The sequence below is a fragment of the Taudactylus pleione genome, unplaced genomic scaffold (assembly GCF_031769625.1).
Source record: "Taudactylus pleione unplaced genomic scaffold, aTauple2 ptg000074l, whole genome shotgun sequence".
Classification (NCBI taxonomy): Eukaryota; Metazoa; Chordata; class Amphibia; order Anura; family Myobatrachidae; genus Taudactylus; species Taudactylus pleione.
This window is the reverse complement of record NW_028284476.1, coordinates 2,320,563-2,464,741: the sequence shown is the minus strand read 5'-3', so window position 1 is coordinate 2,464,741 and position 144,179 is coordinate 2,320,563. Positions and strand designations below refer to the sequence as shown.

Below are 144,179 nucleotides of genomic sequence, written 5' to 3'. Positions count from 1 at the left end.
ACAGGGGGGCAGTGTGCCCTGTGCCCAGTGTTTCCACTTACAAAAACTGTCAGATTTCCTGGTCTCTACCTGTTTTTTTTTCCTGTTCAAATTCCCTGTCAAATTTTGTACTTAAAAATGCTGTGATAAGTATATATCTGGAGAGCTAACAAAACTAACTTCAGAAAACAAAAACTAACGGTTGAAGCCAGGGCTGGCCCAAGCCCAATTTTTTGGGTAAGCTAATATATATTTTGGCGCCCTCTGGTGTACTTTTGCAAGGGGACGAGGTCTTGTGGGAAAAGCCGTACCCATGAGCCATACCCCATTATTGTCACGCTGGAGGCATGCCAAGTGCCCCGGTAGACAGAAGGAAGCCAAAGGGGCCAGCAACAAAGGGGAGGGAAACCGTAGACAGGTACAAGACATTTAAGAAGAGAGACAGAGCAAAAGAGGCAGGGCGGGGGGGTGGGATGGCAGAGAGAGGAGAGAAAGTGGCTCAGAGAGGAGAGAGGGGGGGCAGAGAGAGGAGAGAAAGAGGCAGAGAGAGGAGAGAAAGTGGCTCAGAGAGGAGAGAGGGGGGGGCAGAGAGAGGAGAGAAAGAGAAGCTCAGAGAGAGAGGCAGAGAGAAGAGAGAGAGGAGAAAGGTGGGCAGAGAGAGAGAAGAGAGAAAGACAGAGGTTCAGAGAGGAGAGAGGGGCACATAGAGGAGAGAGGGGGGCAGAGAGAGAGAGAGAGACAGACAGACATAGGAGAGAAAGAGAGATGCTCAGAGAGGAGAGAGGGGCACAGAGAGGAAAGAGGCGGGGCAGAGAGAAAGTGAGGAAGATAGAGGAGAGAGAGAGAGAGAGAGAGAGAGAGAGGCAGAGAGAGGAGTGAAACATTTCCCTTTTACCAGAAGGAAATAGAACCCATGCATGACTGGAAAACACATTGGCCCTGATTCAGAGCCGGACGCTCTGACCAGAGCGCTCGCTCTGAATCAGGGCCCACCTCCTTAAATATGGAGCGTCCTCCTGGACGCTCGTATAGCTGTGGGTCACCACCCACAGCATATACGAGCGTGCAGGATGATGGTCGCGATGGTCTTGACCATCGCGACCATCGCCACTGCGAGCAGAAGCCTGCAGTTGAATTTCTCAACCGCAAGGCCAGGAGTGATTTTGGCTCTATCAGAGCCAAAATCACTCCCACTGACATCACTAGTGATGTAAGTGGGGCCGGCTTCTGACGGTAGGCATTCCCTTGGGAACGCCTCCGTCTGGCAGGCACGCCCACCAAAGGGGGCGTGCTGTCAATCAACATCGACAGCACGCTCCCTTTGATCAGACACTACGAGCAAAGGAAAGTCCTTCGCTCATCGCGTCTCGCGCATGCGCACGACGGAGCTCCCTCCGTCGTGCGCATGCGCAGTGCAGACCATCGACCCACTTGCAAGCGGAGAGCCGCTCGCGAGTGGGTCTGAATCAGGGCCATTATCCATTATCCGGGCATATACCAAGTACAGACCACAAGAGGGACAATAGTTCACTTATTTGACCTTATCAATGCCACCACTCACTACAATAGCACTGGACTGAAATCAGGTCTTCAGGCTTCCTATCCAATATGCTTTATATGCCACAGCATGTCCCCAATTATAGTTGTACATGAGATCACCAGTCTTCGTGCATGTATAGCTACAGACGATAGTAGATGGAGCAATGAAGCACTGGGAAGAAGGAGAGGGTAGCACACAGGCGGCATATTTTTTTTGTCTGTATGAACAGTGGGCCTGATTCAGACCCGCTCGCAAGCGGGTCGATGGTGGGCTCTGCGCACGCGCAGCGGCCGCACTGCGCGTGCACAAGCCCCGGAGCGAGAGAGAAATTCCCTCGCTCCGTGTCTCAGTACAAAACGGGGCGGCTGTCGATGTTGATCGACAGCTCGCCCATTTTGTAGGCGTGGCATGGGGGTGGCTTCACAAACGGAGGTGTTCCCAAGCGAATGCCTGCCGTTTGTGGGCGGCCCCACTGACATCACCAGTGATGTCAGTGGGAGAGCTACCAGCTCTATTAGAGCAGAAGCTCTCTGGGGCTTGCGGCCACAAGACCCTACCACAAGGGTCTCGTCGCAAGCCGCGATGGTTGAGACCATCGCCACCATCATCCTGCCCGCTCGCAATAGCTGTGGGCGGTTACCCACTGCTATGCGAGCGGCCAGGAGGCCGCACAAAAAAAGAAAAAAAACGCCCTGATTCAGAGCGAGTGCTCTTTCAGAGCGTCCGTCTCTGAATCAGGCCCAGTCACCTGACTGGTCTATTAAGGCATTTTTGTAAATTAGAGCAGTTTTCAGCACAACATAACCCCTGAAAACCATTGTGCAGTGCATGTTAGTATAAGGAGTGCAGTCCCTGGCTTATAGTGGTTGTGCAATACTCTTCATAGGCGTAGACCCACCCGTCCTAGTGCTGTGGCTGTCTGTCTCCGTCGGTCTGATACGGAGGCAGCACTGAGCTTCCGTGCCTCAACAAGCTGGCAACATGCGCTAACAGTATGCCGGGGACCTGAAGTGTTCAGTCAGCCCCAGGGACCGCAATCACATATGTAGCTGCATAGGCAAATGCAGGGGGGGTTCCGTCTGCCTGGAAAGCCCCCTCCGCAGCACACAACATGACCACAATAGAAATAGTAATATAATAGAATGTTACTAGTGCTGCATGTTCTTCTCAGTATCACAAATGAAATGATTAGCAACACCTGTGGATCTTTTAAAATGTGTCAGCCAGTAATAAATATACCTGTGCACCAACTAGGACATGTGGAAAACATGCACTGTTAGGGGTGCACTGCTATAGACCATCAATAGGGTTAATTATTAATACTGTATAATAATACACTATCCAGGACATAAGGAGACCAATATGTACATATATATGTCCAGGGCAGTGCTAGGTTCTTCTGCCGCTCCCCCAGACTCCCAGGCTTGCTCCAATGCTCTGGAATGATGCCCACATCTGAAGAAAAACATTCTGCTTAGACAGGATGGACCTACTGCCGCATCTACAATATACTTTGTATGTAACATATTAAAGCTGGATAAGTACTAATTCTGCCCTCTTCATGGACTGGCCACACTCGCTCTAAAATCAAGCATTTGGAAACCCCCCTCTAGAAATCCTTCGTTTGCCACTGAGCTGCCTTCATAATACAGCCCTGTCGGTGGGCCCCCTGGGACCAGCCGGGCTCTAAGTGGCCGCTTTGGTGAGTATTTTTTAATAAGCTTGTCGCTGGCGAATTTAGTCTAAAATATCACACTACAACCGCATTTTAAATGCGGATTGTAGTAAATAGGGGCCTATATACTTTCCGGGGGTGTTCCTTTATTCCTGCCTCTAGTCTACTGTAATAAGAACAAGCCCAAAATTACACATTATAAGATCACTGGGGCCCCTGCTCCTTTATGTACTTCTATCCACTGCTATAGCTTTAGCCACCATGGGAGAGGCCACGTGACAAGCAGCTGAGGCCCGAGACATAGATGACATGAATGGGAGGAGAGTGGTGACAGCACCTCCCTATAAGTCTGGCTCACAAAATGATGCTCAGCTACAGCTACAGTATAAATGAGGCCCTACACTTTGTGCCCATCAGTACTCCTAAAATCATACAAGAATAAGACCCTACGACAGGGGTTCCCAAACTTTTTTGAATCACGGCGCCCTAGAGTATCAGCATCCTTAAGCCAAAAGTTTGTTATTGAGAGATTCAATATATATTTCCATTACATTGACCATAATTTGATTTGGTGCTGAACAACCAACCTGAGGCACCCCAGGGGGCCACGGTACACAGTTTAGGAACCACTGCCCTAGGAGAAATGGGAGCTACTGTAGAGATGTTAGTAAGACAAGGAGGTCTTGTTTTTACGTGCCCTGCCTCTTATGGTGCATACACACGGTCAGATTTTTCCTTCAGCTCTGAACGATAACGATTTAAAAATCGTTCAGTCGTTCATATCTGAAGGAAAATCTGACATATCTGACATGCCTGAACGATGGACGATGAACGATGTGCGTTCCCGTTTATCAGATAATGATATCTGACATCTGATGTGTTTGCAGTCAGACTTGGACGATTCCATTCATTTTAATGCAGTCAAAAATCGTTCAAAAACTTCGGTAAAATCGTTCAAATCGTTCATCTGAGAAATCTGACCGTGTGTATGCTCCATTACAGTTCTGGAACAGACTACTTAATATCAGAAATATCCTTATCCTAGCATACATAAAAATGGTCAGACGCTCTACCTGCCTATCATGAGGATTTGAAGACTGCAATATCAAATTCAAAGATAGTAACAAAATAACAAAGTAACAAAATTATAGTTATAAAAAATAAATTGCAACCCCCTGTTCCATTTTCTAACCCACTTGCAGCAGCAGTCAGTACAATCAGGATTTGTGTGATTCTAGTAGAGTGGAAGCAAAACATCCTCATCTGTACTTCTTAATCCTTTCTTCATTTGTACAACCAAGTTGATGAGGTCTCTGTAGTGCTTGAAAGCAAATACAACACAACAGAATATGTTCTATATTTATATGTTGCTCCATTAACAGTAAGCAATCTACAAACTAATCTGTTCTCCCTGAGACTAGTGTGTGCACCTTAATGTCTGTTGAATAATGCAGGGTACTTAGTGGAAAACCTGTTTACATCTTCTGCAAAGGCAGATTAGTGGAGAAACCCAAGAGCAAAGCGAATAAACAAAAGTTAATTTGATACTCACTGCAATTTGCATTGTCTTAAATATGTCAGTCTCTGGATTAAGGGGGTGATTCAGACCTGGACGCCAAGCTGCACGCTCTCGCTGCCAAAAGGGGCTGGGTATGCAAATTCCGCGATCGTACTGTCTGGTGTAAGGACGCCCTCTATGTCTTAGAGAGCGACGGCAGAGTCAACGCACGCCGGTGTAAAGACGCCCACTTTTCTTTCTTAACACACGTCATCTCCAGGAAGTGTATGATTAATCAGAACCATCGAGAGCCATCGGAACTGCACGCAGTGCTTGAGGTAGACCCTACCCCGCACTGCGATCACTGCAGGCTGAAATACAACCAAGTGACGTGTACAATGACGCTTCCATGCTAATTATGCACACCCATACAACTCCTTTTTGATGCCCAGACACGCCTGCGTTCGCAGCACCACTCCCCCGTTCACAAGCACCTTCCCCTGTTACCACCCACAAACGGCACATTCTGTCACACAAGTAGCGTCCAGGCTGCGTACTACGAGCGCACAATTCCTGAGCGCAGTGAGTGACTCATGCATGCGCATATTATTGACGCATACGCATGCGCAGACGGGCGACTATCGGCCATAGCGTGCATTCGTGGCTTAGCGTCCGGATCTGAATCAGGCCCTAAGTGTGGACAACAGGGTTGTTTTAAAAGTGGTAAGTACAGATCAAGAACCCATGACAGGACACATATGGGTGGCATCTGAATATCCTGGGTACACTGCTATGGCTGCTGGCCAGATCGGAGCTAGCATTTCCCCAGAGTCCTCTGCTTGAAGGTTTAGAAGGAAGATGCAGCCTAAAGGCCGACGATGTCTAGTGTGTACCGACCTTGTAAGCGACGGAACCCACTTGCCGATACCGGCAGCAACGGTGGGGGCCATCTCTTCCATTTCAGCTTGTTGGGTAGTTGCCCAAGGGCCTGGAGCTTGTAGGGGCCCAATAACCCACCCCCCTACAGCCGCGAGTACTCAGCTCAGTCCCAGTTTCACTTCATCCGCCAGCTTCAGACCAGTCAGACAGAGTCTCTCTGCATGTGTGGGAGGTCTGATGGGCATGTAGGAGGGTTTAATTTTATTGATCATTTACATTTTTTCCCATGAATGGGTGGGTAGGGGCCCCAGTGCATTGATTTGTCCAGGGCCCACACTGCTGTTAAGACAACCCTGGGGCCATGCTGCATTCAGAAGCATGGCCCTCGCTAACAATGTTGCCCATTGGACCTGTATGCAGGTCCGAAGGGCAATGTCACTCACGACGCACAGGAGCGCGCACCGTCAGTGACATAGAGGGTACACTAACATTCAAGTACTGTCTTATTCAGCCCTGAATTTGTTATTTTCTTTAATCGGGCAATGAGTAGTAAGCGTTCCTTCATAACAGTATATGGGCCTGATTTAGAGATATATACACAAATGCTGACGCAGCTACGAATCTGTGCGCAGGTGGTTGTACAAAAGTATGCAAATGTTGCAGTCGCCGGAATTTGTATTGCGATGCCCACTGGCAGTGCCTGAGGTGAGAGAGCAGAGGGTGGGCTGACAAGGATCCCGGCATTAGGGGGGTTCTGTCTCCCCCACACTGAGCACCCTGCCCTCATTATGTGCCCCCTAAGCTTCCCCCCTTACCCTGTGTCGCCTTGAGCTCCCCTCCACCATCTCGTGCCCTTTGAGCATCCCCCCATAACCTGTGCTCCCCTGAGTGTCCCTCCTTACTCTGTGCCCCCTTGAGCATCCCTAACCCTGTGCCTCCTGACTTTCCTCCTCCACCCTGAGCTCCCAACCCCATCCCCCCAACCTTGTACCCTCCCTGAGCACCCCATTCCCCCCTATAGAGCTGAATGACTATGACTGGTAAGTGGTAACACATTGTATTGATTATCATGTGTTAACCCCTTCCTTTCTGGCATCTTATGCCACAGGCATACCACTATCTTCTATGCATGGTCATACATGTTACAATACATTTCTTATTTTTTTCGTTTGAAGAAGAACGTATGCAGGACACTCTACTTATAAAACCATTATTGGGTATTAATACGATCAATTATCTGAACTGCAGGAGATGGTGTCAATATTACTATGTTCTCTCTATGTCACAATATTTTCAAATATGTGGTCCCACATGATGAATATAGATATTGCATAGATCAATGATAGTAACTATTAAGTAATATTTATCTCTATATCTCTAGCAGCTTTATATCAACCTGAGGATTCTCTCATTGGTTGTCCAAGGCCCTGTGGTATGAAAACCAACAGCAGAAATTGGGGTTGAATATTCAAACTGCTCTCAACTATACTTTCATGGGACTACCTCACTAGCAGATCTCTCACTCTTTCTTCTCTACATAAGTGTATGGGATCGAGCAGCAGAGCCTAGTAGTGGAATCTTTAGTCCCTGCTTATCTCATTCATGCTCTGGTATTAACTGTTGTGGCGTTATATTTCATATAATACATCTGAGTAATTTATTGTCTATTTGACACTGATATTACGCCTTATACTTTTTCTGTCTTTTCCCAGTGGCTCCCATACCAACCTAATAATTCACTCATTTGTTGCCCTATGCCATTTGGTAAGACAACCAATAGTAGTAATTGGGGCTGATGACGTGAGCCACTGCTGACTATCTCATTTTTCCTTAGAGGTTACCAGACTAGCAGATCTCTCACTCCGCTTCCTCCACTTTTTAGTGTGAAAGGAGCAGCAGAGCCTAGTTTGGATCTTATACCCCTACTTTCCTATTCATTTTCATAATAGGATAGAAGCTTATTATATGGCATTTTTCCATTAGATGCAATTTTCTAACATCTCCTGACCTGGTGTGTTTTACTATTGTCATACATGTTATATGTTGTATTGTCTAATTTGTTTCTATCATATTTCGCCTACTCTATTATGGTTTATATAACCAGGGACGCCGAAAGGGGGGGGAGCGGGTACAGATTACCTGGGCCGGGCTTCCCGAGGGGCCTGGCGGGGGCCCGCGTCCGGCGCCGCTCTCCCCCTCACAGCAGCCCAGCACACAGCGTGTGCTGACAAGCAGTTGGAGACTGCTCGTGGCTGCTGAGTAGCAGCCACAGCAGTCTCCTATGCCTGTGCGGGGGAGCGAGCACACTGATCGCGCCCCCTCTGGCTTTGCACCGGGCTGAGGGTACTCAGAGCGCCTCCCTCCCCAGCGCGCAGCGCTGCTTCGCGGCGCTGAAAATCTTTTTTTTTTCTCAGCAAGGGGGCGTGGCCACGCCTCTCGCGATTAGGCCACGCCCCTAATACCGGGGCCCGCCACGGCTCTTGGCGGGCCTGTATATAACCGAGTTAACAGAATAATTTTCGTTAGATTCTATGGTACCTATGTTAGTCTTTTTTATACGTGGGTCATTATAGATATAATAAAAGTTACGTTTTATTTGATATGACTTTGGCTAATAGAGTGCACCATTCTAGAGTTCTTGGGTTGAAGTCCTAGGACTGACACCCTGTTTTTCTGACCCCCCTATAGAGCCCCTGGTGTCAGAGATCCCCTGCTGTACCCATCTGATTGCTATGTGGTGTGATGACTACTATATAACCCTGTGTGTGTGCTGGTTCAGTGCGGGGAAGGGAAGGAGGAATGATAATGAGGAGGAGGAGGGGATCTACAATGTTATAATGTGTATAAGCGGCTCTATTATGGTGTAACATGTATAAGAGACTCTACTGTGGTGTCATGTGTATAAGCGGCTCTACTGTAGTGTAACATGTATAAGGGGTACTACTGTGTGGCGTAACATATATAAATGGCTCTTCTGTGGCGTAATGTGTATAAGAGGTTCTACTGTGTGTAACATGTATAAGGGGTACTACTGTGTGGTGTTATGTGTATAACGGGCACTACTGTGTGGTGTAATGTGAATAACGGACACTACTGTGTGGTGTAATGTGTATAACGGGCACTACTGTGTGGTGTAATGTGGCTAACGGACACTACTGTGTGGTGTAATGTGGCTAACGGACACTACTGTGTGGTGTAATGTGAATAACGGACACTACTGTGTGGTGTAATGTGAATAACGGACACTACTGTGTGGTGAAATGTGAATAACGGACACTACTGTGTGGTGTAATGTGAATAACGGACACTACTGTGTGGTGTAATGTGTATAACGGACACTACTGTGTGGTGTAATGTGTATAACGGACACTACTGTGTGGTGTAATGTGAATAACGGACACTACTGTGTGGTGTAATGTGTATAACGGACACTACTGTGTGGTGTAATGTGTATAACGGACACTACTGTGTGGTGTAATGTGTATAACGGGCACTACTGTGTGGTGTAATGTGTATAACGGACACTACTGTGTGGTGTAATGTGGCTAACGGACACTACTGTGTGGTGTAATGTGAGTAACGGACACAACTGTGTGGTGTAACGTGTGTAACGGACACTACTGTGTGATGTACTGTGACTAACGGACACTACTGTGTGGTGTAATGTGCATAATGGACACTACTGTGTGGTGTAATGTGTATAACGGACACTACTGTGTGATGTAATGTGTATAACGGACACTACTGTGTGGTGTAATGTGTATAACGGACACTACTGTGTGGTGTAATGTGTATAACGGACACTACTGTGTGGTGTAATGTGACTAACGGACACTACTGTGCGGTGTAATGTGTAATGTGGCGTGTATTTGTGCCGCTGCTATGTCACTTAGTTTAACCAGCCAGCTCGCTGCAGCCTTTGGCCAATATTGGTGAAAAGTTGAAAATAATATTGTGAGCTGTGAGATGGTCAAAATTTACTGGAAATTAATGTTATTTATTGAGGTTAATATTAATCTAGGAACAAATAAATCCCCAAATTATGTGATTTTAGCTATTTTTTGTCAATTTAAAATAAAAATGCAAAACCAAAACCAGTCACTGCATTTTGACAAAACCAAAACATGATGACGAATTTGAACCAAAACCAGCAAAAATGGTCAGGCGCACATCTCTAGTCAAAAGCAAGAGGTTCTCCTTTTTGGTCCATTCATGTTGCCAGCAGAGGCCAAAGGCAGGGATCGAAATGACAGCTCTCAGCTCCTCTTGGAGGCCAGAAGAGTAGACATACAGTACACAGAAACTGCTGGCCAAGCTCATAAATGAACAGTCCAGTGTAGTTACAGCCCTCCCTGGTTATTGTACTGTTGAAGCCTGCCTGGTACCCTACCAAAATCAATGACTTAATTACACTTCATATTTCTTGGTGAGATGCTTAAATAATTGGGGATTAATCCTCTATCACCTTAGCGTTCGACCACATTTTTCCTCACAGATGGGGACAGCCAGATATCACCAATGATGGTTCCCTGGATGAACCATAATCTGCACTACATTCCACACTATGGAAATGCTCCTCTAAAGCAAGGAGCCGGTATTTTCAGTTGGCCAGGCATAATGGTTCCCAGGTATTTAACTTCCTTGCCTGGAACTGTGGGTGGAGAAGCAACTTCCAATGTCAGGTTCACATGTACAGATGTGAGAGACCTGTCTGGACCCTGAGACACCCCCCTTTACTTATAAAGGGGAAACTTACCTGCACTAAGAGCTAGATGCCGGAGTTCCTATTCTGGAGATCATGAATAGCTTGCTACCTGCCTCTCCAAATTAAACCCTTGTTTACCGAACATGGATTGTTACCTGTTCCCTCTGTGTTGATTTCTTGTTTACTGACTTGTTCCCTGGACCGTCAAGCGTGGTTAATTTGTGCACCAACCCATCTTGCAACTACCTGTGGTGTGCATAATCAACCGTGCACGAACTTTGGAATGTTTACTGGACCTTGAATAGCTTAATCCAGAATGCGAAATTTACCCTGCTTCATTGTGCATCAGACCCATAGGGGTATATTGATCATCACTTAGGGGTCTATTCATCATCCCTTCATTTCTACAAAAAAAAAATTTTCACCTGCAATTGTAGAAATTAAATGTCTGGGCCATTCATCAAGAAGGTAAAGCAGGAGATATCACAGATATCTCCTGTTTACCTTCCTCTTGCGGAATGGCCCGCTGTCCCCATACACTAGTATCACAGATATCTCCTGCTTAGCTTCCTCTGGCAGAATGGCCCGCTGTCCCCTTACACCAGTACAACAGATTATTCCTGCTTACCTTCCTCTGGCAGAAGGCCCACTATCCCTATACACTAGTATCACAAATATCTCCTGCTTACCTTTCTCTCCCGGAATGGCCCGCTGTCCCCATACACTAGTATCACAGATATCTCCTGCTTACCTTCCTCTGGCGGAATGGCCCGCTGTCCCCATACACTAGTATCACAGATATCTCCTGCTTACCTTTCTCTCCCGGAATGGCCCGCTGTCCCCATACACTAGTATCACAGATATCTCCTGCTTACCTTTCTCTCCCGGAATGGCCCGCTGTCCCCATACACTAGTATGGGGCCAAAATTCATCAAGCTCCGAAAATACAGTATTTTCGTAATTTGACTGTGGGAGCATTCCATACATGCCTACCCTCCCGCTTTTAGCGGGAGCCTCCCGATTTTCACCTCAGGCTCCCGCTGTCCTGCAAACATTGTCACTACTCCCGGTTTTTCTATTGACCCCTTTAAAATTAGCACTGCGCATGCGCAACGGGCGGAGCCTACAAATGGAGACATCACTCACAACGTGTGACGTGAAGGCCGGCCACAGCGGGGTTATGGACAGCGGTGGCCGTCTATTTACACAGTACCTCTCTGACAGAGGCTTCAGCAGAAGACGCGACAGTGGTGGCCCCTTCTACCCCCATGCAAGGTGGCGCGGGTCCTTTTAGGGTCCCCTAGGTCCTCTTCAGGGGCTGGCCCTTCTTCTGCCTGCGGCTGTCAGGCTGTCCCTCCAGTCTCCTCGGTGGGGCCTTCCTATTTATGGGCATCAGCAGCAGCATGACGTCCTCTGCGACGGTGGCTCCTTCCCTCTGGTCCTGGCAGCAGGCTCCTTAGCAGTCTTCTTGTCAGCGGGCACTACTCTGGGCAGCCGGCAGCTTATGGGGTCTTCCTCCGGGTCCTTCTGCTCTCCCAGCAGTTCCCGGCAGCAGCAGCAGCAGGAGGTCAGTCCCTACTCCCTATATTGGTGAGTTCTGGTAATGTATGTATGTAGTGAGATCTGGTAGTGTGTGTGTGTATGTAGTGAGATCTGGTAATTGTGTGTGTGTGTGTGTATGTAGTGAGATCTGGTAGTGTGTGTGTGTATGTAGTGAGATCTGGTAATTGTGTGTGTGTGTGTGTGTATGTAGTGAGATCTGGTAGTGTGTGTGTGTGTGTGTGTGTGTGTGTGTGTGTGTGTAGTGAGATCTGGTAGTGTGTGTGTGTGTGTGTGTGTGTGTGTGTGTAGTGAGATCTGGTAGTGTGTATGTGTGTGTGTGTGTATGTACTGAGATCTAATAATGTGTGTGTGTGCATGTAGTGAGATCTGGTAATTGTGTGTGTGTGTGTGTGTGTGTGTGTGTGTGTATGTAGTGAGATCTGGTAATGTGTGTATGTAGTGAGATCTGGTAATTGTGTGTGTGTGTGTGTGTGTGTGTGTGTGTGTGTGTGTGTGTGTGTGTGTGTGTGTGTGTGTATGTAGTGAGATCTGGTAGTGTGTGTATGTAGTGAGATCTGGTAGTGTGTGTGTGTGGTGTGTGTGTGTGTATGTAGTGAGATCTGGTAGTGTGTGTGTGTATGTAGTGAGATCTGGTAATGGTGTGTGTGTGTGTGTGTGTGTGTGTGTGTGTGTGTATGTAGTGAGATCTGGTAGTGTGTGTGTATGTAGTGAGATCTGGTAGTGTGTGTGTGTGTATGTAGTGAGATCTGGTAATTGTGTGTGTGTGTGTGAATGTAGTGAGATCTGGTAGTGTGTATGTGTATGTACTGAGATCTAATAATGTGTGTGTGTGCATGTAGTGAGATCTGGTAATTGTGTGTGTGTGTGTGTGTGTGTGTATGTAGTGAGATCTGGTAGTGTGTGTATGTAGTGAGATCTAGTAATGTGTGTGTGTGACAGATATTGTCAGTGGGGGAGCTAGGGTATCAGATTATAGGAATGTATACACCCATAGGTGGAGTTAGACATGCCCTTTAGGTGGAGCAGACCACGCCTCCAAAACTGTGTGACGCGCTACGTGTGTCGCTTTCTACAATCTCCCTCAAAGTGGTTTCCAAAAGTAGGCAAGTATGGAGCATTCGCCATCTTCAGGTGGCGTTTGCTCCCGCACGTGGCTCGTAACCCGCTCCTGCCCAATGCGGAGGTGTCCCGGGTTGCAAAGAGGGATCCTTTTGGATCCCTCCGCCCCTGTCCTGCTCCTTCCGCCAGACTTCGGGGCTCCTGTGCGCATGCATGACCGAAAGGAGCAGTGAAGCGCTTCAGGGAGACAACTGATTTTTGGATCAGCTGTGTCTGCGCTGAAGCAATGATGAATTGCTCAAACGCTCACGTCGAGTTAGTATGTTAATTATCGGACCCCGATAATTAACATAATGAATAGACCCCATACTGTCCAACTACAACACCTGCTACACAGCCCTCTGACAGATGAGGAAGGTATCACCTATTGCTCTCTATTTTGTGCAGTAAAGCATCTCTGCCACTAGGGTTCATAATGAAATATTGTGTACTGCTACATGGACAGCTAACGCACAAGGAGGAGCATTTCTGCCCATGAACCTGCAGGCGTTTCTTGTAGATGCCATAGTGGTTCCATAGAACGCTCATCTGATTTTCCGCCTTTCCCAGGGGCTGAGGGGCCTATTCATCATAACTTAAAATTCTCTGGAGGTAATTAAGTTTAGAACTCACATGGAGTTCTACCTAATTACTGGAGGAATTCATCCTTCCTCCTCCCCATAACTATTCCGAAAAGCTGTCATATTTGCGATGATAGCTTTTCGGGAAATAGATATTTTTCCCTCTCTACTCTAACTTAACGCAGCTGAAATCTGTGCTGCGCATGCGCTGTTACATTCGTAAATCCAGCTGCGGTAATTTTGTGTGTGCCCCCGAACACCCCCTCCGCATACCTCCCCCTTGTTCCTCACTTACCTGGCCGCTGCAGCGCCTCCGGCTTTGGTGTCTGCTCTGACACCTGTTCTCCCAGCAGACCACAGTACAGTTTAGAAAAAAAAAAAGCGTTTTTTTTTCTAAACTTTATTGTGTTCTGCTGGGAGAACACAGTCTTGAAATAAAAATATAATACAATAATTGTGCAGAAAACTGTATTCATGTAATCATAGAAAAGGATAATCACCCTTATAAGTCCAGCATCATAATATGTGAGTTCCTGTTTATTAAACACTTTGGTATATAGATCAATCAATGAAGTCCTCTTTTTTTTCTCAAATGAACCATCTAGGGAAGCCTATGTACCACCAGCACCAATCACGATGATATAAAATGAAAAAGAGAAATCCAATACTGCAGACACCTTTATGATAGTAAAAGGTTTTCAATATTTAAAAAAATTGGCACTCACAAACATAAAGGAATAACAAACATGTAACACAAAGGCATGTGTAGAAGGTCAGCATATACTCATCAGGCCAGCTCTTAGATAAAGGTAGTGTTCAGAGGTCCGAATACTCCACACGCCTTAGGCCGAAACAGACAGGCAGATACCCCAGGGACATCCGATACTTGATGAACCACACCGCTAAACACAGTGTCCGAGCAGACACCGGAGCCAGAGGAGGGACCAGGGCGCCGGAGGAAGACGCTGGGGGACCAGCACACACTGACACAGATAAGTGTCACCTGCTATACGCCACCTCACAGTGGTGGATAGTAACACCATCAAATCATACTTGCCAACTCTCCCTCATTGTCAGGGAGACTCCCTGAAACAGTAGCAATCTCCCTGTCTCCCTGAAGAGTCTAGCAATCTCCCTCATTTCACCTTACCCCCATTATGACACTGTTATATAAAAGAAAAAACAGAGATATATACATTCAAATGGGATCATTAGTATAATTTCCCTGCATTGGTTATAAGGCACAATGATCCCTATGGTTACATGCATTTTCTGAAAAGTATCAGTATATTTTCATCAACAAATAGATCTTACTAACAGCTTTCGGGCTCATTTACATTTGGATGTAAATCAATTTTATGACATGCATCTCAGATGTAGCAGTACACACCCACTTTACCGCCGCGCTCATAGGTGCTGCTTTCACAATCTCCCTGAAATACTTTTTCAAAAGTAGGCAAGTATGCATCAAATTCCGAAAATACATAATTTTCGGAATTTGATGAATAGCATAATTTCCATATCCCCTTACTAATGTACTAATGTATGGGGAGTGTGGAAATGAACGCAGGGGGACTTAACTAGGAGATATCACTGATATCTCCTGTGTTAAATCTCTTCATGAATACTAAAATAACGGTAATTAAGGAAAATGTCCTTAAAAACGATATTTTAGTGTTGATGAATAGACCCCTGAATCTTTAATGAAGTTAATATAAGAAGGAGTCATTGTAGCACCAGAATGGAGTAGACATTGCACACAGACATTCTAAGGATATCGGGCCGCCGTGACATCTTCCTCAAAGATGGGACTTGTTAACTCAGAAACTTGGGGGTATATATAACCGACCCTCCAACATGCCCCGTTCTATTAGGTACAAAATGCTCTGCTCCTGGACTTCCCTCTTAATTTATGATTGCAGACACCTGTGTTGAAACACCTGTCTCATCAATTACCTAGTTCAGCACAGGTGACTGCAATCATACATTAGGAGGGAAGTCCAGGAGCAGAGCCATAACTAGACTTTTTGGTGCCCTGTGCCAGAAAGAGCATTGGCGCCCCCCTCATTTTTCAAAGGGACATAATGCACCCAAAAAAGGGCCATTGCTTCATGGAGAAGGGCCAGGGAAGAGATAGGAGAGGCCAGGAGATGCTGGGGATGAAATAAGAGGAAGCTACAAGCAAGAATTGTAATAAACAAATATTTGATAGGCCCAAACAGCGCCCCCTGACCTGTGGTGCCCTATGCGATGGCACCGGCCGCACTACCCTAGCTACGGCCCTGTCCAGGAGCAGAGTGTTTTCTACCTAATGGAACGGGGTCATGTTGCAGGATAGGTATATACTAAAGTGCAGGTTTGTAGAAGTGGAGATGTTGCCCATAGCAACCAATCAGATTCTACTTAACATTTATCTAGCACCTTCTGGAAGATAATAGCTAGAATCTGATTAGTTGCTACGGGCAACATCTCCACTTCTGAAAACTTGCACTTTAGTAACTATGGGGTCTAGTTACTAAGCAGTGTTAGGAGCAGGGGTGTATTTCCCTATTGGCCAAGATGGCACTCGCCAGGGGCGCAAGCCGGTTGGGGGGCGCTGGCACCACCCAGCAGTGCCACCCGCGGCCAGCAGTAGCAGAACCCCCCCTGATGGACCAAATTGTTTTCATAGAGACGGAGACAACTGTCTCCGTCTCTCCACCGGCCACAGGCCACCTACCATAATCAGAGCTGCCCAGCCAATGCCTGTTTAGCTGTCAGCGCTTCTGCGTCATACCACTTGAGGCGGAAGCACTGACAGCTGAACCGGCAGGGCCCGGGCAGCGTGCCTGTGCTGCAGTTAAAGAGCTTTCAGAGGGAGCATGTCATCGTGGGAGAAGGCGGATCACGGCTGCCCAGCAGCCCGGCACCTAGGAGGAGGTCCAAGCAGCAGAGCCCACACGTGTGTGTGTGTTAGTATGCTCTGTGTGTGTGTGTGTTTTTAAGTATGCTTTATGAATGCTATGTGTGTTGTACTGAATGTTGTGTGTGCATGATCAGTGTTTATATATATATATATATATATATATATATATGCTTTTCCTCCTTATTAATACTTGCCTCTGCCACTACAAGCGCAGCCTGTCCTTGTCCCCCTCTTTTATATATTATGTATGTATATATATATATATATATATATATATATAAACCCCCCACTAAAAATCCTGGGTTCGCCACTGGCCAGTTCTGTCAAAAGTCTGTGCTTCTGCTGATCTCTCAGTCATAAGCATCATTGCTGGACAGCGAGGGAGGGGAGTTGGGGGTGATTGACACTCGTACAGCCATTACGGTGTCTGTTTACTAACTGCCAACGGGGTGGGGGGGGCGCCAGGCCCATATTTTGCCAGGGGTGCTCAGACCTCTAGATACACCCCTGGTTAGAGTGAAAAGTGATAAGGTGCCAGCCAATCAGCTCCCAACTGCCATCTCACAGGCTGTGTTTGAAAAATGACAGCTGGGAGCTGATTGGCTGGCACCTTATCACTTTTCACTCTGTCTCCTAACACTGCTTAGTAACTAGACCCCTATACCCCTATGAGGGGAATTCAATATGAAACGTAAACTTCGCTGTCGAAGTTTACGTTTCATATCGGAGCTTTTATCTGGGATAAAGTATCGGGCGTGCGCCCGCTTATCCCCGTATTCAATATGAAACTAGCAAACTATCAAATTTGGGGTACATGAAAATGGGTACTAGCATATTTTGATGTCCCTAAAGTAAGTTTTTAAAAATTCTGCATTTGTGCACCTGCCGCTATAAATCTATTCTAGAAATCACCTGCCGCATACTTGCAGAATAGCCCTGAACCTATTTCCCTATTGTTAAACAATTTTTTCCCATTTTTTTTTTTCACCCCAATTTTTAAAATTATTTTTTGGGGTGTCCCTATTTTTTTTTTAAAACTTTTTTCGACACAGTTATCTTTTAAATGTCATTCCCAGGGGTGCAGGCTATTTTTTTTAAGCCTGCACCCCTAAACCCCAATTCTGCACTTTTTTTCGCCACCTATTCAGTGGTGAAAAGTTATCCCTGTTTTTTTTCAAAGACTTTTCGAACCTGCGAAAAGTCTTTGAAATTGAATACAGTGTAAAAGCAAAACCTGCGATAATGACGTCATAGGTGCGAAAACATCGCAAAAACAATGTTTTCGCTCCCATATTGAATACCCCTATAAGAGTCTTGTTTTAATTGTATAGCCGCTGTAGCCATGATCCCGAAGAGAAAGTGGTGTGCTGAAAACCATGCTCAGAGCCAGGAAACCTGTTTCTAGGTGAAATCAGAAGCTGTGGAAAATTTGTCAGTTGTGAAAAAATAAAGTTTTCCAATTGAGAAACTTGAAAATCACTTTTTAAAGCAGAGTTTGCTGCAATTTACACAGTATTAATTTTAAACAAAAAATACCCAAGTGCTAATAAACAAAAAAATAATTAATTTAGACAGTAATAAAAAACAAGAATGTACATATAGAATAAATTGAACACAGCAGCAGAAAACGATATGTGCTTGTGAAGGCACAATGTATACCTATAAAACAGGTGGAACACAAAACTAATAATTGTATTATCTGCGTTAATTGGGATGAAAAGAAGACCTGACTGAAAATAAAACACAATATAATTTATCAAAATATAAAAGGAAATTTAATATCCTGAAACAACAATATGACCGGTCATAGAATATCACATATAAGACAATAATATTATTAACTACAGAAAATTATTATGAGCTAAATAAATCAATAATACACTACAATGTATAATAAAACTTAAAGGAGGTGGATCCTAAAAAACCTGGTATTACCAGTATAAGGATTGTATTGTGTGATAAGGCCCCCATACATCAGAGATTGATTGCAGCAATCGTGCAATTTGCAATCGATTGTGTATAAAAATCTTTCTCTTTTTCATTTGATTGTGGCAATTATGCAATCTGCAATCGATTGAAAAAGGGAAAGATTTTTATACACAATCGATTGCAAATTGCACGATTGCTGCAATCAATCTCTGATGTATGGGGGCCTTTACTCGAAGAATGTAATTTTACATCAATTGATGCAATATATTTGAAGTCCCGTAGCTAGGGCCTGATTCAGACCCACTCGCGAGCGGCTGTCCGCTCGCAAGTGGGTCGATGGTCTGCACTGCACATGCGCACGACAGAGGGAGCTCCGTCGTGCGCATGCGCGAGACGCGACGAGCGAAGGACTTTCCTTCGCTCGTAGTGTCTGATCAAAGGGGGCGTGCTGTCGATGTTGATTGACAGCACGCCCCCTTTGGTGGGTGTGCCGGGGGCGTGCCTCCCAGACGGAGGCATTCCCAAGGGAACGCCTACCGTCAGAAGCCGGCCCCACTGACATCACTAGTGATGTCAGTGGGAGTGATTTTGGCTCTGATAGAGCCAAAATCACTCCGGGCCTTGCGGTTGAGAAACTCAACCGCAGGCTTCTGCTCGGAGTGGCGATGGTCGCGATGGTCAAGACCATCGCGACCATCATCCTGCATGCTCGTATATATGCTGTGGGTGGTGACCCACAGCTATACGAGCGTCCAGGAAGACGCTCCATATTTATGGAGGTGGGCCCTGATTCAGAGCGAGCGCTCTGGTCAGAGCGTCCGGCTCTGAATCAGGGCCCTAGTTCAATAGAACTCAATCAAGGTTCTTTGGAGTTCTGTGGACATCCGTAATAGCAATGCTAGCTTTGAGGTACGCTGTGCACACAATATATGGACAGGGGGAGACAAAGGGAGGCACTTCTCCAAACGGAGGTACCCGGCATCAACTTTCTGTCAGATAAGTACAGTCCTGTAACTCACGTGTTGTGCCCAGCCTCAACCTTAACTGCAACAATGTGTCAGCTGTGCAGTACAATGTCTGTGTCTCCAGGGCTCCACAATAGTCAGGTGTGTACGATCTTGTAGATCTCCTGATGTGCCCAGTTTCCATTGGGACAGTGGCAGCGTGTCCAGCCGCACAATAAAGCAGCCGACTCTCCGGGTCTCCACAGCAAACAGCAAGTGTCAGCGAGTATACACAGTGAGTCCAGTAGTTAGCTCTGAGATGTTTTGCACCACAGCATGGGAGCTTTTTCAAAGAGCAGATAATACAATTATTACAGTTTGCTGCAATGCTTTCAAAAGGGATGTAGTCAGGAAGCCGACGGTCTAAATACTGACCGCCGGGTTCCCGACTCTCTAATCCCGGCGGCTGTCATTATACATACACCGGAAGACTGACGCCCGGCATACCAAATGAAGGTAAGCCGGGCGCTGAGTGCGGACGGCCGCTGGGGGGGTGGTGTTAGGTTTTAGGGCTCCTGGAAGGACTTAGGCTCAGGGAAACCCCCGGGAGGGTTAGGTTTAGGCTAGGGGAAGGGAGGGTTAGGGTTAGGCACCCCCCCGGGAGACTTAGGTTTAGGCGGCGGGGAAGGGGGGTTAGGTTTAGGCACTTAGAGGGGGCGTTAGGGTTAGGCACCCCTAAGGGAGGGTTAGGGTTAGGGGGTAGAATAGGTTAGCGATAGTTACCTTTGGACGATCAGGATTTTCACCCTTTCTGGGCTGCGGCCATGCAGCCGGCAGTAATACCTACTACACCCTTTCAAAACCAAAGTCAGAAGGGAGTACTGGAGTACTGAAAGCTGGATGCAATGGAGCCTCACCCTGCAAAAGGCTGAACCTTTAGAAAGTAAAATTTTAACCTGAGATCTAAACCAGACAAAGGCAGCCCTTTACACTAGTGCCACAAGGTCAGACCCTCTCATGCTATGTGCGCTGTGTTCCACCCCTTCTGCACATCTCTATCCCTCACAAGAGATACCTTATCGGCATGCTAGGCCCTCTCAAAATCCAAGCCATACTTGCCTACACTCCTGATTCGGCCAGGAGCCTCCTGAAAATTGGGTGCCGCTCCTAGCAAGGGGAGGGCGATGATGTGATTCACACTGAATCGCGTAATTTTGGCCCCGCCCCTACTTTACAGTGCCGGTAATCTTGGCATTGTGTAGCGGGGGCAGGGCCAAAATGATGCAATCATGTGGCCATGCCCCTGCTCCTCTCACAAAACTGCCCAGTCACTGCCCTAACAGCCCAGGAAGCTCCCCACTGACATCACTGGTGATATCAGTGGTGCCTCCCACAAACGGCAGGCGTTCCTTTGGGAACGCCTCCGTTTGTGTAGCCACCCCCCCTCCCTTCCTATAAAAACGGGGCGAGCTGTCGATCAAGATTGACAGCCGCCCCTTTTGTAGTGAGTCCCGGAGCGAGAGAATTTCTCTCTCGCTCCAGGGCTTGCACATGCGCGCGGCGTGCGCCGCGTGTGCGCCGCGTGTGCGCAGTGCCCCACCATCAACCCGCTTGCGAGCGCTGTGCGCTTGCGAGTGGGTCTGAATCAGGCCCTGAGTTTGTTGTGGACCCGGTGTGGAAATAGGAGCGGACACCTGAACAGATTTAAATTGAAAAGTGGGTTTTTTAATGGATGAACTTGCAGACATGTACATGGATAAAATAACGTCCAGAATATTAAGAGGAGGGTGATGATTAGAAACTGTAGTGAAGTATGTATAGGTAATGTCCAGGTAGTGGCAGAACTAATAAAAGTCTTTGTAATCCAAATGGTCACTGCAAGGCTGCAGACAGGATAACAGTACTGATTGAAACTGCTGAGGTGAAATCCGGAGAGGTAATGGAGTAATTAGAATAGCAGCAACTGATGAATTAAGTGGAGAGTTGTACTGAGATGGCTCAGTGTAGAAACAGAGAGCTAAGTAAATAGAGGCAGTGTAGGGTCAGGATTAACTATAAACACAGGTCCTTTGGCAGGGAAAGGGTAAGTAGAAGGTGCAGGATGGTTCCAGCAGGAGACTGGGAGCAGGCAGAGTGGTGCAGCCTACTTGGAAGCTGGGATCCAGCAGGAGCACTGGCGAGCACTCAAACAGGCAGGTTTACAGGAGCACAGGAACTCTCTCACAGCATATGCTGTGAAACATGTTGCACTGGCAACTATGGGAAGCTCTGAACTCCCTTAAGTACTCAGTGCAGAATCGTGGTAGGTCAGGGAGAGCATGTGACATGCCAGGACTGGAGCAGCTAAGTCACATGACCAGAGGCAAGATGGCGGCGCCCATACCAGAGCAGAATGGAAACACCACCAGGCTTACCTGGCCAGATTGACACAGTGCCCACGGAACACCTCGCACAGCCAATGCCCGCCGCCAGACACCAGCCCCTGTGCCGGAAGGACCACGCCACAGTTCCCTCACAAATAATACCCGTCATCCCCTATGCCGAGAAACCCTGGTCGTGACATTAATAGTTTATATTTATCAATTAACTGAAATGCAAAGTGAATGATAGAAGAGAAATCTAAATCAAATCAATATTTGGTGTGACGACCTTATGCCTTCAAAACAGCATCAGTTCTTCTAGGTACACTTGCACAGTTTTTGAAGGAACTTGGAAGGGAGGTTGTTCCAAGCATCTTGAAGAACTAACCACAGATCTTCTGTGGATGTAGGCTTGCTCAAATCCTTCTGTCTCTTCATGTAATCCCAGACAGACTCAATGATGTTGAGATCAGGGCTTTGTGGGGTCCATATCATCACTTCCAGGACTCCTTGTTCTTCTTTACACTGAAAATATTTTTGGAAAATTGGGAAACTTAGAAGTCCGCTTCCCAATTTTGGAGCCCCGGGATGAAGACTACAGACAGTGCTGGAAGATGAGGCTCTGCCCAATGGAGAATGCGGCTGACAGTAGAGAGTGAATAGATTCCTTGAGAGCTTCTGCCTTTCATGGCTGTGTGGGTAGGCTGGTGGAAAAAGAACAGGAAGGCGGATGCTGCTGAAATATTAGAGCGTAGCCCTGAGACACAACACCTCTGACCCAGGCGTCTGTTGTGGTCTACATCAACACTGCGAAAAACTGAAGCCGGCCTCCCGCCCCGAGGTCCCCCGGAAGGAGGCCTGCCCCGTCATGCAGCAGGCTTGTCCACTGGCTTGGCAGCTAGATGTTTAGTGGACCAGGATTGCTTACCTCAGGGCTTGGAGCCTTTTGAGACCGAACCCTGACTTCTGGGAAATGGTTGACCTCTGGCTTTGCCCTGTAGAAGAAAGGAACAAGAGATTGAAGTCCTTGGTCTGGGTGTGGCCACTGATGGTAAGAAAGCGGACTTAGACGCTGCTATAGTGGCCACAATCTTGTCCAATTCAGGTCTAATCAGAATGTTTCCATAATGCGGAAGTGCTTCCAGTACCTTTTTGGATTCTGTGTCTGCCCTCCAGGTGCACAACCATAACGCTCTTCTGGCTGCAACCGCAGAAGACAACACCTTAGAGGTTAAAATCCCTGAATCAAAGGCCACTTCGGAGAAATAGGAAGCTGCCTCTCTAACATGCTCAACCAAAGGTACCAGGTCTCCTCTGTGAGTCCTCTAAACCATCAGCCCTGCAGCCGACAGCTTTAGACACTCAAGCAGATGCAAGAACTGGACGAGCCAGAGCCCCCGCATTAACATAAATGGACTTCAGGAAATTTTCTAGCTCCCTATCTGTAGGAACTTTAAGAGATGCCATGTTAGGGATAGGAAGGAGAAATGACCTAATAAGAGGAGTAATATGGACTTCCACAGGGGAGGAGATACCCACTTAGCCCTGGGTGAGAGTAAAAGGTAGCAATATGCTTAGAAACTTGAAAGCTCCTATTAGGGGGGTAAAAGCCTACGCTAGAAGGTCTTCTAGTTGTGCTGAAGAAGGAAATTCAGACAGCGGCTGCCTGACATGGGTGAAAATCCCGATCGTCCCCAGGTAAGTATTCACTAACCTAACCTCCCCCCCTAGCCCTCCTTAGGGTTGCTTAACCCTAACCTTCCCCCCAGTGCCTAACCCTAATCCCCCATCTAAGTGCCTAAACCTAACCCCCCCTTCCCCGCCGCCTAAACCTAAGTCCCCCGGGGTGGTGCCTAACCCTAAGTCCCCCTCGGGGGTGCCTAATTCTCCCTCCCCCTAGCCTAACCCTAACCTTCCGGGGGGGTGACTAACCCTAAGTCCCCCCAGGAAGCCTTAAACCTAACCCTCCCCCGCGGCTGTCCGCGCTCAGCGTCCGGCATCACTTCGATCGGGATGCCGGGCGTCGGGCTCCCGGCATCGGTAAAATGTCAGGCATCTAGATTTACCGGGATAAAGCAGTCGGGAAGCCGGGCCGGCTGTTGGGATTAGGTCCACCGGCTTCCCGACTGCATACCATCTGTGGTGTGTGTACTGCCATTTTTTGTACCATTTACCACAGGTCTGGTACGAGGGCCCTGCATCATTGGCCTTAATCTGCCACTTTATGCCAGCTCCTTTGTAACAAAAAAAATGCCTAGTACACTATGGGCCTGATTCAGCAAGGATCAATTGCGATTGCAATAGCGATTACGCATGCAGTCTCACTGCGAAGATATGCTAATCCTCTGCTATCACTATGCTGTTGCAGCACAACATAAGGACACCAACCATACCTTACACACATCCGTAATACTTAGCAAGACTGCAAAACCATCGGTAACATCGAGTCCCATCGCAACCTCACACACATTTGCACAAGCTCTGACCTTACTCAGGAATTGCTAACCTCGTCGCATACAAGCTGCATATGGTCTCGCAGTGGATAATTTCTGCATGCCCATGCAATGGTGTTCAAACGCACTGGCACGCCTGTGTTTCCCTGACCACCCCCCCGTCACCACCCCCAAAAGGTACTTCCTGTAAATGACTCTGCAATGGGTCTGTGTAGTCACTGCGATCACAGTCCCGATCGCAGTGGAGTGTTCGCACACGTGCACTGCAATGCATATGCATGCACAGAACGCAACAATCGTCCGATTGGCTGCGTAATCGCAGTTGCGATCCCTGATGAATCAGGCCCCATATGTGAATGATGATGCAAAATTCAGGATAGTAGCAAAATTGAGGAAAGTAGAAAAATGTAGGAAAGTACGTAGCACAGAAATATCGCCATATGGCGAAATAAGAGATAGGTGTACGACACATCTGTACCGTAGTTTTGGAAGCTGTAGATAGTGTTCTGTATGCCAAGAGCACCCTCTAGTGGGAAACAGAGAATACAGCCACTGTGAAAAAAAAAAAACTGGCAATGTACAATAAACAATAATTTTGGTGAAACTTTACATAAAGACGTCTTTGTTAATGTTTGAGATTGACAAATGTGACAGATAAATAAGGTTTATTCCATGAGGAGACCAGCAGTAGAAGGGGTAGCGGTATTACTACTCCATCATTACCAGTCGGCTGATCGGAAGAGCTTTGCTAGCTGTTGAGATGGTCACTGGAGCGGATTTTGGGTACAATAAGGCATCCAGGGGTGCCAAGAGGGGGAAAGAGCGGGTACTAATTACCCGGGCCCAGGCTTGCTGGAGCTGCTGCTGGGAGTGGATCTTCATCCCAGCAGTCACCTAGTTGCACAGCGGATCACTGATGCCATAGCAACATCTATGCTGGTATTAGATGTGTGTCCGATAGCCGCCATTAGTGCAGTGAGTTTTAGGGATCTATTTACTAAGCAGTGTTAAGAGACAGCATGAAAAGTGATAAGATGCCAGCCAATCAGCTCCCAACTGTCGAGTGGGAGCTGATTGGCTGGCACCTTATCGCTTTCTTATCACTTTTCATCTCGGTCTCCTAACACTGCTTAGTAACTAGACCCCTTAGACAGTTAATTGAGGTCCTGTGTCCCCGCTACCAAATCCCATCTAGGTTTCACTTCACTAGAAAAGCAATTCCTAGCCTGTACAGGGACGTTAAAAAAAACTTAGTGTCCTACAAAATGCCGTTGTACCCACTGTCCACTTAACCAGGGGCGCCGAGAGGGGGGGAGCGGGTACAGATTACCCGGGCCCGGGCATCCCGAGGGGCCCGGCGGGGGCCCGGGTCCGACGCCACCCCCCCTCCCTCTCAGCAGCACAGCACACAGCGTGTGCTGAGCTGCAGTTGGAGACTGCTCGTGGCTGCTGAGGAGCAGCCACAGCAGTCTCCTACGCCTGTGCGGGGGAGCGATCACACTGATCGCGCCCCCCTGGCTTTGCGTCGGGCTGAGGGGGCTCAGAGCACCCCCATTCCCGGCGCAAAGCGCTGCTTAGCGGCGCTCCAAATCTTTTTTATTTGTTTTTTTTCGGCAAGGGGCGTGGCCACGCCTCCCGAGATTAGGCCATGCCCCCTATTACCGGGGCCCGCCTTGGCTCTTGGCGGCCCTGCACTTAACCACAGATATGTGGACAAGTGGAACAGGGCAAACGCAAGATTACATGACTGTAACAGCCCACTGGGTGGGTGTATTGCCTTCAGCGGCACCAACAGCAGCAGCAGCATCTAAGAAACAGCAGCTCATTGAGAGGCAGGCTACTCTGTGTATCACCAGTTTCACTAAGAGGCATACCGCTGACAACCTCTTCGAAAAACTCGGGGAAGTCATTGCAAAATGGCTTACCCCGCTTGGATTCTCCTCGGGATTTGTGATTTCTGACAACGCCACCAATATTGTGAGAGCATTACAGCAGGGTGAACTCCAACACGTCCCATAATCAACTTGGTGGTACAATTTTTTTTTTTAAATGACAGGGCCATGCAGGAGATGCTCTCTGTGGCCCACAAAATTTCTGGACATTTTTGCCATCTAGCTGGTGCATGTAGAAGATTGCAGCACCTGCAAGAAATGTTGAATGAGGTAGTTCTAAGGTAGAACTCCTGCCTTTATATGCTTCAGCAGATGGAGGAACAGCAAAAAGCCATCCAAAGCCATCCAAACGAACTATGACATAGGAAGACGAGGGGGAATGTACCTTACTCAAGCTTAGTGGAAAATACTTTCCATGTTGTGCAAAATGCTGAAATCCTTCAAAGTAGTCACCTGTGAAATACGTTCAGACACTGCCAGCTTGAGTTAGGTAATTCCCCTAATTAGTCTGTTGGAAAATCAGCTTGAGAAACTGAAGGAGGAGCTGAAACAAAGCGATTTAGCTAAGTATGTCGGACTTGTAGGTCAAGTCTTTTATTCGCTTCGCCAGGATCCAAGGGTTTCAGTGCCGGTATTCAGACCATCGGCATCCCGCACGCCGGGATGCCAACTACATCCCCCTGTTTACAATATACAACATAAGGGTGGGTGGAAGGGCCCAAGGACAATTCCATCTTATACCTCTTTTCTTTGCATTATGTGCTGTTTGGGGCATTGCTACCTGACATTTTTAATTCTATAGTTTATTAAACTGCCATCCTGTCTGCCACTGCAGTTCCATGTTGGAAGATGAACTGCCACATGTTAGTGCCACCCACGTCTGTCGCTTAGCTTATTCAGCCAGCTAGCTCGATGCAACCTTTTGGCCTAAACTGGATGAAATCAATATTGTGAGGTGGTCAAAATTGACTGGAAATGACTATGTGATTTCAGCTGATCTTTTAGAAAAAATACAGATCCAAAACCAAAACACGCAAGGGTGGTTTTGTAAAACCAAAACCTTGAAGGAGATACAGAATCAAAACCAAAACACGGGGGTCTGCGCACATCCCTAATAGCAATGTATATTATCCATGTTCTTCTCCTGCATTGTAGTGTACTGTACTATAAGTCACTGGTCACTTGTTTATGTACTTTGTTAGGCACTGCGGAACACTTGTGGCGCTACATAAATAAATTATAATAATAATAAAGTACTACTGAGCTTTCCCAGGCACCTCTTTACTTGATGTATGGTTACCATGCAATCCTTCCCAAAATGTGAGTAGAGCTGAACCAGGGTGTCGGATACAAATATTCTCTAAGCACAGAGGCCTATTTATTAATGCATTCTGCCTTTAAAATTAGAGATGAGAGGGTTTGGTTTCCTAGAAACCGAACCCACTGAACTTACCGATTACAAGTAAATCTGAGCCGTGGCTCAGGTTTTCCTGCCAAGCTCAGATTCCAAAATGTTGGCAAACCGCCATCTTCCCGGCGTTGGATCTAGCGTGTTTTGGATGCAATATAAGTCCCTCCACTGATGATTCAGGTACCATTTCACACTGGAGATTCGACGAATAGGTTGTAGGCAGACAGGGCTCTTAGTTGTTGAACTTGTTGTGATTGTAAAAGCTACAAACAGTGAAAGTGGCACAGAAACAGACAAATCTCAGGTGCACAACTCCAAATTATTAATAATATATATAAATGCAATAAAATTTTGCAATCAATAGAGGTTTTTAGCATAATCATGGCTAAGGTTATGGGCCCACCCACCATATCCAGGTAACCTCTTTCGGGTGGGTCCCTAACATACTAGGGTTCAAATCCAGAGCGCAGGACCCTCAAAACTGGCCCAGCCAAGCCGCCCCAGGGCACCACCATAGTAAGAAAAGTGCAGTGTAAAGAGATAGTTAGGAGCAGCTGCAGCTGCATATAAAGAATGAAAATAAAAAAGTGAAGTACATATATATTAAACACACATAGTGTGTAACAGTGAAAGTGGTCAGCAGCAGCTAAATAATTACTGCACACAGTGTCAGAGGCTTCATTTACCTGAGTGACACCTGGTGCGTCGCGCTCTCGAAAGGGGGCGTAGCTTTGCGGAAAGGGAGTGGCCGCGACCCACAAAGCCATGTCCCCTTGTGTGTGCCGATCTTAGGGGCATTACCGCCTCCCGTTCTCTGCACACGGTCGGCTTAGTCAGCGCTCCTGCAGCTGCTGGGGCAGCCCACATCCTCTCCCCTGCCTCTCTCTGTGTCCTGGCTTCACGGTGACACAATCCGATGGGGTGACACCAAAATAGCACAGCAGCTCTGCTATTTTGGTGTCCCCCCCTCGGATGGTGTCACCCAGTGTAGCCCTCACCCCCCTAGTGACGCCAGTGCACAGTGTACCTAAAGTCTGTAAAGGCAGGGGCACTGTGTCTTTGGACTCAGGGAGGGAGCAATGTGTTCAAGGGGCAGTAGGCACTGATTCAGACCCGCTCACGAGCACTGTGCGCTCGCAAGCGGGTCGATGGTGGCCCAGTGCACATGCGCACGACAGAGCAGGCTCCGTCGTGTGCATGCGCGAGACCCGGGTAGCGACGGGCAAACCGTCGCTCCGGGTCTCGTACCTAAGGGTCGTGCTGTCGATGTTGAGTGACAGCACGCCCTCTTTGGTGGGCGGGCCGGGGGCATGGCTGCCCAGACGGAGGCGTTCCCATGAGAATGCCTATCGTCTGGGGCCGGTCCCACTGACATCACAAGTGATGTCAGTGGGAGTGCTTTCGGCTCTGTTAGAGCCGAAAGCACTCTTGGGCTTGCGGCAACGAGACCCTACCACAAGGGTCTCATCGCAAGCCTGATGGTCGGGATGGTATTGACCATTGCGACTATCTTCCTGGCCGCTCGCTATAGCTGTGGGTGGTCACCCACAGCCATGCAAGCGGCCAGGAGGCCGCTCAAAAAAACCAGAGGGCCGGCCCTGATGCAGAGCGAGCGCTCTGTCAGACCGTCCGGCTCTGAATCAGACCCTGAGTCTCTGTGTAATTAAAAATGTCATTAGGAGCAATTTGGGATAATTTGTTAAAAAAAAAAAAAAGACTATTTTTTTTTACATTTTTTTAAACTTTTGTGTTTGTTCAAGGCCAAGCATTGGCATTGTGTTAAAAAAGGGAAAAATATATATTTTTTTGTGTAAAACCAGGACAGGCGGTGGTACTGTGTATAACAACAGTAACGGTCAGTGGGTGCTGTGTAACCGCGTTAATTGTAGTACTGTGACTCGTGGTTTTGTGGTCATTTGTTAAAAAAGATAGAAAGAAAAAACCACACTGATGCGGTAACAATCCATAGGACGGTGGAGGATTATTTTAATGACAGTGTACAAATAAGCATGTCAGACAGTCTTTTTGACTACTGGGAGGAAACAAAAGGCACTTTGGAGGCCCTTGTACAAACTCACTAAGGTTTACTTAAGCTGTCCACCCTCCAGTGTGTACTCGGAAAGTTTTAAACACAGCCGGGAACCTTGTGAGCGACCAGCGTAGGAGGCTACTTTCTCAAGATGATGTTCATAAAAATGAACTACAAATTCCACGAGGAAGACCTTTCATGCCAGTTACGTCAAAGTACAGAGGGCCTGATTCAGAGCCGGACGCTCTGACCAGAGTGCTCGCTCTGAATCAGGGCCCTCCTCCATTAAAATGGAGCGTCCTCCTGGACGCTCGTATAGCTGTGGGTGACCACCCACAGCATATACGAGCGTCCAAAAAGATGATCGGACTATTTTTAAACTTTACTGTATTCTGCTGGGAGAATACAGTGTCAGAGCAGCAGACAAAGCCGGAGGAGGGACGAGGGAGCGAGCCGGAGGAGGACCTGCTCAGCTGAAAGCAGGTAAGTGTAACCTGCTATACGCCACCTGAGAGTGGCGTACAGTAACACCATCAAATTCCGAAAAAATATTTTCGGAATTTCATGAATAGTCTAATTCTACATCCCCATACTAATGTACTAATGTATGGGGAGTGTGGAAAATAATGCAGGCGGACTTAACCAGGAGATATCAGTGATATCTCCTGTGTTAATGAATAGTAAAATAACGGTAATTAAGGAAGATGTCCTTAAAACCGTTATTTTAGTGTTGATGAATAGGCCCCATAATCTTATGATCGTACTTTTATCAGGGTTGCCTACCCTCCCGATTCGGGCGGGAGCCTCCCGATAAACGGGTGCAGCTCCCGCCCCCCGGAAAGGCAGGCAAGCCTCCCGCCTGCCGCCGATCCCCCGAACCCCCCTCCCCATTACCTGATAAACCCCCGCAGCGGGGGGGCCGCTGACGCGATTCGCGTAATTTTGGCCCCGCCCCCTGCTTCGCAGTACCTTTTTTCTGCATTGTGTGGCGGGGGCGGGGCTAAAATGATGCGACCGCGTGGCCCCGCCCCCTGTCACGCCCGCAAACCAACCTCAGCTTGTTTGGACCACCCCTTTTGCTGGCCACACCCCATGTTCTGCCGATCTGGCTGCTCCCTCCCGGAAGGAGCAGCCAGATTGTCGGCAAGTATGACTTTTATTAATTTACTATTTGAGCTGTATGGTTCTCTTAGTGATTCTATTCTGTTCGGATTTTGTATTTTAATACAATGATTACTGTGCATACATTATTTGGTCACTGGGTATCATTAACCATTAATCATTAATGCTACTATTTAGTGAACTGGGTTCTGTTGTTTTTATTGGTCCTTTATGCTGGGGAGCCCATCATGTTTTTGGTGGTCGTAAGGATTCATTGCTCCCATTACCCTCAGCTTAGTTGGGCTATTAGGGTAATTGTTTCACTGGGTGGGTTGTGTTAGTTTTCTTTTTGGAGTTTTTAGTGTTTAGGGATATAAGTATGCCTTGGTTGGGTTGGAATACAGGGAGGGGGGAATCTAGGAGGGTTATGTTCTTTTCTGTAATTTTTGTTCATTGTGATGTGATGTACTGCACAACCGTATCTTCTGTACTTATGTTCTATTCTTTTTCACTTTCTACGTATGACATTGACCTGGAATGTGAGAGGTATTAATGACAGGATAAAGCGCTCCCTGGTTCTCAAACTGTTGAGACAATATGGTTCAGAGATTACCTGTCTCACAGAAGCGCAATTTGGTGGGTGGGAAACTTCTGTTGCTTAAGAGACCATGGGTGGGATGGGCGTTCCATGTAGAGATGTGCACTGACCCCCGTGTTTTGGTTTCGGATCTGCATTAACTTTTGTGTTGTGGTTCTTGTTTTTCAAAACCACCCTCGCATGTTTTGGTTCTGTATTTTTTTTTTTTTTCATAAAATGATAAAAATGACTAAAATCACATAATTTGGGTCTGTTTTTGTTCCTACGGTATTATTAACCTTAATAACATTAGTTTCCAGTCATTTCCAGTGAATTTTGATCAGCTCACAGCTCACAATATTGTTTTCACTACTTTTCACCAATATAGGCAAAAGGCTGCAGCGAGCTGGCTGGCTAAAGTAAGTGAGAGCAGCGCCACAAACACACGGCAGTTTAAAAGAATATGACACACAGTAGATGTATAACTGAAGTCCTGCACTATAAAAAAAAACAATGCTTTGCTAACTGCCTGTACTGTAAATCTACAGTAGCTCGGCCAATATTAAACTAAGGGGACTGGATGGAGTGGACAGATAGGTCAACTCAGCACTGGCATGGATAGACACAGTGGACACCTCAGCCACTGGAGTTGATGGACAGAGCACAGCAGCAGCCACTGAGAGTGTAGGGGCAGTGGACACAGCACAGCAGCAGCCACTGAGAGTGTATGGACAGTGGCACAGCACAGCAGCCACTGAGAGTAGATGGGCAGAGGGCACAGCACAGCAGCAGCAGCCACTGAGAATGTATGGGCAGTGGACACAGCACAACAGCAGCCACTGAGAGTGTATGGACAGTGGCACAGCACAGCAGCCACTGAGATTAGATGGGCAGTGGACACAGCACAGCAGCAGCAGCCACTGAGAGTGTATGGGCAGTGGACACAGCACAACAGCAGCCACTGAGAGTGTATGGGCAGTGGATACAGCACAGCAGCAGCCACTGAGAGTGTATGGACAGTGGATACAGCACAGCAGCAGCCACTGAGAGTGTAGGGGCAGTGGACACAGCACAGCAGCAGCCACTGAGAGTATGGACAGTGGCACAGCACAGCAGCCACTGAGATTAGATGGGCAGTGGACACAGCACAGCAGCAGCAGCCACTGAGAATGTATGGACAGTGGACACAGCACAGCAGCCACTGAGAGAAGATGGGTAGTGGACACAGCACAGCAGCCACTGAGAGTAGATGGGCAGTGGACATAGCACAGCAGCCAATGAGAGTGTATGGACAGTGGACACAGCACAGCAGCCACTGAGAGTAGATGGGCAGTGGACACAGCACAGCAGCCACTGAGAGTGTATGGACAGTGGACACAGCACAACAGCAGCCACTGAGAGTGTATGGACAGTGGACACAGCATAGCAGCCACTGAGAGTAGATGGGCAGTGGACACAGCACAACAGCAGCCACTGAGAGTGTATGGACAGTGGACACAGCATAGCAGCCACTGAGAGTAGATGGGCAGTGGACACAGCACAGCAGCCACTGAGAGTAGATGGGCAGTAGACACAGCACAGCATAGCAGCCACTGAGAGTAGATGGGCAGAGGACACAGCATAGCAGCAGCCACTGAGAGTGTATGGACAGTGGACACAGCACAACAGCAGCCACTGAGAGTGTATGGACAGTTGACACAGCACAACAGCAGCCACTGAGAGTGTATGGGCAGTGGATACAGCACAGCAGCAGCCACTGAGAGTGTAGGGGCAGTGGACACAGCACAGCAGCAGCCACTGAGAGTGTATGGACAGTGGCACAGCACAGCAGCCACTGAGAGTAGATGGGCAGAGGACACAGCACAGCAGCAGCAGCCACTGAGAGTGTATGGGCAGTGGACACAGCACAACAGCAGCCACTGAGAGTGTATGGACAGTGGCACAGCACAGCAGCCACTGAGATTAGATGGGCAGTGGACACAGCACAGCAGCCACTGAGAGTGTATGGACAGTGGACACAGCGCAGCAGCCACTGAGAGTGTATGGGCAGTGGACACAGCACAACAGCAGCCACTGAGAGTGTATGGGCAGTGGATACAGCACAGCAGCAGCCACTGAGAGTGTATGGACAGTGGATACAGCACAGCAGCAGCCACTGAGAGTGTAGGGGCAGTGGACACAGCACAGCAGCAGCCACTGAGAGTGTATGGACAGTGGCACAGCACAGCAGCCACTGAGATTAGATGGGCAGTGGACACAGCACAGCAGCAGCAGCCACTGAGAATGTATGGACAGTGGACACAGCACAGCAGCCACTGAGAGAAGATGGGTAGTGGACACAGCACAGCAGCCACTGAGAGTAGATGGGCAGTGGACATAGCACAGCAGCCAATGAGAGTGTATGGACAGTGGACACAGCAAAGCAGCCACTGAGAGTAGATGGGCAGTGGACACAGCACAGCAGCCACTGAGAGTGTATGGACAGTGGACACAGCACAACAGCAGCCACTGAGAGTGTATGGACAGTGGACACAGCATAGCAGCCACTGAGAGTAGATGGGCAGTGGACACAGCACAACAGCAGCCACTGAGAGTGTATGGACAGTGGACACAGCATAGCAGCCACTGAGAGTAGATGGGCAGTGGACACAGCACAGCAGCCACTGAGAGTAGATGGGCAGTAGACACAGCACAGCATAGCAGCCACTGAGAGTAGATGGGCAGAGGACACAGCATAGCAGCAGCCACTGAGAGTGTATGGGCAGTGGATACAGCACAGCAGCAGCCACTGAGAGTGTATGGACAGTGGATACAGCACAGCAGCAGCCACTGAGAGTGTAGGGGCAGTGGACACAGCACAGCAGCAGCCACTGAGAGTGTATGGACAGTGGCACAGCAGCCACTGAGATTAGATGGGCAGTGGACATAGCACAGCAGCAGCAGCCACTGAGAGTGTATGGACAGTGGACACAGCACAGCAGCCACTGAGAGTAGATGGGCAGTGGACACAGCACAACAGCAGCAGCCACTGAGAGTGTATGGACAGTGGACACAGCACAGCAGCCACTGAGAGTGTATGGGCAGTGGACACAGCACAACAGCAGCCACTGAGAGTGTATGGACAGTGGACACAGCATAGCAGCCACTGAGAGTAGATGGGCAGTGGACACAGCACAACAGCAGCCACTGAGAGTGTATGGACAGTGGACACAGCATAGCAGCCACTGAGAGTAGATGGGCAGTGGACACAGCACAACAGCAGCCACTGAGAGTGTATGGACAGTGGACACAGCATAGCAGCCACTGAGAGTAGATGGGCAGTGGACACAGCACAGCAGCCACTGAGAGTAGATGGGCAGTGGACACAGCACAACAGCAGCCACTGAGAGTGTATGGACAGTGGACACAGCATAGCAGCCACTGAGAGTAGATGGGCAGTGGACACAGCACAGCAGCCACTCAGAGTAGATGGGCAGTGGACACAGCACAGCAGCCACTGAGAGTAGATGGGCAGTAGACACAGCATAGCAGCCACTGAGAGTAGATAGGCAGTGGACACAGCACAACAGCAGCCACTGAGAGTGTATGGACAGTGGACACAGCATAGCAGCCACTGAGAGTAGATGGGCAGTGGACACAGCACAGCAGCCACTGAGAGTAGATGGGCAGTAGACACAGCACAGCATAGCAGCCACTGAGAGTAGATGGGCAGTGGACACAGCACAACAGCAGCCTCTGAGAGTGTATGGACAGTGGAGACAGCATAGCAGCCACTGAGAGTAGATGGGCAGTGGACACAGCACAACAGCAGCCACTGAGAGTGTATGGACAGTTGACACAGCATAGCAGCCACTGAGAGTAGATGGGCAGTGGACACAGCACAGATGCCACTGAGAGTAGATGGGCAGTGGACACAGCACAACAGCAGCCACTGAGAGTGTATGGACAGTGGACACAGCATAGCAGCCACTGAGAGTAGATGGGCAGTGGACACAGCACAGCAGCCACTCAGAGTAGATGGGCAGTGGACACAGCACAGCAGCCACTGAGAGTAGATGGGCAGTAGACACAGCATAGCAGCCACTGAGAGTAGATGGGCAGTAGACACAGCACAGCATAGCAGCCACTGAGAGTAGATGGGCAGTGGACACAGCACAACAGCAGCCTCTGAGAGTGTATGGACAGTGGAGACAGCATAGCAGCCACTGAGAGTAGATGGGCAGATGACACAGTATAGCAGCAGCAGCCACTGAGAGTGTATGGACAGTGGACACAGCACAGCAGCCACTGAGAGTGGGTGGACAGTGGACACAGCATAGCAGCAGCAGCCACTGAGAGTGGGTGGACAGTGGACACAGCATAGCAGCCACTGAGAGTAGATGGGCAGTGGACACAGCATAGCAGCCACTGAGAGTAGATGGGCAGTGGACACAGCACAGCAGCCACTGAGAGTGGGTGGACAGTGGACACAGCTTAGCAGCCACTGAGAGTGGGTGGACAGTGGATACAGCACAGCAGCAGCTGTTGCACATGAAATTGATCAGTGCAGTGGTTCTCAAACTTGGTCCTCAGGACCCCACACATTTTTCAGGTCTCCTGGCAGGTGCACAGGTGTATTTATTACTCACTGAGCTAATTATGTCACTTGTGATTCTGTAAGGAGACCTGGAAAACACGCAGTGTATGGGGTCCTGAGGACCAAGTCTGAGAACCTGTAGATCAAACATTGTGGCACACAGTCAGAGGATTCCCATTGGACTCAGACATGGTAATGTAAAAGGGGTCAAGGTGTTTCTAATTATTTAATTAATTTAATATTTTAAAGGATGATACTACCACCCACTCAATAAAAAATGAACGATTGTGCTACCGTAATACAGTGTTCTCCAAAGCCGTACATCATGCCGTACATCGCCGAGATTTGAATCTCCCCTGATTTGTTTCCCAATATAGTTGTTGTTTTAGTGCACTGACCCAGAAGATGAGATGACCATAAATTGCACTCGAAGGGACCCTGGAATATAACGGCTGTCCTCTCATATCAAGGCCATTCTCCAGGTTCACAGATTTGTCCTATTCTGCAATGGTGCCTGATGATTATTGTATAGGAAGGATAGGGTGTAGCTGTAATTAGTTCAATTGTTTTCATTTCTCTTTTTTTGTTTCGCATTAGGAATAATCAATATCGAATTCTAGATGCATAGAAATAGACAATTGTCTGTTTGAATTACATTTATTGATTAATGTTACAAGAGACAAACGTGACATCACAAACAACATGAAAAAGACCTAAAGCACTGCAATAATATTGTATATGTCAGGGGACTCTTATTGAAGGCATAAATAACACTAGGCAGGTCCCGACGTGACAGCAATGGGCAGGCTATATTACATTGACAGATAAATGCTATACATGTAAAATAAAAAGTGATGTAAACATATGACAGCTGTCTATCATTGTGTGTGATGAGCTGGCATCGTTACTCCCATTGCACATTCTGTTCCTGGGAAAACCCATGTACTGTAACCATCCATCACCCTGGTCACACCTTATAGGTCTCTCTTGTAAGGCGATAAGCAAGTCCTTGATGTTTTTAATAAATTCCAGTAAAATTGAATTAAATTGATTTTGGGCAACAATCGTTGTTCATAACTCCTCGGACAGTACTTCATAGTTTTTTACATTATAAATAGGAGTTTTGGATATAGGTTAATAGCTGCTTACCAGTCACCTATCCCATATTATTACTGGACACAGAAATGTTTAGGCTATGTAATAAAAGAGAGGTATAGCACGGTGCTGAGTATAAACTTCAGGTAATAGAGGACAAGGCAACAAGAGCATCCAGAGATGGGGTCAGTTTCTGAGAACACTCTGCCCACTTCTTCTGGAGAACCTGCATCCTGGAACGATTGGAACAATGAGGATTCCTGGATAGAAAGTGGGAGGGTAAGCAGAGAGAGGATGAAGAGTCATGTGGAGGGATAAAGAGAAGGTTAATGTTTAGAGGAGTCACTTGTCTCTGTGCAGTTCCTTAGACGGACTTTGGGCCCGATTCAGCAGCGATCATAACTGTGATTACGCACGCAATCGGCTGATTGTTGCATTCTGCGCATGTGAGTGCGCGAACACTCCACTGCGATAAGGACTGCGATAGTAGTATCTACGCTACGCAGATAAATCATAGAGTGATTGAAAGGAAGTAACATTTGGGGGTGGGGGTTGGCAAAACGCAGGCGTGCCAGTGCGTTTGAACGCCATTGCAGGGGCGTGCATAAATTATCCACTGCGATGGCATACGCAGCTTGTGTACTCACTGCGTGCGATCCGTACTGAATCGGGTCCCATATCCATAGCTGCCAACTTTGTGGGACTCCCCTCTTGGAGATCCTAGAGGGGGAGATCCCAGGGGCAACTGTGGAAGGAATAACATCATACATTGCATCCTCATGGCCCTGTCTTAGCTGCAAAATGACACAATTTGCCGCATTTTGTAACGAGAGGCAGAGCCAAGATTACACAATCAAAGCGAAATGCGTCAGAAAAGCCCCACCCACTTTACTGCAGAAGCGGACGGGATGCGTGAGGGGTGTCTACTCTCCTAGGAATCCAGGAGTGCTCCCTTAAAATCAAGGGGTCTATTTACTAAGCAGTGTTAGGAGACAGAGTGAAAAGTGATAAGGTGCCAGCCAATCAGCTCCCAACTGCCATCTCACAGGCTGTGTTTGAAAAATGACAGTTGGGAGCTGATTGGCTGGCACCTTATTACTTTTCACTCTGTCTCCTAACACTGCTTAGTAAATAGACCCCCAAGAGTCTCACGGACATTCCGAAAGAGTAAGTATGACTAAATCACTTATAGATTTTGCTCTTTTGCAGCAAATAACATAAATACAGGAAATCAGATAACTAGATTATTGCGCGGTGGCCATGTTCCTGTCGTTTGCGCATGCGCAGTACAGGGAAAATCGCTGTCGTGGCCATTTTCCCGGTGATCTGTGCATACACTATAGACTCTGGGCACACTCTAGTGCCCAGAGTCTATAACTCCGGCGCTGGCCGCGCACAGCTTAGTGCGCTGCCGGACGGAGAGGAGGGGGCCCGTGTCGGAGACTGCACACGGGCCCCCTCCTCTCTAGAAACGCCCCTGCTCCTACCTGATGTTATATACATATATACAGCCCTGCCCCCTTCCTGAAACAGTCAACAGTCTGAAATGTGAAATCTCTTTTTTACACCACTTTATTTTGTGCCAGTGAAAGAGTGGAAGTCAGATATAAAGCTCTGTGAATTGCTAGACAAAGTGTTCTTTAATAATAACAAAACATGGAAATTGGTACGGAGGGGGTGACTTTTTTTTTTGTGGGCTGCAGGTCTTAGTTATATTTTAGTATGCATGCGTGTCTTTTTCTCTGTGTACATTGAACCAGTGATTCCTTACCACTTGGCGCCCAGTGCTTGGGGTTGGAGTGAGCAAACAGACCAGGACAGTAGTGTGCAGAAGGCACCAAAGTACAGTAAGAGCAAATTGCAATTAAAATGACTGGTGGAAAGTCTGAAATGTAGCTGTATGGAGAGGTCTGACTTGGTGGAAGTTGTACGTCGATGATGATGACTGCGTCTGATTGGTGGCACACGTTTAAAATGCACCCATTTATGCAAACAATGTAAAACTACTGATACAGGGTCTTCAGTGTCACTTTAAACTGCACTGAGCACTAGTTTTACAGAAATTAAAACCTCTTCATACTCAGCCAAGGAAGCAAAAGCCTGCATATATATTATACAGTGCTGTTATAAAAAGAAAACAAAAAAAACATTATTGGATTGGTGTTATGAGTAAGCAGCTGCTTGTCATGCAACATAAATGAACTGTTATTTTCCAGAAAGAATGAGAAATGTCAGTGTAAAATATAAGCCTCATGCGGTTGAGCCCAAGAAAAAAAACCCTTTTAGTTTGTGTGCGGGAACTTGTGATGAGTGACAGAAGAATAGATTAGGTTAGTAGAATCATGGTAGTGATCAGTGCAATGCCTGCCATGGTACTTACCTGGTGTAGAGGGTTGCCTCCTTCCCAAATCCCCTCTCATATATACATATTGCCCTTTTAGCTATGCTCCCTTCACGTGATCACTAGGATCCCAAAGTTTTTACAGGCTGGCACACATTTGGTTTAGAGCCCACATCCAAAATGTGATACCATTTGTAATGTAATTTGTGAACAGAGCACAACTGTACGGTATGTACAATAGTGTTAGAGAATAAAGATGTGACTGTACTAACTACCACACACAAGTTATAACTAGGACGCAACCAATGTTGTGACTGGCAAAACACATTCACTCCGGTTGGCACACAAAACAATGTTGTGACCAAACAAAGCATATGGTGTATGCCAAACTTGCTGGCATTTCGACTTTCCCCTGTGGGAGAGTTCCCGGAGAGGAGATGCGGCGGCTGGCCGCTGCGGTGGGTAAGGTGGGCTGTGGTATTATGACCCCGCCTCCTGCGACTCAATGTTGCAAATCACAGCATTATGGGCGAGGCTACGCTGATATGATTCACTGAAAAGCGCTTCATCACAACACCCATTTTGCAGTGAGGTAGACAGGATCTGGGAAGGTGATTTGCTCACGCAAGAGAATAAGGGACTCCCTAAAATGTGTGAATCTCTGGAGATTCAGGTATGCTGTAACATTCCTCCCAACATGACCCTCTCCAGGAGGGACACAATGCTCTGGTCCTGGACTTCCCTGGTAAGAGGTGGGGCTGCAGCTTAGTTCAAAATTCAAATAGGGGAGTCACACCAACTGTAATTTCACACGCTGCCAAACATCACTGGCTGGGACTCACTGGCAGTTGGTGTGACTCCCCTATTTGAATTTTGGACTGTACTGCAGCCCCACCTCTGGAGCCTCCACCAATCATAAATTACCAGGGAAGTCCAGGACCAGAGCACTGTGGACCTCATTCAGAGCCGGTCGCACAGAGCGTGCGGTCGGTCTGAATGAGGGGAGGACCTCTTCAATTTTCAAGACATCCTCCTTTGCGGTGGTAAGGCTGTGGGTTAACACCCACAGCCTTACGACCGCCTAAGGTGATGGTCACGATGGTCAAGACCATCGCGACCATCGGGGCTTACGACGAGACCCTAGGGTAGGGTCTCCCTTGTCGTAAGCCCCGGAGAGCTTTCGGCTCTGTCTGAGCCGGAAGCTCTCCACTGACGTCACTAGTGAGGTCAGTGGGGCCGCCCCCAAACGGTAGGCGTTCCCATGGGAACTCCCCCGTTTGGGCTGCCACCCCCCCGGCCCACCTTCCAAACAGGGCGAGCTGTCAATCAACTTCGACAGCTCGCCCCCTTTGGATCGAGACCCGCTACGACCGGCGCTGTTGGTCGTAGCGGGTCTCACGCATGCGCACGACGGCGCCGTCGTGCGCATGCTCTGTGGGGGGCCATCGACCCGGTCCGAGCGCATCGGCGCTAACGACCGGGTCTGAATGACCCCCTGTGTCCCTCCTGGAGAGGGTCATGTTGGGAGGTATGCTATAATCCCTTATTTAGTTTACTGTCTGATTTATTTGCTCCAAACAACTATCCTCTAGGTAGGGCCGTAACTAGGGTAGTGCGACCTGTGCCATGGCACAGGGCACTGCCGGCCAGAGTGCGCTGTTTGGGCCTGTCGATTTTCTGTTTATTATCATTCTCACTTAAATATTCCCCTTATTTTATCCCCAGCATCTTCTAACCTCCCCTATCTCTACCCTGGCCCATGAGGCCAAGACCCTTTTTTGGGTGCGTTATGTTCCTATTTTAAAAATAGGGAGGCACCAATGTTCTTTCTGGCACAGGGCACCAAAAAGTCTAGTTACGGCTCTGCCTCTAGGCCAGCGTTTCCCAACCTCGGCCCACAATGCACACTAATAGTCCAGGTTTTAAGGATCTCCATGCTTGAGCACAGATGGTTAAATCAAAATAACGGATGCACTAATGAAATAACCTGTGCTCAATTATGGACTGTTAGTGTGCCTTGAGGACCGAGGTTGGGAGACACTGCTCTAGGCCCTTATTCCTGGCTCAAGCAACCAACTTCCAAATGACATTCTTGCTTTTGTCTCATCATGCTGCCCACAGTCATTAGGATCAATTCTTTCCCATACATAGCACTTTCCTGCAGCATGACCCTTAGGGGTATATTTACTAAAGTGAGAGTTTTTAGAAGTTCAGATGTTGCCCATAGCGACCAATCAGATTCTATTTAACATTTAACTAGCACCTTCTAGAGCACAGGTTCTCAGGACCCCAAACAGTGCATGTTGTCCAGGTCTCCTCGCAGAATCAAAAGTGAAATTAGCTCCACCTGTGGATCTTTTAAAATATGTCAGTGAGTAATGAATACAACTGTGCACCTGCTGGGTGACCTGGAAAATGTGACCTGTGTGGGGTCCTGAGGACCGAGTTTTGAGAACCACTGTTCTGGAAAAGTGGTTCTCAAACTCGGTCCTCAGGACCCCACACAGTTCACTTTTTCCAGGTCACCCAGCAGGTGCACAGTTGTATTCATTACTCACTGACATATTTTAAAAGGTCAACAGGTACAGCTAATTATTTCACTAGTAATTATGTGAGGAGACCTGCAAAACATGCACTGTTTGGGGGTCCTGAGGACCGAGTTTGAGAACCTGTGTTCTAGAAGATAATAGCTAGAATCTGATTAGTTGCTATGGGCAACATCTCCACTTTAGTAAATATACCGCTTAGGAGGTATATTTACTAAAGACCGATTATTCAAATCCATTGATTCTCAGCAGTTTTGAGGGATATTTTGTGTGTATTACTATTGCCCTTTTAAATCCAAACTTAGTAAATATACCCTTTAATATAAAAAATACCCCTGACTAATGCACATAACCTCGGGACAATTAAGTACTTTTGCGCAGGGCCATAATAAGGATTGTATGACCAATGTCACCGTCCCCTCCTATAGAGGCACCTACATAGAAAGGACGCTCCCGATGCCTGAATTCTTGCAACAGCTGATTGTTCTATGGCATCATGACATTACGTGCGCCGGGGGTGGGGGATTTGAGTGTGCTGGCCCATGGCGACTGTGCTATGGGTGGTGCACTTGGCTAAAGACTATGAAGGATGCACTACTATACACTTATACTAATATCTGCAATTATATAGAAAATTAAGGCTTGCTGTGCAACATCTTTAAATGAAAGAAATCAAACTCTGCTTGCAGACACATTAATTTTTATCTTATTGGTAACGTCACTCACCATATAGTATGCCCTGAGCAAAGGACGTCACTTTATCTTGCCACTAATATCTTTCACTAATACCTTCAAGTCGTTTAACTGTGGAGAGACAAGAGCAGAGACCGTTAGGAGAGGATGTAGAGAAGAGAGAGGTATGGAATTGCAAACTGTACTGTGGAGAGACAAGAGCAGAGACCGTTAAGAGAGGATGTAGGGAAGAGAGAAGTATGGAACTGCATACTGTACTGTGGAGAGACAAGAGCAGAGACCGTTTGGAGAGGATGTAGGGAAAAGAGAGGTATGGAATTGCATACTGTACTGTGGAGAGACAAGAGCAGAGACCGTTAGGAGAGGATGTAGGGAAGAGAGAGGTATAGAATTGCATACTGTACTGTGGAGAGACAAGAGCAGAGACCGTTAGGAGAGGATGTAGGGAAGAGAGAGGTATGGAATTGCATACTGTACTGTGGAGAGACAAGAGCAGAGACCATTCGGAGAGGATGTAGGGAAGAGAGAGGTATGGAATTGCATACTGTACTGTGGAGAGACAAGAGCAGAGACCGTTAGGAGAGGATGTAGGGAAGAGAGAGATATGGAATTGCATACTGTGATGAGGGTGAGACAAGAACAGAGACCCTTAGGAGAGGATGTAGGGAACAAAGAGGTAATGGAATTGCATACTGTACTTTGGAGAGACAAGAGCAGAGACCCTTAGGAGAGGATGTAGGGAAGAAAGAGAGGTATGGAACTGCATACTGTACTTTGGAGAGCCAAGAGCAGAGACCGTTAGGAAAGGATGTAGGGAAGAAAGAGAGGTATGGAACTGCATACTGTACTGTGGAGAGACAAGAGCAGAGACCATTAGGAGAGGATGTAGGGAAGATAGAGGTATGGAATTGCATACTGTACTGTGGAGAGACAAGAGCAGAGACAGTTTGGAGAGGATGTAGGGAAAAGAGAGGTATGGAATTGCATACTGTGCTGTGGAGAGACAAGAGCAGAGACTGTTAGGAGAGGATGTAGGGAAGAGAGAGAGGTATGGAATTGCATACTGTGCTGTGGAGAGACAAGAGCAGAGACCGTTAGGAGAGGATATAGGGAACAGAGAGAGGTATGGAATTGCACACTGTACTGTGGAGAGACAAGAGCAGAGACCGTTAGAAGAGGATATAGGGAAGAGAGAGGTATGGAATTGCATACTGAACTGTAGAGAGACAAGAGCAGAGACCGAGAGTATATAGGGAAGAAAGAGGTATGAAATTGCATACTGTACTGTGGAGAGACAAGAGCAGAGACCATTAGGAGAGCATATAGGAAAGAGAGAAGTATGGAATTGCATACTGTACTGTGGAGAATTGCATACTGTACTGTGGAGGGACAAGAGCAGAGACCGTTAGGAGAGGATATAGAGAAGAAAGAGAGGTATGGATTGCATACTGTACTGTGGAGAGACAAGAGCAGAGACCATTAGGAGAGGATGTAGGAAAGAAAGAGAGGTATGGAACTGCATACTGTACTGTGGCGAGACAAGAGCAGAGACCATTAGGAGAGGATGTAAGGAAGAAAGAGAGGTATGGAATTGCATACTGTGTTGTGGAGAGACAAGAGCAGAGACCGTTTGGAGAGGATGTAGGGAAAAGAGAGGTATGGAATTGCATACTGTGCTGTGGAGAGACAAGAGCAGAGACTGTTAGGAGAAGATGTAGGGAAGAGAGAGGTATGGAATTGCATACTGTGTTGTGGAGAGACAAGAGCAGAGACCGTTAGGAGAGGATATAAGGAACAGAGAGAGGTATGGAATTGCACACTGTACTGTGGAGAGACAAGAGTAGAGACCGTTAGAAGAGGATATAGGGAAGAGAGAGGTATGGAATTGCATACTGAACTGTGGAGAGACAAGAGCAGAGACTGATAGGAGAGCATATAGGGAAGAGAGAAGTATGGAATTGCATACTGTACTGTGGAGAATTGCATACTGTACTGTGGAAGGACAAGAGCAGAGACCGTTAGGAGAGGATATAGGGAAGAAAGAGAGGTATGGAATTGCATACTGTACTGTGGAGAGACAAGAGCAGAGACCGTTAGGAGAGGATGTAGGAAAGAGAGAGGTATGGAATTGCATACTGTACTGTGGAGAGACAAGAGCAAAGACCGTTTGGAGAGGATGTAGAGAAGAAAGAGAGGTATGGAATTCATACTTTACTGTGGGACTGACAAGAGCAGAGACCGTTTGGAGAGGATGTAGGGAAGAGAGAGGTATGGAATTGCATTATATACTGTGGAGAGACAAGAGCAGAGACCGTTAGGAGAGGATGTAGGGAAGAAAGAGAGGTATGGAATTGCATTCTGTACTGTGGAGAGACAAGAGCAGAGACCATTAGGAGAGGATATAGGGAAGAAAGAGAGGTATGGAATTGCAATCTGTACTATGGAGTGACAAGAGCAGAGACCGTTAGGAGAGGATGTAGGGAAGAGAGAGGTATGGAATTGCATACTGTACTGTGGAGAGACAAGAGCAGAGACCGTTAGGAGAGGATGAAAGGAAGAAAGAGAGGTATGGAATTGCATAATGTACTGTGGGGCTGACAAGAGCAGAGACTGGTTGGAGAGGATGTAGGGAAGAGAGAGGTATGGAATTGCATACTGTACTGTGGAGAGACAAAAGCAGAGATTGAGAGGATATAGGGAAGAAAGAGAGGTATGGAATTGCATACTGTACTGTGGAGAGACAAGAGCAGAGACCGTTAGGAGAGGATATAGTGAAGAGAGAGGTATGGAATTGCATACTGTACTGTGAAGGGACAAGACCAGAGACCGTTACTGTGGAGAGACAAGAGCAGAGACCGTTAGGTGAGGATATAGGGAAGAGAAAAGAATGGAATTGCATACTGTACTGTAGGAGAGACAAGAGCAGAGACCGTTAGGAGAGGATATATGGAAGAGAGATGTATGGAATTTCATACTGTACTGTGGAGAGACAAGAGCAGAGACAGTTTGGAGAGGATGTAGGGAAGAGAGAAGTATGGAATTGCATACTGTGCTGTGGAGAGACAAGAGCAGAGACCATTAGGAGAGGATGTAGGGAAGAAAAAGAGGTATGGAATTGCATACTGTACTGTGGAGAGACAAAAGCAGGGACCGTTAGGAGAGGATGTAGGGAAGAGAGAGGTATGGAATTGCATACTGTGCTGTGGAGAGACAAGAGAAGAGACCATTAGTAGAGGCTATAGGGAAGAGAGAGGTATGGAATTGCATACTGTACTGTGGAGAGACAAGAGCAGAGACCATTAGGAGAGAATATAGAGAAGAGAGAGGTATGGAATTGCATACTGTACTGTGGAGAGAGAAGAGCAGAGACCGTTAGGAGAGCATGTAGGGAAGAGAGAGAGGTATGGAATTGTGTACTTTACTGTGGAGAGACAAGAGCAGAGACCATTAGGAGAGGATGTAGAGAAGAGAGAGAGGTATGGAGTTGCATACTGTACTGTGGAGAGACAAGAGCAGAGACCATTCGGAGAGGATGTAGGGAAGAGAGAGGTATGGAATTGCATACTGTTCTGTGGAGAGACAATAGCAAAGACCATTAGGAGAGGCTATAGGGAAGAGAGAGGTATGGAATTGCATACTGTACTGTGGAGAGACAAGAGCAGAGACCGTTAGGAGAGAATGTAGGGAAGAGAGAGGTATGGAATTGCATACTGTACTGTGGAGAGACAAGAGCAGAGACCGTAGGAGAGGATATAGGGAAGAGAAAAGAATGGAATTGCATACTGTACTGTAGGAGAGACAAGAGCAGAGACCGTTAGGAGAGGATATAGGGAAGAGAGATGTATGGAATTGCATACTGTAATGTAGGAGAGACAAGAGCAGAGACCGTTAGGAGAGGATATAGGGAAGAGAGATGTATGGAATTTCATACTGTACTGTGGAGAGACAAGAGCAGAGACAGTTTGGAGAGGATGTAGGGAAGAGAGAAGTATGGAATTGCATACTGTGCTGTGGAGAGACAAGAGCAGAGACCATTAGGAGAGGATGTAGGGAAGAAAGAGAGGTATGGAATTGCATACTGTACTGTGGAGAGACAAAAGCAGGGACCGTTAGGAGAGGATGTAGGGAAGAGAGAGGTATGGAATTGCATACTGTGCTGTGGAGAGACAAGAGCAGAGACCATTAGGAGAGGATGTAGGGAAGAAAGAGAGGTATGGAATTGCATACTGTACTGTGGAGAGACAAAAGCAGGGACCGTTAGGAGAGGATGTAGGGAAGAGAGAGGTATGAAATTGCATACTGTGCTGTGGAGAGACAAGAGCAGAGACCATTAGAAGAGGATGTTGGGAAGAGAGAGGTATGGAACTGCATACTGTACTGTGGAGAGACAAGAGCAGAGACCATTAGGAGAGGATGTACGGACGATAAAGGTATGGAATTGCATACTATACTGTGGAGAGACAAGAGAAGAGACCATTAGGAGAGGCTATAAGGAAGAGAGAGGTATGGAATTGCATACTGTACTGTGGAGAGACAAGAACAGAGACTGTTAGGAGAAGATATAGATAAGAGAGAGGTATGGAATTGCATACTGTACTGTGGAGAGACAAGAGCAGAGACCGTTAGGAGAGGATGTAGGGAAGAGAGAGAGGTATGGAATTGTGTATTGTACTGTGGAGAGACAAGAGCAGAGACCGTTAGGAGAGGATGTGGGAAAGTGAGAGAGGTATGGAATTGCATACTGTACTGTGGGGATGATACTACGTTGGTGCATATACCTTCAAAAGCTCAAAAAAGCTGCACATAAAGATACGCAAGGGTGTACATACCACAATATGTGCACCTGCATATGTTTGCAATACTCTGGTGTATGTGATACTTCATTACATCATCATACTACTGTCTGTACAAATAGAGCAACTTTGTGTATATTACTACACATAGGCATATTTATAAAGTCTTTAATGTGTTGAAAGCACACAGGCCCCACACCGTACACCCATGGTATACTTACCTTGTGCCAGCAAGTGGGTCCCTTCTCCTCCATGCTGCCTTCTTCCCAGTGACATCTTCAGTAAGTGATAGCAAAGACCTTAGCACTGTGCCAGAGCCTATGCTCTCTTGTGCGCATGCGCCATCTTCACAGATATCAATAGAAAGATGGCGCCACAGAGGAGGAGGGCCCGCTTGCCAGTACAAAGTAAGATGTTGGTTGAGGAGGGGCACTTCTCAGTGGAAGGGGCCCACTGAACACGGGCCCCCTTGGGCGTTAATATGCCCATTACTACTGTTGTATAGTGGCGGCAAGCATGCTTTCTGCCATGACTGCAGGTGTAAAGGATGCTCTCTTTATTGCTTGATGGCAAAAAGGATGCTCTCTGTATTCTGTGATGTGAATAGAATGCTCTCTGTATTGTGTGGTAGTGAAAAGGATGTTCTCTGTATTGCGTGACAGTGAAAAGGATGCTCCCTGTATTGTGTGGTGGTAACAAATGCACAAAAATGCACTTGTTCATGTGCGAATCTTCTAATTAGTTGAAAATGCATCCAACTCTACATGGTCCCTTTTATAGATATACTGTAGACATGAACGATACACCATGCGTTGGTAAAATGAAACATAGAAATTGTATTACCTTTGCTTCCAACTGCTTAAATCTGTGCTCCGTCCTGCCAGGAAGCAAAGACAATTTGAGACAATAGGCCAGAAACATTTATGTATACTCAAATTCATGTATACATATATTTATAAGGCACTTGATCCTACTCAATTGATAATTCCAATTTTCATTAATCATGAGCCCAACAAAATGGCTGGATGACAGGTGTACTTACTTTAAATACCTAAAATATTTTATGCAATGCCACATTATTATTCATTCAATCAAAGATTTTAAATGTCCAATCTTCTGAACAATTTTGAAAAAAAAAATACAATTTCATCATAGTTAAAAAGTGAAACAGGCAATTGGGAGTAGGGGGAACGTTTACTAAAGTAGCAGTTTTGTATGCGGTTTGCAAAGTACTATATATCATATAGGGGCTTCAGAGCCAAACCATTCAATTTACTATTCTGCAGTTTGGATGCTACAGACCCAAACCACATCCAATGTTTGCATAGTGCCTAAATAGCAAGCCACCATGGTGGTTTCCCTATATCTATTATCAGATCAAATCTGATTTTCTGGAAGATAGATAAGACATCCTGGTGAGTTCAAGGATTATCATCACTTCTTCACTATATGTATATGGGACATTTTTCTAGCATATTTTATTGGTATTTCCTGTTTTGTGTATATGTCGATATGATCTGGTGATTCATTGTTATTGACCATTTTGCTGCTCTGAAGTGTTAGCAGCAAATTTTTGTACACATATTCTGTAACAATCTAGCTTTTCCTTTCTACTCTGGTGTCACAGTCGTGCCCTTATAATATATAACACCCAGAGCTGTAACTAGACTTTTTGGTGCCCTGTGCCAGAAAGAGCATTGGCACTCCCCCCCCCCATTTTTCAAAGGGACATAATGCACCCAAAAAAGGGCCATGACCTCATGGGGAATGGCCAGGGAAGAGATAGGGGAGACCAGGAGATGATGGGGATGAAATTACACTGTACAACAAATTAATACTTTTAATTTGTTTCCTTTCTAAAAATAGTCATACATTACTAATTTGAGGTCAAGAAAAACTAAAATGATTTCAGAATGTTTTCACTAGCTCTATTTTTTGAGCTACACTACATGCACTATACTGTATGTACATTAGTAATATAGTCTTAGTGAAAAGCTATTTTAAAATAATCTGATATTTTCTTGATAAAATTAAAGCAACTGTTATTTATATTCTATCAATCACAAAGAACACAAAACGAAACAAACATACAGCATATGAAACAAACATACAGCGTACGAAACAAACATACAGCATAGGAAAGTACTATGTAATATAGTGGCCTATACATGGGGGTGCTTTCTCTTTGCTTGTCGCTTGTACTCCTCTTCTGGGGCATCTCTTGTCACTGTCCAACAGTAGTGATCACCTCCCCTGATATCTTTGTTCCATTGCTGAAATGTCTTGGTGGGATCGCTCACTATGCTTGTTACTCAGTGCACCACAGTTATCTTGTGTGGGTAATCCCGTGAATCGCATATATTTGAATAGGGGAGGGGACAAATAACTGATTAATTTAATTGGGTCATTAGGCCCCGCCCCCTCTGCGTGGAACGCAGATTGCTGGTAAGATTCTCTCCTTTCTGAACACTTCACTAGGAATACCCCTACATCATCATAAATGGGCTATATCTAAGAACTCAGAGATAACTGAGAGTTTTAAATGTCATATTCATTCTTTGCATGCTGAAATCAATTAGAAGTAACTATTATCACATCGGAAACATTTTCATTGTTGTGCAGTGTAATAGGAAGCTACAAGTGAGAATGATAATAAATAGAAAATGTACAGGCCAAAACAGCGCCCCCTGACCTGCGGTGCCCTGTGCCAAGGCACCTACCGCACTACCCTAGCTACGGCCCTGATAACACCTGCTGAAGGCACCAACTGAGGCTGCAAAAAAAGTTGAAGCTTCCTATCTGTATAATGGCACTTCGTGAGGTAATAGTTTAAAAACTGTAACTTTCTAATTTACCCGAATCCCAAAAGCACCTACCGTGGAACAATAGCTACCTAATAAAACAAGGAGAACACACAGCTGTTGGGATTGGGGAAGATATAGCAACATGGAGGCGAAGATAGTGTACATGCATAGACAGAGTATGATAGTTTTAGCAATTAGGGAACTGAATGTGTATAATGAATGAGATGGATGTATGGAGTGAGAAGGATGTTGGAACCCAGTGGGATTGTTGTGCTGAACGAATGGGAAGATTGTGGGCACTGAGTGGGATGTGTGTGCCACATAACTGCTCAGATCTCAGTTGCATAAACGGCATGTGTGTATTCCAATGAGCACACAATTCTAGTGAAACTCGCCGTTATAAGTACATACGGCGATGCTATTATTTAGCATCGTGCGATTCCTACGCAATAGAAAGAAGTTAAAAGTCCTCACCATGTAAATACAGACAGTCATTAAAACATATAAAATGACTAACCCTGCAAAACACGTACCATGGTGTACTCCACAAAACACATAGTTGCACAGCGCTAACTAGCGTCTTTTCTCAATTCCCCAATGCTTACACACTGCACACCTACATAAAAGGTTCCCTAGCATTAGAACCAATGGAATCATGCCAAACTTGTCTATTGTATTGCCTATCCCTGTAAAGAGTATATATGTGCGCTCTCTGAACCCAGTCTAGAGTCTTCTTGCTGTGCTGTTGACGGAGGTTTCTATTGCTGATGCCGGGTATCTGGGTCCAGAGCGCGTGTGTATGTAACAACTGTATCTTGGGTCTGTATGATTTATTTGCGCTAATTGTCTTTAGATCACAGCGTGTAACCATCTGTTTTTTTATATTGAATAATAACTTTTTGTGCTTTGGAACCACATTCAAATTCTGAAAGCATTTACTGTGCGACTCATTACACTAAATTGCAACAATTTTAGAAGGTATAGGCAGGATTTTAGAAGGTATAGACAGGATTGCATAGAGGTTTTAATTAGGTATCCATAGTTAATACTCACGATCATGATGCCGATGCGCGTCCCCGCTCGTCGTTCCTCGCATCCTCTGATCTGCCGTGCTGTAGGGCAGATTAGCCAACCTAGAACACGATGGAAGCCGATCTTGAGGGTTTTTTTCCCTCACGATGAATCGTACGATTCATCGCACAACGCGTAATTAGATTGACAGCTTCCTGTGCACGCCCTATCACCATCTTGTGCAGCATCGTGTATGGAGGATGATAGACGCACATTGGGAGCCTGCACACTGGAAGTCTTGTTTTGTTGGAAGTTTGGTGAGTATTTGTACAGTTTAAATGCAACCACACTGACCACCAATATGTGCTCCCCCACTGCCCACCAATGTGTGCCCCCAGGTAATAAATGCATGACCCAGCCACCGCCTGCCGTATTGAGGCAGGCAGTGGCTGGGTCATGCATTTAAGCTCCCACTGCCCACCAATGTGTGCCCCCAGGTAATAAATGCATGACCCAGCCACCGCCCGCCGTATTGAAGCGGGCGGTGGCTGGGTCATACATTAAGCTCCCACTGCCCACCACTGTGTGCCCCCTACCTAACCACTAACTTGCAACCAATGTCATGGGGCCACCTAATAAGTAATTAGAAAACCAATCAATTTTTTTTCAATTAATAGACAAAAATATTTAATCAAGATAAACAAATACATTCCAGGAAGATTATTCATATTGAAATAACATATTATATTAATAAACATGTTTTAAAATCAATTCAATACAGATAAAAATAAATTTTAAGTAACATAACAAAAAAATAAATAAATAAACATGTATTTAACAAAATAATCACCATACATTACATTTAAAAACACACATTATTTAAAGCTGGGGTCTTCTACCTTTCGGTCTCCATCTGTTGTGGAACTACAGATCCCAGGATGCCGTGTCACCCACCCTTGGGAAATAACAGCATGTTAAAACTGTTTTTAGGGCATCCTGGGTTCTGTAGTTCTACAACAGCGACAGGCCCACGGGTGGAAGACCCCTGCTGTCAAACAAAGAAAAACATTATATTACCAAGAAATGAACACATGACATTCCTGTAAAAGAAACCACGATTACAATACCATAACAAACCTTTAAAAACCTGTAAAAAAGAAAATATTAAAACATTAAAAATGTTAACTATAACAACATTAAATTTAACAAAACTATATACACAAATATTTAAATGTCCTTTTTTTCCTCTTCATAGATAATGTCCATGGATAGTGAACGTGAATTAGTTACAGGATTCATTGAAATCCTGCACTCGAAAGAGTGTCTGTGGAAGATCAGTTCTCGGAAGTACCACAATAAGTCACACAAGTTGGTCGCACTATAGGTACATTTGGAGTATACGAAAAAGTACATCACTGATGCAGACCTGAAAACTGTACGGCAAAAGATTCAAAATCTCAGGACAGTGTACATCAAAGAAAAAAAGATGGTGGATGACTCAAAAAAATCAGGAGCGGGCACAGATGAAATATATATTCCTGCGCTGTGGTACTACCATATGATGTCCTTCATCAGTGATCAAGAGCCTCAAAGGGAATCTATCGTCTTGATGGCTGAGCGTGAGGGAGAAGAGGAGGTTGCAGAAGTCTTGGGAAGTAGTGACACAGTTTAAAATAAAATCCTTAATGTTTTGTTGTTACATCCCAAATGTCCAATTTAGTCAGTAGTTCACAGACAGTCCTCCTGCCATGGTACAGCACCTGGTCCATTAAAATAGGTCATGTACTCCTCCCTCACTTCTTTGGCACGTGCGGTGGCTGTTGTTGTAATTGGTGGTGCAGACACAGATGTCAAATGTTCAATGTCCTCCAGGGGTCCTACATCTTCTGGTCTAGCTGGGACTGGTCCTCGTTGTGTAGATTTTCTTCGCAGAAAGTTGTGCAGCACACAGCACGCCATCACGACCCAGTCTATCTTCTCCACACGTAGATTGATGGTGGTGTGGAAAATGCGGAAGCGGTTGCTCATTATTCCAAATGCATTTTCCACAATTCGCCGTGCCCGGGATAGACGGTAGTTGTAGATCCTCTTCTCTCTGGTCAGGCCCCTCTGTGCAAATGGCTTCACCACATGTTCATGTAATGCAAAAGCCTCGTCTGCGACGAAAACGTAATTTAGGCCGTGCTTTGTCTGGTCCAGTGAGGGCAAGTTGAGGGTTTTGTTGGCGAGTCTCTGGTAGAAAGCCGTCTTTTTGAAGGACCCACCATCCGAAGCACGGCCATTCTTGCCGACATCCACAAACAGAAATTCGTAGTTGGCATTCACCACTGCCATGAGAACGATGCTGAAGAATCCTTTGTAGTTGTAGTAATATGATCCGGTGTTGGCAGGTGGGTTGATGCGGATGTGTTTCCCAACGATGGCTCCTCCGCAGTTAGGGAAATTCCAACGTTGTTCAAAATCTTCCGCGATGCTGGTCCACTCCTCCACGGTGTTAGGAAACTGTAAAAATAGTAAAAAAGAGGTTAAAACATGACAATATTTTTTTTTCTTTTTTCTCTATATAGACTCCCACCCAAGACCCTGATTTAGCATCCACACCGGACCTCAGTCTGCTCGGTGGTGACAGTCAGCCGGAGAATACCACACAAGTGGAAACTCCACTTCCACCTGGACCCTCATCTTCTTCACAACAACCGCAAAGAAAGAAAAAAAAAAACAGGGGAGAAAGGAGAACCTTACTGAACGTGAGGACAAATTTTTCCAAAATGCAAAACGACTGCTGCAGAAACCCCCTGATGCAATAGATGATTTCACAGCTCATGTGAACAGCACATTGAGAAATATGGATACAGATATTCAAAGAAATTTTCTCAGGTTCAACTACGAACTGTTGAGTTGCTGTATGAGCAAAAATATCTCCAATTCGACATACATAGCAGACCCAATGCTATTTTCCCCTGCCCCAAATAGGTATGTCCATCCCCCCCTTGCCCAGTTAAATATTACTCCCCCACCAAGCACCACCACGACCTTGTATAATGCTCTGCTGGATGCAGCTGATGAGTCGCCCCAATATACAGAGATGTAAATTTTTTCTTGCTTTTAATATCACCAAATTTTATGAATTCTAATAGGTGCTTGCTGCATGGGATAGGGTGGTGATGACGCCATTTGGACAAGGTCACTACGCACATGGCACAAGTACACATTGCTGGAAGCCGGGGCCACAATCTATACTTGTGCCTGTTCAAACTGGCATCTGACCCACCCTATCACATACAGCCGGCTACCTATTGGGATTCATAAAATTTGGTGATAATGTTCTTTTGTAAAATTGTTATAAAAAAAGGATATTGCACACAGTTTAGTGCAAACATTCAGTTGCCTACAGGTCAGTGCACATTGTACTAAAAGAAGGCTATTTTTTGCTTTATGTTGAGTATAAATTGAAAAAAAAAAAATTTCTTTACACAAGAAACCAATGTGTGGTGTGTTTTTTTTACTTACCTTGCAATACTGGTACTGTAGCACTTTAACGATGGCTCTGCAGGTCTCCGGAATGATGACGCCCAAGGACTGAGGTGAGATGAGTGTCCCAAACTTCAGGTCTTCAAATGACCTTCCTGTAGCCAGGTACCTCAGGGTAGCCACCAGTTTCTCTTCAGCAGGGATTGCCCTCCACCACCTTGTGTCCTGTCTCTGGATGTGGGGGGTCACCAGATGCAGCAGTTCCTGGAAGGTGGCGTCATCCATGCGCAGGCAGTTCCGATAGTCATCCGGGTTGTTCTCCTTGATTTCCATCAGCAGGGACATGTGAGAACGGGTATCCCTTTGTAGAAGCCACTCCTTGGTCCAGCATGCTCTCATCCTTCTTCGCTGGGCCCTCTTCCTAATCTCCCAGACCCCAGATTCAGCGACCAACCCTCTATACCGATAGGGATGCATCAGTACAGAATTCAGGAACAGGATAGAATGCAGGTTGGTAGCACACACTTGCAGGTAGAATAAACTTTGTAAAAGGCAAGCCAAATACAAAGAGCACAGTAGCAATGTACAGGATTCAGCAGGAATACACATAGCCTCATCTAGTAGCAGAGCAGAATGTACACAGATTTTAAAGCGTGCCTGCTTTTTATACTCCCTAGATAGCCCCTCCCATTGTTATGGCTATTTAAATTTCCCACCAATAGTCAAGAGCCTGTTTTTTTTTTTTTTTTTAAAACTCATGATTTGTTATGGCCAATCTCACGATGCGTACGATCCGATAGATCGTGAGATCGTAAAACAGATTGGGTGTCTTTTTTCCAAAATTGTGATCACGACGGCAAGGGAGCTCCCGTGAAAGTTCATGTTGAAATTGGACAAGAAATCGGATCGTGAGCACATCGGTATGTGGGCACCAAATGGGACATGTGAAACCGTAAGGTCTTTTTGTCTATGTAATATATATATATATATATATATATATATATAAAGAATCATTGCACACTCAATGAGGGAAAATTAAAAAAACTGGGTGCACAGTCATAGAGAGTTGCATAGTAGTATCCAAATTAGGAAAGACCAGCACACCAGATATAATGCCAAAAGTAGTTTTATATAAGGTGCATGTCAATAAAATCACCGGTATCCAGGAGCCAATTTCAGTCACATATTGCAGTGCATAAAAGGTGGATTATACTCATCGAGTTTGCGTGGACAACACACTGGCACCAGTTGAAAGCTGCAAGCCACCTTAGTAAATGGACAGCCCGACAGGCGTTTCAGTGCTCAGAAGCACCATCATCACGAGGCACCTCATCAACTGATGTGTATAGCCCATAAAGTAGGTTAATATAGGGCAATAGGACACACCCTCTGTCCTGACACAAACAATTAAATGACACTCACCTGTAAGGGGTTATCGAGATCACTCAGCGGTCCGTGCACATCACGCTGGTGTCCGGAAGGCCAGACCTCCGGAAGTACCACGTGTGCAGTCAGGAGCGCACCGCTCACCCGGCGTGCGCTCCAAAGGCCAGAAGTCAGGGTATCCAATGGCAGCACTGTGGACCGCACAGCTGATAGCAGATCCATGTGTTATACTAAGTAAGCCCACTGAAGCCACATACAACTCTGGTACAATAATTAATCCCAGTAAGTGCTACATATGTTAGTGTCATACAGAAGATGTGCCTAACAGAAAAATATAAACATGTAAAAAAATGAAAATAACAGTGAATAATGAACTAAATATAACATAAAATGCAAATACTACAAATAAAATGACAAAGAAATACCAACCAAGTTGTGCAATATACATAACACACAAAAATTTAAAGAAAACAGGAAAAATTTAACTCCTCGTTTAACCCTGCTGGTGCTAGACAGTTTAAGTCATAAATCCAATGTGCTTCTTTCTGAAGAAGAAGCTTCTCCCGATTTCCTCCTCTTTTTAAAGGGGCGACATGGGTCGATAGGAATTACTTTAAAGTCCAGCAAGTTGTGACCTTTTGCAATAAAATGTTTTGCCACTGGAGAGGTATCAGCATCCAAGATAGTAGAAGCATTTTTAATTAAAGATCTGTAAAGAGCAATCCGCTCTTTAAGCATTCTGATAGTCTTTCCCACATAAATGTATTTACACGGACAAAGAATAGCGTAAATGACAAATTTGCTTTTGCATTTTAGGCGATGATTTATTTTAAGTGAGTGACCTGACTGGGGATCACAAAAACTGTCCCCTGTTAACATAAAACGGCAGTTTATGCATCCAGAGCAACGAAATGAACCCGATCTGAGAATTAATCAATTTTTCCGTACTGTACCACCCATCTCTGAGGACGTAATGACATCTTTGATGTTACTACTGTGTTTATAGCAGAACAAAGGTTGTTCTTTGCTTAACTGTCCCAAAATCGGATCCGTTTGAATGATGTGCCAGTGTTGTTGAAATGCACGTTTGATAATATGTGACAGTCATTTTGTCGGACTGGTGTTTTGACAATAATTTTTGTCTGTCCTGTTGTAAACATTTATTTATGGCATCTTGGATATCTTTTTCATCATAACCTCGTTGGCAAAATTTATTGCCCATCTCCGATAGAGCCTGGGGTAAGAGGGATTGATCTGAGGCGATTCTTGTTACTCGGATCATCTGGGAGTAAGGTAATCCTCTTTTTAGAGGTGCAGGATGGAAACTGTCAGCTGCCAGCAGGGTATTTTTGTCTGTCTCTTTTGTTTATACTGTAGTGACGTACAGACCTGTCGAAATGTCGATTGTCACATCAAGATAGTTAATACTCTAATAGCTATAATTCAGTGTGAATTTAATATCATTGCTGAATTTGTTTAATTCATCAAAGAATATAATGAGCTGATCCTGCCCGCCTGTCCATACAAGAAACACATCATTGATATATCGAACAAAAAATGAGATATATCTTGCTAATCAATGTTTCATGATGTGTTGTTTCTCAAATACATGCATGAACAGGTTTGCGTATGAAGGGGCCATATTTGACCCCATAGCAGTTCCATGGTGTTATAAAAAGAACGTATTATCGAATAAGAGGTAATTTTTTATGTAAAATTACATCAATTAGTAGGAGTATATAATCTACAGGAGGACACACATAAAACGGACTAGAAGTCACCATTAGTCGTACAGCATTCATCTCCATGGTGTGTGAAATACTCGTATAGAGATTCACTATATCAAGTGTCACCAATATACAGTCAGACGATGGACCAGATACAATATATAATTTCTGTAAAAAATCAGTGGCATCCCTCAAGTAAAAATCAGTGTTTTGGACCACCGGTTGGAGGAGGAATTGACATATTGGGATAACATCTGGCACAAAGACCCTCTTGAAGAAATTATGGGTTAGCCTGGGGGATTACGCAAGGTTTTGTGCACCTTTGGCAAAATGTACATATAAGGTACAACTGGATGTTGTTGATTTAAGAATGAAGCAGTGCCTTCATCTATCCAAGAATTGTTTAAACCCAACTGAATAATAGTGTCGATTTCCTTCTTATAGTTGGTGGTTGGATCATGAGTTCATTTTTGATAACACTGAGTGTTATTTAATTGCCTATAGATCTCTTGAATATAGGCAGATTTATCCAGAATGACAATGCCTCAGCCCTTGTTGGCAGGGCGGATGACAATGTCACTATTGTTTTTCAAACTAACAATTGCCTGTATCTGTACATTTGAAAGATTGTGAAAAGAGGTTTTTTGATGTTTAATGGAGGACAGAGTGTCTCTTCTGACTTACTGCATAAATGTGTTTATATAGCAGTTATTGACCACCGGTACAAAATTACTATTGGTTTAGAACCAAAATTTTATTTTAATTTAAGTTGTCTTTCAAATTTGAACAAGTCAACCTCCAAATCAAAAACTTTTTGCTTAAAGGTCTTCTCAAAAGTTAAGCCTTTAGATAATACAGATAGTTCAAATGAAGTTAGATTAGTTCAAATAAGATAGATTAAAAACAACTACTTCTTTTTCTTTCTTTCTTTCTTTCTTTCTTTCTTTCTTTCTTTCTTTCTGTTTTGTAGTTCTTTTGTGCCTAGCTTTGATCCCTCCCCTTCTACAGGGTTTTCTCCTGGTATATTTATTTTGCTGCGTGTCCCCAGGGGTTCCTTTAAAAAGGACGGCTAGTCGGTGAACTATCGGAGTCACTCGGAGACGTATGAGAGTCAAGATCCATATAGGATCTAATGGCTCTGTTCTTTCTAGGACACTGCATGGATCTCCAGGGACGGCGGTATGACACTAACAATTGTAGCACTTACTGGGATTAATTATTGTACCAGAGTTGTATGTGGTTTCAGTGCGCTTACTTAGTATAATACATGGATCTGTTATCAGCTGTGCGGTCCACAGCGCTGCCATCGGATACCCTGACTTCTGGTCCTTGGAGCGCACGCCGGGTGAGCGGTGCGCTCCTGACTGCACACGTGGTACTTCCAGAGGTCTGGCCTTCCGGACACCAGCGTGATGTGCACGGACCGCTGAGTGATCTCGATAACCCCTTACAGGTGAGTGTCATTTAATTGTTTGTGTCAGGACAGAGGGTGTGTCCTATTGCCCTATATTAACCTACTTTATGGGATATATACCTCAGTTGATGAGGTGCCCCGTGATGATGGTGCTTCTGAGCACTGAAACGTCCATCGGACTGTCCATTTACTGAGGTGGCTTGCAGCTTTCAACTGGTGCCAGTGTGTTCTCCACGCAAACTCGATGAGTATAATCCACTTTTTGTGCACTGCAATATGTAACTGAAATTGGCTCCTGGATACCGGCAATTTTATTGACATGCACTTTATATAAAACTACTTTTGGCATTATATCTGGTGTGCTGGTCTTTCCTAATTTGGATACTACTATTATATATATATATATATATATATATATATATATATATATATATATATATATATAATTTAATTAAATTACATATTTTAACTTTCTCTCCTCATTTTCACCCACTGCTCCATAATGTTTCTTTATAACAGCATGTTTGGCCCAAACACAATTCAGCATGACCAGTATGATCTGTATGATTGAAAGTTTTTGGATCACTTTTGGGCCATGTTTACTGTATATATCTGGTTGGCAGATGAATATTAGATTAGTGCATGTGTATAATACCTTACCATACAGCAGCCCCCAGTGGGATCAGTCCATTCTGCCTCAGTGCATTACCGCGAGATCTCATCCAATTTGACCCCCATGTGTGTGATGAATTTGGAAAGTGATTTGTCACTCCAATTGTTATGAGTAATACTAGACATTAATGGAATTATATCAATTATTACTTTCTACTTTCTAATTTTTTGGCCTATCCCACCTCCCTCCTTCCCCCCACTAGAGGACACTCACTCCATGGTGTTGTTTGCCTGGCTGATCAGTTTCACCAAGTAATTCTCCTTCATCACAGCTTCCCAGGACAGGGTCTCAATATCCTCCTTCTTGAAGCCTAGAGGCACAGAGCTGCTTACATACAGGGGAAAGTTGTATATAGGAACATCTCATGCTCACACATATCTGACCATTAAGTATATAATAACCTCAAACACTCTGCCCGCATATATCTGATTGGTAAATATATAATAGCATCAAACTCCCTCCCCACACATATCTTACTGGTAAGTATATAATAACATCACACACCCTGCCCATTCATATCTGACCGGTAAGTATATAATAACATCAAATTCCCTTCCCACACATATCTGACTGGTAAGTATATAATAACAGCAAACACCGGACAGCACATATTTGAGCGGTAAGTATATAATAACATCACACACCCTGCCCATTCATATCTGACCGGTAAGTATATAATAACATCAAATTCCCTTCCCACACATATCTGACTGGTAAGTATATAATAACAGCAAACACCGGACAGCACATATTTGAGCGGTAAGTATATAATAACATCACACACCCTGCCCATTCATATCTGACCGGTAAGTATATAATAACATCAAATTCCCTTCCCACACATATCTGACTGCTAAGTATATAATAACAGCAAACACCGGACAGCACATATCTGAGCGGTAAGTATATAATAACATCAAACACCCTGCCCATTCATATCTTACTGGTAAGTATATAATAACATCTAACACCCAGCCCATACATATCTGACCGGTAAGTATATAATAACATCAAACACCCAGCCCATACATATCTGACTGGTAAGTATATAATAACATCTAACACCCAGCCCATACATATCTGACCGGTAAGTATATAATAACATCAAACACCCAGCCCATACATATCTGACTGGTAAGTATATAACAACATCAAACACCCAGCCCATACATATCTGACCGGTAAGTATATAACAACATCTAACACCCAGCCCATACATATCTGACCGGTAAGTATATAATAACATCAAACACCCAGCCCATACATATCTGACCGGTAAGTATATAATAACATCAAACACCCAGCCCATACATATCTGACCGGTAAGTATATAACAACAAGGTCCGGCGGTTCAAATCCTGACGCTGGAAGACCGGCAGCAGTGAAGATCCCGACAGCTCCAAAGGTAAGTATTTACTAACCCTACTCCCCCCCTAACCCTCCTTTAGGGCCTAACCCTAACCGCCCTCTAAGTGCCTAAACCTAACCCCCCCTTCCCCGCAGCCTAAACCCAAGTCTCCCAGGGGGGGGGTCCCTAACCTCCCCGCGAGGGTGCTTAACCCTAACCCCCCATTCCCCTAGGCTAAAAGTAGGGGTGTGCCTAACTCTAAGTCCCCCGAGGGTTAAAACCTAACCCCCCTGCGCGGCTGTCTGCGCCCGGAACCCGGCTTACCTTTGTTCGGTATGCCTGGCGTTGGACTCCCGGCGTAGGTCTAATGACAGGCGTCGGAATTTCGACGCCTGTTATTAGTACCTTGCCGGGATTTGACAGTCGGGAAGCTGGCGGTCGGCATTTCCGCCGTCGGCTTTCTGACTGCATCCCGCCCACACTTATCTGACCGGTAAGTATATAATAACATCAAACACCCTGCCCACACATATCTGAGCATGTATCACTGCAACAAGCAGCAATAGAAATTGAAAGGTACCGCAGGATTTTAGACTTTAAGGGGCCTATTCATCAAAACTTAATTTTTACAAAAGCAGATGAAAATGCACATTCTTCAAGAAGGTAAAGCAGGAGATATCACAGATTATCTACTACTTATCTTCCTTTCGCGAAATGGCCCACTGTCCCCATACACTAGTATCACAGATATCTCCTGCTTACCTTCCTCTCGGGGAATGGCCCGCTGTCCCCATACACTAGTATCACACATATATACCACTTACCTTCCTCTCGCGGAATGGCCCGCTATCCCTGTACACAAGTATCACAGATATCTCCTGCTTACCTTCCTCTCGGGGAATGGCCCGCTGTCCCCATACACTAGTATCACAGATATCTACTACTTACCTTCCTCTCGGGGAATGGCCTGCTATCCCCGTACACTAGTATCACAGATATCTACTACTTATCTTCCTATCGCAAAATGGCCCGCAGTCCCCATACACTAGTATCACAGATATCTACTACTTACCTTCCTCTCGGGGAATGGCCCACTGTCCCCGTACACTAGTATCACAGATATCTCCTGCTTACCTTCCTCTCGGGGAATGGCCGACTATCCCCGTACACTAGTATCACAGATATCTCCTACTTACCTTCCTCTCGGGAATGGCCCGCTATCCCCGTACACTAGTATCACAGATATCTACTACTTATCTTCCTTTCGCAAAATGGCCCGCAGTCCCCATACACTAGTATCACAGATATCTACCACTTACCTTCCTCTCGGGGAATGGCCCACTGTCCCCGTACACTAGTATCACAGATATCTCCTGCTTACCTTCCTCTCGGGGAATGGCCGCTGTCCCCATACACTAGTATCACACATATCTACTACTTACCTTCCTCTCGCGGAATGGCCTGCTATCCCCGTACACTAGTATCACAGATATCTACTACTTACCTTCCTCTCGCGGAATGGCCCGCTATCCCCGTACACTAGTATGGGGACAGTACTCATACAGCTCCGAAAATATAATATTTTTGAAGCTTGACTGCGAGAGCATTCGCCATCTTCAGATGGCGAATGCTCCTGCTACACATCGCAACCCGCTTCTTCCCTATGGGAAGAAGGTCCGAGTTGCAAAGAGGGATCCTTTTCGGATCCCTCCGCCCCTGTCCGGCTCCTTCCGCTGGACGTCGGGGCTCTTGTGTGCATGCGTGACCTGTAGGTCGCTCACGGGGGCAGCTGATTTCGCGCTGGAGCAATGATGAATTTCTCCAGCAACTGTGGCGAGTTAGAATGTTAATTATTGGGGTCCGTTCGGACCCCGATAATTTACATGATGAATAGGCCCCTAAGTGATTCATCATCATTTAATTTCTACAAAAGCAGGAGAAAATTAACATTTTCACCTGCAATTGTAGAAATTAAGTATTTGGGCCATTCATCAAGAAGATACAGCAGGAGATATCACATATATCTCCTGCTTACCTTCCTCTCGGGGAATGGCCCGCTGTCCCCATACACTAGTATCACAGATATCTCCTTCTTACCTTCCTCTCGGGGAATGGCCCGCTGTCCCCATACACTAGTATTACATATATCTCCTGCTTACCTTCCTCTGGCGGAATGGCCCGCTGTCCCCATACACTAGTATCACAGATATCTCCTACTTACCCTCCTTTTGTGGAATGGCCCGCTGTCCCCATACACTAGTATTACATATATCTCCTGCTTACCTTCCTCTCGGGGAATGGCCCGCTGTCCCCATACACTAGTATCACATATATCTCCTGCTTACCTTCCTCTCGGGGAATGGCTCGCTGTCCCCATACACTAGTATCACATATATCTCCTGCTTACCTTCCTCTCGGGGAATGGCCCGCTGTCCCCATACACTAGTATCACATATATCTCCTGCTTACCTTCCTCTCGGGGAATGGCCCGCTGTCCCCATACACTAGTATCACATATATCTCCTGCTTACCTTCCTCTGGCGGAATGGCCCGCTGTCCCCATACACTAGTATCACAGATATCTCCTACTTAACTTCCTTTTGTGGAATGGCCTGCTGTCCCCATACACTAGTATCACAGATATCATCTACTTACCTTCCTTTTGTGGAATGGCCCGCTGTCCCCATACACTAGTATCACAGATATCTCCTACTTAACTTCCTTTTGTGGAATGGCCTGCTGTCCCCATACACTAGTATCACAGATATCTCCTACTTACCTTCCTTTTGTGGAATGGCCCGCTGTCCCCATACACTAGTATTACATATATCTCCTACTTATCTTCCTTTTGTGGAATGGCCTGCTGTCCCCATACACTAGTATCACAGATATCTCCTACTTATCTTCCTTATATCTCCTGCCTACATTTCTCTCAGGGAATGGCCCGCTGTCCCCATACACTAATATAATATTTTCAGATGGCGTTTGCTCCCGCTCCAGGCTCGCAACCCGCTCCTTCCTATGGGAAGGAGTCCCGGGTTGCAAAAAGGGATCCATTCGGATCCCTCCGTCCCTGCCCTGCTCCTTCCGCTGGACGTCGGAGCTCTTGTGCATAAGCGTGACCTATAGGTCACGCATGCGCACTTCCGTCACTGCTCCAACAGGAGCAGTGAAAGGATACATTGTTCCGAGGGGAGCAGTGAAGCTGCTCACAGGGACAGCTGATTTTCGGATCAGCTGTCTCCGCGCTGAGTCTCCCAGCGAGTTAGAAAGTTAATTATTGGGGTCCGGACCCCGATAATTAACATCATGAATAAACCCCAAATACACCACAAATTCTCTTTCCCCTCCATTTATAAAAATGTCCCTGAATACTAAAATTATTTTCATCAACTACTAAATGAAGTGCTGGATAGTGAAGGAAGTCGCTGTGATATGTGTGGTGGGCGTAACTCACAGCAGGGTGTAGGCGGAGGTTCTTGTTGCTTACAACAACAGCTGAATATCTTCCTTAGTAACATAAAGAAGTAAGCAATGATGACAAAGGGGAACGGGATGGTCAGTCTGTTGCAATACTCCTGCACCAGGAAATATCGCTGGAACTTCCACACTTGGTCGTTATTCTCCTGTACAGAGCCCACTGTGTATCTGGTAGGAAAGAGAAACATTATTTATTGCAAATATGAAACATTTACTGCAGATATAACTTGCAACCTGGAAATTATATTATAAGATAGCATAGATTACAAACTAAACAATCATCATCTATATTACTTCCTAAAGGATATCATCTTTAAAAATCACCCAGACATAGTAGTCCGGGGGCCAAAATGAACCTCATTGGCTCTCTGTGTTTGGCTAAGTGGTTTAAGAGAACGTTTCCGATTGGCTGCCTGGCTATTATCTAGCTGGCCACACCAGGGGCGTTTTAAGAGAGGAGGGGGCCCGTGTGCAGACTCTGTGTGGGCCCCCTCCTCATTCTGGCGGTGCCGTGGTGCTGTAGATTCTGGCTTAGTGGCAGAACCTACTGCACATGCATGGGTCTCTTGGAAAATGGCGCCAGCGGTGGTTTCCCGGGGACAGCATTACTGTGCATGCGTGAGTCACCAGGAAAATGGCCGCTGCCATTTTGGCAATGATTTTTGCTGCTCTTCAGCGCTTGTCTGGAGACTACAGACAGGTAAGAATAAGACTATATGGGTGCAAGATTTGCGGTATGGGCCCCCTGGACCCATTATAGATACGCCCCTGGGCCACACTACAGATCCTATATGGATCACAATAACTCCCATGTGGATTATGTCAGACCAAGGCATAGTGAAGATGTCTGGTATTTATGGATGCAGCTTATTTTCAATGGTGAACAAAGTATTTATTATTTATGGCTATATTATTTCACCTATATGGCTTGCGTACTCTCCTGAAATGGCCGGGAGTCTCCTGAAAATCGGGTGGCACTCCCGGCCGGTATACAATTGGGAAGTCGGCTGCCTTAATACCGGCAGCCGGCTTCCCGACTGTCATATCCCGGCGAGGGATGAAATGGCGGGCGTCTAGATGGAAACGCCTGACATTTCACCGACGCCGGGAGACCGGTGCCCAGCATCCAGATCGAAGGGATGCCGGGCGCCGCGAGCGGACAGCCGTAGGGGGGGTTTAGGTTTAGGGCTCCCGGGGGGGGGACTTAGAGTTAGGCACCCCCCCGCGAGGGTTAGGGTTAGGCTAGGGGGAGGGAGGGTTAGGCACCCCCGGGGGGGACTTAGGGTTAGGCACCCTCCCGGGGGACTTAGGTTTAGGCAGCGGGGAAGGGGGGGTTAGGCACTTAGAGAGGGGATTAGGGTTAGGCACTTGGGGGGGAGGTTAGGGTTAGGCATCCCTAAGGAGGGTTAGGGGGTTAGGTTAGGTTAGTTAGTACTTACCTATCCGATCGGGATTTCCAGCGCTGTCGGGCTTCCGCTGCCGGGAACTCTGCTGTTGTCGGCCAGGCACTGCCTACCGATTCCCGGCCACTCAGAAAAGCAGTCAAGTCTCTCGAGTCCCACACCGTCGCCCCCCTCCACCCGCTCGCACCCCTGCGGCCTCCCACTTACAGAGCACAAGTGGGCGGTGCAGGGAGGGGGCAATAACACAAATTGCAGTGAATTATGTCATAGTAGCCCCACCCCCCCCGCTATATAATGCCTGTCTTCTCAGCACTGTGTAGTGGGGGACGGGGCCCCTGTACCGCCAACTTTCCTGACCGCCACACCCCCTCTTTTTCGATCTGGCTGCCCCCTCCCAGAGTTTGTACTGCAAGTGGGGGCAGGTACTAATTTGACTGGGCACAGGATTGTTCAAGCGACCAGGACAATTGGTGAGGGGGACAAAAACTCCCCTTCACCACACCACTGTGCAAAGTTTTCTTCAGAGTTTTTTTCTGAGGGTGCATGGACACGCCTCCCAGATTTGGCCACTGCCCCCTCAGTATCACCCAGGCCCATTTTTTGTCTCGACTGCAGGCCAGCATGTTGCCAGATCAGACCTATATGAAATATACTAGATTCTAGCAATGTGGTGAATACCTTTAGTGTAAAATAATATGTGCACTACTATATAGGTGACCGGTCTTAGCTGATCTGGCAATCCTAAGTGTTCTATACCACACTGAGCATAGAGCTATACCAGACATGGCGCTGTCATCCCTTGTTGTTACAGGAGGGAGAGATATATAAGACAGGTACTTGGCCAAGAAGAAGTCTAAGGGGTCTATTTACTAAGCAGTGTTAGGAGACAGAGTGAAAAGTGATAAGGTGCCAGCCAATCAGCTCCCAACTGTCATCTCACAGGCTGTGTTTGAAAAATGACAGTTGGGAGCTGATTGGCTGGCACCTTATCACTTTTCACTCTGTCTCCTAACACTGCATAGTTACTAGACCCCTAAGAGAGTGGTGTACAATTTTCAGGATTGCACATAAAGGAGCTAATTCTGAGTCGCAGGCAAAGTGGCTGTAGTTGTGGACAGACGCAGAAGCCAGATTTACCACATTATACTAATGCGTGATATAGGAGGGCTAATGCGAGGATCCGTACGTCTGTAAGCAGGAAGCCGTGATGTACATTGATTTTGCGACAGCCACCACAGTCATCATCATTAGTGTCGGCATTTGCACCAGCACCGGACATATGCAAAAAGGCTCGTCATTCGCGTTCGTGCATCCGACCCCGAATCAGGCACAAAGTGATCACATTAAGGCCCCTATTACCACAATTCGCATTTAAAATGTCTGCAGTCTGATATTTTCAACTAAATTCGCACACCTCTGTATTTTTTGGATAAAATACAGGGAGAATGTGTCTGCGCATGCGCTGCCACCGGCTACCGCTACCCCCCCCAACGGACCCCACCCCCGCGTGCACCCTTGACCCCCGCTTAGCTTGCACTCACCTCGGTGATCAGTGCTCCGGTGAGATCTTCTCTCTGGGGCTCCGGTCAGCTGGTCTCCCGGCTCCTGCACTATGCAGCACCTGACCAGAGTCATAGTGCATGAGCCTGGAGACCAGCTAACCGGAGCCCCAGAGGAACTCACAGGAGCACCGATGCCTGGATGCAAGTAAGCGTTTTTCTTTTTTTTTTACAGTGATCAGCTGTGTGGTCTATTTAGACCACACAGCTGATCACAGGGGCCGGCTTAGAGCAGAGCAGGAGTCGGGGAACCAGGAGAAAGCCCCAATAAGGCCATCTCCAGGTGGCGTTATTATCACAGGGCTTTCCCTGGTATTTTTTCACAATATATTTTTAGTAAATCTGAACAATTCACATTTTCCATTACAGTTATGGTAAATGCGATCTGCTTACTAAAAAAATATGTGATAATTAGAGTTTGGAGTAGTATTTTGCGAATTCTACTCCAATTGCCCTTTAGTAAATTCATGTGATACTAAAATAATGTGAAAAGGGTGTGAAAATACCCTTTTTCATTTATTTTAGTAAAAATAATGTTAATAAATATGCCCCTTACTGATACTGTGTATATATATATATATATATATATATATATATATATATTATTTTAGTTCTTTACTTACCCAAACATGGCAATGAGCAAGTTGACAAGCAGGATGTTGGTGGAGAGCATGTAGATACAGACCAGGGGTATTGTGATCCATTCAGGGAATCTGGGGTGGTTGTCATTATCCAGCTCCACACACAGTGGTTTAGACTCGTTCCCAGTAATAGTGCAGTGATCAAAATCAATAGTGGTGCCTAGGAGCAGGACAGAGGACATCATCGGTAATAATGGGGACTGTAAGGGAACTGAGTGAAGACACTTTACAGACTCAGGCATTGTTATTAATGAATCAAACCAAAATTATTCCTCTGTCAGTTTTTTATCACATTTGTAATATCATCTTGAAGGCGTTATGTAACTGCCATGAACAGACTAAAAGAACTGACCTCCATAGTGCTTCTGGGGGATACTTAATATTTGTGGCTACCTCCAAAAAAACAGCTGCTTTCTGTGAATATCCCGCAAACATTTCATGATAAATAGGCCCCTTAATGTAGAACTTTAGGATGCCAAATTCAGAGCATCACTGCAATGAGGAAATGTAGAGTACAGTGAAAACAATGACATCTAATGTAGGAACCAAACAATAGTTTCCAGCACAAGACATATCCAAGGCAGTAACATAGGCCACCTATTGCTTAATCCAGTACTGGCTAAAGTTAGATACCAGGTGTATCCAAGGGCGTTCAGGTACTGAGGCATTTAACAAGTACTGGGAAACCTTCCAGAACCAGGGCACTGGCGGTTGAATGGGGAACTTTATATTAAACCATCTAAGAGACCTTGGGCCCGATACAGACCCGGACGCAATGCTGCGCTCGATCGCTATGGGTGATTGTCACCCGTCTGTGGCAAAATATGCATGGGTGAACCAGTCACCAGGGATCGTGCGCTCGTAGTACACAGACTGGACGCTACTTTGAGTGACAGCGCCGTTTGTGGTTGGTAACAGGGGAAGGTGCTTGTGAACGGGGGAGTGGTGGTGCGAATGCAGGCATACCTTGGCGTCAAAACGGGGTTTAATGGGCGTCCATAATTAGCATGGAAGAGTCATTGTACACGTCACTTGGTTGTATTTCAGCCTGCAGTGATCACAGAGCTTGCGGTGGGGAAGGGTCTACCTCAAGTGCTGCGTGCAGCTCCGATGGCTCTCGATGGTTCTGATTAATCATACACTTCCTGGAGATGACGTGTGCTAAGTAAGAAAAGTGGGCATCTTTACCCCAGCGTGCACTCACTATGCCGTCGCTCTCAAAGACATAGAGGGCGTCCTTACACCGGACAGCGCGATTGCGGAATTTGCATACCCGGCCCCTGACTGCTGCGAAAGTGCGCTGCGTTGCGTCCGGGTTTGAATCGCCCCTCCCCCTTATTCTATGCCTAAAGTCTTCATGTCTCTGGTATGAGCTCAATGACCATTATTTTATATTTATACATGTAATTTAAATAATGAAGGTTTATCACATATTTTATCCAAGTGCTGGCAATATTGCAGAATTTTTTTTTTCCCATTCCTTTTTTTATGTACTGTACATATTCATTTCGGAGACAAGCCAGAGAAAGGCAAAGGGAACCAAAAAACATATACAAGTCAAATGTATCATCTTAGAAGTAAGAGTATGTACATCAGTTTGTGTGTGGTGAATTTATCATGCGCACTGAGGATGGTAAAAGCGACACTGACCTATAAAGCTTTAATTGATTGATTAGTTATGTGAACGTATGACACTATTGTACTTTGGGCCTGATTCAGAGCCAGACGCAATTATCGCTCGTTCGTTCAGAAGGGGTGACTATTCAAATGAACCGTTCGCTCTTTGCGGTCTGTGCACGCCTCTATGTCTGAACGAGCTAACAAAACTTGTGGTCATTTTTTGGATAACTACGCCCCCTGGTCGCTCGCATCCTACGTCATGTCTGCTATTTATTAGATTAATCGAGTACTTCGACCAGCGTATGAACTGCTCGCTATTCTTGTGGTTGGTTTTTCCTACCACAAATTTGCGAGCAGTTCTGACTATAAAATAACCCAGTGACGTGGTCAATGACGCTGCTGTATTAATTATGCACACCCATAAAACGCCCGTTTTGACCTTTAAGCACGCCTGCGTTCTGATCTCCACTCCCCGTTTTCAAGCACCTTCCCCTGTTACCACCCACATACGCCTCTTCCTGTCACTCATATTAGCAGGCATTCGCTATTTAGCGAACAAACGATTTTCGGCCGCACAGACTGGTTCGCGCATGCGTATTACGATCCGTACGCATGCGCAGTTGGGCAAACATCGCTCGGAACGAACGAGCGGCCGCTTACGAGCGGCTCTGAATCAGGCCCTTTGTTATAAGTTTTGTTATTTTTTTGTGTGTACCAATTGTTTGGATCACACTATGCGACAAACGTTGCTGCGCTGATTGGGGATTATCTTCTGGAGTCTGGAATTGGTCTAAAAAATATGTCAAAAAATTGTAACTTACTGTAACGTAGTTTATTAAAGTTTTGCTTTATTGTAGCATTAAACAATGGCCACTTTCACTTTTCACCATCTAAAGAGGCAGAAGTAGCAGATAACATAGTGACATAGGGGTCACAGGGGCTGATTCAGAACCGGACGCTATCCGCAGTGCGTTCGCTATTGCCAATGGTTGCTAATCTGCGCATGTGTATGCATCGCAGTGCACATGCGCGTACGACACTGTGCGATCACAGATCCCTCGCTCGCCCAGCAATGACAGCCCAGCAGAGTGAGTGACAGAAGAGGCCGTTTGTGGGTGGTGACAGGGGCAGTCCAGTAATAATGGGGGGTTGGAGATGCGAACGCAGGCATGCCTGAGTGCTTCAACACCATTTTAGAGGCGTGCATAATTAACAGGCAGCGTCATAGTACACGTCACCTGCCAGTTTTTTCCTCTGTTTTCCTCGCAATGCTTGCAGTAAAAAAAAGCTACCATAAGCACTGCGTTCACATCCGATAGTGGTGGATGTACCAATGTTTTCATAAACTTCCAGGAGATGACGTGGGGTAGTGGGCGTCTCTGCATTCACTAAGGGGAGTCTGCATACACAAAGTGAACGCTCGTGCAGGTATGATGGGCGTGCTTATGCCTTGGCGAGTGATCGCTCCCTGCATCGTCACTTTCAAATATTTGCATACGCATCATGTGAGCGTACGCTCATAGTGACTGAGTCTGAATCAGGCCCTAAGTACTGAGCCTTGGAGAGAGATAAAGTGCCAACCAATCAGCTCCTGTCATGTCACAGGCTGTGTTTGAAAAATGACAGTTAGGAGGTGATTGTATCTCCGTCCACTTTATCTCTCTACAAGGCTTAGTACATAGGGCCTGATTCAGACCCGTTCGCTATCTGCGTACACTCGCTAGATGCGTATACAAATTTGACGCCACGGGAAGCGATCGCTCACCAAGGCATAAGCACGCCCACCATGTCTTAGCGAGCGGCCACTTTGTGTATGCGTATACCCAATCGCACAGGCAGAACCGCCCACCAGCAACACGTCATCTCCAGGAAGTGTATTAAAACATTGGTACATCGTGCACCATCGGATATGAACGCAGTGCTTGAGATAGCTTTACCCTACTGCAAGCATTGCGAGGAAATCAGTGTAAAAAACAGGCAAGTGACGTGTACTATGACGCTGCGTGTTAATTATGCACTCCTCTAAAACGGCGTTGAAACACTCAGGCACACCTGCGTTCGCATCTCCAACCCCCCCGTTATTAGTGTCCTGCCCTTGTTACCACCCACAAACGGCCTCTCCTGTCACTAATTACCCTGGGCTGCCTTTGCTGGGCAAATGAGAGGGTTGCGATGGCAGTGTGTAGTTCGCGCGCGCAGAACGAAGTGTGCGCATGCGCGTACTCAGAACATCGGGCCGCTTGCGAACGCACAGCGCGAGCGAGCGGCTCTGAATCAGGCCCTATGGAGTGATAGCTTACGGGGTACGAAGAAGGACAGCCCCACAGATAAAGGCACTATATCCATACTTGCCCTTTTACAGAATATTCCCAACTGCTTCTTACACCACGTAAAGAGAAATGGAAGGGTGGAAAGGATTACCATCCACATCAGCGATGTACTGGCCAAACACCGCCAGGTACGGCTCATAAATAACAGAGCGGAAAATCCATTCCCACCGATGCTCATTCCATCGCAGGATTCCCTGACGCGCCACTCCAAAGGCAATCACCCAAACAGCAAAGAGGAAGAGAAAGAAGAAGACATCGATGAGCTGAGGAAAGACAAGAGGGTGAATGAGAAAGATGCAAAGGAAGACAAAAAAACGTAACCCTAAAATGATGTTATAACTTACCCGGGGCTGAAGGTAAGGTAATTAGCTGCACTGGTTGCTCCCAGTCTCTCCCAGTCCATATATATGGCTGGGATGTAGACAGACTGGGCGAGCAGAGCTGCACCATGATAAATGCTGGCCAGCAGGGGGCAGACAGACCTAATCCAAAGGTTGCTTTAATATTGGCTGTGCCTTAAACTGGACATACACACTTTCCCCGTCTACAGCGTCGATAGTTATTCTGCAACATTATGTAAAAGTGTTCTCACATCACTTAGGGGTATATTTACTAAATTGTGGGTTTTTAGAAATAGAGATGTTGCCAATAGCAACCAATCAGAATCTACTTATCATTTATCTACCACCTACTAGAACAGGGGTGGGGGACCTTTTTTCTGCTGAGGGCCATTTTGATATTCATATTATTATTCACGGGCCTGATGCAGGCCACGCCTCCTCCGTGTGATGTCACATAGGGGCAGGGCCACAATTGCCGGTGATTACAGCAATGACCGGCGCATCCTGAGGATGCTTCAGGAGCTGAAAGGGCAGCGATGTGATCGTCTGAAGCGTCCTAAGGACGCTCCTGGTGGCACTACTGCATAGATTTTGGCTGCAGAGTGCCATTCTAAACACCCTGCCAGCAAAATGAGGCTAGCAGAAAAAAGCTAAGAGGGCCAGACCAAATGATTCACGGGCCTGAGGTTCCCCATCCCTGTACTAGAAGATAATGGCTAGAATCTGATTGGTTGCTATAGGCAACATCTCTGCTTCTAAAAACCCACACTTTAGTAAATATACTCTGTAGACTCTAAGCTCATAGCACACGGCCATCTCCCCCCACTGGGCCTAATTCAGAAGTGGACCCAAATGGCTTCCAAGCTGCGATCCCGCACGCAGCGAATTTGCAAAAATATAAAATGTCACAGTCAGAGGCGTAACTACAGTGCAGGGAGTGCAATTGGTATGCAGCCCGGCCGCAGCACCTCCAGGGCCCGCCTCCCCCTGCACCCAGCTGACCTCAGGAGAAATGACACAGAGAGAGAACCGGCCACAATGCCGCTTGCACAATGGGGGCGTGGCTACATGGGGGCGGGCTGCTTCTCAACTCTGCTGCTTGCGTATGGAGACACAACCATTGGATGCACAACAGTCGATAATCGGCCATCTGAGTAATCCTATGGGCACACAGAATGGAAGTGGGAGATGCTGCCTGGGGCCATTTTTACTGTGTACGGTAACGCAGTCGAAGGGCGCAACATGCTCCAGAAATGGTCGCAACATGCCTGTGTTTGAGCCGCCATTTCCCCGTTACCTCCCACAAACGCTCAGTGACAATCACACGGCGGCCAAATTCTCGCTGCAACCGCTGATGGTAATGAAAATTGGCGCATGCGCAGTGTGACTCGTATGCATGCGCAGATCACTGATAATCGATCAACTGTGAAAGCATCGGCATTGCGCCTATCTCTGAATCAGACCCTCTATTTCATGCCCTTCTACAGATTATTTGTACGGTCATTCCGTTCGATGTAACAGTAGCATGACCCCCGGTAACGTCTGGTCTCACCATTCTTTGCAGCATAATGATCTTTGGCCCAAGGTTCCGGCTGACGGTGAAGATGTGGATTAGGCGGACAGTGAATATGATGTAATCCAGGCAGAAGATGACCCTCCCGGTATAGAGAGAGCTGGAGCTGGAGCTGTACATTCTGGAGAGAAGGGAAAAAAGGTCAGATAATAGCCCATAGAGCTACAACTATATTCATAGACAACTGATGTATTGCATCCTAAGTTCTGTCACTGACCCAATCTGTGTTCACTTTCATGATACTGAACTCATGCAAATGTCTGTGAACTGATGACCAATCAAAAATGTATACATGCAGATGTGCCCAGTTACATTGTGGCTGATCGTACCACAAACGTGCGCACGCATTGCGTCACGTGATTCCCCGCACCTGCATATGCTACGGTACGCTATGGCATGCACTGCGATCGCACTATGCATTCCTGTGAAGGTACAGTCACGTACACTGGGCCTGATTCAGACCCGCTCGCGAGCGCTTGAGCGCTCGCGAGCGGGTGAATGGTGTGCTCTGCGAACGCGCAGCGGACGCACTGCGAGTGCGCAAGCCCCGGAGCGAGAGAGAAAATCTCTCGCTCCGTGGCTCACGACAAAAGGGGCGGCTGTCGATGTTGATCGACAGCTCGCCCCGTTTTGTAGGCGTAGTGGGGGGGTGGCTTCACAAACGGAGGCGTTCCCAAGCGAACGCCTGCCGTTTGTGGTTGGCCCCACTGACATCACCAGTGATGTCAGTGAGAGAGCTTCCGGCTCTATTAAAGCCAGAACCTCTCTGGGGCTTGCGGCTGCAAGGGTCTCGTCACAAAGCCCGATGGTCGCGATGGTCTTGACCATCGCTACCATCATCCTGGCCGCTCGCAATAGCTGTGGGTGGTCACCCACAGCTATGCGAGCGGCCAGAAGGCCGCAGAAAAAAAAAATGCCCAGATTCAGTGCGAGCGCTCTTTCAGAGCGTCCGTCTCTGAATCAGGGCCACAGTGCGCATATCCTCTCGCAAACATGTGTTTCGTGGTGTGCTTGGCGCGATATGCCGCACCAGTGGCAAGGATATATCTGGACATATTTGAGGTAAAACAACATTGTATGGATAAAAGTATTTTATACATTTATTGGTTTAATAATGTGATGACTCTATTATATAGTGAGATATTGCTCAAAACAAATTATTAGTTTCTGCGTTACTGCAGCACCAACCCAAAGTTTTATTCCCATATCACAAACTGTATAAATACCCTAGGTCAACTAGGATCATTGTCTACCCTCAAAATATATGGACAAGCTGCACATTTGGGTCTATATAACTACCTATTTTTTTATTTTTTTTATATATATAAAATGTTGCTTGTTATAGCTTCATTCATGTCCTAAAACTGTGGAGATAGTAACTGAAACTGCCCAGAACTCATTGTTTGTACATGTTGCTTTTCATTGGTAGGACTGTGCCTCAAAATGCTAATCTCCTAGATCGCATCATCGTGGCCCCGTCCCCTCTCCTGGGACATGCAATTTGCAGCATTAGGACGCGAGGGGCTTAATAACGAGAGGCGCCCCCCTCAGTGATCAGCTGCAGCTTCCATCCGGCAACTCTACAACAGAGGAGCAGTTAAAAGTCAGCAAGTAAGAAAAAAAGAGGAGATGTTGCCCATAACAACCAATCAAATTCTAGCTATTATATGCTAGAATGTGCTAGATAAATGATAAGTAGAATCTGATTGGTTGCTATGGGCAACAACTCAACTTCTAAAAACCCATACTTAAGTAAATATACCCCTATGTTTTTGTTGCTGTCCACTTACACCTGAAAAAGGCCTAAAAAAAAAAAAATTATCTTGTACTGAGTGGATGGCTTTAGGTGATGAACTAGTGCAGCTCTAGACATGGCCTCTGGTCATTCAGGGACCAGCCAGCAACGGAACCCAGACGGATTACAGAAAAGACGTTTTTGCAGCATGGAAATTGTTATACACAGTAAAGGCTCATACACACTAGACCAGTGGTCGCCAACCTTAATTGAGGTGTGAGCTACTTTAGTAAAATTAAACCTCCTGAAGAGCTGCTAACATTGTAGAAAAAAAACAACTGAAGGTCATTTAATGAAAATGACAAATATTTTCATAGAAAACAACAATGCATTTAATTATTACAGTGATATTGTTGTAGTTTGTAAATAAAATGTAAGCACAGGCACATTCACAGTTAATTACTGGCTCCAAGGAGCTACGTGCAGCAGGGAAGCAAGAGATACTGTATAGGCAGGGCTGCTGTGTGATTTTCCGGCAGGGCTGGGCAGGAATCACTCGCTCCGCCGTAGCATAGACGCCGTGGGTGGGACCACAGGGAAGCACGGCAGGTGATTGCTGTAGAGGCTGCGGAAATCACATGATGTGCCTCCCTGTGGCTTCACCCATGACGTTGACACCATGGGGGAGCAAGCGCCAGAGGTCACTTTCTTCTAGTTTACTCGGCAGTACTGCAGCTAGGTGAGCTACCAAAATTAAGACCGCAAACTACCGGTAGCTCGCGAGCTACATGTTGGAGACTACTGCACTAGATGATATGCTCCATGAACTCCTGGGCAAACGACATAGTGCATACAACCTAAAAGATATCGCTAACGATATCGTTCAGTGACATCATCCTGCCACATCTCCGAACAGGCAATACCTGAAGATATCGTCAGATTGACCTGCATGTTCAGACGACAGCAGACATCGTTAACGACCCACGGGAGTGTGCACTGTTGGTCGTTTAGTCCATACACACTGTACGATATGAACTATATATCATTATCGTTCGTATCGTTCATAGAAATCACCTAGGGCCTGATTCAGAGCCACTCGTAAGCGGCCGCTCGTTCGCAACTGCGCATGCGTACTGATCGTTATACGCATGTGCGAACCAGTCAGTGCGGCCGAAATTCATGTGCTCGCAAAATAGCGAATGCCTGATAATTTGAGTGACAGAATGAGGCGTATGTGGGTGGTAACAGGGGAAGGTGCTTGAAAACAGGGAGTGGAGATCCGACCGCAGGCGTGCTTAAAGGTCAAAACGGGCGTTTTATGGGTGTGCATAATTAAAACAGCAGCGTCATTGACCACGTCACTGGGTTATTTAATAGCCAGAACTGCTCGCAAAATTGTGGTAGCAAAAACCAATCACAAGAATAGCGAGCAGTTCATACCCTGGTCGATGTACTCGATTAATCTAATAAATAGCGGACATGACGTAGGATGCGAGCGGCCAGGGGGCATAGTTATCCAAAAAATGACCGCAAATTTTGTTCGCTCGTTCAGAAATAGAGGCGTGAACAGACCGCAAACAGCGAACGGTTCATTTGAATAGCCACCCCTATTTTCTGGACGAGCGAGCGCTAATTGCGTCCTGCTCTGAATCAGGCCCCTAGTGTGTACGGCCCTTAAGAGCAGTAAAAATAATCACCCTTACCTTCATGTTTCAGAATAAAATACTTCCTGACCTTCTGGTGATAGTCATTATAGGCCTGACTTTGTATGTCAAAGAACACTTGAATTTATTGTATAATATAATAACCTACTCCCCGGGGCGTTTGGGAGACTCCGAATATCAGGGTGCACCCATGGACTCTCAGGAGAGAGAGATGCATGTCCCCATACTGTTTTTTGTGATTGACCCCACAAAATGACTAGGGATCACCGCTGCTAATCACTTGACTCTCGTATATTGTTGTAAGTATCTCGGTCCCTCAAAATTCAAGCAAAATTCATGTGTCCAGCCTGCAGGTCATACTTGCCAACTCTCCCTCATTGTCAGGGAGACTCCCTGATATAGTAGCAAATACCTTGACTCCCTGAAGAGCCTAGCAATGTCCCTGATTACACCTTACCCCCATTATGAAGCTGTTATTTAAAACTAAACAGAGATATTTACATTCAAATGGTATCATTAGTATCATTTCCCTGCATTGGTTATAAGCCACAATGATCCCTATGGCTACAAGTATTTTCTGAAAAGTATCAGTATGTTTTCATCACCAAATAGATCTTACTAACTGCTTAGGGGCTCATTTACATTTGGATGTAAATCAACTTTATGACACGCCTCTTAGATGTAGCAGTACAGTCCACTTTACCACCGCGCTCATATGTGATGCTTCATAATCTCCCTGAAATGCTTTTTCAAAAGTAGGCAAGTATGCTGCAAGTAGCTAAAATCATCCTTATCTACCGAGCTCTCCCCATCCAGGGAGGCAACGTTTCCACTTCCCACACTTATCTGCAGTCTCTATAGACGTACCCTGTGTAGAAACACATAAGATAAGCCTAGGGTAAAAAAAAGGTGCATCCCATAGACATTCACCTGAATACAATCCCTGCAATGAAATACAGGATGGCCAAAATGTCCATAATGTTCCACAGATCAGTAAAATACTTCACTCCGCTCATGTACATCTGGCGAGAGAGAGAGAGAGAGAGAGAGGCGTTTAGCTCCTCTGTATTGTGCTTCATGTGACAGGTAGCAGATATCGGGCCTGATTCTGAGACAGCCACAAAGTGGCTGTAATTGCGTGAAGCTGTGGTAGCCAGATCTTAGGACCTCATTCAGAGTTTCTCGCTAGATGCGATCGCTCGCCCCCAGTGTATGCAAATTTGTCAAAGTGACGCCACGGGAAGCGATCGCTCGCCAAGGCATAAGCACGCCCACCATGTCTTAGCGAGCGGCCAGCATACGCCCAATCGCACAGGCAGAGCCACCCGCCAGCACACGTCATCTCCAGGAAGTGTATTAATTTAAAACATTGGTACATCGAGGACAATCGGAAGCGATCGCAGTGCTTGTGGTTGCCTTACCCTACCGCAAACACTGCGAGGACTTCAGTGTAAAAAACAGGCATGTGACATGTACTATGACGCTGCGTGTTAACTATGCACGCCTCTAAAACGGCGTTGAAACACTCAGGCACGCCTGCGTTAGCACCTCCACTCCCCCGTTATTAGTGTCCTGCCCCTGTTACCACCCACAAACGGCCTCTCCTGTCACTTATTTCACTGGGCTGTCTTTGCTGGGCGAGTGAGCGGCCTGCGATCGCACAGAGTAGTTTGCGCAAGTGCAGAACGAAGCGTGCGCATGCGCGTACGCAAACCTTTGGGCCGCTTGCGAGTGCACAGCGCTAGCGAGAGACTCTGAATGAGGTCCTTAGTACAAGTAGATATTTAAAGAGCTCAAACAAGGTCTTGCAGGAATAGATATGAATGTAATGCGTTGTACAATTAAACCAAAATTAGTAGTAACTTTCTGCAGAAGTGCAGTAAGTAGAAGTTTATTCCAGTAGGTGGGGTCAGAGCTATGGCTGTATAGGGACAAAACATGACAGGAGCAATAGCAGGACAGCTAAAGTTACCAAGGGCCTTATTCAGTAGCGAACGCAAGTGCGATGCAAGAGACAACTCTTCCGATAAGAGATGTCCCTTGTGAAGAGAGGACTTCCGCATGCACGGCCATCGGCCAGCTGCAGGGGACTCTGGGAAGGATCCTATTGGATCTCTCTCAGGAAATCTCCATAAAGAAGCACCTAGGCTTCTATTTGGCAACCCCATCTATAGTTGGCGTTGCTTATCGAGAACAAGCTCTGGAAAGTTTTGCTTTCCCGAGCTTGATGCATTAGGGAAATGTGGTCAAACCTCCGAAAATGGAATTTTCAGAGGTTTGTCTGCATTATTGAGTATAGTGCATCCCGCCCAATGTCTCTTTTGAATATTGCATTGTTCTATTATCTATATATGTCATATATATGTCATAGCAATGTCCATCGATCACTGATGGCTAACAATCATCACTGGTGGTTGATGGTTTTGCCAGTGATGGCAGACAAGGCATTGATATTTTGTTTTTTGCCCCGACGCAAGGAGGCAACATTAGGCCCCACCCCCAGGTCTGGTTGTCCCTGAGCCTGCTGTGCACCCCAGCAGGGATGGCCATCGATGGGTGCAAACCACCACTGGTTCACTGTTGATGGTTTCATACCATCGATGTTCATCATCGAAAGCTTAGCCCACAATAGCCATCCCTAATATGTTATGATAAAACATTTCTAATTCATTCTTTTTTACTAATATGCTCAAATGTGGTTTTACTGCCATCTAGTGACTACAGTTACTATTTATTTCTATATTAATTCTGTATTGCAGAATGTAGAACAGAGGTATATGTTATAAAACACTGATGACTCAATGGGCCTGATTCAGACCCACTCGCGAGCGGCTGTCTGCTCGCAAGTGGGTCGATGGTCTGCACTGAGCATGCGCACGACGGAGGGAGCTCCGTCGTGCGCATGCGCCAGACGCGACGAGCGAAGGAAAGTCCTTCGCTCGTTGTGTCTGATCAAAGGGGGCGTGCTGTCGATGTTGATTGACAGCACGCCCCCTTTGGTGGGCGTGCCTCCGTCTGAAGCCGGCCCACTGACATCACTAGTGATGTCAGTGGGAGTGATTTTGGCTCTGATAGAGCCAAAAGCACTCCTGGCCTTGCGGTTGAAAACCTCAACCGCAGGCTCCGGCTCGCAGTTTTGATGGTTGCGATGGTCACGACCATCGCGGCCATCAAACTGCACGCTCGTATAGGCTGTGGGTGGTGACCCACAGCTATACGAGCGTCCAGGAGGACGCTCCATAATTATGGAGGGCGGCCCTCATTCAGAGCGTGCGATGGCACTGGATATTTCTCTTATCCTGTGAGAATAAACAGAATGTTACATTGTCAGGTAGGAGAGCTCAGAACTATGGCCAGGTATGGAAGCTCAGAGCTACGGTCTAGTAGATTCAAAGTTAATGTAGGAGAGATTCTGAGGCATTACTCCCGGAGGCAACAGGAGTATTCACACCAGGTTTGGGGGAGGGATGAGGAGCCGCATGACTTTGACAGGAGGTAGAGAGCCCTGGGATAGAATACTATACAATAGAAATGTCACACAAGCCAAAGTATTGGTGTTAGTGCTTAGTAATGCTTAGTGCATAGCTTAGTAATGCATAGTATCAGTGCTTAGTAATAAATATGTGACATACAGCTCTACGCTACAGACAAGTCGTTTATCAGTATGTCTTCATTACATGCTAAAGTCATACTGCCAATCCTTACACATGGTGGGCGCCATACTGTACCTGTCTAATCTCATCACACAACAAGATAAACACCAGCACATAGACTGAGATCTCCAGCCCAGTAGGAGACCGCTGGAAATCCATCAGCAGGACGTATGCAAAGAGCAGCAGAAATCCAATGTAGAAAATAACCGTCCAGGAGAAGACCACAAAGGGGGAGGTGAAGAAATCAAAGTATTTGAATAGAAGGTTTCTTTTCCCCTGTGCTGGTTTTTTCCTGAAAAGGACACAAATAAGGTCATATAGATAGATGGGGAATACGCTGTGTTCCTTGGTAAATCTCTTTATTCAATGTTATTATATATTTCCCAGGCAGACCTTTGCTGTGTGCCCTATACTGTAATGGTATGGATGAACATACAAACCTGAAAGATATGAATCCGCAGCTGATGAGAGGAAACAGCACAAGGGATAGGATAATCTTCCAGTTTTTGGTATCTCTGGAGACCTCTCCGTACCATTGCTTGGAGAGGAAGTTCTGAGTTGGAATAAGACAGACAGTGAGATGAGACAGGATGGAGGTTGTGGGCTGGCACACTTGGAAGCCTGTGGATCCCAACACAGGGAAGGTTAAGGATCAGGACAAAGGGAAGGCTGTATATTACCATACAGCATCTATCGCGGGATGCCAGCTGTCAAAATACCAACAGCGGCATCCCGATGCTCAGTATCCCGACAGGGGCTTAGTAAGTATGCTAACCCTCTCCCCTTCACCCGCTAACCCTCTGTCCCTCTATCCTAACCTTAACCCTCCTAACCCGCACTCTAACCCTAATCCTCCCCGTTAGTGCCTAAACCTAACTCTCCCCCTTGGTGCCTGAATCTAACCCTCCCCCCTTAATGCCCAACCCTACTCCCCCCCCAGTAGTGCCTACACCTAACACCCCGGTCCGGAGTCTAACCCTAACCCACCCCCCTGTGGTACCTAAACCCAACCCTCCCCCCACCCCCCGCCGTTAACACCTAACTCAACCCGCTATACTTACGATCGGAATGCCGGCAGTCGGGATTCCGGTGCCGGTGTTCTGTCCTAGGCATTCCGGGGCTGGGATTTTAACAGCCGGCATCCCGATCGTAGGTCTAATAACTACATCCCCATCTTCTTGTTTTGTGATTCTTGTTCATAAGAACACTGTGAAGCCTGGCCTAAGCAATAGAAGGGAATGATATGTGGCCTAGGACACTGGGGGGTAAATTTACTAATGTAAGAGTTTTTAGAAGTGAGTTTTAAAAATGATGTTGCCCATAGCAACCAGATTCTAGCTATTATCTTCCAGAAGGTGCTAGTTACATGTTAAGTAGAATCTGATTGGTTGCTATGGGCAACATCACTTTTAAAACTCACTTCTAAAAACTCTCACTTTAGTAAATTTACCCCTGGGTGTGTTGTATCTTGGAGAATAGGCCAGTATGTCAGAAAGAAGAGATAACTGTGGTTCAGAACAGGCAAAATACTTTGCTTAGGGCCACTGAATAATGTAGATCAGGTCAAATACAAGATTGTTGGCTGCAAAAGATTGGTTTATAATCAATAGACTCCAGTTAATAAGGTCTGCTAGCATTACTGACATAGCTTGCAGCAGAAAATAGTCTGTGCGTGTCGGCTTCGGGTATAATAAGTGCATTGATTTGATACATAATACAGGCTGAGGTTTCAGATGGCTCCAGCAGACCCCAGGACAAAACAGGAATGTTAGGAGAAAGGGTGGAACATATTAATATGATGTTGCTATAAACTGAGCTCTCATAGATTTATATGGTATACATAAATTAATATCAGTTAACTGTATTATTAGACAGGTGACTACATATACTTATCAGTCACTGACAAGCTCCGTGCAGCCAAAGCCACAAATCAAGTGTTAAAAACAAACTTATACCTCTTCCAGACATAAACCCCGGCTCTAACACGACTCGGACCCTGGGCACTGAACACGGGTTGAAGCCGGGGTTTGAGTACCTACCCTGTCACACCTGGCTGATAGATCCGGGTTGTCACCCTTCATACAGGACACGGTTCTTCCAGTGACCCGGGTTTTTCTGTCTAACAGTGGATGCTTGGAGATGATGTCATCTCCAAGCGCTAGTGTGCCCGCCATTCAAGTCCTTTCAGACACAAGTTGGGGCACTGACACGGGTTGGAAGTCCCAGGAATAACACTGGTCGATTGCAGGGTTTAGGACCAGCACTGTCAACTCGGGTCAGACCCTTTCAGACATAAGCAGAACCCAGGTCGACTCGCCGTGCGCCCGGGAAATTCCTGGGTTTTTGCCTAAGTCTGAAAGGGGTATTATTTTGCACGAAGTTTAATAACACCACAGCTGTGTAACCGGTTCTGCCTATTTCACTTAGAAATACCCGTCATGCCAAACTCAGTTGCCCAAATTATGGGCCCCATTTATAAACGAAAGGTAACCCCTTTAGCGCTCGCTAAAGGGGTTATGCCACTTTTCTGTATTTAGTAAACAGCGGTAATCTTAGATTACCGCTGTTTGTGCAGCATCGCTCTCACCATCTTTTAGATGGCGAGAGTGATGCGCCCCTCATTGCCGGCAATGGAGACCCGGCGGTGCCTTTCCGGCTTCAGCGAAGCCTTCCAAGTACTTGCGGGTCCCTGTGTCATACACATGCACAGACGGACCATCGTGCATGTGTATGACACCGGAGCCCCGATGCTGGCAGCGTTAGGCTGAGGACCTCGCCGAGGACCTGGATTTCGCGGGACCTCGCCGGAGGGGTAAGTATTACTATATACCAGTGGAATTTTCGTTTGTATCACAGTGACATGAAACGAAAATTGCTGCTGGTATTTCCCTTAGTTTGTATTAAAAACTTATAAAATATGGGAAAACATATCCATAGCAGATGTTAGGATCATTTCCACATTACCACACACAGGATGGAACCCGGGTGTTCAGCATGGGGTATGTGTGAAGGTACGTGTGGTCAGGATATACTGCCCCTGTCACTGCACTGGCGCCTTTTTCAAGATAAGTGACTGCTGCCAGTGTGCCTCTTTACTCCTCGTGGGCTGCTTAAAGCTGGTGGCAACAGATACTGCTGATATCAGACCTGGCTACCAGCAGTATCTGTTGCCACCAGCTTTAGTGCAGTGCCGAAACGCGTTGATTAAGTGACAGGGGCAGTATATCCTGACCACACGTGCCTTCACCCATACCCCATGCTGAACACCCGGGTTCCATTCTGTATGTGGTATTGTGGAAAGGGTCCTAACATCTGGTATGGATAAGTTTTCCCATATTTTATAAGTTTTTAATAAAGTATGATCATTTGGAATACACATTGCGAGTTTCTTTCTGCTTATACCTGCCTGCTCAAATGTGAAAAGGATAAAGTCACAAGGAAGATAAGGATACATTTATGTGTCTCTACATAGTCTTACTGATGTAAGCTTACAAGTAAGCAGACTGACATCTGCCTTCATACTATCTACACTGAAGGGTGTTGCCATTTCTCTCCAGTTGCCTTTTTTAGGGATACACTGGTGTCTACAAGGGACTATTTCTATCCGGGTTTGGAACTTTCCTAAATCATAAAATAATTATATGATCATCGGTATTGATTTGGGTCCACTGTCTGTTTTATTTCATATACACGAATATCTGGAGTACAACGGGAGAGAAAGGAGATCTGTTGAAGAAGTACCTATGGGGACACTCCTAAGCGCCGGCTCTCTCATTGTTTTACATGTGTGAATTCTGAATTGGTGTTTTCTTCTTGAGAGCCGCGTGCTGCAGTGGAGGGTTGCGCCGATCTTACAGTATATCATTTTATTCATTACTAAATACAGATGTCTATAACAAAACAAAAACAGAATTGCCTTCTTGATTCCGCATCAATTGAAGCTTAGCTATTCGTTAGACCCCTTCTGATTCATATATTATGTGCCCCCTTCCTAATTAAGCTTTTTTTATCACACAGGACAAAGACGACTACATGCGCTCGTTCTCCAGTTCAATAATCTCCCTCCGTAAAACAAATGACATTTGCTCTGCTCCATAAAACTAGACGGGCCAGTGCACCTGCTCCATACTTAGCAAAGGCCTCCCTATCTCCATCTCCAAATCTTCCTATTAGCTGGAACAATCTTCTGCTCCGCCGCAAACAGCTAACGCAGTAACCCCAAGGCGCTTTGGCGGAAACCTAGGCACACTTGCGCATATGATCACAGCTCCAGCAGATGATTCTGCACTGTGCATTGACCATTTTGCTCTTGGCACGAGGTCCAGAGTGAGTGCGCTAAGGAGGGGGACACAGATGTCGGGTATGTGTGTCTTACCTGCACCCCTGGCTGTGCTATGAATTGCTGGTCTTTCGCTTCCACTGCCATCTCTAGACAGTTACTCTTCCCCCAGGCCTCACAAGAATAGACCAGCAGCATCTCCGCCAGGTCCTCATCATTGCTGTAACACTCTGTGAATAGCTCTAGACCAATAACATAATTATAGTGTCATACATTATCCAGCACTTACTGCGCGCATCCAGCTGTATGCATGTAATATGAAGAAATCACGTATAAATTCCCTGGCACAAATGGACTATGGGCCTGATTCAGCTAGGATCGCTGTTCTGCTTATACGCACGCAATGCGGTTGCTAATATCAGCGGTGATATGCAATGCGATCTCAGCCTAACATGAGGACGCCCACTTCCCCTTACAACCGTACACTTGGGCAACACAGTGAAAAAAATCGGTAACATTGAATAACATCGGACCCATATGCACAGGTAAGGCAGGTCAGACCTCACTCAGGAATTGCTTACTTCCCGTAACGCTATGAGGCCTCAGGCTGCGTATGGTATTGCAGTGACTAATTTATGCACGCCCCTGCAACGCCGTCCCAACGCACTGACAAGCCTGTGTTCGGCCGACCACAACACCATCGACCACCCACAAACGGCACTTCCTGTCAATCACTCTGTGATGGGTCTGCGTGTGCTGAGCAGCAGCCACAGCGGTCTCCTATGCCTGTGGGGGGGAGCGATCACACTGATCGCGCCCCCCCTGGCTTTGCGCCAGGCTGAGGGGGCTCAGCGCCCCCCTCGCCAGCGTGCAGCGCCGCTGAAAATATATATTTTTTGTTCCCCCGAAGGGGGCGTGGCCACGTCCCCTGTTACCCGGGCCTGCCGCGGCCTGCAAATACGGACACAGATTGAGCGATTGTTTGATATTGCGCATGCTTATAAGCCGCACTGAGCGCGTGCTGCAATCGCAAAATGAGTGACAGGCTGTCATCGTTTGGGGGTGGTGACGGAGGAGTGGTCGGAGAAACGCAGGCGCGTCTGTCCATTTGAACGCAGTTTCCTGGCCGTGCATAAATTAGCCACTGCATACGCAGCTTGAGGGCCCTCTGCGTGCGTCGAGCCTTGCAGTATCTGCGGCTGGTCAGACCTGCATTAAATGCTGCGTGAGTGGCCGATGCATGTTGACGGTACCGATGTTTACGCAGAAGAGCGAGATTGGATGGATATTAGAACGCAACAATGGGCGTCTTTATGGCGGCTGAGCTTTGGCAAACATTTGCATATTTTAGCAGCTGCGTTCCGTAATGATTCGCAGCTGCGATCGCAATTGCCGTCCGTCCTGATTCAGCTTGGATCGCAGTTGCTTATACACCAGCAATCGGCATATGCATTGCGCGAACCAGTCATTGCGATCAGGACAGCGATCACAGTGACTACACAGACCCATCGCAGAGTGATTGACAGGAAGTGCCGTTTGTGGGTGGTGACGGGGGGGTCAGGCGAACGCTGGCGTGCCAGTGTGTTTCAACGGTGTTGCGGGGGCAAGCAGAAATTAGCCACTGCGATACCCTACGCAGCCTGAGGCCTCATAGCGTGAGCTGAAGTAAGCAATTCCTGAGAGAGGTCTGACCTGCCTAAACAGTGCGTTTGGGTCCGATGTTACTCGATTGTACCGATGTTTTTGCAGTCTTGCTAAACATTACAGATGTGCGTGTAGGTGAAGTGGGCGTCCTTATCTAGTGATGCAGCAGCATTGCAATCGCTATGGATTAGCATATATTCCTAGTAAAACTGCGTGCGTACGCTATATAGCGATCCCTAGTGAATCTGGCCCAAAGTCCACAATAGACAATCCAAATAGGTGCGAGTTTGCAAAAGAAATTTGTTTAATGAAACTGGCAAACATCGTATGAATGCGCACTCCTGAGAAATGCGAGATCCCATAAGAAATGCCCATTCGCGTTAATCACCGCGAGGGTGTGTGCGATTTTTCTACAAAATGCGACCTGGGAGAAGTGCATGAAAAAGTGGGGAGACCATCCTGGATCCCAACAAATTGAAAACTTTGGGGGTCATTCAGACCCACTCGCGAGCGGCTGTCCGCTCGCAAGTGGGTCGATGGTCCCCACTGCGCATGCGCGAGACCCGACGAGCGAAGGACTTTCCTTCGCTCGGAGTGTCTCATCAAAGGGGGCGTGCTGTCGATGGTGACTGACAGCACGCCCCCTTTGGTGGGCGTGCCAGGGGCGTGCCTGCCAGACGGAGGCGTTCCCAAGGGAACGCCTACCGTCTGAAGCTGGCCCCACTGACATCACTAGTGATGTCAGTGGGAGTGATTTTGGCTCTGATAGAGCCAAAATCACTCCTGGCCTTGCGGTTGAAAAACCCAACCGCCGGCTTTTACTCGCAGTTCCAATGGTCGCGATGGTCAAGACCATCGCGACCATCATTCTGCACGCTCGTATATGCTGTGGGTGGTGACCCACAGCTATACGAGCGTCCAGGAGGACGCTCCATATTAATGGAGGTGGGCCCTGATTCAGAGCGAGCGCTCTGGTCAGAGCGTCCGGCTCTGAATCAGGGCCTTTGTTTGCAGGGCCATATAGAAGGCTTGTAGTGGACTCAAGGAAAGTACTGTACTGGAAGTATTAAAACTGTGTCAAATGGCTGATTTGTGCATTTTTTTTTTTAAATAAGAAAATAAATTTATATAAAGTATTTTTTTGTTTCATTTAATCACAAACTAATTAAATGAAAAATGCAAAAAAAAAGAGAAAAAGGTGATTTTGTGTTAAATTTGAGGTCACTAATTTTTTTTTTTAAATTATAAAAAGCAATTATTTTTAATCTCAAAAAATACTTAAATTAAATGTGGGGCGCCAAAAACTAACGAAAAAGTTGTTTTGGGGGTAATTTGAGGCCCTTTTTTTTTTTTAACCACCCAAAAATGAAATATAAATATTGGGCCAACTAAGCTAATTGAAAACTTCCAAATATCTGTGTGTGACTGAGCCTCTCAATCAGCATGCGAAGTGCTACGATGCAGCAGCCGCAGCTTTTTTCCACGCCAAGTGTCATTTACAGTCTCAGTCGCACACAGATATACAAGTGTCATGTGACAAATGAATCCGCACAGTCTCCTGGTGCGTCATGTGACAAATTAATCAGCACAGTCTCCCGATGCGTCATGTGACAAATTAATCAGCAATGTCTCCCGGTGTGTCATATGACAAATTAATCAGCACAGTTTCCTGGTGCATCATGTGACAAATTAATCAGCACAGTTTCCTGGTGCATCATGTGACAAATTAATCAACACAGTCTCCTGGTGCGTCATGTGACAAATTAATCCGCACAGTCTCCTGGTGCGTCATGTGACAAATTAATCCGCACAGTCTCCTGGTGCGTCATGTGACAAATTAATCAGCACAGTCTCCCGGTGCGTCACGTTACAAATTAATCAGCACAGTCTCCCGGTGCGTCATGTGACAAATTAATCAGCACAATCTCCTTGTGCGTCATGTGACAAGTTAATCAGCACAGTCTCTTGGTGCGTCATGTGACAAATTAATCAGCACAATCTCCTTGTGCGTCATGTGACAAATTAATCAGCACAGTTTCCTTGTGCGTCATGTGACAAATTAATCAGCACAGTCTCCCGGTGCGTCATGTGACAAATTAATCAACACAGTCTCCTGGTGCGTCATGTGACAAATTAATCCGCACAGTCTCCTGGTGCGTCATGTGACAAATTAATCAGCACAGTCTCCCGGTGCGTCACGTTACAAATTAATCAGCACAGTCTCCCGGTGCGTCATGTGACAAATTAATCAGCACAATCTCCTTGTGCGTCATGTGACAAGTTAATCAGCACAGTCTCTTGGTGCGTCATGTGACAAATTAATCAGCACAATCTCCTTGTGCGTCATGTGACAAATTAATCAGCACAGTTTCCTTGTGCGTCATGTGACAAATTAATCAGCACAGTCTCCCGGTGCGTCATGTGACAAATTAATCAGCAAAGTCTCCTGGTGCGTCATGTGACAAATTAATCCGCACAGTCTCCTGGTGCGTCATGTGACAAATTAATCAGCACAGTCTCCTGGTGCATCATGTGACAAATTAATCAGCACAGTCTCCTGGTGCGTCATGTGACAAATTAATCAGCACAGTCTCCTGGTGCATCATGTGACAAATTAATCAGCACAGTCTCCTGGTGCGTCACGTGACAAATTAATCAGCACAGTCTCCCGGTGCGTCATGTGACAAATTAATCAGCACAATCTCCTTGTGCGTCATGTGACAAGTTAATCAGCACAGTCTCCTGGTGCGTCCTCGTCACATCAACTCATTTTCAGCAAAAAAAAGATGCAGAGTTCCCATGGACCTGGCGGCTTACTCACGCCCGGCATATCGCGCTGCATGGTGTATTTAGGCTAGATGAGCAAGGGCACAGTATGTCCTATAATATGGGGTGCAGTAATTTCCTCTATGTAATTAAACATAAACCGGCATGCTGGCTGTTGTTTATAATGTAGCTTATTGTGCAACAAAATAATTTTATAACCAAAAAAAAATTAAAAATTTACTTGAGTTACCAAATTTCAATTTTGCTACCTAATTTTGCTATTATTTATATAAACGACAACATTACTAAGCAGTAATGCGGTATAAGTGTTTGCGGTAGACACGAGAGTTGATGAGTATTATTATTCACCTCGCACGGAAATACTGGTATAAAATATTAACTTGCTATATTCCCTCTGCTCATATCAACAGATTCCATTGTGCATCAATACTTAATCTAGCCAGGGAACAATTACATTAACTCCATATAGATAGAGCTAAAGACTAATCCTTTGGGTACCAGGTGCGTTACTACCAATTAAATGCATAATTCTATATGATTATTTACAAAACACACCAGTCTATCAATTATACTAGGAATACAGCTATTTCATAAATGACTTTACAGAAATAAATATAGGGGTTGTTTCAATTAAGGGCGATGTGCCGGTGTAGATAAAGTGAACGGAGATAATGTACCAGCCAACCAGCTCCTAACTGTCATTTTTCAAACACAGCCTGTGACATGACAGTTAGGAGCTGATTGGCTGGTACTCTATCTCCGTTCATTTTGTCTCCATCCAAGGCTTAGTAAATAGACCCCAGCATCACTGCCCAGGACAGAACCTGCCTGAAACAGAGACTGATCAACTTGTGCCTCAGAGCTTACACTTTGTTCATATATGGCGACTCACCCACTGCTCTGGTCTCATACTCATTTGCGATCTCCTCAGACTCCCCGGCAGCATTGATGTCATTCTTTACTTTCGCCAGGCTCTTCAGCAGTTTGCTGGCACCGAGCGCTGCCAGGGTGCATCCTCTCGTCTTGGGAAAAACATGCACAACAATCACATAATAACACTTCTGGCAGTGCTACAATACAGAGGGCGAAGCGCGTGGGGTTTGGATGTAGCTGCAGTAATTCATGTAAATAACACACGACTTGAAGCTCCAATGGGGCTGAATGTGAGACACAAAGTGACTGTATTTATGGGTAGATTCGGAAGCCGAAATTTACCACCTTAAGCTAATGCGAGATTTCATTTAGCTATTGCAAGGATTTGTGCATCTGCAAGAAGAAAGCCGCGCCGCCCACTGATTGTACGCCAGTCACAGCAACCATCATCATAAGTAACGGAACTGGCACCAGCCCCATGCTGGATGTAAGAGGTCCCTCAGAAACAGGCTTCCCTTCCCTTACGCTTCTATGCCATGCAATAGTGTTTGGTATATATATGCACTGAAGTATCACAGATAGCGCCAACCAAACATGTGCTAGGCTCGGGTACTGGGGGATGTGGCCAAGTGTGTTAGGCATGGGCACACCTCTTTGTGAATACCATTGCTCTCTGCAGAAGCATGCCAAGGAAGGGGGTGTGGTCACACTATCATGGGGGCATGGTTATACGGTTACCTCCTTGATAGGTTCACAGACCCCCGTCCCCTTAGCGCCCCTGACTCCAGAGTTGTAGGAGGAGGAACCCAATAACGGACGGAGAAATCAAATCAGGAAATTTGGGCCTTTAAAAATTTATTTTTTTATGACCTCTTGTAACTAGGAGTTTGAACAAAGGACAATATTAAAATGTCACATCTGCTAGTTCACCATTATTAATATGTGTATTAGTATTATGTGTGTGTTTAATGTGTATTCAACTTAATAGTAACTAGCCTGCATTGCACAGGATCTAAGGATAAATAAAAACTCTAGGGGGGTATATTTACTAAAGTGCTGGTTTATAAAAGTGGAGATGTTGCCCATAGTAACCAATCAGATTCTACTTATCATTTATCTAGCACCTTCTAGAAGATAATAGCTAGAATCTGATTGGTTACTATGGGCAACATCTCCACTTTTTGTAAACCTGCACTTTAATAAATATATCCCCCAGGTCAGAAGCTCAGTGATCCACTGCATACTGAGAAAGTAGTGGAAGTATACTGAGTATGTATAATATGATGCTGTTACCTGCTCCCAGATTACTTTGGACAGCTCTCTTTTGTTCTGCAGTATGGCCCATATGAACAGGACATGGACAGGATGTTTTATTATTGGATCCTTAGTGATTGCAACAACAACAAAAAAAGAAAAGATGCAGATATTAACCACTGGCTCAGCTTTTTTGTAACTATCACAAATAATGTGTATATATATATATATATAGCACCCACTCACTAAGACCAGGTACACATTAGACAACATATTGTTCCGATGACGATCGGAACGACATATCATCTATAACGTCTAATGTGTACGCACAAGCGCGTGTACACGTACGTCATCAGCGACGTCGGCCCATTGGCTGTGCTGCACGTCAGATGTGTGAACGTCGCTGACGACGCCATGCAGGTAAGTGGAAGATGGAAGGCTATATTGTGCGGCCATACACCGGATCATGCAGTGTGTATGGCTGACCGATATATATCGTTCCATCGGGCCTCGGGTCGGCTGGGATACACATCGTTCTAATGTGTACCCAGCCTTACATTCATTAACTCACTCACTAACACTGCTTAGTATAATAAACAATGAACCCTTCTATTACCGAACTACTGTACTTGTCACCAGTTTGCTGTCTCCAATATGTTTGCATAAGAAAAATTATTTATATATATTTATTGCGTAAACTCAGGTACACACTGTAATACAGGAAACTTTCAAATAAAAAAAAAAAAAAGTTTCCATTATTCTTTCCCTAGGTAATTTGACGCAATCATCAGAACGTTGGTCTCTTTCTCACAAGTCACTGCTTCTCTATAGTCCATAGTTCTTCTGCATATTTGCAGAAATAGGGGTCTATTTACTAAGCCGTGGTGAGAGATAAAGTTGACAATCAGCTCCTAATTGTCATTTTTCAAACCCAGCCTGTACAGTGACAGTTAGGTGGTGATTGGTTGGTACTTTAGCTCCATAAACTTTCTCTCTCTCCAAGGCTTAGTAAATAAACCTCATAGTACTCTCCTCACCAAAGGAGAAAGCTAAGCCTTGAAGAGACAAAGTGGAGAGTACCATCCAATCAGCTCCTAACTGTCTTGTTTCAAACATAGGGCCTGATTCAGAGCCGCTCGTAAGCTGCCGCTCGTTCGCTCCGAGCGATGTTCGCACATCTGCGCATGCGTATGGGTTGTAATGCGCATGTGCCAACCAGTCAGTGCGGTCGGAAATCGTGTGCTCGCAATATAGCGAATGCCTGCTAATTTGAGTGACAGAATGAGGCGTTTGTGGGTGGTAACTGGGGAAGGTGCTTGAAAACGGGGCTGGATATCCGAACGCAGGCGTGCCAAACGGTCAAAACGGGCGTTTTAAGGGTGTGCATAATTAACAAAGCAGTGTCATCGACCACGTCACTTGGTTGTCTTTTAGCCTGAACTGCTCACATGATTGCGGTAGGAAAATGCTACCACAAGAATAGCGAGCAGTTCATACGCCTTTCGATGTACTCGATTAATCTAATAAAGAGCGGAGATGACGTATGATGCGAGCGGCCAAGGGGCGTCTTTACAAAATAGCGAGTGCATGTTTCATTCGCTCGCTCAGACATAGAGGCGTCAACAGACCACAAAGAGCGAGTGCACAATGTAAATAGCCAGCCCCTTTTTCTGAACGAGCGTCCGCAAATAGCGTCCGGCTCTGAATCAGGCCCATAGCCTGTAACATGACAGTTAGGAGCTGACCGGTTGGTACTTTATCTCTCAACTTTACAGTATCTCTCCCCAATGACTTAGTACATCTCTAGCCACTGACCAATCTACCATTTTTGCACTGTAAGTTCTCAGTGTTTCAATATGAAGGCTCGTCCTGGTAATGTCCTGCAATTTAGTTAGACACTTATTGTGTTCTTCTTTCTTAGCCCCAACTACTGCCATCATCTGTACTTTGGGCCTGACTCAGAGATGGAGGTATTTGCGGTGTTTTCGCAGTTCAGCGATGATCAGTAATCTGCACAATTGCACATGCATTATGTTTCATTTTTGTTGTCACTTGCTGTTAGGATTTATTCGCAAAGTGATTGATAGGCAGGTGCTGCTTGTGAGGGCAATGGTTGGTGGTGACTCAAATGCAGGAGATTGCAACCGTTTCCAGAGCGTCTCACAGCCTGTGACTGCGATTCTGTACGCAGTAAAAATGGCTCCGGCGCGACCATAGGGGTTACTCAGAAGTCCGATAATTAACTGAAATACTTCTGTATCACCCCCTTTATCTCTCTCCAAGTAACTGTGCGCCTGTACATACCATGTTGTAATGCAAAGGGTGCAAATAAATTCATTTTTTTGCATGCATGGTAAATACTAAATACTGCCTGCTGTTGCATGTAGCCCACAATTGCTGGACAGCTTTTATTTTGCATTGCAATTTAGATTTGAGCTAGGACACGCATCTCTCTGAAATCGAAATATCTCTGCAAATTTTAAATCTGCCCCACCTGCAGTGCAACATGGTTTTACCAAGGTGCATAGGTACTTGCTCTTGTTTGCTTTACTCTCACCACAGAATGAGGCCCCAAAGTTTGATACATCTCCCCTACAATCTGTAGATTCCATTCCTTGTTTTAAAACTCACCATATTGAGACTGCTGTGCTGACACACACAGGATTCTGAGTTTTCATGAATTCCAATATTGGAATATGGACAAAACGCAGTAAACACAGAAAATCATTGTTACTGTAATACCTCTTTTACGCTATATTCCTAGGTCTGACACGGTATTTGGAACAAGGTTCCAACCGGGTCAGACCTGGTACATACCCTCTTCAGTCCGTGGCGCCGACCCGGAAATCCAACCCTGGCCCCTTTTACACCTAGCAGCAACCTGGGTTAACCCGGCATAAACCTGTGTTTTAAACAAACTTGGTAACGGTGTTAATGTTTATTACTGTCCCAAATAAAATATATCACTCTTTCAAAATTCATTAAATGGCTGATAAGTGCAACTTTTTAAGTTTTTGTTTAAATACAAAAGGATTAAACAAAAAATACCAAAAAAAGTAGAAAAAAAGAAGGGAATTTGGAGGAATTTTAGGCCAATTTAAAAAAATAAATAAAAAGCATTTATTTTTCATTTAACTAAATCGTTTAATTAAATTTAGGGTATAAAAATTAAAAATTATTTTAATAATGAAATTAATAATTATTGTGGTAATTTGAGGCCATTATTAGTTTTAACAAACAATAATGACATGTAATTAATTATTGGACTAATTAAGCTAATTGGGAACTTCCAATTGCCTAATTAGTCATTAGGGGGGGGATGTCCAAGGGGATCTGAAGCAAGTTTTGACAAGTTTTCCTTAAAATACAGATTTTAGGAAAAATTGGACTTGCTCAGAATCAGGCCCCAAGGCTTGATACATCTCCCCTACAATATGTAGATTCCATTCCTTGTTTTGAAACCGACTCTACTGAGACTGTGCAAAAATAAATCTTGCACCGTGGGAGAAAATAATCCTTGCGCCCAATTAAATACTGAATACGAATACTAATCATGCCTGCGGGAAAAACCCAAGGTTTTTGAAAATCTCACTGGTTATTGAATATGCTCCATGGTAGGATTTACAAATTAGTTTTAATAGTAAGCAGTAGTAAAGCAAGATAAAATTAGCATATAGAAAACAACATATTTAAGGATAGCTACCTCATTATTAACCTTTTTCTAATTATACCCCTTTTACACCAGAGCAAAAACCTGGGTTTTTGCTGGGTCTACCCAGGTCGCAGCTCAGTGTAAAAGGGTCCCTGAAAAATAACCTGGGTCAAGTGACCCTGCAATCCAACCCAGGTAGCTACCAGGGTTGGACCCAGGATGGACCTGGGTAATGGTGCAGTGTAAACGGTGCAACCCAGGTTATCTGACCTGGATCATGCCTAAAATGAGCTGATTGGTAGCTGTGGAGCAGTCACCTCCCACTTTTAATGACCTCACAGGTTTAGCAGGGCAGACCTGAGTTTAGTGTGAACAGGGCTGACCTGGGAATAACCCAGATGAAAGGTGCAGTGTAAATGGGTCTGACCTGGGTTTTTGGTGGAAAAGAGGTATAAGTGGGCAGCTAGGACACTTTGGGGCTTTTTTATCATTAAACTTTGTGAGATATTCGACAAAAACTGACATTTTCCGGGGATTACCCGTAAATATTAAGGATCCCCCAAAAGTGTACAGATCCCTCTCTGCTGAGGACCTGAACTCCTGGCAAGAGCTGAATAGTAAATTTGCATGCAATATTAATTTATGCTGAAAATATAAAAAAAATGCAGATTGTGATAAATATGCCCCTTTGCGCTCTCTCTGCACTGTCATGGCGCAAAGATAGACAGGCCTTGCAGTGCTGCAATACACCCCTCAGCCAGTTACTGTATACACTTGGTGCAATTCTAACTATTCCAAAACAGGTCTCCAACTCACCAGTGGTGCAGTTTCCAATCTCTCCATAGAACCGGGCTCTCCTGGACTTCTTGTAGCAAAGAATGTAGGTTCAGCAGCGCTACAATCCACATTCAATTCCTTTGAATTAATCTCGTTTCACTAAAAGACAATTAATTGTTCAAACAAAGTACTCCAAAATGAGTTAATCGTCATGTCATGAAACCCTATTGTTCTCAAAAGTCTCCAGACAAATATAAATTCCAAACAGACACCAGTCTCTTATATAGGCAGTAATAACCGGTATCAAGCCAAAAAGCAATAATATAAAAAGCAGTATTCTCTTTATTAAAAATCAAAGTCCATTAAAATATCTGAATCTTCAGAGCATCCCTTTTATAACTTACACAACCGCAGCAGTAGCAAGCCAAAAAGAAAACCTGCAGGAACCAGATGTAATACAGACTTATTATTGGTAATGTCCCGGGACTGAACTGTACCCCTGTCTGCTAGGTTTCCCCTGCTCGTGTCCGCTCTCCTGGCACATACACTGCGCTGGCTTCATCCACCGCTCCTTGGTAGGAAAAAGGTATTTTCTCCACTACTGATTGAATTCACCTGTTGCCGCCGACGCGTCTCAACCCAGGGCAGGTCTTTGTCAAGGCACAGGTGGGTGAGGTCAGACTCCTAATTTATACTAGTTTCCCAAAGATCCGGTATGCTCGTTACAGGTATATTATTCATAATACTTGTTCCAGGATAAAATAAGAAACTACAAAGTAACATCATTTAATAAAACAGAAATGAAAGCAGTGATGGAAAATAATGTTTAAAATATCAATGCACACAAACAAAATGGGAATCCCTAGGCAATATGTTGGAAGAACGAGACTATGGCCCCTGACTGTGTGGAGTTTGTATGTTCTCCCCGTGCTTGTGCGGGTTTCCTCCGGGTACTCTGGTTTCCTCCCACACTCCAAAAATATACTGGTATGTTAATTGGCTCCCAACAAAATAAATTAACCCTAGCATTCAAACGGACAGGCGCGCCTGTGTTTCTCCAACCTCTCCCACGTCACCACCCCCAAACGCTCACAGCCTGTCGCTCACTCTACGATGGCTTTCATTCCGCTTGAGTGATCGATTGATCTGCGTATGCTGTTGCAATAGCGATCCATGCTGAATCAGGCCCTCTGCTTGGATTTTACATTTGTCTGGAGACTTTTCTTTGAACAATGAATAGTTTTTTTAGTGAAACGAGATTAATACAAAGTAACTGACTGTGGATTGTAGCGCTGCTGAACCTACTGTACATACTTTACTACGAGATTTTTGGTGCGACAGATAGTTGGACTGTTGTATGTGGAAGCAGATGTTACAATTAAGAAGCGCTCTGTGGGAGTTTATTCTCCTGTACCTCTGCCTGCTTTAAGTCTGCTCTTATGCCCCTTTTACACCACAACTAAAACCCGGGTTATTGCTGGATTAACCCGGGTTGCTGCTAGGTGTAAAAGGTAAGGGTTGGATTCCGAGGTCGAGTGTCTGACAATCCAACCTAGGTAACTTGCAGGGTTTAACATGGGAACGACTTGTGAAACCCTCAAGTGTAAACGTGTAACTCTGGTCGTCCGACTCAAGTCCCGTTTACAGCATGGGGACTTCCGAGATAATTTCATCTCCAAGCGCCGGGAGAAGTGTTTCACTGCACCCGTGTGGCGTGTGTACGGCGTAGATCCGGAAATAACCCGGATCAGCGCTACAGTGGAAAAGAAGTCTGTCACGGGTCTGACCCGTTTTGAAACTGTATTCCAAATCTGGGGTCAGATCCGGGACTTGGGGGCCCATTTATTAAGGATCGCATTTTGCAATGCGATCAGGGCATCCAGTACCGCCCATGATCGCATTGCAAAATGCGATCATACCGGCTGAATGTACTATACGGCACATGCAGGGAGATGGGCTCCGAAAGGAGCAGCGCCCATTGCCGGCGGAGGGATCTGGGAGATCCCTCCGCCGGCTGATATGCGGTAAGTTCCCATAGACTACAGCGGCTAATGCTATCTTCAGATAGCGTTAGCTGCTGGGGCCAATATCGGGAACGCTTCGCATTCCCGATATTGATACATTTGGCAGCATCGCATCCCCCATAGAAACCTATGGGGGAGGTGGCTGCCGGCGGCAATGGAGGGATCGCAGCATGTATGCTGCGGTCCCTCTTTCATACATCCGGGGGATACTTAGTATTTGAGGTAAACCCCCGAAAACAGGTGTTTTCGGGGAATTTACCTCAAATTAACTTTGATAAATGGGCCACTTAGGTGGAAAAACAGTATTAGGGACAGACTGTATCAGGTCAAGGCCTCAGCTGCAAAATCTTTCTCCTGCCTTTTGCAAGACTGAGCTCCGCTTCACACCAAGAACTCTACTGAACAGCACAACTTTTAGAAGCGATTGGTGAGGATCCCAAATAACGGGGCACAGAGAGATTGCAAATGGACGCCAACTAGATGCTATGAATGTAGTAGCTACAAGCAGTCCCACTTTTACTTCAAACAGAATTTACATTGACCTGTACAAAGCGTTGGGTTGTAAATATCGGGCATAAGCACGATCAGAAGTGCCGGGTTTTACAACCTGACTCTTCGTAAATAAACCCCTAAGAGCTCAAGTCGCTCTACCCAGTTGAAAGTGAAAGAGGAATGCCAACAATTTCAAGAAAAGAGGCACGGTGGCTCTGAAATTTGCCCAGACAGTAAAATCTAGACTAAAACAGAACCCATGCGTCAGCCGTCCCCTCACCTGTATCTCCGAGTCATCACAGCTGTTCCTATCATCTTTGCGGTTACGCTGGTAACTCAGGACCATCTTCCAGACAAAGGTGAGCAAAGAGTCGTTGTAGGAGTTTTTGGCAATCTGCAGATTACGAAACACTAAGGTACTAAAGTGCTGGGAGAAGAGCTCGCTGAGGATTTCACTGGTCAGAAATTTGCGTAGATTCAGGCCGTTCTCCAGGAGAAGACGCACAAACTTCGGCCTGTCCTTCACCAGTGCTGCAAACATGGCGTCCTCCAGGTCAGCTGACTGATGAAGGAAGGGAGTAGCGCACAAGAATGATGGTCATAGATTAACAGAGAGGTATGACAGCAATGAATCACTATGGAAGAAAGGGGGTGGACAAGGGAAATAGGGAAAAGACAGGGCAGAAGGTGGTACTGAGAAAGAAAACATTGCAGAATTGTTTTTATTAAAATGTAATACACTAATGTGACATAGGGGTCTATGTACTAAGCCTTGGAAAGAGATACAGCGGAAAGAGATAAAGGCCCTGATTCAGACCCGCTCGCTGCCGCAGGCAGCTCGCAGGGTCTGTGGGCGTGTTTTTTTTTTCTCTGGCCGCTTGCAAAACTGTGGGAGACCTCCCACAGCTTGTGCGATCGGCCAGGAGGCCGTTGCGATAATCGCGACCATCGGCCTTGCGATGAGACCCTGTTCTAATAGAGTAGAAAGTCCGCTACTGACATCAGTAGTGATGTCAGTAGGGCCTCCCACAAACGCCAGGCGTTCCTAAGGGAACGCCTGTGTTTGTGCAGCCACCCCCCCTACCCGCCTACAAAAAGGGGCGAGCTGTCACTCACCATCGACAGCCGTCCCGTCTTGTAGCGAGCCCCATAGCGACTGAGTTGCAGTCGCCGGACTAGGCTCACGCATGCGCACGCCGGACACGGCGCATGCGCAGTGGGGAAACATCGAGCCACTTGCGAGCGGAACTGAATCAGGCCCAAAGTACCAACCAATCAGCTCCTAACTGCCATGTTACAGGCTATGGGGTCTATTACTAAGATGTGTTAGGAGATAAAGTGAACGGTGATAAGGTACCAGCCAGCTCCTAACTGCCATTTTTCGAACACAGCCTGTGACATGGCAGTTAGTTGCTTATCACCGTTCACTGTATCTCCTAACACAGCTTAGTAAATAGACCCCTAAATTTGAAAAAATTACAGTTAGGAGCTGATTGGCTGGTACCTTATCACCGTTCACTTTATCTCCTAACACAGCTTAGTAAATAGACCCCTAAATTTTAAAAATGACAGTGAGGAGCTGATTGGCTGGCACCTTATCACCATTCACTTTATCTCCTAACACTGCTTAGAAAACAGATCCCTGAATTTGAAAAATGACAGTGAGGAGCTGATTGCTTGGTACTTTATCTCTCTCCACTTTATCTCTATCCAATTGGCTTGTGTAATAGGGTGCAACTTGCAGCTGCTGCAGGAACTCCTGCAAGTCTTCCCATATTTTTAAAGCAGCAATAATTTTAAAGGCAAAACCAAGCTGGGGGTCAGCGTTTAGGGGTGGTGATGGGGGAGTGGTAAGAGAAACGCCAGCGTGCCTGTCCGTTTGAACTAGGGATGTGCAGGCTCGGATAGGTTCGAGTTTGCACGTGGAGTTCGGATTTTTCCCTCCAAAAAAACGGAACTCAGAACGAGGCAAAACGTCATCTTACATGGACGAACATCATCATTCCTGGTCTTTTGTCCAGGAATGATGATGTTCGTCCATGTAAGATGACGTTTTGCCTCGTTCTGAGTTCCGTTTTTTTGGAGGGAAAAATCCGAACTCCACGTGCAAACTCGAACCTATCCGAGCCTGCACATCCCTAGTTTGAACGCCGTTACTTGGGCGAGCATAAATTAGCCACTGCGACGGCATACTCAGCTTGTGTACTCACTGCCTGCGACGAGGTTAGCAATTTCTGAGTAAGGTCAAACCTGTTGTACTTGTGCGTGAGGGGTCGATATTACGCGATGTTCCCGATGCATACGCAGGACTGTAAAGGTGTGAGATAGCGGTAGTGGGCGTCTCTATGCTGGCTGTGTGACGGCTTTGTGATTGCATTTATTAGCATATTTTCACAGCAGTACTGCATGCGTAATCGCAGCTACGATCACAATAGCAGTCCGTAGTGAATTAGGCCCTAAAACCATATTCAGCTATAGGCAGTATTGTAGCATTAGGCCTCTCCCATCATCCTCTGTCATTCTCAGGGTTACGACTCGAGCCTTCTGCTAGAGTCCTCCGACTGCCAGTCCCGGTCTGTTTACCCTGTGCACTAATATCCAATGTCTCACAGCTGCACCACTGACGACCAATTTTGCATGTTGCAGGACTGACAAGTTGATGGTGTAATGCAGGTTCTCAAACTTGGTCCTCAGGACCCCAAACAGTGCATGTTTTGCAGGTCTCCTCACATAATTACTAGTAAATAGTTAGCTGCAGCTGTAGATCTTTTAAAATGTGTCAGTGAGTAATGAATACACCTGTGCACCTGCTGGGTGACCTGCAAAAAGTGAAGTGTGTGGGGTCCTGAGGACCGAGTTTGAGAACCACTGGTGTAATGTAACCTACCTCCCATCGCCGGTCATTGGTGAAGATCTCCTCACTGGCCAGCTCCAACTGGTTCCACTCCAGCAGCAGTTTCAGCTGAGCATTCCAGTTGTCCTTATCCTGCTCATTAGTGCTGAAGGCTACGGAGACAGGACAGGAAGAGGTGGGAACTTTCTCAGGAAGTGCAAAGAAAATAACTTTATCATTCTATGTTGTTGACTGATTTTTGCTACTTTAGTTATACACAAATATACACAAATTTAGAAACCCAATTATCTTCCAATGATGTGTCACTGTGCATCACCTGATAGAAAAATATTCACTAGCAGGAAGCTAACCAAAAATGCCATGCGGTTCTCAGTAGACTTTGTGTCACGGTATGGAGATGTTTATCTTCACAATTTTAATACCGAATGTTCCCAAAGAATATTCAGTCAACCTTTACAATAGCTACACTTTGGCTTTACAATATTTGTCTTCACCTTTACAGGTACTATAAGTGTTGTATGCACATGTGAGAGGGCAAATGCAATTGCACAAGGCTTCTGTGGAAGAAAAACCAAAAGAAATAGGACCTGATTCAGACCCGCTCGCTAAGATGCATGCTCTCGCTGCTGCCGATTGTATGCAGTGTGTGTGCATTATATGTATGCATTGTGCCCATGTGCATACCTTAGCGAAAGTTCACAATGCGTTCGCTCACAGCGCATAGACAGCCCAGCAGAGTGAGTGACAGGGGAAGCCGATTGTAGGTGGTAACAGGGGCTGGCCATTAAAAACAGGGGAGTGGAGGTGCAAACGCAGGCGTGCCTGAGCATCTCAACGGCGTTTTAGAGGTGTGTATAATAATAAGACAGCATCATAGTACACATCACCTGGCTTGTTTTTACACTGAAGTGCTCACAGTGCTTGCGGCAGGGTATGGTCAACCTCAAGCGCTGCGATAGCATCCGATGTACCGATGGTTGCATACATTTCCTGGCAGTGGCGTAACTAGGGTATTTGGAGCCCAGGGCAAATTTGAAAAGGGAGCACCCCCCCACCCCGATATGTGCGCAGAAAAAAAATGGGCATGGTCACTTAAAAATGGGGCGTGTCAACATGACACACCCCTTTATTTTCACGCTGAACATTCCTATCCATATGCACCTTAACCCCAGTAGTACCCCTTATACAGTACCCCCAGTATGCAGTTGTGGTCCCTCTTATGCAGGCCCATAGTAGTGCCCCTTATACAGTATCCCCAGTAGTGGTCCCCCTTATACAGCCCCCAATTAGTTCCCCTTACTCAGTGCCCCCAGTAGTGGTCCCCCCAAATGCAGTGCCCTTTGTAGTGTTCCCCCTTATGCAGTGCCCCAGTAGCAGTCCCCACAATGCAGTGCACCCAGTAGTGGTATCCCCTTATGCAGTGCCCTTTATATAGTGCCCCCAGTAGTAGTCTCCCCCCATGCAGTGCCATTTATATAGTGCCCCCAGCAGTAGTCCCCCCCATGCAGGTTTCCCAGTAGTTGTCCACCTTATGCAGGCACCCAGTAGTGATCCCCCCTATCTAGTGCCCCCTGTAGTGGTCCCCGCAGTGCCCCTAGCAGTAAGCCCCTTATATAGTGCCCCCAGCAGTAGTCCCCCCCCTCCCATGCAGTGCCCCCAGTAGTGGTCCCCCTGATGCAGGCTCCCAGTAGTGACCCCCCCTATCCAGTGGTCCCTGTAGTGGTCCTTCCTGTTATTGCCCCCAGTTGTGGTCCCCCCAGTGCAGTGCCCCTAGTAGTAGGCCCCTTTTATAATGCCCCCAGTAGTAGTTCCCCCCCCCAAGTAGTGGTCCCCAGTTGAGGTTCCCCCTCGCGATTAAGTGCCCCCCCCACCCCTGTAGAGGTCCTCCCAATAATGGTGCCCCCAGTAATAGCCGCCCCCCCAGGGGAGGTCCTCCTAATAATGGTGCCCCCAGTAATAGCCCCCCCCAGTAGAGGTCCTCCCGCTAATGGTGCCCCCAGTAATGCCCCCCCCAGTAGAGGTCCTCCTAATAATGGTGCCCCCAGTACTAGCCACCCCCCCCGTTGTGCCCCCACCCCAGTAGAGGTCCCCCCAGTGGTAGCCACCCCCGTTGTGCCCCCAGTAGTGCTGACAGGTTTTTAACAATATATATATAAAAACATACTTACCTGAATCCACGCTACTACTGCTACTGCTGCTCCTCCAGTCCGCGCCGCCGCCCGCCAGTCCTCCAGGGCTGGCGCGCTCAGCATAATGGGACAGACGTCATGACGTCTGTCCCATTACCCACTGCAGGAGCCGGACGGAAGTCTGGATCTTGCAGTGGGTGCTGCAGCAGTCAATGTTTAACACACGCATCGCCGCCAGCGCTGGCGGCGATGCGTGTGTTATGCACAGCCTGAGCCCGCTTCCTATCGCTATTGGGCAAGCGCTCAGGGGGAGGGAACGGGCTCAGGTGTGCAGCACAGGACCGGCGCTGGAAGCCTAGCGCCGGTCCTGTGTAAATGTGTAGCGCTGACCGCACTCATTGCGGTCGGCGCTACACTGGTGGCTAACGAGGGCAGGTCGGACCGTGGCCGGCGGCACCCCCCCCGCGCCGCCGGTCCCACGGCGCCCAGGGCACGCACCCTGCCCGACCCCCCTTAGTTATGCCACTGCTTCCTGGACATGATGTGCACAAGTGGGCATCTTAAAACAGGATGGTGGGTGTCTGAATACACTATGTGATCGTTCTCTAAGAAATAGTGGGCGTGCTAATGCATTGCTGTGCCTGTGTGCGACTGCACTGCCTACACAATTTGCATACACATCGTGCGAGCGAGCGATCGCATCTAGCGAGCGGCTCTGAATCAGGCCCAGAGTCCTGATTTCATGTCTTATAAGCATAATGGTCATCGATTATTTAATTTCTTCCGTTAGCAGTCTAGGGGCCAAATGTAATAGGGTGAGAGTTTAGAAAATGTGAGAGTTTAGCAGTAAACTCTCACATTGGTTGAGTTTTATCTTCAAAATGGGAAAACATCTGAATGAGATTTTAAATTGTGAGAGTTTTTTAAGTCTAAAAAAACATGCAAGTTCGCTCTGTTACTTTGTTTTTGGACTCTATTACATTGGTGAAGTTTAAAAAGTGTCAGAAACTCTACTTTTCTAAGCTCTCACCCTATTACATTTGGCCCTAGATATTAGAAGTGTAATCAGCTATCCACATCTGCTTTAAGGAATGATCCCATAGGGGCATATTCAATTGGACACCTCGTGCTCTATGGCGAACATTCTCTGGCGCTTTACCGCAAACTGATTCACCTAGCGCTAAAATGTTTATTAGACCTGTTCTAATTCCCAAACTTTGATGAAAGTTGTATCTACATGAGGTATAACATTAGGCAGGGCCTGCCATCTCTGATTACACTCAGTACAGGTGTGGAATGATACCCTGGTTTATCATACTATAGCAAGGTATAATCATTTATAATGCTGATAAATGCCTCATAAGTACTCACAATATAAAAAGCTCTAAAAGTATTACAAGCGCAGAATGATCCCGTCATTATAAAGTAGTCATATTCCTAGTAGCAGCACAACTGCAGCTGGGGCCCTTCAGGGAGAGGAGCCCGACTAGTCCATCCACACTATAGGACCCTGCTCTGGTCTTCTGATCCCAACAGAAGATCAAGGTGAGGGTCTCCAGAGCAGATCACTGGATTGACCCGCCCCCGTAAATTTGAGCCTATTGCCATTATTAATTCTGCATCAAACATATGTCCATACATATCGGAGTCTCTTGCCATTGTGGACACAATAATTCTCTCTTACCCAGTACCTTATTCATTCTATAGGTTCACTAAACTATAACAGCCTATCAGACACTTGTTTTCATTCTCTAACTTGCAGTATATATATCAAAGCTGATATCTCACCATCGCAAATGCACAGACCACACAGCCTGAAAGTGGACGATTGTACACGCCATCGCGCCGTCCCGCACAAAGGGAAGGCTGAGACAGGGCCGTAATTAGGAGTGTGCGAGCAGTGCGGCTGCACAGAGCACAGGGCCCTATGGGCGGCCAACGCCGCTCACCCAGTGCTCCTGCATCTGGATAGCCGGGTGCCTGGAACAACACCCTGCAGCGAGAACCTCTGCAGCAGTGTAGTCTGGAGCATCCTTAGGACGCTTGAGACGTGCACACCGCTGCCCTTACAGCCCCTCAGGATGATCCGGGCATTGCTGTAATTCTCGACATTTGTGGCACCGCCCCCTCCACGTGACATCATACGGAGGGGGCATGGCCTACTCCGGGCACCGCAAACAATAGTTAAGGCTCTGGGCTGAGATTTGCATATTCTGGAAACCGCTATTGTTAGAGAGGCTGCGAGCGCGGCAGCATTACCTACCATCGCTGAGTATGTTAATTCACTACAGACCTCAGGGAGCTGTATCAAACCATCAAGAGAGATAAAGTTGAGATGTTGACCATAGCAACCATTCAAAATCTAGCTATCATTTGACAGTTATAAGCTGATTGGTTGCTATGGACAACTTCCCCACTTTATCTCGGTCTAAGGCTTGATACATCTCCTCCTGTAGGTCATATGCCCCTAATTCAGTGTAATGTATTAATGATACTGTAATTTACAGTATTTGTCCACTTACCTTTATACAGAGCGAAAGAGATAGCATTGCTGACGATCTCATCCCCAGCCTGCTCCATCTTTATCACAGTCAGGAGATGCAAGTTCTCCATAATTTCTTTAATCTGCAAAACACCCATCATCTCTCACCAGACCATCTGATCATTTACAGGTGCATTGCCAGCCACGCCAAATAATATTAGCGTAATGCAGGGATGGGGAACCTCAGGCCCGGGAGGCCGTATAAGGCCCCCGGAATCATTTGGTCTGGCCCTCTGAGCTTTTTTCTGCTAGTCCCATCCGGCTAGCAGGGTGTTTAGAATGGCACCCTGCAGCCAGAATCTATGCAGCAGTGCCGCCTGGAGCATCCCTAGGATGCTTCAGACGGTCACACCGCTGCCCTTACAGCTCCCTGGAGCATCCTCAGGATGCTCCGGGCATTGCAGTAATCACCGGCAATTGTTGCCCCGCCCCTATGTGACATCACACTGAGGGGGAATGGCCTGCACCGGGCCCGCGAATAGTGTTATATATATATCAAAATGGCCCCCGGCAGAAGAAAGGTTCCCCACCCCTGGCGTAATGGAAACACCTCCCAGTAGATGACATCAAAATAAATGTAACGTACGGACCTGAAGAGACACCCTGGGGAAATTCCGGAGTAGAAACCACTTGGACTGCCAAGCAGGAATGCAAAGGAGCAAAATAATGACATTGAGTGGTAAGAGGCTAGATTTTTTGCAGATGTGACAGAGGTGTAGCCAAATATTATATATAGTGAGGGGATATGTACTTTCCCAAAGTATGTATATATCGAAGTGTAGACAAGGCGAAAGCTGGCATCATATTGGGTGAGCGGCACTGTTGGTGTAGTGGTTAGTACGATTACTGTCTCACATCACTGAGGGTACGAGTTCTAATTCTGACTATGGCATCATATGTGTGGAGTTTGTATGTTATCCAAGTGCGTACGTGGATGTGTGTAAGGATGTAGTAGGGAATATAGGCAGGGACTGATGTGAATGGGCAAATATTCTCTGTAAAGCGCTGCAGAACATGGGCGCTATATAAATAACTGGTAATAAACAATAAACTGTAGCACTGAGTTGTATGTAGATATTGAAAAACAAATTACTTATTTTCTAAATATTATAGGTTATAAAGAGCCAGCAAATGATGATAAATATTAGCAAATAAAGAGGCTTAAACTGTATCTACTGTACCTCCATATGACAGGTAAGTGACATCACTGTATCTACTGTACCTCCATATGACAGGTAAGTGACATCACTGTATCTACTGTACCTCCATATGACAGGTAAGTGACATCACTGTATCTACTGTACCTCCATATGACAGGTAAGTGACATCACTGTATTTTCAGCATTGGTGTTAGTAGCATTTTAATAGGTGAATGGGACATTAGTTCTTGAGAAAGGGAACAAGTGATTGGATGGGACATATGTCTATTACACTTCTCTTTTATGATAAGGTTTCTTCTAAATTATTCCTGCGTTGCCAGTCCTCTATTGCAGTACCGTAATTTGGGAGGTGGGACGTGTGTCGTCGCACAGGGCAGAAGGCTCTGTGCGGCACTGTCACCTCCCTACAACCCTTGCTACTGGCTAGCAAGTGACTGGAATAGCACCCTGCAGCCAGTATCACTGCTGCAGTGCCGCCTGGAGCTTACTTTGAACACTCCAGATAAGCATCCTGCAGTCTGTGCAGACACTCTTGAGTGTCCTCAGTACAATCCGGGCAGTGTTACACTTCCCAGTGCTAGCGGCCCCACCCCTTTCTGCGCAATGTTATGATGTCATGCCCTCAGGGGTCTGGGGCAGCATAGGGCGTCCGGCCAGTTTGTTACAGCGCTGCTCTTTTGGACCATTGACACTGCTCAGATTCCAATATGTTGTATAGGAATTGGAAGTTGAAATAAAAGAGTCTTAATTGCTGACAGTGGTTATGGGAATACTTGTTGGGTGCAGAGGCGAAACTCCAAGAGGCAGTGGAGCAACTGGCCTTTGGACGGCTGCTGTCAGGGAGGCACCAGGGTCACACAGATAAATCCATCTATAACCGCTGCCAGTGGCCATGCAGCGGCAGGAGCTGGAAGACACTGCAAGGCTGGCAGGAGCCACAGTGGTGGCTGAATGGAGAGACAGAGGAGGGCTTACTGGAGAGACAGAGAGAGGGTGGCTGGAGAGACTGGGAGGCTGGCTGGAGAGACAGAAGGGAGCTGGTGGGAGAGACAGAGGAGAGCTGGCAGGAGAGGCAGAGGGGAGCTGGCTGGAGAGAGAGGGGAGCTGGCTGGAGAGACAGAGGGGAGCTGGCTGGAGAGACAGAGGGGAGCTGGCTGGAGAGACAGTGGAGGGTGACTGGAGAGACAGGAGGCTTGCTGGAGAGATGATGGGGACTGGCAGGAGAGACAGTGGGAGCTGAATGGGAAGACAGAGGGGAGATGGCTGGAGAGGCAGTGGGATGCTGGCTGAGAAATAGAGGGGGACTGGCTGAAGGGACACTGTGAGTGCTGACTGGAGAGACATTGGGAGGGCTGGCTGGAGAGACACTGGGAGGGCTGGCTGGAGAGACAGAAGGGCAATGACTGGAGCTAGAGACACACTGGGGAACTGGAGCAAGCCGGAGCCACTGGGGGGCGAGAAACACCACCCTCTATATTGCCTCCTGGCTCGAACTTACACCCTGGTTGGGTGACTAGAGTTATCCAACTGCCTATAGCCAAGGCCATGTTATAGGCAACCAAAGTCCAGTACTAAGTCTACTGTTTGTTACATGACCATAACCCAAGAATGCGAGTATGTGGTAATGTGTCCAAACTCCAAACCCACTTCGCTGCATCTGGTCTCTCAACCTCTTGCTAATAACGTAGCCCACATCGAAAATGCTTGTGAAAATAAATATACTCTCTCTAATGGCTGTTTAGGTTTCTGCTAAAACCATAAGAATGATTATAAATATATGACCAATCTAATAAGGGGAAATGTTCTTGAGTACTGAAGAACTAAAATAGAACTCTGGACTCATTAAGTACATAAAGTGGTGTGCCTCCCTTATAATAGCATCGACCACCATTTAATAACAGAAGCCATGTCTTGTAGCAGGAACAAAAGCAGTTTCTGTCTGGATGCTAAAACCTTCATTAGAAATTCATCCTTTTCTATAAATGAATATTAGAAGCGCACAATCTGCAATAGTGCTTTCACCGCGTACAGCTTTTGTCCAGTTAATGAGAAAAAGAGACATCTGAGGATATGGGGAAGATAAAAGCAAATCTACATCTGATCTGCTGTGTATTTCTGCAAAATATTTTTTTTCCATGATGTAGTGTTTTCCAAGAACACATAAAGGGTCAGATGACATCAGAAATACAAAAAATGGTACAGGGTGAGCTTTATTGATATACAAAAACATTGCTAGATGTATGCAACCGGTGCCGTCGGCCAGAATACAAGATCGAAAGGATGGCACCCAGGGGTGGTTTAAGAGACAAGGAGGCCCCTGTCAGGCTCCGTGCGGGACTCCTCCTCCTCTCTCATGGGGCAGTAGACTCTGGCACTGGGCAGGTCTCCAGGGACATGGCGTTCGCACCACATTCCTAGTGTGCAAATCTCCAGGATAATGGCCACTCTGCCATTTTCCCAATGGTTTCTGCAGCACCGTCATGGGACTTCGAGGAGGTGAGTACAATATATTGGTACATGGTGTGCACCCATCATAGATACGCCACTGGCAGCACCGGCTCTACCCTGGTGGCACTTGTATCGGACTTCTAGAGTGCTTGTAAGAATAACAGACTGTTTGCAGATGGTGCCCCTGGCACCCATCTCCGTGCTCCAAGTCATGACGTCACATATGCGGGGGAATCGTTGGCCAGCACAGGGTGCATAAGTGCCCTGCTACAGCTCTGACATTGAGTAAGTTAAAGTTGATTGTGAATTATAGTTACTTAAGTTAGGAGGATATGTATCAAACCTAAAGAGTGGAGTAGTGGAGAAGTTCCCCATAACAACTAATCAGATTGTACCTATCATTTTATAGAAAGTATTTCATATATGCTAGCTAGAAGCTGATTGGTTGTTATAGTCAACATCCTTACTTGTCAACTTTTTAGAAGTTTCAATACATTTCCTACATAGTAAAGAAGAAAAAAGCTACACGTCAGTCTATTGTAACGCCTAGCTGTGTTGATCGATAGGAAAAAATGCAGGAGCGCTTTTGATTGGCTGTCTCTAATGTGGAATGTGGAGTAGTGGGATATGTGGGTAAAAATAAAGTAAAATATGAAGTATAAATATAAAAATATAAAAAATATATGTAAAAATGCAAGAAAATGGAAAAAAAATATAAAAATAATAAAAATAGTGAAAAGATAGAAAATAGGTTTAAAAGTAGAGATAGCAAAAAATAATAATGGCTGAGTATTTAGAGTGTTTATAGCAATACACATCGCTATTATGGGTGGGGACTATGCATGTAGGACTTTTGTTTTTGTCACGGCTGTTTTGTGTGTCTACCTATATAGTGTTGTGTGCGGGGGATGTATCTGCTCGGCGTTATGTGTGTGTGGTATTGTGTAGGTATAGCATACCTCACCAGGTCTAGGGTAACAATAGAGAATAAAGGGTCTATTTACTAAGCAGTGTTAGGAGACAGAGGGGCCCATTTATTAAGGATCGCATTTTGCAATGCGATCAGGGCATGCAGTACCGCCCATGGTCGCATTGCAAAATGCGATCATACCGGCCGAATGTATGACCCGGCACATGCAGGGAGACGGGCTCCGAAAAGAGCCCGTCCCTGCGATGTGGCCGGAGCGCATTCCGGGCTACTGCGCATGCGCAGTCCCGAGGACTGCACATGAGCGGCGCCCATTGCCGGCGGAGGGATCTGGCAGATCCCTCCGCCGGCTGAAATGCGGTAAGTGCCCATAGGACACAGCGGCTAACGCTATCTTCAGATAGCATTAGCTGCTGAGGCCAATATCGGGAATGCTTCGCATTCCCGATATTCATGGATTTGGCAGCACCGCATCCCCCATAGAAACCTATGGGGGAGGCGGCTGCCGGCGGCAATGGAGGGATCGCAGCAGGTATCGGAGATAGCTGCTGCAGTCCCTCCTTCATACATTCGGGGGATACTTAGTATTTGAGGTAAACCCCCGAAAACAGGTGTTTTCGGGGAATTTACCTCAAATGCACTTTGATAAATGGGCCCCAGAGTGAAAAGTGATAAGGAAGTGATAAGGTGCCAGCCAATCAGCTCCCAACTGTCATCTCACAGGCTGTGTTTGAAAAATGACAGTAGGGAGCTGATTGGCTGGCACCTTATCACTTCCTTATCACTTTTCACTAGTAAATAGACCCCTAAAGAGAGAAAAGGTCAGCGAAAAGAAGGGGTGATACAGAGCAGATAGTGGAGGAATGGCAGTAAGTAGGGAGATATATGGTGACAGGGAGAGAGAAGAGAAAAAAGAAAGCAAAGGGGATGGTAGAGAGAAGATATGTGGGATTGGGATAATGCAGGTGGGAATGAGTGCAGCAGAGAAGAAACGTAAAAGGGTTTCACCAGGAACAATATTATGCAAATATATTATGTTTCCAATCACTTTTTAAGTCAACATCAGCCGTAACAAGATTTGAATCCCATGCAAAGAAATCAGATTTTGAAATAAAGGCCCCCCTCCATACACGAGGCGATAAAGCAGGCGATCCGACTGATTGGTGCGATTTGCCTGCTATATCGCACCGTGTATGGCCCTGATGTCAGGCCGAGCGCGCTCCCGTGGGGTCGTACATCGCACCCCCTGATCTTTCTGCAGAACCATAAGATCAGGGGATGCGATGTGCGATCCCATGGATTGCTATGAGGGTGAGAGAGGGGGGAGCCGGCGTATCGGGCGGTCGGCCACCTGATCGCACCATGTGTGTGGACTGCCCGAAATGTCGAACGATGGATCCCCTGTCGCCTCACACGGTGCCATATGGGGGCCTTAAAAGAATACATCAGCTGCAACTCTACTAACTGGAGTGCCCCTGTCATCTCCAAAGAACCAAAAGGAAACTTAAAACAAGGATCTTGGAGCATATTTACAACATTAAAAAAAGTCTAGCCACCCATAGTGTCTCCAACCACTTTTTAACCCACCACAACAGAAACCCCAAAGGAATGGTGTTCCTAGGGATCCTAGGCAGGAAAGAGGAATGGAGAGGAGACAACTACTTGGACAAAATCTCAAGAACAGAGACACAATAGATCCACAGAATGAAGAACCGAGTACCGTATGGACTAAATATAGATTTCAACTCACTAAAACGGCCCAATTACACACAGGAGAGACCAAATGGAGGCATACTGTACCCATCGTATCCAGGTCTCCATTTCGTCTTCCGCCAAACGTGATATGGTGCGGGGCAAGAATCGAAGCAGCTTCTCCTTGATGGCTGAGGATGCAAGAGAAGTGCCCTCAGCTTCCACCAGGCTGGCAATGACATCGGCCGTCTGCCCAGATCCTTCCACTACCACAATTGGGATCTTACTCTTAATGGCGATGTTTATAGCCTATGGAACGGAGATTGAGGTATGGATCAGCAAAGCACTAATACTGTTTACTCTATTTGCTCATAATCAAACATATGAAAACTGTGTAATACATAGACCCTGAGGGCCTGAATTGAGCACAAGTCCAATTGTAGCACATTTTATCGAACTGCACATGCATCCTGGGCCGCATTCACATCTCTTAGCACTTTTGGGCGATTCTGACCTGTGGGCATCTCAGTCTTTTCTCTGCAACAGCTGAATGGGCGCCACTGGGTGGCAATAGGGCGTTGGCACATAAGAGAAACTACCAATGCGTACGCAGTCAGAGTTGCGACCTATTCTGAGTCAAGCACAGTGCACCCCATCAGCCGTATCTTCTGCACAGAGCGTGGGGGTGGGGTAGGTGTACGTGCCATTGATATTGATGATAGCTGCACTCACCACTGGGGGGCTGGGGGAGGAGCGTTCACATAGAACTCATAATAGAGGCGTATAATCGCATAGGACATGCAACAGCTGTAAGCTTCTGGAACAGTAATACGTATGACTCTGAATCAGGCCCTTAAATTAAAGTGTAACACTAATAAATATTTGAAAAATTTAATTCTAATGGTAATTAGATGGTTACAACAAATAAAAGCAAATATATACATACATGTATACATAAATATGTGTATGTATATAAATATATATATATAATATATATGTGTGTGTGTGTCTAGGAATCAGTATGTAATACCACCGGCCGCAGAAGCCCGTCAGGGGTGAAAAACCTGATCGATAATTTGGGTAAGTACCCCTAAACTTACCCCCTATCCTAACCCTCCCTTAGGGGTGCCTAACCCTAAACCAGTGTCTAAACCTAACCCCCCTTTCCCGCAGCCTAAACCAAGTCTCCCAGGGGGGTGCCTAACCCTAAACCCCCCCTTCCCCTAGCCTAAACCTAACCCTCTCGGGGGGTTGTCTAGCCCTAAGTCCCCCCCGGAGACCCTAAAACTTCCCCCCCCCCGCGCGCGGCTGTCCGGCGTAGGTCTAATGACAGGCGTCAGGACTTCGACGTCTGTCATTAGTACCTTGCCAGGATTAGACAGTCGGGAAGCAGGCAGTCGGCATTTCAACCGTCTGCTTCCTGACTGCATCCCGTGTGGGGGTGCTATGTTAGGTGAACCTTGCCATAGTGCAACCATAATGCTTCATTACATCTGTAATTCATTCATCTGTATTATTTGAACTAACCTTCAGTGTCTCCTTCCCGCCTCCTTGAGCGAAACATACAATAGGGATTTTTCCGCCATAATTAGAATCTGCAGAAACCCAGCAGAAAAGCAGAGTCAGATTTGTAAAACGAGACAGCTGGATACACAGCAAAGATGTTCCTCCAAATGTATCAGCCTGCGAGTTACAGACAGCCGCAAGCTTTCGGCACTACATCAGTTGTCCCTTTTTTTTAAAAATTGGCGCTTTAAATCTAGAGGCTAAATTGTTTCAATCTTGCGTCTGCCTGCAACTCAAAGGTTATGTGTTTATCTGATCTCCATTAATCACTAAAATATATGCTTGATAGTAATCAGTTTAGGGGGCATATTTATCTACAATCACATTTTAGCCCAGATCATTAGAATTTGTTATCACCACATATTGCAGCAATAAGAAGTTAATTGTTGGGCAATATATAAAAAAACACTTGCAGGGACAGGGATCCAACAAGAGAGGAGAAGGACAAGAGAGTTACTTCTACTGTCAATTTAGCCCAAACTGGCCCAGGGCTGAATTAAGCCTTCAGGGGGGACCAGGGCAGTTTAATCAAGGGGTCTCAAAATTATCAGTTGTGGTCCGTAAACTTGTCAACAAAAATGTGTACTTTACAGATAATTTGAACCACTGCATGTAGAGCCAAATAATCCATAGATTGGTTCAATGTATTCAACACGACAATTTCTGCACCTTACCCCAATGTCTGAGGTCACAAAAGGTACTGATATCGTGACTTATTGCATGAATTTCAATGGCAATAATCTGAGTCACTTTTCTAAGACACAATGAAGAGATCCTAAGTCACTAGCTGGTTCCTATAATTCCCTGTGTAAGAGAACTCCTGTACCGGGTACATTAAGCTCAGAGATGTATTTCTCCAGCGTAGCTCGGAGTTCAGCCTCAATCGTTGGGTGCCCATTGGATCCGTTATCCACCAGGATCATGTGTGTGTGGTTGTTGTCCAGGCAGTAGAGAGGGTCTCGCTTCTGCTCGTCCATCAGGTAATGAGCCACATAGCTTCCCTGTCACATAAAACAAAATATTATCCATAGAACTGATGGGGGAGATCACCTTCATAGGTATAGTCTTTGTTCTCATCCAGGTGAGCCTTTTCAAAAAGTTTTTCATTTATTTTACATTTTAGACTAAGGGGTAAATTTACTAAGAACCGTGTTTGGTCTAGATTCCAATCTCGGGTGAGTTTAACCATTTTTTCAGACTCGGAAGTTTACTAAAGGAAAACTCGGGAGAGATTCTCTTTCAAAACTGGAAATCTCGGTTGAGAATGCAAACACGATTAAATAATAGTAATTGTAATTGTAGCAAATTCGGACCTAAATAGAGGTTTCAAATAGACTACCCCTTGAGCTGCAAGTTTGGCAGAAACATAAACAGAAAAAATTACGTAGGGCACCCCCCCAAAAAAACCATAACCAGCCCCGGGATCCTGAGACAGACTTGGTTCTTAAAGTACGGGGAAAAAAATTAGTAGGGTTCCCCCGTATTTTGTAAACCAGCACTGGGCTTTCTGAGCCAGTCCTGGTTTTAGAAATAGGTGAAAAACATGTGTAGGGCTCCCCCTATTTTTAAAACTAGCACTGAACTTAACTCTAGCCGGGGTGTAATGCCACAGCCAGGAGAACCTTTCACTGGGTCACCCGGCCAAAGCATTGACACCCCAAGCTAGTCAGCCCAATCCGGGGATCCTAGGGGAGGTGGGGACTCCCCCAATTAAGGGGTCCCCCTCTCCTGAGCACCCCAAGCCCGGGGCACTTTCCTGCACCCGGTGTGTGCAGAGGTAATAGTGGTGAAAATAGAATTAAACTATTGTTTTTTTACAGTGGAACTACAGGTGCCAGCGTGCCTGCCCTTCGGCACTTGTGGAACTACTAGTGCCAGCAGGCGGCCGGCACCCGTACCCCCACTGTAAAAAAAATAGTAAAAAAAACACAGTACACACATCATAGAAAATACTAACACACACATACTTACCTTCTACTAGATTTTAACGTCCCCTGGACCAGGTAGAATTCCCATGGTTTACCTGTGAAAAAAAATTCCAATACTCACCTACCTCCTGGCGCAGGTCTGTCCCCTTCTCCAGTAGTGTCTAGGGGTCTTAGCAAAAAAACAAATCGACTACCCGTACCACGTCGGACATATATAGATTAGGGGTGAGCGGGTTCGGATTTCTGAAATCCGAACCCCCCCGAGCCCCCCCGATCCGAGTCTGATCCGAGTCAGGCTCGACTTTTCCCGCCTGACTCGGATCTGAAATCGAGGCAAAACGTCATCATCCCGCCTTCCGAGTCTCGCGGGTTTTGGATCCTATATAAGGTACCCGCGTCGGCGCCATTTTCTCACTCGGCTGTGGACAGTGAAGAGGGAGGGTGGGAGTTAGGGCTGTGTAGTGTAGTGTAGTGTAGTGCTGCTGTTGTCCACTACTTCAAAGTCCATAGGGGCTGGCTGTGTTGTGCTGTGCTGCTGTTGTTAATAGGGGCTGTGTCCACTACTTCAAAGTCCATAGGGGCTGGCTGGACTGTGTTGTGCAGTCAGTTCTCCATAGGGGCTGTGTCCACTCCAAAGTCCTGTGCAGTGTCCCAGTCCTAAAGGAGTGCTGTAGTGTTGTCCAGGGGGTGCTCTGTCCATCAGGGGTGCTCCCCCCAAGTGCTAAAAAAATAATATATTTTCTGTGTTTGTGAATTGTGTGCGCAGTAGCCGCACGTGCATCAACAAAGTAGTGCCAAGCGTGCGCCTGTGTCATAAGTAAAGGGCCGGCTGGCTTGACCGTTAAAGGGTACTGTAACCCCCGAAAGTACACTCCAGTCCAAACCAAAAAAAAATTATTTTCTGTGTTTGTGAATTGTGTGCGCAGTAGCCGCACGTGCATCAACAAAGTAGTGCCAAGCGTGCGCCTGTGTCATAAGTAAAGGGCCGGCTGGCTTGACCGTTAAGGGTGCTGTAACCCCCAAAAGTACACTCCAGTCCAAACCAAAAAAAAAATTATTTTCTGTGTTTGTGAATTGTGTGCGCAGTAGCCGCACGTGCATCAACAAAGTAGTGCCAAGCGTGCGCCTGTGTCATAAGTAAAGGGCCGGCTGGCTTGACCGTTAAGGGTGCTGTAACCCCCGAAAGTACACTCCAGTCCAAACCCAAAAAAAAATTATTTTCTGTGTTTGTGAATTGTGTGCGCAGTAGCCGCACGTGCATCAACAAAGTAGTGCCAAGCGTGCGCCTGTGTCATAAGTAAAGGGCCGGCTGGCTTGACCGTTAAAGGGTGCTGTAACCCCCAAAGTACACTCCAGTCCAAACCAAAAAAAAAATTATTTTCTGTGTTTGTGAATTGTGTGCGCAGTAGCCGCACGTGCATCAACAAAGTAGTGCCAAACGTGCGCCTGTGTCATAAGTAAAGGGCCGGCTGGCTTGACCGTTAAGGGTGCTGTAACCCCCGAAAGTACACTCCAGTCCAAACCAAAAAAAAATTATTTTCTGTGTTTGTGAATTGTGTGCGCAGTAGCCGCACGTGCATCAACAAAGTAGTGCCAAGCGTGCGCCTGTGTCATAAGTAAAGGGCCGGCTGGCTTGACCGTTAAGGGTGCTGTAACCCCCGAAAGTACACTCCAGTCCAAACCAAAAAAAAAATTATTTTCTGTGTTTGTGAATTGTGTGCGCAGTAGCCGCACGTGCATCAACAAAGTAGTGCCAAGCGTGCGCCTGTGTCATAAGTAAAGGGCCGGCTGGCTTGACCGTTAAGGGTGCTGTAACCCCCGAAAGTACACTCCAGTCCAAACCAAAAAAAAAATTATTTTCTGTGTTTGTGAATTGTGTGCGCAGTAGCCGCACGTGCATCAACAAAGTAGTGCCAAGCGTGCGCCTGTGTCATAAGTAAAGGGCCGGCTGGCTTGACCGTTAAAGGGTGCTGTAACCCCCAAAGTACACTCCAGTCCAAACCAAAAAAAAAATTATTTTCTGTGTTTGTGAATTGTGTGCGCAGTAGCCGCACGTGCATCAACAAAGTAGTGCCAAACGTGCGCCTGTGTCATAAGTAAAGGGCCGGCTGGCTTGACCGTTAAGGGTGCTGTAACCCCCGAAAGTACACTCCAGTCCAAACCAAAAAAAAAATTATTTTCTGTGTTTGTGAATTGTGTGCGCAGTAGCCGCACGTGCATCAACAAAGTAGTGCCAAGCGTGCGCCTGTGTCATAAGTAAAGGGCCGGCTGGCTTGACCGTTAAGGGTGCTGTAACCCCCGAAAGTACACTCCAGTCCAAACCCAAAAAAAAATTATTTTCTGTGTTTGTGAATTGTGTGCGCAGTAGCCGCACGTACATCAACAAAGTAGTGCCAAGCGTGCGCCTGTGTCATAAGTAAAGGGCCGGCTGGCTTGACTGTTAAAGGGTGCTGTAACCCCCAAAGTACACTCCAGTCCAAACCCAAAAAAAAATTATTTTCTGTGTTTGTGAATTGTGTGCGCAGTAGCCGCACGTGCATCAACAAAGTAGTGCCAAGCGTGCGCCTGTGTCATAAGTAAAGGGCCGGCTGGCTTGACCGTTAAGGGTGCTGTAACCCCCGAAAGTACACTCCAGTCCAAACCAAAAAAAAAATTATTTTCTGTGTTTGTGAATTGTGTGCGCAGTAGCCGCACGTGCATCAACAAAGTAGTGCCAAGCGTGCGCCTGTGTCATAAGTAAAGGGCCGGCTGGCTTGACCGTTAAAGGGTGCTGTAACCCCCAAAGTACACTCCAGTCCAAACCAAAAAAAAAATTATTTTCTGTGTTTGTGAATTGTGTGCGCAGTAGCCGCACGTGCATCAACAAAGTAGTGCCAAGCGTGCGCCTGTGTCATAAGTAAAGGGCCGGCTGGCTTGACCGTTAAGGGTGCTGTAACCCCCGAGAGTACACTCCAGTCCAAACCAAAAAAAAAATTATTTTCTGTGTTTGTGAATTGTGTGCGCAGTAGCCGCACGTGCATCAACAAAGTAGTGCCAAGCGTGCGCCTGTGTCATAAGTGAAGGGCCGGCTGGCTTGACCGTTAAAGGGTGCTGTAACCCCCAAAGTACACTCCAGTCCAAACCAAAAAAAAAATTATTTTCTGTGTTTGTGAATTGTGTGCGCAGTAGCCGCACGTGCATCAACAAAGTAGTGCCAAGCGTGCGCCTGTGTCATAAGTAAAGGGCCGGCTGGCTTGACCATTAAAGGGTGCTGTAACCCCCGAAAGTACACTCCAGTCCAAACCAAAAAAAAATTATTTTCTGTGTTTGTGAATTGTGTGCGCAGTAGCCGCACGTGCATCAACAAAGTGGTGCCAAGCGTGCGCCTGTGTCATAAGTAAAGGGCCGGCTGGCTTGACCGTTAAGGGTGCTGTAACCCCCGAGAGTACACTCCAGTCCAAACCAAAAAAAAAATTATTTTCTGTGTTTGTGAATTGTGTGCGCAGTAGCCGCACGTGCATCAACAAAGTAGTGCCAAGCGTGCGCCTGTGTCATAAGTAAAGGGCCGGCTGGCTTGACCGTTAAAGGGTGCTGTAACCCCCAAAGTACACTCCAGTCCAAACCAAAAAAAAAATTATTTTCTGTGTTTGTGAATTGTGTGCGCAGTAGCCGCACGTGCATCAACAAAGTAGTGCCAAGCGTGCGCCTGTGTCATAAGTAAAGGGCCGGCTGGCTTGACCGTTAAGGGTGCTGTAACCCCCGAGAGTACACTCCAGTCCAAACCAAAAAAAAAATTATTTTCTGTGTTTGTGAATTGTGTGCGCAGTAGCCGCACGTGCATCAACAAAGTAGTGCCAAGCGTGCGCCTGTGTCATAAGTAAAGGGCCGGCTGGCTTGACCGTTAAGGGTGCTGTAACCCCCGAAAGTACACTCCAGTCCAAACCAAAAAAAAAATTATTTTCTGTGTTTGTGAATTGTGTGCGCAGTAGCCGCACGTGCATCAACAAAGTAGTGCCAAGCGTGCGCCTGTGTCATAAGTAAAGGGCCGGCTGGCTTGACCGTTAAAGGGTGCTGTAACCCCCAAAGTACACTCCAGTCCAAACCAAAAAAAAAATTATTTTCTGTGTTTGTGAATTGTGTGCGCAGTAGCCGCACGTGCATCAACAAAGTAGTGCCAAGCGTGCGCCTGTGTCATAAGTAAAGGGCCGGCTGGCTTGACCGTTAAAGGGTGCTGTAACCCTCAAAGTACACTCCAGTCCAAACCAAAAAAAAAAATATTTTCTGTGTTTAGCCGCACGTATATATCAAATCGATATAACATAAATGGAGGACCAAACTTTCTCCGATAAAAATAAAATAGAGAAAGATCAAGAACCACTTCCTCCTAGTGCTGAAGCTGCTGCCACTAGTCATGACATAGACGATAACATGCCATCAACGTCGTCTGCCAAGGCCGATGCCCAATGTCATAGTAGAGGGCACATACAATCCCAAATGGCAAAGTTCAGGAAAATGACCTTGAAAAAGACATTTAAATCAGCTGAAGAGAAACGTAAACTTGCCAATATGCCATTTATGACACGGAGTGGCAAGGAACGGCTAAGGTCGATCCCTAGTATGTTCATGACTAGTGGTTCAGCTTCACATGACGATGGAAGCCCTCCTCCCACTAAAAAAATCAAAAGAGTTAAGCTGGCAAAAGCACAGCGAAGAACTGTGCTTTCTAATAAGATATCACAAATCCCCAAGGAGAGTCCAAGTGTGGTGGTGGTTGCGATGCCTGACCTTCCCAGCACTGGACGGGAAGAGGTGGCTCTTTCCACCATTTGCACGCCCCCTGCAAGTGCTGAAAGGAGCACCCACAGTCCACTTGCTGATATGCAAATTGAAGATGTCACTGTTGAAGTACAACAGGATGAGGATACTGGTGTAGCTGGCGCTGAGGAGGAAGTTGGCGAGGAGGATTCTGATGGTGATGTGGTTTGTTTAAATCAGGCTCCGGGGGAGACAGTTGTTGTCCGTGGGATGAAAAAGCCCATCACGGTCATGCCTGGGCAGAAGACCAAACATTCCACCTCTTTGGTCTGGCAATATTTCTATCCAAATCCGGACAACAACTGTCTTGCCATATGTACCATATGTAAAGGTGAAATAAGTAGGGGTAGGGACGTCAACCACCTAGGAACATCCTCCCTTATACGGCACCTGCAGTGCGTTCATAAAAAGTTACTGTCAAGTTCAGAAACTTTGGCTAAGACCGTAAGCAGTCCAGGGACACCTAAATCCCGTTGTCCTGTTGTATCCAAGCGCCTGCAAACCACACCGTCAACTCCCTCCTCGTCAATTTCCTCCTTAGTCAGGATCGGAAGTAGTCCTGCAGGCCATGTCACTGGCATGACTGACTCTCCTATCCGGGATTCCTCTGGAGGATCCTGCATTGCTACGCCTACTGCTGCCGCTGCTGCTGTTGCTGCTGCTGGGAGTCGTTCATCATCCCAGAGAGGAAGTAGGAACACCACTACTTTTACTAAACAATTGACCCTCCAACAGTCCTTAGCGAGGAGGATGAAGTACGACAGCAGTCATCCTGAAGCAAAACGTATAACTGAGGCCTTGACTGCTATGTTGGTGTTAGACGTGCGTCTGGTATCCGCCATTAGTGCAGTGGGATTTAGACAATTGATGGAGGTAGTGTGTCCCCGGTTCCAAATCCCGTCTAGATTCCACTTCACTAGGCAGGCGATACCGAGACTGTACAGAAACGTCAGAAAAAGTGTCCTCAGTGTCCTGAAAAATGCCGTTGTACACAATGTCCACTTAACCACGGACATGTGGACAACTGGAACAGGGCAGACTAAGGACTATATGACTGTGACAGCCCACTGGGTAGATGTATCACCTTACGCAGCAACAGCAGCAGCGTCACCAGTAGCAGCATCTCAGAAACGCCAGCTCGTTACAAGGCAGGCTACGCTGTGTATCACCGGTTTCAGTAAGAGGCACACCGCCGACAACCTCTTAGAGAAACTGAGGGAAATCATCGCCCAGTGGCTTACCCCACTTAGACTCTCCTGGGGATTTGTGATATCTGACAACGCCACCAATATTGTGCGGGCATTACATCTGGGCAAATTCCAGCACGTCCCATGTTTTGCTCACACAATAAACTTGGTGGTGCAGAATTTTCTGAAAAGCGACAGGGGCGTGCAGGAGACGCTTTGGGTGGCCCGAAAAATTTCTGGCCACTTTCGCCATTCAGCGACTGCGTGCCGAAGACTGGAGCGCCAACAAACACTCTTGAACCTGCCCCGCCATCACCTGAAGCAAGAGGTTGTGACGCGGTGGAACTCAACCCTCTATGTGCTTCAGAGGATGGAGGAGCAGCAAAAGGCCATACAAGCCTATACATCCACCTATGACATAGGCAAAGGAGGGGGTATGCACCTGACTCAAGCGCAGTGGAGAATGATTTCCGTGTTGTGCAAGGTTCTCCAGCCCTTCGAACTTGCCACACGTGAAGTCAGTTCAGACACAGCCAGCTTGAGTCAGGTCATTCCCCTCATCAGGCTTTTGCAGAAGCAGCTGGAGAAAGTGAAGGAGGAGCTAAGACGGAGCGATTCCGCTCGGCATGTGGGACTTGTGGATGAAGCCCTTCATTCGCTTTGCCAGGATTCCAGGGTGGTCAATCTGTTGAAATCAGACCACTACATTTTGGCCACCGTGCTTGATCCTAGGTTTAAAGCCTATGTGGTGTCTCTCTTTCCGGCCGACACAAGCCTGCAGAGGTGCAAAGACCTGCTGGTGAACACACTGTCAGCTGAAGCGGAACGTGACACGTCAACGGCTCCTTCTTCATTTTCTCCCGCAACTGGGGCTGCCAGGAAAAAACTTAGGTATCCTAAGCAACCCGCTGGCGGTGATGCAGGGCAGGCAGGACCAAGTTTGGACATCTGGTCCGGACTGAAGGACCTGGCAACAATTTCTGACATGTCTACTGTCACTGCATATGATACTGTCACCATTGACAGAATGGTGGAGGATTACATCGGTGACAGCATCCAAGTAGGCATGTCAGACAGTCCATACCTGTACTGGCAGGAAAAAGAGGCAATTTGGAGGCCCCTGTACAAGCTGGCTCTATTTTACCTGAGTTGCCCCCCCTCCAGTGTGTACTCCGAAAGAGTGTTTAGTGCAGCCGGGAACCTTGTCAGCGAAAGGCGTAGGAGGTTGCTTCCACAGAATGTGGAGAAGATGATGTTCATCAAAATGAATTATCAGCTCTTCCAGGGAGACCAGCCTCCAGAAGGTACAGAGGGACCTGTGGTGGTGGATTCAAGTGGGGACGAGTTAATACTTTGTGAGGATGAGGATGTACACACTGAAGAGGGTGAGGAATCGGTGGATGAGGAGGATGAGGATGACATCTTGCCTCCGTAGAGCCAGTTTGTGCAGGGACACATTAATTGCCAGCTTGTTTTGTGGGGGCCCAAACGAACCAATCATTTCAGCCACAGTTGTGTGGCAGACCCTGGCGCTGAAATGATTGATTTGTTAAAGTGTGCATGTCCTGTTTATACAACATAAGGGTGGGTGGGAGGGCCCAAGGACAATTCCATCTTGCACTTCTTTTTTTTCTTTGCATTATGTACAGTTTGGGGCCTAGTTTTTCTAACTGCCATCCTGTCTGCCACTGCAGTGTCACTCCTAGATGGGTCACGTGTTTGTGCCGCCCACTCGTGTCGCTTAGCATAGTCATCCAGCTACCTCGGTGCAACCTTTTGGACATGAAAACACTATTGTGAGGTGTGAGGTGTTCAGAATAGACTGGAAATGAGTGGAAATTAAGGTTATTGAGGTTAATAATAGCATAGGAGCAGAGAAACCAACAAATTTTGTGATTTTAGCTGTTTTTATGCTTTTTAAAAAAAAAATACAGATCCAAAACACAAAACCCAGAACCCAAAACACGGAAGGGTGGTTTTGGCAAAACCAATCCAGATCCAAAACACGAAGAAAGATCCAGATCCAAAACCAAAACACAAAACACGAAAAGTGGCCGGTGCACACCCCTAATATAGATGTATGTCTAATGACATACATCTATACAGCGCAGAATGATAGCAGACACAAGGCTTCTGTCATTCTCCCAGGCCACCATCCACAATTAGAGGTGGCTCTACATTTAGCCGCTGCTGATTGGCTGTGATCCACGTGGCTGTCAGTCAACAGCACGTGGATACAGCAATCAGTGGCCGCCTAATGTAGAACAGTAAATTTGAGTGTTTCAGCTACCTAAAATCACCCGAGTTTCAGCGATGCAAACCGAGTTTCTAATTGGGCAATCTCGATCAGACATGACTCTTAGTACATTTACCCCTAAGGGACCCAGGCTTCAATTTTTTACTTAAGTCTGTGTTGTTATCAGCCTCCTCTGACCATACAGAATCATGGGGGTTGATGTATGAAGCAGTGAAAAGAGTGGAGGGGACCAGTGGGGAAATTGCCCATAGCAACCAATCAGCTTCGAGGTAGCATTTATCAAGTACATTCTATAAAAATAATAATAATAATTTTATTTAGATAGCGCTTTTCTCCTAAAGGACTCAAAGTGCTTTACATTTATAGTAGAAAATACAAACTAAGGTTAAACAAGGGACATTAGGGAAATGCTTGGGTGAAGAGGAAAGTATTGAGCCTATCTTTAAAGGATTCTAGAGTGGAGGCCTCTCGAACTGTGCGGGGAAGTGAGTTCCATAAGGTTGGAGCCACAAAACTGATAGATAGATGCTGATTGGACAATTCAGCCTCCATCTGAGAGACCATGCAGATACATTATGAAGATCTTGTCTGTATGAGACTTCGGGGTGGATTTACTAAGCCGCGGTTTGTCAAAGCCGCCACTTAATAACCAGGCTTGTTTAACATTTATCTCTACTGCCGTTTCAAAATGATCAGTTCAAGCCATCAATGACTAGCCACACCTTAGTAAATCTACCCCTTAGTATGTATGTTATTAGCTGTGCACTAAGGGCTCTATTTACTACAATCCTCATTTGTAATGCAGATTATAGTGTGATATTACCGACTGAATTCGCATTGCAAATTCAGGCAATATCACAGGGATTTACTACAAATCCCTTGCAGGGACAGAGCTTGCGATAAAGCTCTGTCCCTGCGAATCCCCACCGTAGCCTTATCATGGTATTTTCGGAAAAAATACCGTGACAAGTGCTGACGCATGCGCCAACCGACCCCCGCTAAGCCCCGCCTCCTTCACTAAGCCCCACCCCTGCGATCTCCCATCCCTTAATTACACTTACCTGCAGTGTTCGGTGCTCCGGTGATGTCCTCAGTGGCTCCGGTCAGCTGACATCCCATACTGCAATGGGACCCGATCAGGTGACGACCGGGCACCAGTGCAGGCTGGGAGACCAGCTGACCGGAGGAAGGACATCACCCGGAGCCCCGATCATTGGTCCCTGGACTCATGTAAGTTTTTTTTTTTTTACTAATTACTATTATTTTTTTTTTATAGTGTATCAGCATGTGGTCCGGCAGAGCAGGAGTCCGGTAACCGGGGGAGACCCTGGACAACGCCACCTCCAGGTGGCGTTATTATCACAGGGCTTTCCACGGTATTTTTTCACAATTTATTTTTAGTAACTTTGGCCAGATCACATTTCCCATTACAATTATGGGAAATGCGATCTGCTTACTAAAAATAAGTGATAATTAGGGTTTGGAGTAGAATTTTACAAATTCTACTCCAATTGCCCTGTAGTAACTTTAGGTGAAACTAAAATAATGTGAAAAGGGTGTGAAAACATCCTTTTTCACTTTATTTTAGTAAAAATAATGTTAATAAATAGAGCCCTAAAGGAGCTTACTTCATTACTTTACAATCTTTGTAAATATACTGTCGTTATAGAGGAACCATCAAACTGAAATAGCAGCAGTGAAACTAACAGCCACTAATGAAACCGAGTAACATTAAGGGGTCTATTTACTAAGCAGTGTTAGGAGACAGAGTGAAAAGTGATAAGGTGCCAGCCAATCAGCTCCTAACTGCCATCTCACAGGCTGTGTTTGAAAAATGACAGTTGGGACCTAATTGGCTGGCACCTTATCACATTTCACTCTGGGCCTGATTCAGAGACGGACGCTCTGAAAGAGCACTCGCTCTGAATGAGGGCGTTTTATTTTTTTGTGTGTGTTGCTTCCTGGTCGCTCGCATAGCTGTGGGCCACCCACAGCTATTGCGAGCGGGCAGGATGATGGTCGCGATGGTCAAGACCATCGCGACCATCGGGGCTTGCGATGAGACCCTTGTGGTAGGGTCTCATGGCCGCAAGCACCAGAGAGCTTCTGGCTGCTCTAGAGCCGCAAGCTCTCCCACTGACATCACTGGTGATGTCAGTGGGGCCACCTACAAACGGCAGGCGTTCGCATGGGAAAGCCTCCGTTTGTGAAGCTACCCCCTGCCACGCCTACAAAACGGGGCGAGCTGTCGATCAACATCGACAGCCGCCCCTTTTGTAGTGAGCCACGGAGCGAGAGAATTTCTCTCTCGCTCTGGGGCTTGCGGCCGCGCAGTGCGGCCGCTGCGCGTGCGCAGAGCACACCATCGACCCGCTCGCGAACGCTCAAGCGCTTGCGAGCGGGTCTGAATCAGGCCCTCTGTCTCCTAACACTGCTTAGTAAATAGACCCCTAATATTTAAAGGAAATCTATTATAATTGCACATATCAAGTAATTATATGTTATATGTCACTTTTATGCTCTCTTCACAGAACACTTCTATATTATTCAATAACAGATGTCAGCGCTCAGACCTCGGCGGAGGAAGTCCTGATCAGGGTATCACGATTAGAGACCATTCCCCAAGCTGCAATACCGATGGCGATCACCTTCTCCTCTGAGCTCCTGCTAATGGTATTATCCCTGACCACCTCTCCGATGTACTTCATCAGGCCATAGTGAGTGCCCCCTGAGAAGATCCAGGCTCCTGTGGGCGTGAAGAGAAAATACATCACTATTAATAAAAATAACGCTGGCAATTAATAAAAATAACCGTCACCAAACCTACTGAACATATATCTATCCAGCACACAACATGGGGAATATTTATTGCGCATACGCAGTCTGCTGACTACATACAGTACATGCGGCGGCTATTGCCGGGAAAATCCTGGACGGACCCTCTCCTGGTAATTTTTGCGAAATGTAGACCATAGGCTACAGTGGCTAACCTCAACTTTAGATGGCACTAGCTGACGGAGCTTGGTAAATCTGACAGCTTCCAAGTCCCTTATGGGGGTAGCGGCTGCTTTCAGAAATGGAGGGACTGCAGCGGATACCGGAAGGTACATTCGCCAGATACTTAATATTTGAGAGTTTCCCTCCCCCCCGAAAACACACACTGCACAAAGTAAGTTTCAAAATTGCTCTCAGTCAGGGCCTAATTGTGAGTCGTACGCAACTGCCTCCGCTTTCTCTCGTGGCCGCAACATTCTACTTACTTTCTTATACAAAGGCGAGAGTCCGCCGGAGTGTGCAGGAAAACTCTGAAACTGGAAGCCTATCCCGCCCACTGGGTCCTCCGTCCGCCGACGCAGCTATCATCATGAGTATCTGGGCTTGCTCCAGCCCCATGTTAGGTGCAAAAGATCTGTCAGAAACAGACGTCTTAACGATGTCCGAAAGTTACGATCACGCACGGTAGATGGATAACCCGCCCACTTCACTTCCATGACAGACCCGTGAAATTGGGCTGTTCCTTGCGATCGCCGCAAGTTACCCCCCAGAAATGCCATTTTTACGGAAAGTGTGGTCTGTCAACAGATATTAATCCGTGCGCAGTAGTGATCTTCCTCAGTTAGTGTAAGTCCGATCCGGCTCATGTGCATTCACCAATGTCTTTCTTTTGCGTATACGCAGTAACCTGATATTAGCAAGATCTGTCCGATATCCCACCTGTGTCCATCTTCCCACGTAGGCAGCTGTGGGTTGAGGGTAATAGTAAGAAGGGATGCAAATTAGCCTAATTATAGAATAGCATATAAACATTGCCATCAGGTTATTAGTGGGAACAATTTGATTATTGACCAGTTTAAGCCACACAATCTAATTTGTCCAGTCTAAATGAAGTGATGGTCAGCTGTTAGAGTTTAGTGTCTGGTCAATTTGGTTTCAAATTAACCAAGTTGACCACTGTGTAGGAGCAGGATTGGTCTAATTGGTAGTACCTGCCTTATTTGGTCCATATGTGCTGCTTTTTATCAAACAAGGTGGTTTGGTGTGACCAAGGCCCTCATTCAGAGCCGTACACTCTGAGCAGAGCGCACGCTCTGAATGAGGGCCGTCCTCCATAACTATGGAGCGTCCTCCTGGATGCTCATATAGCTGTGGGTCACCACCCACAGCCTATACGAGCGTGCAGTTTGATGGCCGCGATGGTCTTGACCATCGCGACCATCGAAACTGCGATCCGGAGCCTGCGGTTGAGGTTTTCAACCGCAAGGCCCGGAGTGATTTTGGCTCTATCAGAGCCAAAATCACTCCCGCTGACATCACTAGTGATGTCAGTGGGCCGGCTTCTGACGGGAGGCGTTCCCTTGGGAACGCCCCCGTCAGGGAGGCACGCCCCCGGCACGCCCACCAAAAGGGGCGTGCTGTCAATGAACATCGACAGCACGCCCCCTTTGATCAGACACAACGAGCGAAGGAAAGTCCTTCGCTCGTCGCGTCTGGCGCATGCGCACGACGGAGCTCCCTCCGTCGTGCGCATGCTCAGTGCAGACCATCGACCCACTTGCGAGCGGACAGCCGCTCGCGAGTGGGTCTGAATCAGGCCCCATGTTTGGTTATCCCTCTTTGTTCCACTTCTCAATTTACACCACTGAAGCCAACATCTGCACCTCCCTGGCTCTCATTCATGGTTCCTGCATCTCCCTCTGGCTAATAATTACACACGGGGGCTCTGCACTCTCACACATGCTGTCAGCCTTTCCCAAAGCACCTTTGGTCTGTGCAATGTAAATGAGTCGGCTGAAGATCTTGCGCATCCGCGGCTTCAGGGAGAAGTTCTTAGCTCCTCCAGTCACCGAGATGACGAGATTTGGAGTTTTAAGCTGCCAGTATTTTGTCATCAGCTCATACAATGTGTCTGGAGTTGTGTCCCGGGACAAGCGGATGTACTAATGGGGAGGATACAGAGGTGTTAATGATATGGCAATGAATAATCTACTCTCAGAAACATCTAATACAGTATAATACTATAATGTAAGTGCCGACATATTCAGAAATGTTACCAAGCAGGAGAAAAAAGGAAGCATGCAACTACTTCCATTGAGTCAGTGTTAAAGTACTTTTCCAATTCCCAGTTATCACTTGTTATTAAACCTGGCCACACGTGCTGAGATCGACAGCCAAATGTATCACTCTGTATAATAATTGCCCGAAAAGTTTGGGCCATTGAGAGGCCATTCCAAACAGTCAGATCTCATGGAAACTCATTAGCCCATTTGGACAGTGACACACCCAAAGTGGATGTAGTCTAGAAGCAGACGGTCTAAATGCCGACCGCCGGCTTCCAGACACTGTAATCCCGACTAAGGACGAATGACAGGCATCTAAAGCTAGACGCCTGTCATTTGACTGACGTCGGGAGACCGGCGCCCGGCATCCCGATCGAGAGGATGCCAGGCGCCGCAGCGGACAGTCACGGGGGGTGGAGGGTTAGGTTTAGGGCTCCCGGGGGGGACTTAGGGTTAGGCACCCCCCCCGGAGGTCAGGGTTAGGCTAGGGGGAGGGTTAGGGTTAGGCACCCCCCCAGGAGGTTAGGGTTAGGCTAGGGGGGGGGGGAGGGTTAGGATTAGGCACCCCCCCGGGAGGTTAGGGTTAGGCTAGGGGGGGGGTTAGGGTTAGGCACCCCCCGGGGGAATTAGGTTTAGGCAGAGGGGAAGGGGGGGTTAGGTTTAGGCACTTAGAGGGGGGGTTAGGGTTAGGCACCCTAAAGGAGGGTTAGGTTGTAGAATTTGATTAGTTGATACTTACCTTTAGGACGATCGGAATTTCCTCCTTTGTCGGGCAGCCGCTGCCGGGATATCACACCCACACAAAAAGCAAGGTTACCGACCAACTGTATTATGAGCCACGGTTCATTCAAAACTATATTGTTTTTTTTTCCCATTACTGTTGGTCAGTAGGGGGCACATACATTAGGTGATTTCAAATCTACTTGGCCAAAATCGGCCAAATTGGATGGCAAAATAGGCACAGGTCAAGCTAGTTAAACACAATCCCTTATACATCTTCATTATTATAACCCCTGTCATGATGTTCCCTTACTTAGTTCTTGAACATCATAATTACCTTAATGTTTGTATGTTCTTGCTATCCTGGGCCAGCAGGACCTACCTTCCCTCTCCTCCCGAATGCATCAAATTGAATATCCCCATATGCGTCAGTGGGTAGTTCTTTTGTGTGCTTCTTGTAGTTCCATTTATCACTCTGGTTGTTCTGGGTCCCTTCAATATGCTGGATCTTGGCGTAACCACACTTGCATACACTGTCCCTGCAATGAGTAGTCACAGATTGTCATCTTATATCTCACTAAGGGGCCTATTTGCAGTAAGATTTGGAGAGGTAGGGATGGCCAACTATGGGTTAACCATTGACAGCACCATCAGTGGTAAACATCGATGGAATGAAACCATTGACGGGTTACTGTCAATGGTTTCTCCCACTGATGGCTATTACTGTTCTATTACTTTCTGGACAGATGGCCAATCAGAGGTGGGGGCATGGGCTTTGCAGGTCACGTCGGAGGGCAGAGCCAAGCTCTGTGTCCCAGCGCCAGGGGAAAAAAAACCATCACGTGGGGCTCTGTGTCATCGATGGTTAACTATCAATGGATGTTAACCATCGACGATTAGTTGATGGCCATCCCTAGTTAGAGGTAGGAGCAAGGAAGACCAGAGAGAAGCAGTTTGCACTAATCCAGGCAGAAGATAACAAGGGCATAAGTAAGAGATTGCAGAGGTGAAAGTGGCAGGCTCAGGGCATTAGGTCCTAGCATGTGGGCACTAGGCCCAAGGCATCGGGGGTATTAAGCCCTATACTGAAGAGTAGTATAATAGGTGGGCATTAGGCCCGTTATTATTAGAAACTATTAAGCAAGTGCTTATAGCCCTTTGTATGGATGTACTTTGTCTCCTCTCCTATTTTATATATGTCCTGTTGTCCTTACGTTATGGTGCTGTGAAACACTGTATTGCCTTACAAAGTAAAGTCAATAATAAATTGCATTTCAAGTCTGTCCTGTGTGCTTGATTCCTATAACACTACATTGTTTAGTCTTTAGTTGCTGCATCAAACCAGGGAGCACCTGAAGAATTCTTAAGAGTGTCAGCTCTTGAACTAAGGACCTAATTCAGACCCGCTCGCTAGGATGCGTTCGCTCGTAGCTGCCGATGGTCCGCATTGTGCGCATGCGTATGCTTAGCAGTGCGCGTGCACGAACCAGTGCAAGAGATCGGGAAGCGTTCGCTCGCTGCGCATAGACTGCCCAGCAGAGTGAGTGACAGGAGAAGCCGTTTGTTGGTGGTGACAGCGGCTGGCCGCAAGAAACGGGGGAGTGGAGGTGCAAACGCAGGCGTGCCTGAGCGTCTCAACGTCGTTTCAGAGGCGTGCATAATTAAGAAGCAGCGTCATAGTACACGTTACCTGGCTGGATTTTACACTGAAGTGCTCGTAGTGCTTGCGGTAGGGTATGGTCAACCACAAGCACTGCGATCGCACTTGATGGTACCGAGTTACATACACATCCTGGAGATGACGTGCGTAAGTGGGCGTCAAGCTGGTGGGCGTCTGCATACACAAAGCAATCACACGCCAAGACATAGTGGGCGTGCTAATGCCTTGCCTTGCGATTGCCTGCCTTTCCAAATTTGCATACGCATCAAGCGAGCGAACGCATCTAGCGAGCGGGTCTGAATCAGGTCCCAAATCTTAGTGGTAACAGTATTTTGTCTTTAATAGTGAGTGTGAGACAGGGTTTGGGGAGTTTTATCCAGTTTTAGAAAAGACAGATTTTTTTTTTTTTCTTTTTTGATAACCAAATTCACAAATTGGGTCTTGTCATGGCAGGTATCATTAAGATTTTTTTTTTGTCAATTTCTAGGGCAGATAAAAACCTCCATGACATTTGGGTACAGGGTTGGAACAGGGCACCACTAGGCCAAATAGCTAAATTTAAATATAGGGACTGGCAATGCCATGCTAGCTTCCCTGGGACCATGCTCTGCCTTCAAAAGGTGGGGTGACCTCGCATAGCTTGGCCCCTCTCACCTCCGGGCCCCGGTAGCGACCACAACACCTGCACGCCCCCTGAGGTTTGCCACCTCAGTGTGACGCCAGTTTTGGCTTTAAAAAGATGACATTAGAATATGGTACTTTATAACGAGTGCGCTGTAATACATCACAGTTCAGGGTGTTATCGTGTGTCGGGAAAGATGGCTACCTCCTGCAGCCTGATGCTTACTGTGCTTTTGAATCTTTGGTGTACGCTATACACTCTCTCTTCTTAAAGCTCTCTTCAATGAATTTAACAGCATCCTGAAAATGAGAAGAAAAATATTTAATATTAAATAAAGAAACCATCTCTAGGACTAATTCACTATGCGCAAAACGTACTAATTCATCCAGCGATAACTCAATACTGCGCGACATGCTGGAGTACAGCGTCCGGGAGCTTTCCAGCATCCCGCTCCTGCGACTCTTCATTTTGGCTAAATCAGAAGAATTTTCCAGTAATCTAAAGGGAACAGGAAAGTAAAGTGAATTGTTTTGACATTCAATATATGGGCAGTATTTGTGCTGTTTGTTTAGAGACCCACAAACGGGTAAAGAACATGACAAAATGCAACTATCTGCTAATGTAATTACTTCATATACCCCCACTGTCGAAATTATGTCAGAAATGCTTTTTCCCCTTTAGTTTATTATTATTATCCACACTCTTCTGTCTCATGCACAAAAGGAGCCAATAAAACAAAGGGCCCACCTCCATTACTATGGAGCGTCCTCCTGGACGCTCGTATAGCTGTGGGTCACCACCCACAGCATATACGAGCGTGCAGGATGATGGTCGCGATGGTCTTGACCATCGCCACTGCGAGCAGAAGCCTGCGGTTGAGTTTCTCAACCGCAAGGCCTGGAGTGATTTTGGCTCTATCAGAGCCAAAATCACTCCCACTGACATCACTAGTGATGTCAGTGGGGCCGGCTTCTGACGGTAGGCGTTCCCTTGGGAACGCCTCCGTCTGGCAGGCACGCCCCCGACACGCCCACCAAAGGGGGCGTGCTGTCAATCAACATCGACAGCACGCCCCCTTTGATCAGACACTACGAGCGAAGGAAAGTCCTTCGCTCGTCGCGTCTCGCGCATGCGCACGATGGAGCCCCCTCCATCGTGCGTATGCGCAGTGCAGGCCATCGACCCACTTGCGAGCGGACAGCCGCTCGCGAGTGGGTCTGAATCAGGCCCAAAGTCCTCATAGCCCCTAAAAAATCCCCAGGATACCCCACTCGCACACTGCAAATGACTGAAGTGAAATGATCTCAGCTGGGGGTCCACAAGACTCCCCTTCAGGCACCAGCCAATCACAAGTAGCAAGTGCAGGAAAACATATGTGATTGGCTGGGGGCATATTCAGGATTTTTTTTCCCATTTGGTGAACAAAAAAAAAAAACAGAAGAAAAGTACATTTTATTTCTAGGAGTATCACTGTGGCATGCTGGTATCTGCAGTGCGCCTCAGATACACTTCATTAATGAACTGCACCATGTGTCTTTCTACAAGAGACATGCACAACAGCTAAGTAGGCCTTACTCTGTGATATATCTCACTCCATCTGATCAAATAGCCTGGATCTGACTATTTACGTTACAGCCTAGGAGCACAAAGACACATGTCCAATTCAATTAGCCACAGTAATTTACAGCGGGCTAATTGATTTCCCTGGGCTATTCAATTAACCACGAAGGCAGCCCGCAGGCTGCACTTATAAGGGATTTTTTTCGGGTCTAATCAGACATGAAAAGAAATCCCTGTTAAGGAGTGTATTAACGGGTGCCGTTACCCTGTTAAAACATAGGTCCGTGTACTTATCACAGATTCTATGCATTAACGCCTGTCAACAAGTTAATTTAACAGGCATTAAAAAGGGGCTCAGATGAAAAAGGGTCTGGAATTGAATACCCCCAGGCTTTAAAACCCTAGGCTACCACCGTTTTTTACCCCGATTAAATTAACGGGGCTAATTGAATTCGGACCTTAGGAGTAAGGTTACAAATCGTAGTTTTTTTGCTTTAATTCAAAAGAAACGGGTATTGACGGTGATTTAGCAACTGAAATAACAGTATTTAATATGCATCTGTTTTGACTGTCATTTAAAATCCGCCGTTGATGCCCATTGGTTTCGATCCCACTGAAAAAAAAAATGATAACCAACTCGGCCTCTTAGCCTAGGATGGTAATGAAAAATAAGGGGACGGACAAATGGTGTGGGGTCCCCCCTATTTTACAATACCAGCCTAGGCTAAGAAGCCGCGTGGCTGGTTATCATTTTATGATTTTTATTTTTTTTTGGGGGGGGGGGGCACAAATTATATTTTTACTTTTTAATTTGAAATTTTTTTACACTGTTCACACAGCAAACTTGCCTCGTCTATTTTTAGGCCAGGTTTGCCGTTGGCTATGCAGTGGGTTCTAGACCCACCCTTTAGTAGGTACGGGGGTTTCTATGCTTCTAATTTAAAAAAAAATCAACTGTGAGCCAATGTTTTATTGTGTTCTAAAGTCTGAATTGATGGCAAATTCCCGACGGTTTTGACTTAGTAAATCAGTGGAAAAAAAAACAAAACAAAGGAAATTTTCTGCAAAAAACCCAAAACAACGCTTAGTAAATTACCCATTATAGATTACATCCACATGGCCTGTTTTTTTTCCCAGGGTGCAGGTAGTAACAGAAAATATATTGGGGCATGGAGAATGATGTTTTCTTGATGTAATGTGATGAGCACTGGTGACATAGACCAGGAAACAAGCTGCGACAGACAGCTCCATCAATAAAATAATAGAATCTGTGTGGGGTTTTTTGTAAATTTTATCCATAAAAAATTACAACAAATATATCTGTTTCTTCAGGTTACATATAGGGGTGAATTCAATTATCCGTGATAATGCGATAACAATGCGTGTTAAGTTATGGCACCCTTTGTTGTTTTTTTTTCGCTTATCGCGGCCATGCGCATCCACATTTTTCGCACAATCCTATTGCAAAAGACGCGATGCGCCATTCGGGCAATACTTTTTCACTGTTGACCCCGCGATAAGTATAGGTAAACATGGGGACATCTGCCTGTGCCCCAAAAAAGCCAAACTGTTATAGGATTATAAAGTTAAAGTGTATAAGTTGCCCTAATAAAAGTATTAGCAGTTCTCAAAATGTGTCAAATGGCTGTTATGCATGTTTCTAAAACAGCGTAATAATGACAGAAAGGAAGTGTTTTTTTGGCAAAAAAAAATCTATTTTTTTAATTAGGTGCACATAAAAATGCCTATAAGTATATATTTGTCTCGTTTAAAGCCACTTTTAAAAAAACGTCAAAATACGCCTCTAGGACCCACCTGCAATCTTAAGGTGCGTACACACGGAACTATATATTTCAACAATATGAACGATATTGTTCAATGATATATCGTTCATTTCGTTCCGTATGTACGCAATGACCGACCAACGATGCACGCTCCCGCTGGACGATAACGATATCGACCATCGTCCATGCATGCAGGCATACCTGGACGATATCGTTAATTTTCCATTTGGGAGAACGATCGTTGGTCATTGGTCGTTCATGATATCTTTGGTATGTGGATGAACGATATTGTTCATCCAGCACACCGGGAATTTCAAGGGAGATCGTTCAGCGATATCGTTTCTTGATAGGTCGTCCCGTATGTACCCAGCATTACACCTGACTCATTCATACAGCACCCCCATATATCTGTCCCACATTAATTAACCCATTTTCCTGAACTTTGCACTTTTTCACGCCAAAAACGAAATGTCATTATTGGCCAAATTAAGCTAATTAAAAATAAAAATTTCTGCCTAATTAGTCACTACAGGAGGGTGTCCCAGTGGTTCTGAACCAAGTCTCGACATTTTCGAATAGGAGTTTTGCCCAACTATTCTCTCCAAAGGGTCCGCCAACACCCAGAACCTAGAGGTAGTATATAGTGAACAAATGATAGCGCCAAAACGCCTGTATTGGACCCGTGAGACACACAAAAAAGTGTAGAGAAAATAACAATGTATTTATCATATCACAAGGATTATTCCAATAAACAAATCAATCTGATAGTTTAAAATTCCATATAAAACTCCATTCATCGTACTTTCCTATCGATTCAGTAGACAAGATTGTGAGATGTATATAGAAAGTTCATCAGTGAAACACGTGGGGGAGATTAGGATTAAAACCAAACTGGAGCAAGTTGTGCCTCTTTAATAGTAGAAACTGTTCTTTATTTACATCTACATGCATCTATAGAGTAGTGTCCTGCAGCACAATCAAAATAGTTTTTCTTCCTTGACAAGTGAATTATCTTGTGGGGTTATTCATGGGGCTTTTGTTATATTCAAAATAAAAACAAATACTGGAAAAAACAACATCAGGAAGCCCATTTGTCCAGTTCTTATAAAGCCCTATAAAACTGGAGACTTCCACAGGAAATAAAAAAGATCCTTACATGTCCGTGGCAAACTGGAAAAATTTGAGTTTTTAGTTATTTATAACACAGGATACTTATGTGATTTTTTTTTTATTTTACTACAAAAAAATAAATATTATTACCTTATTAATATTACTGCCATTAGAAAAAAAATCTCATACCTTAAATTGTCATTAAATGACTAAACTATTCTAGATCATTTTTGTTAAAAATATATTTCCACCCTTGAGAAAAATCCAAGTAAACTTTACTGCAATGCGCTAACATTATACAACTTGGGTACGCATTATTTATATATAATAATAAGACACACAAATACTAAAAAGACAAAGTTTATACAGTCACAAAAGTGGGAAGAACACCAACTGTCTTAACCTACAGAGATTAATGACCCCAATATTTCTTAAATTAAAGCTATACATGAAATTGGCATACAGATTAGCTGCTTGTGATATAATTAGAAATGGGCACAGAAGAATCACATGACAAGCATATATTAGAAGAATACCTGGAAATATATAAAATGGCATATATACAGTATTAGTGCTCATTGCCCTATATACACTATCACACACAACAAAAATCCAAAGATACAATTCTATACCAAGAACTCACAGTAATGATGACAGCTAGACCATATGCAGCAAGGTAACATTACCTGAGAATGGGCTCCTTGCTGTGACCACACGAGCACTGCACTGACAGCTCAGGTAGTATGTTATAATAACTTGTGTAAAGTCTCCACCTACAGCCCAGCCTGCAGTCACTAGATGGGCTGATATGATGAATAGGTCTAGTGCTGTTCTCCACATAAAGCCCACAGAGCTAGAGTATATGTATCTGCTCTACAGGAATGTAATTATTCCCTTGCTGTCAGAAGCAGGGCATCATTTTATATTTATATGTGTGGTGAAAAAGGTTTAAGCCGATTAGCTCAGCATTAGAAAATAGATGAAAATATGAAATTTTAGAAAATTCTGTTTATAATCAGGACAACAGCAATAAACACAAAAAATGTTGCCTCCGCTGGTTCTCAGCCTCATAGTAGGACATGATAGTGTAGCGTACTCAATTCCACAGTCAACCAACATGACATTGGTCGTACTTTGTATGGTTTAATAGTAAACGTATCCTATGTTAATGGTCCTTTAACAATCAGATGAATCTGTAACTCCTGAATATTCTTTGAAACACATTCTTTGTAAATCTATGGATATAGATAACTAGAAGAAGGAAAAAGGACTGAAGCCACTCCTGTGTAGCATATGATATACAGGTTGACTCTCCCATATCCAAAATGCTTGGGACCAGGGCTACTGTATTTTGGATATCGGAATATTCTGTATTTTGCAATATTTGCATACCATTAGGAAATATCTTGGGAAAAGGACTCATATCTAAACACAGAATGCATTTATGTTTTATATAGACCGTATACACACAAGCCTGCAGGTAATTTTATACAATATCTTCAATAATTTTGTGGCTCAAACAAAATTTGTGTACATACATGAAAATGTATTTATGTTTCATATACTGTACACCTTATACACAAAGCCTGAAGGTAATTTTATACAATATTTTTAATAATTGTGCGCCTTAAATAAAATTTGTGTACTTTGAACCATCAAAAAGCAAGGGTGTCACTATCTCATTCATGCTAAAAAAAAAACGTATTTTGGAATATGTGGATATGGGACACTCAACCGTATACGTTTAATTACATAGGATTTAAAACTTGTACATAAAATGAATGCTAAAAGTTTATCAGATGCAGCATGGGTAGTAGACAGGTGCGTCCTTTTACACGGGATGCAGTCAGGAAGCCAACGGTCGAAATGCCGACCGCCGGCTTCCTGACTGTGAAATCCCGGCAGGGGTCTAATGATAGGCGTCGAATTCCCGATGCCTATCATTATCCCTACGCCGGGAGCCCGATTCCCGGCATACCGAATGAAGGTAAGCCGGGAGTCGGGCGTGGATAGCCGTGGGGGGGGTTAGGTTAGGGGCTCCCGGGGGGACTTAGGGTTAGGCACTCCCCTAGGAGGGTTAGGGTTAGGCTACGGAAAGGGGGGGGTTAGGGTTAGGCACCCCTCCCGGGAGGGTTAGGCTAGGGGAAGGGGGGGGTTAGGCACCCCCGGAGGGAGGTTAGGGTTAGGCACCCCCCGTGAGACTTAGGTTTAGGCTGCTGGGACGGGGGGGTAGGTTTAGGCACTTATGGGGAGGGTTAGGGTTAGGCACTAGGGAGGGGGGTTGGGGTTAGGCACCCCGAAGGGATGGTTAGGGTTAGGAGGGGGAAAGGGTTAGTTATACTTACCTTTTTTAGCAGTCGGGATCTTCACTGCTGCCGGTCTTCCGGCGTCGGGATTTGAACCGTCGGACATACGTCATTCATACCGATCTATTTTACACTAGCTTCAGTCGCGCCAAATAGCCCCTCTCGGTGCACGAGGTCTGTGCGTCTTATTCACACAAATAAAACAACTGGGGGTGACAAAACTACATTGCTAGATTGCAGTAATCAATTTGATGTGCAACATTTGTACATCTGTGTGCGAAAAAAAGGTCTCTGATGCGAGCATACGCGGCTTTTCCTCACACCAAGTTCCGTTGTGCTTAATCTACGACTTTGTACGTGTGTAAAACCAATTCCTCTGCAGTTAATGTTGCAGCTTGACATTATAATCCTCTCAGAGCTTCTCTGTTGCAATGGGGTATGTGGACACATACTATATGTATTATCATTGTTCCTTCAGGTCTGAAATGAGAAGTGACTTTCTTTGCAGTGGTCTTTGACTCTGATGAAAGGCTGATGAAGTCTCTGACGAAACGTGTATTGTGTCCTCCCATACTGTTCTCAGCATCTGTTACAAGTTGAGGTTACGACTTGTCTCCCTCAGGTAGTTTACCTTCTCATGATGCTGTTGTTCCGGGTCCCTCAGTTGCTAGGCGATCTGCATGCCTCAGGAGGTCACGTGTTATCCACAGCACAGCGTGATTGTTTTTTCCTCCTATTTGTGCATGCTGGACTTTTGCTGCCTCGACGACTATAGCATTCCTGTAGGTTCTCTCGGCTCGGCTGCATGGTCAGCATTCTGTATAACCTCGTGGTAGTGTACACCACTGGAGGAACTACCACGGAATTACCTTGCTCCCGGCTCTCAGCCTATCCAAATGGCTCCCTAGCCGCACCAGCAGCTTCCGTGCTGCCACCGTCTCTCAAAGCCGCAGTACACTAATTAGTACACAAACTTGAACAAAAACTGGTTTACCAGTTTCTACCATCAGCTCTTGCCGCACTATCGGCCCACAAGCCACACCATTGGCTCTCAAGGTCACACCACTTGTGCTCCAATTGCTGCAAAAAGTTCTTGCTGCACCACCGGCACATAGCAGTACCATCGGCTCACTAGTCATGCCATCGGCTCCCAAGCTGTATCTCTAACTGTATCTGTTCCTGTTGTACCACTCTCCACTGGATCCCATTGTACCTTTGTGTGAACCGCTACTACCCAGAGTATTAAGACCAGGCTGCCACCTAAGTACCGGTGATTGTTAGTGGTAGTTGTTAGTGGCGGAAGACCTCGCTAGCTGGGTTCTAGGGGGTGCACATGGAGCAGGCTTTTCAAATCATAACAGCATCACATAAACAACTCAATATTATGTCATACAAAGTACACATAAATTCACATTTGCTCAGAACTGTAGAAATGAATATACTTAATTGTGTAGCCGCCAGCGGCAGCTGTGTGTTTGTGATAGCAGCCAATGAGAGTCACACAGACTCTCATTGGCTGCTGCACGGAGGGAGGCGGTTGGCCTGCTAAGTGGGGGCATACTACTACTGGGGGCCTGCTAGTGGGGGGGCATACTACTACTGGGGGCCTGTTAAGTGGAGGCCTGCTAATGGGGGGCATACTACTACTGGAGGCCTGCTAGTGGGGGGCATGCTACTACTGGGGGCCTGATAGTGGGGTCACTAGTACTACTGGGGGCCTGCTAAGGGGGGGCATACTACTACTGGGGGCCTGCTAAAGGGGGGCATACTACTTCTGGGGGCCTGCTAAAGGGGGGCCTACTAATGGGGGGCATACTACTACTCTGGGCCTGCTAATGGGGGGCATACTATTACTGTAGGCCTGCTAGTGAGGGGCATACTACTACTGGGGTCTGCTAAGGGGGGGCATACTACTACTGGGGGCCTGCTAATGGGGGCACTACTATTACTGGGGGCCTGCTAAGGGGGAGGCATACTACTACTGGGGGCCTGCTACGGTGGGGCATACTACTACTTTGGGCCTGCTAAGGGGGGCATACTACTACTAGCAGGCCTACTGCTGTGGGCATTGTGTGAAAGGGGCACTACTTTGGGCATTGTGTAAAAGGGGCACTACTGTGTGTCATAACATAAATAAGAGACACAACTTTATGGTGTAATGTGAATCAGGGACATTATGTGCGGTGTAATGTGAATAAGATTGTGCACTGTGACTCCAAGGGCCGTAGCCCACTATGTAAACAAGTACTGTGACTCTGCTGGCCGTACCCCACTGTGTGGGTGCACTACTTTTCATTTCTGCCACTGCTGTGTGGCAATGTGTCATAGATTTGCTTTATACTGTGGTGTCTGTGTCGCTGTGCCGCTGCTTTGTCGCTTAGTAACCAGTCAGCTCACTGCAACCTTTGGCCAATAATGTTGAGAACAATATTATAAGCTGTGAGGTGGTCTAAATTGACTATAAATGACTGGAAATTAATGTTTTTGAGGTTAATGATACTCTGAGAAGAAAAAAAGGACCAATTTATGTAATTTTAGCTTTTTTTGTCAATTTTTGTAAAAAAAAATCCAAATCCAAAGCCAAAACCAGTCACCGCAGTTTGGCAAATCCAAATCCAAAGCCGGACGACGAATTAGAACCAAATCCAAATCCGGCAAAAATGTTCCGGTGCACATCCCTAGTAAAAGCATGATATATGAATGAGCAGAGAATAAAGCACCAATCAGCCACATCCATGCTTTCTCAATCAGTCAATGACAAGCAATTTGCAAGACTGTACTCAGACTACATTAGAGCCTTCTGTTTCATGTTATACTCATTATTGTGGACTTGGTTTTGGCACTTTTGTATTATCTTTTTTTACAATTGCAGTTTTATGGGGTATATGTAATAGCCTATGATTTAGGGTATATTTACTAAGAACTGAGTTTGGTTGTGAAAAACGCACTGGGCATCGTGCAGACTCGTGTGTGTTTTTCACACTTAAACATAGGGATTTTCTAAGAATCGTGTTTGTCTGTCTATTTTGATTCGATAATGATACTGATTGTGTTGTATCATGTGCGAGTTCAGTCATATTTGCCTCTTCTAAATAGACTCTGCCGAAGCACTGCACAGATCATTGTGATCTGTGCAGTATTCTGTGTATAATGTAATGAAAGGGTTAAAAAAAATAAAAAAAAATAAATTGGTGTGGGGTCCTTCGCCAAAAAGCACAACTAGCCCTGGACCTCTGAGCATACATGCCTACTCTCCCGGGAATCGCGTGAGGCTCCCGATTTTTCGGGTAACCCCCCGCACCCCCCGGAAGAGTAGGCATATCTCCCGCATCCCGCCCACTTCCTAGTGAAGTGGGCAGGATGGGGAGATTTTGCCTGGAATTTTTGGGTTCGTAGGGAAGGGGCGGGGCTAAATGGTGCAAATCGCGTCATTTAGCCCCGCCCCCTCCTCACGGACCCGCAAATTGCAGGAGTTTCTGTAAAGGGGTCAAGGCCTAAAGCTGTCTATTGTCTGGCCCCGCCCCCCGAAGAGGAGAGCAGCAGGTTCCCTCATGCTGCTCCCGTAAAGCTGCCCAGGCATGTTGGCAAGTATGCCTCTGAGTCTGTCCTGGTGCAGGAAAATCTGGGGGGACAACTGGAGTGGGGTTCCCTCTATTTTCTTATAACCAGCAACGGGCTGAACTAACCAGAGTGGTAATGCCATAGTAGGGAGACACACAGCATGGGGTCTCCCTGCCAAAGCATTATTCAGCCTCAAATCAGCCTAGGGCTGGCAATCCTTGGAAAGTGGGGACCCCAAAAATAAAATAGGGGCCGCCTTCTCAAGGATCAATCAGCTCTTCCCTGCATCCCTGGTGGCCGTGGGTGTGGGGGTAATGTTTAAAAGAAATAAATAAAATTGTTCTTTACAGTGGGACTACAGCAGGGCCCTACTGGGACTAAAAATAGGGCCTGGCATTTAAAGAGCACACAGGCCCCCCTCGCGTCAGCATCTGGGTCCTTGTATAGACTCCTCCCCTTACTATTCCTGGCCCCTTCCACTTCTTAGTCTATGCTCTTATATATATAATTAATATTAGAACAACATACAAGTATATATCATTCTCTGTATTAAAAATGTAATACATACAACAGAGCTCTTCCTGCAGGGGATTCAAACATGTGCCATAGTCACACATTACTGGTGTAGCCGCAGTGTCAGACTGGGACGTGAAGGGCCCACCAGGGGGATTGCAATGTTAGGGGCCTGCTGAAAAATTACAACCCGCCGCAGAAGACATTTTTTTGTTGCTACTTCACTCCCCCGCTCCGGCCGATGAGATGTTAATACATCTTATCGTTAGTGCTTCCTACTTCACCTCAGTAAAGAAGGAAGCGTTATAGTGGCACGATGCGTGTCGCTATAATACATCTCCCCCACTGTCCTCTCACAGATCGCACTTTCCCTTACACAGCCCCCCCACAGATCACACTATTTTATCACATAGACTCCCTCACAGAGCACAACATCCCCTCACACAGCCTCCTTCACAGTCTCCCAACACAGCAGCCCCCCCTCACAGTAGCCCTTCCCCAGAGATCACACTGGCCCCTCTCACAGCAGCCCCCCTCACATATCACATTGGCCCCTCACACAGCAGCCCCCCTCACAGATCACACTGCCCCCTCACACAGCAGCCCCTGTCACAGATCACACTGGCCCCTCACACAGCAGCCCTCCCCCCTCACAGATCACACTGGCCCCTCACACAACAGCCCCCTCACATATCACACTACCCCCTCACACAGCAGCCCACCCCCTCACATATCACACTGCCCCCTCACACAACAGCCCACCCCCTCACACAGATTACCCTGCCCCCTCACACATAAGCCTCCCTCACAGATCATACTGCCCCCTCACACAGCAGCCCCCTCACAGATCACACTGGCCCTTCACAGAGCAGCCCCCTCACAGATCACACTGGCCCTTCACAGAGCAGCCCCCTCACAGATCACACTGGCCCTTCACACAGCAGCCCCCTCACATATCACACTGCCCCCTCACACAGCAGCCCACCCCCTCACATATCACACTGCCCCTCACACAGCAGCCCA

At 46.3% G+C, this 144,179-nt stretch overlaps 1 protein-coding gene across 1 annotated transcript; it reads right to left on the bottom strand.

Moving 5' to 3' along the window:
- Positions 1 to 36,367: 36,367 nt before the first annotated feature.
- On the bottom strand, positions 36,368 to 132,789 carry TRPM8 (transient receptor potential cation channel subfamily M member 8). Its single transcript, XM_088467771.1, has 25 exons — positions 132,700 to 132,789; positions 132,548 to 132,621; positions 130,423 to 130,579; positions 129,023 to 129,200; positions 126,837 to 127,009; positions 114,924 to 115,098; positions 114,059 to 114,126; positions 112,640 to 112,840; positions 106,284 to 106,386; positions 101,666 to 101,784; positions 99,059 to 99,340; positions 91,873 to 91,962; positions 90,599 to 90,728; positions 85,372 to 85,517; positions 81,437 to 81,549; positions 81,072 to 81,288; positions 78,274 to 78,365; positions 73,924 to 74,065; positions 72,122 to 72,293; positions 68,063 to 68,240; positions 64,455 to 64,645; positions 59,863 to 59,959; positions 48,007 to 48,040; positions 42,404 to 42,481; positions 36,368 to 37,050 (listed from the first exon to the last, which is right to left on the bottom strand). The coding sequence occupies exons 1-24, from the start codon at positions 132,787 to 132,789 to the stop codon at positions 42,431 to 42,433; spliced, it is 3,273 nt and encodes a 1,090-aa protein (XP_088323897.1). The 3' UTR covers positions 36,368 to 37,050; positions 42,404 to 42,430.
- Between the last annotated feature and the right edge of the window lie 11,390 nt (positions 132,790 to 144,179).

What these genes read in the sequence shown, in the direction of transcription:
- TRPM8 (XM_088467771.1), bottom strand. Translation starts at nt 132,789, where the DNA reads ATGAAGAGTCGCAGGAGCGGGATGCTGGAAAGCTCCCGGACGCTGTAC. An exon ending in GTGATGACTCGGAGATACAG is followed by an intron (nt 91,963 to 99,058) that starts GTGAGGGGACGG and finishes GCAATCACTAAG; the next exon opens with GATCCAATAATAAAACATCC. An exon ending in GTATGAGACCAGAGCAGTGG is followed by an intron (nt 85,518 to 90,598) that starts GTGAGTCGCCAT and finishes TTATTGGTCTAG; the next exon opens with AGCTATTCACAGAGTGTTAC.